Genomic DNA, 122,134 nt, shown 5'->3' with positions numbered 1-122,134 from the left:
CTGCCACGTGGCTCTCGGCAAAGAGCTCTCGGCAAAGAAGCTCTCGGCAAAGAATTCTTTGCCGAGAGCCACGTGACAGGCTCTCGGCAAAGACTTTGCCGAGGGCCAGAAACGCCCTCGGCAAAGCCTACGGCGCCGTCGAAAAACGTCAATATTGACGTCGTCTTTGCCGAGAGCCATGCTGGCAGGCTCTCGGCAAAGATTCTTTATTTTTTTTAAAAAAAGCCTTTGCCGAGAGCCTGGCTGTCTGGCTCTCGGCAAAGGTGGTCTTTGCCGAGAGCCCTGCAGGAAGGCTCTCGGCAAAGGGGTTCTTTGCCGAGAGCCAGACAGCCAGGCTCTCGGCAAAGAACCCCTTTGCCGAGAGCCAGACATCCAGGCTCTCGGCAAAGCTGTAGTTCTTCTGAACCCGGCTTTCTATCTTTGCCGAGTGCCAGCCATCCATGCTCTCGGCAAAGCTGAGAATTTAGTTTTTTTTTCTGTTTTTTATCTGTTTTTTACATGCACAGCCACATATGTATATATATATCACAAATCCCTTTGTCTATATCACAATCCACATATATATCACACATGAAACATATCGAAGTCCACAGATATCACAAATCCACATAGATATGACAAATCTAACATTACGTCCAACATAAACCATAAGTCACCACAAGTTCATAACATAAACCACAAGTCCACATGAATATCACTCCTCGAAGTCGCTAGCGCCTCACCCCTAGTGCTGTGACTCTGACCCGTCGTCGCCGTGGCCTCCGTCGTGTCCCGAGCCTCCATCTGGCCAAGCCGACCAGGGTGAGTGCCCCCCCAGGGTGTGGAGAGCTCGCACCTGCCCACGGCGCCCACATGGCCTGCCCTGGCACCGACGGGTACGGGTACGAGTACCCGGGGCGCGGAGGAGGGCTGCCGGACAACCCGGGGTGGCCGTGCTGCGGATGGGCACCAGGCCACGTGTGCTGCGTACTTGGGTGGCCATAAGTAGTAACCTGCCACCCACTCCTTGGAGAAGGGGTCGGGTTCGAACCCCACGACTGATGCTACATAATATAAAAGCGAACTCATTAGTATCTGCAGGACGGCCACACAAGCCAAAGCAATAGACAAACATATATACACTCACCGGACTGCCTGCAGGGGCAGGAACAGGGGGTGGAACAGGGGGTGGAGCGAAGAGCGAGGCAGGCAGCGGAGGCGCTGTAGAGCTGTGGATGGACTGGAAGTATCCGACTAGGTCCGAGATCTGACGCTGCGTGTGCTGCTGCTGTGCCTCCATGTGGCGCCGATGGGCCTCGTCTCTGGCCGCCAACGCGGCCGCCAGCTCTCGCCGATGAGCCTCCTGCAGCTCGTCCTGCCTGGCCCGCAACTCCTCTAGCTGCGACTGCAATATTACACCCGCAATGGTTAAACAATGCAAAAGGAGATGTATATATGTAAAAATAATGGACGATGGATAAAGCTGTAGTTACCTGCATCGTAGCTATCTGCTGCACGGAGCTCGGCTGACGAGGCCGTATGGGGACGTCGGAGGTCGAGCTGCTCCCCTGCCGAACCTCGCGGAGCGTGGGTACGGTGGCCGGGTTGATTGCGCTGTGGGCAATCATGTACCGGCCGTGCTGCTTCCCTCCTCCCGTCCTCATGAGCAAGTCCGTGTCCAGTGGCTCGGTGGTAAGGTCGAAGTCATCCCCATGGCGCGTGCGAGCTGCAGTGGCGTACGCGGACATCTTCTCGTAGGCGGCAGTGTTGGTGTATGCATCGGGCCCGTCCTGTGGGTTGTAGACGTTGTTCGGATCCGACGCTCGCCCCTTGTTAGCCAGGGCGTACCCAACATACTCGCTGATGGGCACGTTGCCGTGGGTCTTGCGCTGCGAGAAAAACACAAACAAGGTTGATTAAACGTAATGAGAATAAAGCGTTAGCAAAAATAAATAAACAAACAAAAAAAAGAAACATACATATGTGTCCATGTACCCTGGGAGGGGCACGCTCCCCTGGTGGTGTGACGCCCCTCTCGTCGCAGCCAGGCGGTTCTCCCGTCTCCTTCTACGCTCCACGTACGCCTCCGGCCTCTGCCACGAGTCCACAATCTGAGCCCAACAGTCGGTGTGTGATTTGCACCAATCAGCAGGAAACTGCATGACAACGTGCATTTGATATGTCAGAAGATGAATGAGAATTAATGTTTCATACTTATTTTTAAAGGCAGAATAAATGTTCCCTACTTACCTGCATGTACTGCTCTCTGGTGATATCAGTGTCGGGGAACATGATCATCTCCCTGGCATGTTTCTTTGTCACCTTCTGGCCAAGCACCTCATGGTGGTAGGAGATGACGCACTGGATGTGCGCCTCGGAGTACATGTCCTTCAGCCGCTCTCTGCAGACCTTGTCCTGGATTTTTGCCGCCTCGGCCTCTTTCCCCTCCTCGCACACGAACCACTCCTACATACAAACATCATATATGTTTTATTTCATTATTTCAAAAACATCCATTGAATGCATAGTACTAAAGACTTACCCAGAACTCGGCCTTGATGACCTGCGCAAGAGTGGTGTCGTTTGCCACGACGCTAGAGAAGTGCGGCCAGGAAAAGGGTGGCTCCCTTTTCCCCTTGTGCTCGACCAAGCCGGGGTAGTGCTTCTTAATAAGGAGGCCCTGTATGCTAGTGATATGGCGTGACTCCGTCGCATCCACCTTGACAAAGTTCCTGCACGAGGCATTACGAAAAAATGTTAGTCTGAAGTTCGATTTTCAACATGTCATATGAATTAATCGTAAAAACATGAATGGTTACTTACCTATCACCGCAAGGTGTGATCAACGCTCGGGCGTGTCGCACGGGCGGCCGATCAGGGAGGCGCGTGATACCCCGCGCGTAGAGCTTGCTCGAGCTAGACGAACTCGCCGCCTCAACAACTAGCTCCTCATCGTCGTCCTCGACGTGGTCGCCCTCGAAGTGCTCCTCCTCGGGCTGGGCCATCGGGCTAGAAGACGCCGTGACCTGGCCTCGTCCATTGTCCCTGCTCATGGACGACTCCAGCTGAGGCTGGAGGTCCGTGTCGTCGGTGTCGTCGGTGTCGTTGTGCCTCATGAAGGTCGAGGCGACCCCCTTTCGCCGCGGTCGCCTTCCGCCCGGCATTTTGTCCTGTACCTGCAATGACAAAGCTAAAACCAATTAGTACAATTAAACAAGGAGTACTTACAAAGATATGCAAAATGAACAAAACATAATTGCAAATGAATAACTATAAAAATACAATATTACATGAATTAGAAATTATCTCCACGAACGGCGGTGGTTGGCTCATCGTCACTATAGTCATCATCACTGTCAATATTGTCGAGCTCTCTAAGGTCCTCGACATATCCATTTTCAACACCAACTCCATCGTCCTCAACAACATGTCTATCACGTTGAGCCCTCCATTCCTCAAGCATTATTAAGTCCTTAGCATCTTGCACTACTTCACCCTCGTCCTCATCGACGTCATTGTCGCCTTCCATGCCCATTAGCGAAAGAATGTCTATCTCCAATCGCCCGTCTAGCCCCTCAGGTTGATAGAACTCTCCGCTATTATCTTGTGGGTCATAGTTGTAGTCATCATCGTTTGGGAGGGGCGCTTTACCACGTGGCGATACCAAGTGCACAAGGTACCAACCCTCAAGATCCTTGTCTTTTTGGCACGCCCATGGGAGATAATAAACTTGCGTGGCCTGTTGAGCCACAATATAGACATCTTCTCCTTTATAGATGGAATCTTTTCGAATTTCGACTTGCCCAATGTCATCAGCTCTTCTGATGACCTCAGGATCGAACCAATGGCATTTGAACACCACTGGTTTAAGAGCTTGGGGGCCCTCAAAGTCAAGCTCATATATTTCTTCGACTATGCCGTAATAGTCACGGTCATCGTTGCCGGGTGTACGAACTCCTGTGCAAGTGGTCTTTAGGTTGGGCCGACTCTCCTCGTGCCTTCTCGTGCGAAAGCGATAGCCATTCACATCATAAACGGTGAATGACTTTACCCTTGTAGCAAAGCCCCGTGCAACCTGTTTCAATTCACCATCCATTTCTGCATCCGTGCGGGCCTGCAAGGTGAGGCCAGGTAGATTGTTACATTACTCCTCCTAGGAGCAAAGTGGAATCTCAAAGTTGAAACGAGGTAGGTTGGATGGTACCTTTGTACGGAACCAAGAAATAAAATCGGGCACGGCATTTTTGAGAAGATTGTCTTCTTCTTGGATGGTGGGAGCCCTTCTCCCTTTCCATTGTTCTTTCACAAACTTTCTGAAAAAACAAGAGACAAGCTCACTGTTCTTTTGATATGTAGAGGATATTGACGGCGTATGTAACAAGATCATTGAGAACTTACATTCGATAAGGCTCCACTTCGTCAAGGTTCATCAACACGTAGAGCATGATAGTGCGCCACTCATGATCTCGCAACTGTTTGTGGGTACCTGCGCTTCCTCTTCCAAGTTGCCCTTTGAATAAACTCAGGGTCGATGAACTCTCATCGGCGTTGTAACGAGGGGGTGCGCCGGTGGGAAGGTTCTCAGTATAGTACGTCGTTGTGAAGTTTGACACCTCCTCCACTATGAATGCCTCTGCCACAGAAGCCTCAATTTTGGCTTTATTTCTACACTTTTTCCGAAGAATCTTTAGACACCTCTCGATTGGATAGCACCAACGGGCCTGCACGGGACCCCCCAGCCGTGCCTCACGCGGTAGGTGCAAAATCAGATGTTGCATCGGCAGAAAAAAGCCAGGTGGAAAGATCATCTCCAACTTGCAGAGCAACAGAGGTGCAACACGCTCCAGGTCAAGAATCACTGCCCGAGATAACTCTCTAGCACAAAGCTGTCGGAAGAAATAGCTCAACTCTGCTAGGACACGCCACACTGGATCGGGGAGGTATCCACGGGTCATCGCAGGAAGTAGCCGCTCAATCCATATGTGGAAGTCATGACTCTTCATCCCTAAGACTTTCAAAGTCTTCAAGTTCACTCCCCTACTCAGATTCGCTGCGTACCCATCGGGGAACCTTAACGCCTTGATCCACTCCAGTACTTCCTTCCTATCAGTCCTTTTTAGGATGTAATCGGCCGGGCCTCTTCTCCAATTCTTGCCGGGAGCAGGGGTCTTCATCACTAGCTTTGGTCTATCGCACATCTGTTCCATGTCTAGTCTAGCCTTTACGTTGTCCTTTGACTTTTCCTTTATGTCCATGAGTGTTGCCCAGAGTGCCTCAGCGACATTCTTTTCTGTGTGCATTACATCGATGTTGTGTGGAAGAAGAAGGTCCTTGAAGTAGGGAAGCCTAGTCAAGCCCGATATATGAGTCCACATGTGCTCTACACCATACTTCTTAAAACCAACTTTGTCATCAATTTCGAGGGCCTCTAACTCGGCAAGGACCTGAGCACCGCTCATAATCTGAGGAATGTTGTCTGTGACTTCAACACCTTTCGTGAAGTGCTTGATGTCTCGTCTGAACTCATGGTCGTTATCTAGAAATTGACGATGCTTGTCATACGAAGAATACTTGCCACCCTTGGTCAGCCAGGTGAACATCACAGAGGCCTTGCATACTGGGCAAGGGAACTTCCCATGAACACACCACCCGCTGAATATGCCATACGCTAGGAAGTCATGCATTGAATACTGGTACCACACGTGCATTGTGAAGTTCTGCTTTGTAGCTCGGTCGTAAGTTCGTACCCCCTTTTCCCAAGCATGTTGCAATTCGTCCCACAGTGGCTGCATGAAAACACCCATATTGCTGCCCGGGTGTCCAGGTATTATCAGCGACAATAACACATTCTTGGGATCGAACATGACGCCGGGGGGGAGATTGAGGGGGATCACGAACACAGGCCAGCATGTGTACGGGGCCGCCATCATTCCATACGGGTTGAACCCATCTGTTGCAAAGGCTACACGTACATTCCGAGCCTCCGACGCTTTGCTAGGATGCTGGTCATCGAAGTACTTCCATGCTTCACCATCCGATGGATGTACCATCTTGTCACTATATCTCTTGCCTTTCTTGTGCCATGTCATCTGTTTCGCGGACTCCTCTGTCATGTACATCCGTTGGAGCCTCGGTAGGACAGGAAGATACCGTAGGACCTTCTCGGGGATCTTAGACTGTTTCTTGCTGCCATCACTACCCTCTACCTCCACATACCTAGAGGCTCTGCACTTTGGACAGTGTGTTGCTTCCTTAAGGTCGTCTCCCCTAAATAGGACGCACCCTTTAGGACAAGAATGGATAGACTCATACGGCATCTTAAGTGCACCAAGGAGTTTCTGTGACTCATAAGTGTTCTTCGGCAGCGTGTGACCCTCTGGAAGCATTGTGCCCAAAACTTTCAACACGAGATCGAAGCCATCTCGGCTCAAGCTCAACTGTGACTTCAACGCTAAAAGGCGTCCAATGCCATCGAGTTGCGACATTGTTGTATTCTCGTGAAGGGGCTTTTGTGCCGAATCCATCATCAAGTAGAACGCCTTTGCAGTTTCCTCTGGATCCTCCTCCACCGACCCTTCATTGTCACATGCCTCGTTGATGTCTACCATCATGTCGGCCACCCCGGCATCTTCATCAAAATACTCGAGGCGTGCTCTCACATCCTTCGCTGTCATAAGATCACGCTCACCATGCAAGGTCCAGCGGGTATAGTTTGGCATTAATCCATTCTTGTGAATATCTTTCCACATCTCTCTGGGCAATTTTCTTTTTGAGTTCTTACAGTCACTACAGGGACACAGCATCCGTTTTGACCCTTTAGCAACAGCTGGGTCAAATGCTTCATTCACGAAATGTTCCACCCCCCTAATCCATTCATCACTCTTACTTGCAAAGCCCGTGTACATCCAGTCACGGTTAGCCATCCTCTGTCATATACATGTGTAAGCGAGTAATAAAACCAACAATTGCATCTACATGACGTTCCTACCTTCTAATAGGTGAAGGATATGTCCTAATCCCACCCGTGGATGCGTAGACGGGTTAGCTTCTATGTTCTACTCCCGTCCGAGTCAGAATTTCGGCAGCACCTCCCAGCTGTTCTCCCGATACACGTCCTAGCAAGGAGAGTGTGTATCCGGAGAACAACGGGGAGGTGCTGCCGAAACTCCGACTCGGACGGGAGCAAAACATGGAAGCTAACCATCTACGCATCCACAGGCTGTCCAAAAAACATGGACAATCCAAAACAGATACGGCCGACGAATATGCACAGACACGCATACCAACGGCCGTATCTCTTTCGGATGGGAGACGCCTAATTGGGTTACGCGACCTATGTATGACAACGATAAGGGAGGGAGGTTAATTATACCTAAGGTGGCGGTGAAGAAAGGCTACTGGCGCAGTGGCGAGACGGTGCAGTGGCGAGGTGGTGCTGTGCCAAGGTGCTCCGAGTCCCCTCCGACAGGTCCTGATCTGCAAAATAAGAAAAACAACACTATAAGTACAAAATTTCGGCAGAACCTCCCCTGCACGGGGAGGTTTCCAAAACCTGCAAAAAAAGCCGACTCGATGGCCGACAGCACATATATGGCACGAAGGCCACACATCCAAGCAAATTTTAAATTAAAGAAAGGCGCATTGCAACAAATACTCATCAAAGTGGCTTCTGCACCTTTGATAAACTACAATTTACATAGTAGCTTTAAACTGAAGTTCCATAACATGTAGAAACTATCATACAAGATACTTTCATAAAGATATATAGATAAACCTTGCTAAAAAAATCAGTACAAGATACTTTCATGGAAGAGGATGATTTATGTCACATTATGCAGGAGCATAGTTTGCAGAACATGTTTACTCTCCTAAATCAGTACATTGTCCCATTATTTATGCTAGACAAGACAATAGTGAATCAGGTAATCAACCATTTTAACAATTTTGAAATGAGGTACTGGACTAGTGGACTTGGTAACAGAATATTATATAAAGCAATGGTTTTTTTATTTCTAAGATACATATAAAACATACAAAGACTAATCCACATGCCTGATCTATACAAAAAATTGTCACACCCAGGAGGAAAACCTGCTAAAGCACCTGCAGCTTTATAGAGTGGACCCTAAAATTTGTGGCATGCCAAGGTTGACTACTAAACAAGTTCAACAATGTGATCTTGATGGTAAATCTGGACACCAGACTCAGTAAGGGGTACTCTGCAGGCAGGCTTGTTGAATTAATTCATACCAAATACGAATCTGGACACCTGACTGCCACTCAGTAAGGGGTACTCTGCAGGCAGGCTTCTTGAACAGAGGAGTAATTGATTGGAGTATATCGTTTTGCCTGTGTTTCTCATGGATAGCCTAATAAACTCGCTACTAAAACCAATTGTTCTGAAACTATCTGAACTTGGCAGGACTACTTGCAGGCTAAACCAACCTTGCAGGCTAAACCTGACCTGACCCCCGCGGGCGTCAGCTGCTGCTGCTGCTGTAGGCACCTAGCTACGGACATTGAAGGCACATAAACTATTCCATTAACTATTCCGGCTGGCCGCCCGGTAACATTGAAGGCGAGCCCCGGCCGACGCACGCGGCGAAACAGATCGACCCGGATCCGTGGCTCATGAGGGCACGCAGACAGAAGAAATCAGCGGGCGGGATGGGCATACCTGGTGCGTCCTCGTCGCCGGCGAAGGGAAGACCCGACGAAGACCTAGACAGCAGGGACGGGGTGGAGGCGCCGGCGCCGGCGGCCGCCCAGTCGACGCCACCAGAGAGCAGCGTTGAGGCGGCGGCGGCGCGTGGGGTAGGGGAGGGGCGGGCTAGGGGCAGGGGAGGGGAGGGGCAGGGGCGGGGGCGGTGTCGGCCGGCGGCGGCGGATTTGGGCGGAGGCGGCGGCGCACGGCGTCCTGCGTCTCAGGGGCGCGTCCTGCGCTGTGCGAGCACGGGTGTTTTAGGGCAGCACGGAGCCGTTCTTTTTTTTTAAAGAAAATACCCTTTGCCGAGAGGTGAAAAGCAGGCTCTCGGCAAAGAACCTTTGCCGAGGGCCGGACAGCACGGCTCTCGGCAAAGACTCTTTGCCGAGGGCCGGACAGCCCGGCTCTCGGCAAAGAACCTTTGCCGAGAGCCTAATGCGCAGGCTCTCGGCAAAGAACTGCTGACTTTTTTTATTTTTTTTGAATTTAGAGCTGAGTTTTTTTTTGTGTCATTGGGACCCAATTTCTAAATACATTTTAAAATTTGGCATTAATTTGACTTTTTTTGCTATATTAAACTAATTAATCTTGTTTCTTTAAATTTTTTTCACATAATTCAAATTTCAACTACAGGTGCATGAAATATTAGAACTCAATGATTCGAAAAATGATAGTCAAGATATTTGGTGTACGTTGAGGTCGTATCGACAACCACACATGAAGTCTCAACCCTCTCGCTGACATAACATGTCAAGGAATACGAGGGAAAAGTGACTTATAATTATATAAATTCCAAATGAAGTTCAAAAATCATGAAACTTGGCGAAGTGTCGTGTTATCACATGTGTAGACTGTGGTAAAAAATTCATAAGGTTCCGAGCAAGTTGCGACACCGGATGTATAAAACCCAAACATCTCCACATGTGATCAAATGTGATCACATGCGGGGATGTTTAGGTTTTGGATATCCGGTATCGCAACTTCCTCAAAACTTTATGATTTTTTTATCACACCTTACACATGCGATAACACAACATGTCGCCAAGTTTCATGATTTTTGGGCTTCATTTGGAAATTATATAATTAAAAAACACTTTTACAACACATGGATGATCATGTTTTGTATACAAGAAATTCAAAGTTTTGGGTGAGTTTATGGATACAACCTCAAAATGCACTCTCAAACATGAATATCATTTTTTGAATGGCTATATTTTATTACTTCATGTTCCTACAGTTCAAATTTACTTTTTCGAGAAAAATACAAAGAAAATAATTTAATTGATAAAATATAGCAAAATGTTAGAAAAAGCTATCAAATTTGAACATATGCTTGTATACAATATGCAAGGGTTAAAGAAAAAGATTGGGTCCAAAACACAAAAAAATACCATTTCTCTTTGCCGAGGGTCAGTGCTGGCTCTCGGCAAAAGGGCTCTTTGCCGAGAGCCAGCATGGCAGCGCTCGGCAAAGGTTATTCTTTGCCGAGAGCCTAACGGCGTCGCTATCGGCAAAGATGACGACAACGGAAGTCGTCCCCTCTGCGCCTCCTTTGCCGAGAGCTTGTCTTTGCCGAGGTCAAGCTCTCGGCAAATCTTTCCTTTGCCGAAAGCCTTACTTTGCCGAGAGCTTAGCTATCGGCAAAGAATCTTTGCCGAGGGTCCCTTTTGGCTGTAGGCAAAGGCTGTCTTTGCCGAGGGCCGGCTCTCGGCAAAGCTGGGCCCTCGGCAAAGCTCCCGTTTCCTGTAGTGAATTAGAGCATCTCCAAGAGACTGGATAAAATTATATTCTAAACTATAAGATTTAGCCATTGTGTAAAATAAAAAGCTCACTTAAAACATAGAGTTCCACAAGAGTCTTTGTATAGGATAGCTAGTGAGGACAACATGCTATATATGACAAGCCAAAGTTTAGGAATAGCAAACTTGCTATTTTAGCAAACCAGATAGCACACCTGTTTAACTTTAGTTTTTGCTTTAAAAATATAAAAATAGCCTAGATAACATGGATAGCATATCTGTTGGAGTTGCTCTTAGGTGAGCAGAGCAGGAGAATGGACGCGTGGCTAGCTTGTCAACTTGATGATGAGCAACCAATGCACGCGGTTCAGGTTCAGGTTCAGCATCCAGCCCACTTCGTGGAGGCAGCAGCTAATTCGAATTGGATGAGACTATCCGAGTATTATCTTTATGTTTATGTTATCTGCCTGCCGGTGACAGTGTGACACCACCCAACTGTATATAGCTAGATCACCACTAAACTAAACTAGACTGCTCCTAATGCAGAGTATTATTTATTCTATATATGATTGGGCCTATGCTGTTGCTATTTCAATGCATGGAAATGTATGAACAAAAGAATGCAGCGCAGGAAGCTTCTTCAGGCCTTTTGCTTCGCGGCACGCCTGATCGCAGAAGCAAATCCTTAGACTTTGGATTTTGCTACCTACTTTAAGGCCTTGTTTAGTTCACGAAAAAATTTGGTTTTGGCTACTGTAGCACTGTCGTTTGTATGTGATATTTATTGTCCAATTATAAAGTAACTAGGTTTAAAAGATTCCTCTCGTAAATTACAGGCAAACAGTGTAATTAGTTTTTGTTTTCGTCTACATTTAATGCTCCATGCATGTGTACAAAGATTTGATGTGATGAAAATCTTGAAAATTTTTTAGAACTAAACAAGGCCTAAATACACCGTACTGTCTATATACTTAATAAAAGTATCTCAGATAGAAAAGTTAAAACGTCATGCATTGTTCATTTCTAGGTAATTAGTGTGATCCCTGAATACAATACCTTTTAGTAACACAAAGTGCGTATACATATGTTTTCAAAAGAATAGAAAGCATTAAATTTTGTTGTTGGAAAAGTTGATGTCAAATCGATCCTAAATCACACATAAGCTAGGGCTAGATGGTCTGGCCGCAACGGATCAAGGAACACAGCGAGAACGACATGTGGCGGACAGAAAGGTTTATGAGTAAACCATCAAATGATAGCTATCATGCGTATGTGATGAAGACGGCTAGTTTCTAAGCAAACTAGTAAAGTAACCATCGAAGCTCTTACTCGGAAGAGACCCCATGAGGACAAAGATATTGTCGGATTGCCCTAGATCGGTCGGCAAGCCTAAAGTGCCATCCTTAATTATCTCAAGCAATGAACAGTAGCATGAGGTTAGAAGAGGACATAAAGGAGTTATAGATGTAAAAATACAATTGAATTGCTAGATGTCTCTTAACTGATCGTGATCCTCTTATTTTATATAGAGGCGTGGTATTATCCTAATAGAAAACAAAGTCTAGATCATAATCTCCATGTTTCTCGAGCTAAAAAAATAGATAAAAAACCGATTTGAAAACCATTCGGTTCGGAGTAGGTCAGGGAAACCGGCCAGCCAGTTTTCACACCAGCAAGGCTACTTTCCATAGAGCCGGGCAGCCATACACGCAGTTTTGGAAACCGGGTTGTATTGCCCTCAAATCGGCCTGGTAAGGTATAAAATCTTCTAAAATTTGCAACTTTAGCCGGATGCATGGAGCTGGTCTAGACCACGCACTACGAGAGGCAGAGGCAGAGAGTGGTGGCGCGGGTGCTCGTCCAGCCCGATCCAAGAAACAAGGCGGCCTGGGGGCTGGGCTGCCAAGTGACAGCGGCCCGCGTGCAGACTGTAGCGGGTTGTGGCAGAACTCGATCAGCTGTGATTGTGATTGTGATTGGGGATGGGAATGGTGGTTGGCCGTGTTGGGTCGTCTGGGTGGCGACCCGGCGGAGATGAAGCGGCGGAGGCGGGTGGCCGGCTACAAGGCGTACGCCGTGGAGGGGAAGCTCAAGGCGTCCATCCGCTGGATCAAGGCCAAGTACTGCGACCGCATCGCCACCATTCCCATCCCCAATCACAATCACAAACAATCACAGCTGATCGAGTTCTGTCGCGCCGTTGTTTAGTTTATTGTTCCTTCCTTCGTCTTCCCTTTCGCTTCATTTCCCTTATTATTAGCTTGCTTGTGTTTTCTTCTTCTTGCTTTACCCGTCTCTGCCTACCTGAAGCTGCTGCTGCTCTACTCCTGTCCTGTGGATCCATTTCCCTTTGATTAATTAGATGTATGCGCATGTGCTGGGCATGGCGGTGGCGCGCTGGCTGCAATATTATTATTATGCTTTGCTTTGCTTGCTTGTGTCTGTTGTCCTCACTTATGATATATATGCATCGTGATTTGGTGTTTGCGATAGCTAGATTGGGAGTGATGCATGGAATAGCTGACGATGGTGCGTGTGCGTACAAGGTATACCGAGCAAGCTACATGCATGCTTTCCCATAAACAGAGGCCAGCTTACCCATAAATTACTGCAAATCCATTCATGCGCATGCTTTATTATGGACAGGCGGCTGATTCATGCTAGCGAGTATTTCGTTTGTTTGGCTCATGGCTAAAAGTACCATTCGTTGATTTGTTGCTCAACCGAATAGGATTGGAACAAGGATTTTTATATATCCTATATAACTGAAGCAAGTACATTATATATATCAGGCCTTGAGCCTTGCACGTTGTTGCTTCATCTCAAGAACTATTTTATGGCCACCTGATATTTGATCCATGTGGTCCGATCCAAAACCCTGACACAAAGTAAGAAAACCCAAGAAGACCTATTGCTGCGTCGAATCAGACTTGGGCCAAAGATTTTGATCCAACCATTTTTGCGATTCAATCTAACTTGGCGTTTGATGAGGTCTATCCATTTCCCATGCGTCTGCTACAACATATTTGGGATTGTTTTACCAGTCAAACATCGATCTTAGCCCTAACAGCCTGTTTGGTTCTATCGCCATATATACAAGGTTGCTTGCCAGACGACAGATCAGGTCAGCAATCTCGATCACCTGACGATTAAGATCAATGCATGGCGAGAAATTAAATCTGCTTGTCAGACCCACCAGCCAAACACACCCTAAATACTTAAAATTGGACGTTGTTTGCACTGTACAACTTGGAGCCAGGCCCATCGACAAGGATGTGCGAGCTGAGCGATCGAACAGGCTCCCCAAATGAGTGTGCCCCAAGTCACAGTATTTTACTAGCCCACAAGCCGGTACTGTATATATCTGCGAGATTGACCAGACGCCATGTCTCTCTGGTCACCGATTTGCCTTGCTGACGGCCATCGATCACTCCATATTAACCAACTGATGCTGCACGACCGCTGCTCTCGGTGCAATGTCTGGTTGTTGCTTCTCGATCGACTAATTAGTTAATGTTTAAATTAATCATTTGAACCATTGATAAGTTCCGTATAAATTGATTAATTGCCTGTTAGTTCATAGCTGTTGTTGGCAAAGTATAATTGATACTGTTCAAAATTTAAGTTGGAAAATTTATTTAAAAGAAATACCAAAGACATGGTGCTTTTGAGTATCATAATGCTAGTACTATCTTTACTCTCTTAAATTTACTATATTTGATATATTTATAAACATTACACAAAATAACACGTATTTATATAACTGAGTGAAAATATTGCTAATTTGTATTAGACGATATTAAGTTTTTGAAATTTTAGAACCTTAACTTACATTTCGCTCCTGGGCCCTAAATTCCTAGAGACGGCCCTACTTCGAGCCAAGAGCGAACCAAACCGACGTTTCTTGCCTCCACCTCGGTCCTCCAAGCAGATCAGTATCATGAAGGGGAATGTCATTGATGGGCCTTCTCGCCCCATATCTATCAAAGGAAAAAGTCTATTATATCTCCCTAAACTACAACCACAATCTAGTTTTCTTCTTAAACTCCAAAACCATACATCTTACCCCTTAAACTTTCAAAAGCATTTAATTGCCCCATTGCTCTAGTTTTGAAGTTGTGTTTGAAGGTGCTTTTGTCCCTTGTTTAGTTGAAAAAATGGATAAATAATTGACAAGTTTTGTAAACCAAAGAAAATGTCTATATGCTTATATTTTTTTGAAAATAACTCTAAAATAGACTGGGATGCACCAAATCAAAAAAAGTGCACATCTCATAAAAAATATCTCTATATGCTTAAAAACAAATTTAGCTATAAGGAAATGAAAAAAATCTACAAATGTCTAGAAAATCCTACAAACATCCTAGGTGGCATATACATGTGGTTTAAAAATTCACAATGTAAAATATATGAGATGCAACTAGAATAATGCAACATACGTTAATGTTGAATGCACTCATGCTATGCATTTTCTACTTGTTTCTTATTATGTCTTAACGTGATAAGTTTTAAAACATATTTATGCATCAATCATAATGTTTTAGGATTTTTCTAGATTTTTTCAGACATCTCTTCTATTTCCCTGAATTAAATATACTTTTTTAAGCATATAGACATATTTTCGTGAGCTCTAAATATTCTATTTTGATTTGGCATATTCTAATATTTGTTTATAACTTTTGTTTTGAAATTTTAAAATCTTAGAGACATTTTATGTATAAAAACCTTATAAAGTATTTACCAAAAATCTGAACCAAGAAAATCACCTTCAAAAGGGTAGGAAGATAACTTGAATAGTTTTTCTCTTTTTAGTAAAAAGAATGTCGTTCAAAGGAGATACTCTAGAATAAACATTTTCCTAATATCAAATATCAAAACAAAGCCCAGTAATTGGCCAGTTCGTTGGCTGCGCGGCCCATCGTCCCCTCGTCCGAATCTTCTAGTAGTAGGCCTAGCCCCCTAGCCCGCTAGTGAAGAAGACGCGCGCCGCGAAATCCAAATCCGAGCAGGGAGACTAGTGTCTTTCCCTCCAATTAAGCGCGGAGGCGAAATCCCATCCCCATTTCTAGATCCCTCCCTCCTTCCTTCCTTCCCAGTCCCCGTCCCCCCACCATCTCGCTCTCTCTCTCCTCCCCCCTCCATTTTCAAATCAATCATCGGGCGAACTCAAACAAAACCCTAGCTCCCAATCTCCGCTCCGACCATGGCCCTCGCCATGCCCCCGCACGGCCCCGAAGAAGACGCCGACGCGCACCTCTTCGCCGGCGTCCGCTTCGTGCTCCACGGCTTCGACCAGGTCTCCGCCTCCCAGGTGCGCCCCGCCCCCCCCGAACCTCGTCCGCTCCGCGGCCTCGCGCTCCGATACGCGTGCTGAACTCGTGCCAGTTTGATTTGACACGGTCTGATCCCGTTTTCGCAGTATCGGCTGGTGATAGAGCGGTGCGGCGGCGTCCATGTGGGAAGTTGGGACGGAGACTGCACCCACGTTATAGTTTCCAACACCTTATATGTCAGTCCAATTCCATTTCTAAATGCAATGCGATTGTGTTGTTTATTCGGTTGCTACTTTGCTGATTTTTTTTGTTTCGGTTCATTCTTTCACATGTGCATCCTTTTCATTTAAATAAAAGTAAAAATAAATGCAGGATGATCCAGTGTGTGTGGCAGCGAGGAAGGCTGGGAAGAAGGTCGTCGTTGATCAGTGGGTGGAAGACAGCTTCGAACTCAGAGAATTGGTTGATGCAGATCGGGTCAGTCTCACTTCTCTACCTGCGTTATATGTTACACCTGTCCTAAACTTCAGGCTCTGTTTGGTTCCTAGGAATTTAGAGGAATTGGAAAGTAGCCTGATAATGAATTCAATTCATGGGATCCAAACAGGCCCTAGTGGTTTCAGTGGGTATACCAGTAAGCATAAGTGTCCTTTCCCCATAAGAAAACAATGTCTGGTTTGCTTACAATATATAGAATGTTGTTCTAACGGCAATAGTGCATTTTGCATATATATGCAATCACTGGAGACTATTTGTCCAGCTTGGATCATCAAATCATATGTACATACATTGGCACAGAGACAAAACACTAGTAGTGGTACTAGGAGCAAAAGCAGAATCAGAGTACCAAGCAAAGGGGCCAAGAGACATTCAGAGGAAGAAAATTACACAAAGCCACAGAGTCATCATATGTCCCTAAAGTTGCATGTTTCATGAACTCTCTAATTAATCTGTTAGAGTGGTTTACTGAGAATTTTTGGACTGTGTCAAACATATTGTGGACAAGGAAGAAGATTCATCTTTCTCTGCAAAATCAATTCTTCTTCTATGTATAGGATTCCGTAACATTAATCAGAGCTCCACATGTCATATCGAAAAATCAAATCCATCAAATGGAAAAGGAAAGTTACTTGATTACCTGAGGTCCACCATCGGGCTGTGGACTGGACTGTGTTAGGTGGGGTTGGACCTTTTGTCAAACACCTTGCAGGCAGCACTGCAGCCCGGCTGTAGGGCCCTGGTAGGCGCAGCCGTCAGCATGGTGGGCGAAACAGCCGGATGCAGACCTTGCAGGGGACGGTGTCCGGAAGCAGACCTAGACATTATGCATGTTCACCTGCTCGGGGCTGGCCGCAGCCCGCAGGCGGTTGGCAGCGGCTCTGGAGGTTGAAGTGGAGCTGCTCCCACCCGATTAAACGTGACCGATCCATCGTGAAGCTTCATCATGGGCTGCAGCTTCTCTGCCCGTTTGCTCGCCCATGCCTGCATGCACCTCGCTGTCGGCCGTATCCTGCGGCGGAGAGCTGGCCACGCCCGCGCCGGTGAGCAGACGCGATGGCGTGCAGACGCCAGGGACGGTGTCCGGAAGCAGACCTAGACATTATGCATATTCACCTTCTCAGGGCTGGCCGCAGCCCGCAGGCGGTTGGCAGCGGCTCTGGAGGTTGAAGTGGAGCTGGAGGTGATGGCGAGAACTTCGTTGCCCACGCGGTGGAGCTTGAGTGCAGAGCGCTGCGATCCAGATAGGGGCGGTTTGGCTTGAGAGCTGGACGGTGAGTGGTGCAACATGTGGACAGCTAATGCTGGCACCTTCACAGAAGGCAGAGGGCGTTGGGTGGAGGTCGCCCGCTCTTGTGGTGTGTGGTGGTGGCCGTGTCCAGCTGGCCTGCAGGGCCACGCTCAGCTCGCCCACAGCTGCGGGGCTGCGTCGCCTTGCTGGTGGCTGGCGCCTGTGCCACCGCTTGCTCGACGGAAGAGGCCGAGAAGGTTCTTGAGGGTTTTGGGTTGACAAAGAAATGAGTAGAGAACAAACCGATCCACAATTGGACGGCCGACATCACAAGTTCGCCAGATTGAACAGCCTGCGGGCTAACGGGTGACGTGGCCCTATCCGTTAGCCTGCTTTTGGTGCAGGAATCATATCAAGAGATTAGTGTTTGGGTGGAGGAGGACCTGTGTTTAGAGTATGTTCTACTGATTAGTTTCAGGATGTGAAGGTCATTGTTTTTTTTTTTTTAAAAAAAATTGACAGGTACTATATGCTCCAGTCAGAGATTTCAAAGGCATTCCGGGTTGCGATAAACTTCACATTTGCTTGACAGGGTACGACAAGAATTGGCGTGATGACATAATGGTATGTATGGTAAACAATGCTGCATTGATCACCATTCCTCATGTCCCCGAGGATAGAGCTCTAATAATTATTCCATGCTTCTATGCAAAAACAGTGCATGGTCAAGCTATTTTGTTATTCATTCTATCACTTATTATTGATTTCTTTGATGAAGAGGTCATATGTTGGAAGCTTATTTTGTTGTTGTCTTTGCTATTGCACTTCTTTTTCTGTTGCTCTCTTAACATGCTTTACTAGTACAGCTAATCCTATTTACTGACACCAAACATCTTCCAAGTCAATATTCTCACCAAATGACACATGTTCACTATACAATAGCCTATAGGAGTAGATTCACATGCGACAGATGCTTCTTGTATTTTTACTCCTTTCCTTGTTGGCACTAGATTGTTTATTGTCAGAATCAAGTCTGGATGCCAAAATTTTTAGTTCTCATTATGAATCTGATACCAATTGTAGAAAATGGTTTCTTTGATGGGAGCAAACTTCTCCAAGTCTTTGGCAGCAAACAAAATTACCCATCTCATTTGCTACAAATTTGAAGGTATTTCTTCATAGTTTTGTATACTACACTACTACTTTACCTTGAACTTTACTCTCTTAGTCTCCCTGTCTTTTTATTAGTACATCTGTCCATTTTAGACTTTAGAGGTTAGAAATCTATGTATATCTATTCAATTCATTGACTTGGCAATTTTGAGGCTAATTTCCTGATTATTTTCGTCTTCCCCTTTTCTTTTAGAAGTGTTGACATGCTGCTTTATGAGAGTACTGGTAGGTACTTGCATTGGCAATAAAATCTGATATTTGTTTCTTGCATTTGGTTAGGCTTAATATCAACAAGAATGCAATAATTAACCTAAGATTCCTCTGAATGTTCTCTTGAAAAGTTTGAACTGGAAAATTCTGCTACTTTCAATCAGCTGTAGTATTTTCTGAATGTCATTTATTGATCATTTTTTCCTTTGAACTATGCTAGGTGCTAAATACGAACTTGCCAAACAGGTGAATATAAAGCTTGTCAATCACCGGTGGCTGGAAGAATGGTATATGCATTTAAGATTGAACCAACCTACCCCCAAAAATAGCCGTTGTACTGTTTTTTTTTTAATTTGTACTGAACTGCTGAAGTATCATACATGTTGTTGCCGCAGCTTAAAGGCATGGGAAATCCTTCCAGTTGATCATTATACGAAAAGGTAAGTATACATAATAATATCTTTTTCTTTTGATGTTTTCTATTTTACATATCATTCAATATCCTGAGGATCATCTCGTGTTTATATGCCAGTAACATTAATATAGTATAATAGTATATTTAATGTAATCTAACTCTGGTAATTTGTTTCATTCAGTGGTTGGGAAGTACAGATAATGGAAGCACAAGCTAAGGACTCTGAAGATGAAGCAGAAGATGTTGGTAGAGGCTCATCAAGTCGCAGACGTATTGGCAGGACCCCTATTAGAGAGATCAGATCCAATTCTCATGTTGATTCTGCTGTCCATGCACCCAGTGGAGGTCCTACTATCTCTGCTAGCATTAGCAATGTAGTGGGTGCTACAGGAAAACACTTCGGCACTCCAGAACAGATTATGAAAGCAGACGATGCGAGCACGAAATCACCTGAAATCAGAGCTGACTCAGGAACTGCCCCTGACACAAAGTGTCCTGCAACATCTGTTGATCATGGTACCATTAAATCTACCCACTCTCTCATTTACCACAGTGAGAATGATGAGGCTCCTGCAGATCAGGCCAGTAGGGATGAAGCTAAAGATGATCACAGAAGGGAACTTGACACCAGGGCTAGTACCCTTAATACTCCCAGTGTACATAAAAGCATTGCACTCACTATTCCAGTGGATAACATAGAGAACACTGGTGGGAACTGTTTCCATGGTTCCACTCAGATCAATGTCAACAATGATCTTCAGTCTATCTCTTCTGAAGAAAATTTCTCTAAGAAAATATTACATTCAAAAGACTTGAGCAGAAAGGTAGATCAGAAGGACAATGGGCATGTACCTGATCCCAAACCCAACATTTCTCAGTCATCAGTTGAAGAAAACCTAAACACATGTGGGTTTAATCCAAGATTTGAAGGCAATTCAGCATCAAGAAATGACCAAATCTTAGGCTATTCTAGAAGGCGATCTTCAAAGTCAGTATCACCTAAAGTGATGAAGCATGTTGATAGATCTGTTGGTGGACTTGCTCATAGGAGGAAAAACATTCTTTCTTCAGTCAGTTCAAAGGCACCGAATGAAGCCCCAGACTCGGGGAGTGGAATATCAAGTAGTCCTTTTTCAGGCAAGGAAAGTGCATTGGAAGCAGTTGCTTCTAATGTGGGTAGAAGCCCCACCGAATCTACCAAAGTTGATTGTCATGTAAACAGTGGTCCAACTCTGAATTCAACAGAGAAGCAGATGTCTGGATGTAAAGGCCACCTGTTAAGTTATAGGAGAACATCTTTGAAGCGTGTAAGCTCTGCTGGAGTAGAAAAGCTTCCTGGAAATTCTGCTAACGATGAGAATATGGGGGCACCTGATGTCGTAAAGACACCAGCACTGCATGAGGCAACAGCTGAGGAGCGCTGTAACATATCCCCTTCTGTCAGTTCTGAAGTTAGAAAAGAAAGTTTAGGTGTTCACCAGAATAGGGACGCTGAGATGACTGATGCTCAGCAGGTAAGCAAAATTGAAGCTGCAGCTCCTTGCTCAAAACCTGATAAAGAGGTTTATTGTCAGAACTTGGGAGAAGATTCTAAAGATGTCCCAGTTAACAAGATCACTGATGAACATGGAACATTTCCCTCGAAAGTATCAGCTTCCAGACTGATGAAGGCTGGTTCCAAGCGGTCCCGCAATGCTGACAGTAAAGCTGCTGGTGAATTCATAAATAGTAAAAGTGAGGTTGCACCTTCGAAGCCCAATCATGATAAAGTTGCTTGTCATGAAAACGTGGAGGCACAACAGGGAGAAGGATGTTGTAGTCCAAATGCTGCCAAAAGTACACCATCATCTCCTGCAGAAGCCCTGAACAAGTCAAGGACTGAAGTTCTAACCAGCTCTCAGGGTCCCAATCGCAAGACAAACGAATCACTAGCGGCTTCCAAGACAGAGTCTGTTAATATGACTCTGCAGAGAAACAAGAAGGGGAACCGCAGAAAACTTTCAAACACTTCAAGAAATTCTAAATCAAGTAATTTGGTTGCAAAGACTGCTGATGTCAATATATCTGACTCACCAACTGTTGATGAAACTGAGACATTGCCATCAAACTCGAGTTTTAGTGAGGCAGTTCCTCCAGGAAATGGTGAAGAAAACCATAAAAGGCTTTCAAGCAGTGCAAGCGCAGATGACCCTGAAACATGTACAGCAAATAAAGTACCAAACAATAGAGTCCGTAAGGTTGTAGCCAAGAGGAAACTATCTGCTGTCCAAAACCACAAATCTGGTAGTGACCCTTGCAAGACTGCGAAGGTATTGGTATCTGAAGATAAAGTTGTCTCACCAGCGAGAGTTGCGCAGAGTTCTAGAAATGCTAACAAGGTAACATTGGATCAAGACCTGAAGAACACCAATGCGGGTAGGGCGAATGATACAGTTGGATCATTTTGCAAGGATGCCACCGAAGAGAGGTCAAAAGATATGCAGAGTTCTAAAACTAGAAGCAGCAGAAGACAAAAGGTTGCAGATTTAGCGGATGGTTCAACAGACCATGACAAGGAGAACATACCAGCCAATAGTAATTTTACTTCCAATACAAAATGTGGAAAGAACAGCATGAGTTCCAAATCCATGACAAAGGCGTTACAAAGTAGCAAAGTTGTGCTTGATGAGAACAGTATGATCAAAAGAAATGACTATGAAACCTTGAATGTGCCAGAACCAACATGGTTTATTTTAAGTGGACATCGCCTGCTGAGAAAAGAGTATAGGACTATACTTAGACGCTTGAGAGGCAGAGTTTGCAGGGATTCACATCACTGGTCTTTCCAAGCAACACATTTTGTCACCACTGAGCTGCGCAGAACTGAAAAATTCTTCGCAGCTGCTGCAGCTGGCAGGTAATACCATTTGTCTTAGATAGTTACTATGACTCTAGTAGGTTGCCTTTAATCAGTTTCCACTCTGTTTAAATGTCGTATAATCACTCTTCCTTTTTCTGCTCTGATGGAATCTGAATGTGAGTTTCCTTTTTTGCTAAAAAAGGTGGATACTGAAGCCTGATTACTTGACTGCTTGCAATGAGGCTGGCAAGTTCTTAGAGGAAGAGCCATTTGAGTGGCACGGTCAAGGCCTTAACATTGGTGATACTATCAGCTTGGATGCGCCAAGGAAGTGGCGCCAGCTGAAGCAGCGTACTGGCTATGGCGCTTTCTATGGGATGCAGGTCATTATATATGGGGAATGCATTGCTCCAACACTGGTAAGTCTAATTGGGCAAGTTCTGGTTTGTATCCATTCGTTATCTGTTTTCATTACCTTCTGTTTGAGGTTTCGTGTTTCTGTCGTGCCAGGACACTCTAAAGCGCACGATCAAATCTGGTGATGGCACCATCTTAGCGACCTCCCCACCTTACACCCGGTTCCTCAAGTCCAGTGTCGACTTCGCGGTTGTATCCGCGGGCATGCCAAGCGTGGACGCGTGGGTGCAGGAATTCATGCGGCACAACATCCCATGCATCAGCGCAGATTACCTGGTGGAGTATGTGTGCAAGCCGGGGCACCCCTTGAGCAAGCACGTCCTCTTCAACATGCAGGATCTGGCAGAGAGGTCCCTGCAGAAGCTCCTGAAGAAGCAGGAGGATGCTATAGCTATGGATGCCGAGCCCGAGAGCTGTTCTGCCTGTGGGTCAAACAACCGGAAAAGGCTGATGCTCATGTGCGGCGGCTGTGGGGTCCGGGTGCACGCCGATTGCCGCAACCCTCCCGTGGAAGGCTGCAGTGGTGGTGACTGGCTGTGCGACAGGTGCGACCAGCAGAAATCGGCAAAGAAGGCTAAGAAGACGGCTGCCAAATCAAGGGTGCTGAAACGAAGATGATTCTGGTTAGGCCCGTGCAAGCAATGCAAAGGTCGTCTCTCTCGTTCGCTCCCAAGTGTGCTAGTATTGCTAAGGTAACGACGCCAGCGGGGTGGGGGTGCTCTTGCTCTATAGTACAAGTTGATGACCTTTGGGGAAAAAAAAGAAAAGGCACCCATGCATGTGAATGTGATCTGATGAAAGCGAAAAGCTGGCAAAACCTTGCAGCCGTCTTTATTTTCTTTCGTGTCGTGTTGTACAATACTCCTTACATACAAAGTGATTGATTGGGGGCACACATGTATGGGCTTTAATTTGGTGCTAATAAATATTTATGTAAATGCACGGATCTGATGAAATGCTGTGATCTCCTTTAACATGATGCCATCAATCTGGGCAATGGCGCTGCTGAATGTGTTACGACACAGTAAAGCGCGCGGCATGATTGTGTGTGCCCGAGAAAAGCAAAGGCCGTAAAGCTTCTTGGACGGATGGATGCAGATGTACTAGTCTAGGATGCTTTCCTTGCAACATTCATGCACGTTTAATCTAAAGTTTGGTGCACGATGGCAATGCACGTTTAAAGTTGAGCTGGGGTGATTAAATAAAGAAATATCCAAGCTTGGTGGATGGTTCATCTGATCAACATCAGCATACTCCCTTTCAGTCACTGACATTTTGGGTTTTCCTAAACTCATTGTTTTGAGTTCAGATTACAGATTTGTTTTCATGTTCAAGTTTTGTCGGCACTTGAAGATGATTCGAATCAATATCATCATCGTATGGATGGAAGAGTAGTTAGAGTCCTGTTTAGTTGCAGAAAATTTTACAAAATGGCTACTCTAGCACTTTCGTTGTATTTGACAATTTATTGTCTAATTTTAGACTAATTAGGCTTTAAAGATTCGTCTCGTAAATTATAGACAAAGTGTACTTTTTTATTTATATTTATGTTTTATGTATATGTGTTATAAAATTCGATGTGACAGAAAATCTTAAAAAAAATTACAAAAATTTTGAGAACTAAACAACCCCTAGGTGTCTGGTTAGGGACGGGAGGGCAGTGAAGCGAAGACAAAAATGACCGGCGTCAGTGTAGTATGAATGATGTATTACCCGCAAACTGCCACGTGCCACGGTCCTCTCTCCACCTGTCCGTCTACCTTCCAGCTCCGTGCCACGTCGTCTCCGTTGGGCCGAAAACCAAAAACTTTTCAAAATTCCTTGTCACATCAAATCTTTGAGCAAATGCATGAAGCATCAGATATAGACGAAAATAAAAACTAATTACACAGTTTATCTGTAAATCATGAGATGAATCTTTTAAAAATAGTTAGTCCATGATTAAATAATATTTGTCAAATAAAAATAAAAATGCTATAATACCGAAATCCGAAATTTTTGGAACTAAACAAGGCCTTGGATGTGAATTGATGCAGGGTCAGCTGCATCGATTGAGGCGTTATTTAGTTAGGAAAAAATTTTGGATTTCGGTATTGTAGTATTTTTGTTTTTATTTGATAAACATTGTTTAATTATATACTAACTAGATTCAAAAGATTCATCTCATGATTTATAGGCAAACTGTATAATTAGTTTTTGTTTTCGTCTATATTTAATACTCCATGCATATGACACTATATTCGATGTGACAGAGAATCTTGAAAAGTTTTTGATTTTTATGTGAACTAAGGCCCTGTTTAGATTGAAGATGAAAAATTTTTAGGTGTCACATCGAATATGTCGAAAGGATGTCGGAAGGGGTTTTAAAAACTAATAAAAAAATAAATTACATATCTCGTCTGGAAACTGCAAGATAAATCTATTAAGTATAATTAATCTGTCATTAGCACGCGTAGCTTACTGTAGCACTTAAGGTTAATCATGGACTCACTGGGCTTAAAAGATTCGTCTCGCGATTTTCAACCAAACTGTATAATTAGTTTATTTTTTATCTATATTTAATGTTCTATGCATGTGTCTAAAGATTTGATGGGATGGATCAAAAATTTTTGGATGGAAAAGTAAACAGGGCGCAAACATGCCTCTGGACACGAACTGTGCGTCATTGACGTCCAAGGCGGCCCAGCCACGGTCACTTATCCTCACCTCATCTGTGTGGCTGTGTCCAGGAGTTGTGCTGCCCAAATCCAATTCCACAATCGTTCATAGTAAAGAATTCAGCGAACCATCAGCTACTCCCGCAACTTTTCTTATTTGAAAATGATAATTTCCGCAACTAACTAAGTTATACATATATGTTATAGAATTTCCTAAAGAGTGGATATTTTTTCCGTGCAACAATCGCTTCGTCGTCCTGCCTGCCTCGCCTCCTGCGATCCCGCCTCCCTTGAGAAAGTTACGATGAGCGCTCCTTCCTTCCATCCTGCGAGACAAAATTTGGAAACATCACCGTCAATCACGCAGCTCGCCAGTCAACCTACTCCCTCTGTCCTCCCTCTGCGGTCCTTTCCTTCCCCAACCCCGCATCTCTAGCTTCCTTCTTCACCGGCTCACCGTCTCTCTTCCGCTCGTGCGTCCGGCGTCCCTATGCTCCACTTCAAAAAAGTTCTTGCGCCAATGCACTCTCTCACAACCGGAGGATGGGGAGGGAGGAGAATCGCTCGCCGCGACGCGCAGCGAAGGATGTCGGTGAAGCCCGTCGCGCGGACCTCGGGACTCTGCTACCCAGGTGGCCCAACCCATCCCGCTTGGTGGGACCTCCAGGTGTGGCCGGCGAGATACAGCCAAAGCACGTTGAGCACCAATAGCTTCTTCAAGTCCTCCTACACCCTCCCTCCCTGCTGCCACCAGATATGCTAACCCCTTCTCTTTCCATCGTGCTGTGCAAAATTGAGAACCCAACCCTAACTTAAGCTAACTTCGATCTCTTTCAAACATTCAAAGGAAATCCAAGCAAGCGGAGCGGCGGCTGCCATGGTAGAGGAGGCGCTGCCATGTTCTTTAGTCACTCCTAGGACACCTCCTTCCTGCTTACCTCCTTGCTGCTTCAATCAGGCAAATCAATTCGGTAAGAATTTTTTTTGGCAAATTCTTGAATCCTTGGATTTGTGCCCGGTATATTTGATTCTGAAGGAGACCTATAGATTAAAAAAAGAGAACTGTTGTTGAATGAGCAACCAACAGATCTGTCTTTCTCCTCACCTGGATAGGATGATGTGAGGTTCTTGATTTTTTTTATATTCCCTCTTGTGATTTGCTGAAAAATTCCAGATCTGTGATAACTTGTTTTTTCATGTGTTTTTGCAGATTATTCATAGCTGCTCCTTTCTGCGTTTGTTCCCCACACAATTGTGCCCTGTTCCAAGAAACAACAGAAAGCCTCTGCAATTTTCAAGTATGACTTTGGATCTTGTTTTCTTCCTGTGGATGACAACTACAAAATATATAGCTGGTAGAGATGTAAGATACTTTTTGACAAATATTTTCTTGTGTTCTTTTTAGAATATAAGATAGTCAGATAAACCATTTCTAGGTTTGGAAACATGATGTTCTGGACACTGGATCCATGACATCATAAATAATTTAGCTGGATCTCGGGCATCTTTGTTTATCTGGTCAGTATTCAGTACAACACCTGATTGTTAATAAATCCTGATGAAGTTGATAGCCATTGCTCTAAGAAATAAAAAATAGCAATATCATGAGTCATGCCAAAAGCAGTGTTGCATTTATCTACACTGAAGTTATATGACATTATGACTGAGCTCATGTACTTTCTCCCATCTATTACAGCACCTTTAGGATATATAGTGCATTTGAGAACCAACACTCAGGTTTTTTGTTAAGTACAATTAATAAGCTTGGCCCACTACGGTAGGTCAATGCTATACAACCTTCAGCTATTTTCTGCATTTGCCTTTTTCTTAGGGGAGAGGGTAATTTGTCAGTAGAACATCGGTCCCTACCTATTCTTGTGCACATGTTTAAACCCACGTTAGTTATGTTGGCAGCTTACTCAAGGAGTCAAGGTGTACCCTTTATCTTTCAGGGGTTGTCTGAACAAACTATAAATGCACTTCAGTTAATGGAGGAAGAAGGATTGTTATCCTGAATTTGTTAATCAACGCTTTTGGCACTGCTGGAAGGCATTTGGAGGCACTAGCTGTATTTGAAGGCATTTGGAGGCACTCCAACATATCTAGGATAATGAGATGAAAATGTTTTTTTAGTCTTGTTTTAAGTTTATGATGTTTTGCTTTCTTTGCACTCCTACGATTATCTATTATTAACAAGGTGTTGAGTATGTCAAGTTCTTGTTGTTCTGCATGGCCATCTCAATACACTAAAGTCATGATAAGACAATTTCCCCTTGAAGCGTCAATTTCTCCAAGTCTGCTACACAGGTTTTATAGACTAATGTATGGTTAGACATTTATTTATATATATTATTTTAATATCTTTACTAATAATTTACTAATGCAATACTCTGATAATGATACACAAACACGAGTTCTATATTATTCTTTTATGAATTGTATATTAGTCTTCATGGTTGGGTGACGGTCTGCGTGCAGGTGGGCTCAGGATGAGGTGCCCATTCAGGTAGTAAATAGTATTAGCTTGTGTGTCTCTAATGATATTTATTTTGTATCATGAATATCAATATTTTCTAATATAAACTTAGTCAAAGTTTATTTTTAGATAGATGGAGTATTTCACTCTTTCTAAACGTCAATAGAAATTTTTAGCATGCTCATGGAAAAGTTTGATAATACAAATTTATTGGTTAATTTTGTGTTCAATGACAACAATTGATTAACCCAAGTACGGTTATATTTTGAATCATAGACAAGGGATTATAGCACAAACTACAGGCCAAACTTCTCTAAAAGGACTACTCTTTAAGGTAGTGCTTGGTGATGCATTTGATTTTCTTCGTTTATATGATTTTCATTGCATATATTAGCTAATCTAAAATATTTAGTTTATTGCAAGCTATAAATCTTCGAGTCACCTGACTTCCTTCAAAGGTGCCACGCTCGCTAACCAATATTTGTATATTTTTATGCTTGCATGTAGGTACACTATTTCTTCAGATGCTAATGACTTGCACCAGGGCAACTGCATTGATTTATTCATGTGAATTCTATATTTAAATCAAACGATGGCTTCCAAACGGTGTTAGAAATTATTCAGTGTTGTCTTGAAAATTTATGATGAGCCTCTCTTTTTCTGAGTTGATCTATCCAATGTGTCTTCAGGGATATGCATTTCAATGCAGCATCAAACCTCCTCTTGCATCCACGGAGGACATAATTGGCATTAGTAAGACTCTCATTCTCATTTCAAAGTACCTTAATTCAACAACCAAGTTTATTTTTGCATCACATTTCAAAGTATCTACAATTTTGACTTACTGAATTTCTGAGCAGAAAAAGTATCACATTTCAGCAAATAACTTTCAGAGACCACCATTTGATTTCTATTAAGCTAGCAATATTTAGACTGCTTAGGCAATATCATTTTCATAGCTGATGTGGACCATAACATTGTAGATCAGTAGATGGCATATTTATGTCATGTGTATTTTGGCTAAAACTACGGTAGCGAAATTGCCGCACACCCATAGCACAAACATGTTTGGAGTTGCAGTGCTGAATTTAACCTTTTCATCCTAAAGAAATGCCACAAAGCCCCCCACATTTGCAAATTATGCAGTTTTACAGTTTACTGATAGGAGTTAGATTGCACTGGGGTATAGTTGATGTGGTTCTACTGGCCATCAGATTTTCAGGCCATGTGATGGATACAATTTTCTTTAACGTGTGCTTCGCCACAGAAAATTTCTGACTCTGCAGTTTCGCATATTTATAGATGGATGGACTATGAAGGCATGGCACAAGAGAACATACGTTTGAAGCACACGAAGAGCATCCGTCCGTGTGACAAAAATAGAAACGGCAAGACTCAAGTGGAATAGGAGGGATGCACTAATGCTGTATTAGACTCAACTTGCAACCAGGTGAGCGCTCTGGAGATATCTTTAACCTAAATTTCTTTTAAAAGTCCACCATTTCTGAAGTATCTATTTATTGTGGATAGTCATATCATCTATTAGATGACACCAACTCTGCTAGAAACAAGATTGGGGTAAAACGGGCTCAGCGAAGCTCCTACACGTTCCAATCACTGTTAGATGGCGGTGTGCAGCTAGCTTTTGGTTCTTATTGGCCTGTACGTAGTTCTACGGACATTTCAGTAACTAAACTTTGTTTTTCAGCAACCATATAGTCAGCTACCAAGTATACATAATGTTATTGTCCTTCAGTTTTACGACATCAACCCCATACAAGCTATCCAAATCGTCATGTTCCGAAAGCCTCCTGGATGGAAGTCCCCTGGATCCTGCGGAGCGCTTGACCCTTGATGAATCACTGAAAGCGTAAGTCTCTTTCGATCCGGTCATTGTGATGCCAAGCTCTGCAGATCGATGATTTTCCCCGCTAATGAGTTGGTCTCTCACTCTAACGAACACATAAGCATACAATGCCTGTTGCCTACGTCTGCTTCCTGGACCATGCCGTGGGCAGCCTTGAATCATGGTCTTACTGAATACAATACGTATGTGTATTGGTTAATGATTCCTTTTTTGCCTTTGAAAAAGATTAGGATTCTAAAAGAAATTCAGACCTTGTGTAGTTTCAGTTCAAGAATTCCCATCTTCAATAAAGTTGAATAAATTGTCATGTTTGATATTTTTACGGTACAACTACTGTACATGAAAAAAACACTGGCTAAACTCGTTGATATGTAAGGTCTGAGAAGAGGTTTACACTATTTCTGACTAGCTGTATAGGGATTAGCACTACCTATTAAAATCACTCAATTCTTAAATACAAGTAGTAGCTTGCCAGTTTGAGTCCTTATTTGTAGGTGACACTATTACTACATTAACAACATATGTATTTGGTTCTAATCAGTTCTACAGTAGGCAACTTCTGTCACCACCATGCATGGCCGTTCTGTCGTTGCGAACGCGACTAGGAAACCTAGGGCTCTTCTTCGGGCACGGCTAAGTGCAGCACATGTCCCTCGGCGAGGCAGAGCTCGCTACGGGGTTTTAGGGTCTCTACATGCTTGTAATGGCCAGACCAGAGCTTGCCATGGTGGTGCTCCGGCCATGGCGAGCCTTCGGGGCGGTTTGCTGGCACGGGTGTTTCTAAGTCTTGGGGGCTCGGCAAGGCCGCGCTTGTGCTTGTGTTTATGCGAGAGCGAGTGCACGTGTGTGTGTGTGTTATGTATCATGATAAAGAAAACGGTGGGGCCTTGGGCCTCTTAGGTGGAGAGACCACGATGACGGCCATGGCGAATGCATACCGGCGAGCGAGGCAGCCGTGCGGCTTCACCATGGGCTTGAGGTGGTTAGAATGGCGGTGCAGTGGCAGAGTTTGTGCAGTGCAGGTTTAGGCAGTGCAACAGCGCTGGTGTAACCGATCGTTGTTCCCGTTCTCGGCGATGTCGAGTGACTCTATATTATCTTATCATGTGATCTATGTGTTTTTAATACAAGACTTTTGTTGTCCCGTAGCAACGCACGGGCTCGCTACCTAGTATAACTTATTTCTATAAATTATACTAACAACTTGGTATAACGCTTTGCAAAACTTATCACCATATGACTTATACCATGTAACTTACAACTTATGCCAAAACTTTGAAGCACAAAAGTTATAAAACATTTTTTTAATTTTTCTTTTGCCTTTTTTCTCTTTTCATTTTTTATATAAGTCTATCAATTTTTTCTTTTTATATATGTTATCAACCTTTATTTTATTTGAGCGATCGTTCACTTAGATTTGATGTAACAAAGGTTCAAACTACCTCTCCTTCTAGCGTGCTTTTCCACAACCACCGCTGATGTCATAAAAAGGTAAAAAAATTATTTTAAAATGCTAGATGTAAATTTTATAATTATTAACTTTCTACACGTAACTTTTATATCTAACTTTCTGTACGCAACTTTTATATCTAACTTTCTACATGTAACTAGTAGATATTAACTTATAATTATTATCTTTTATGTCTAACTTTTTGCAAAGCTATTTGATTTATTATATTTTGTGCTTAACTTACATTATTAACTTATATGTTAAAATTGGTTTAATGAAATTATATGCTTAAGTTTTAATTGTAACTTTTTTGAACGTTCGCTAAATTGTCTCGGCATAAATTATGTTGATAAACTTGTTCCATAAAATATTATAGATAAAAGTTATGTGTATAACTTTATCATGTAGTAAGTTATATGTATAAGTTATGTGTGTAACTTTGTCACAGTGAAGGTATATATTAAAGTCATGTATATGAGTTATACGTAAAAGTTTGTTCCATAAGTTTTACGTAAAAGTTGTGAGTATAATTTTTCAAAAAAGTTTGCCTAAAATAGAAAACTTTCAAAAAATAGAAAATTGCGGAATTTTTTTTTACCAAAAAAGGAAAGTTATAGGGGCTGTCTGATCGTTCGCTAGATTCAAATCTGCTGAAGGTTCGCTATTTCCCTTCTTGGCAACTCAGATTGGATGAGCGAGCACCTACGGCATGCATCAGCCATTTAGAGTGTGTGCAATAGCAATTTGCAAATACGATTGGATGAGCGAGCACCTACGGCATGCATCAGCCATTTAGAGTGTGTGCAATAGCAATTTGCAAATACGGAGTAGTTAACTAGGTGAGATATAGAAATAATAAAAAATAAATACTAATTGTGCTAAACTAATTATTTGAGAGTCACTAATTATTTGATATTTTTTCTTTAATAATAACCAATAGAATTCCTTCTAGAATAAATATTTGGAAACCATTGGCGACGTCCGTAGGATCCCAAGCCTCTGAATTCATCAACTTCTACGTATGTACCTACTAAATCGAAACTGTTTTGTGAGGACAAATTAAATCCAGCCAGGGCCTTGTTTAGTTCCAAAAAATTTTACAAAACAGGTACTGTAGCACTTTCGTTTGTATTTGACAAATATTGTCCAATCATGCACTAACTAGGCTCAAAAGATTCGTCTCGTCAATTTCGACCAAACTATGCAATTAGTTTTTATTTTCGTCTATATTTAATACTTCATGCACACGTCTAAAGATTCGATGTGACGGGAAATCTGAAAAATTTTGCAAAATTTTTTGGGAAGTAAAAAGGCCCAGATATATAAGCTCTACTCTCCTCACTTTGCATCATATCTAGAGTGGTTGGGAGCGAGGTCACGACTCACATGTGTGACTGAGATATGTACTTGCAAGTTGCTACAGTATCTCGCCGTTGCAGCAAACCAACAGATGATATGAACCAGGGGGGGGGGGGGGGGTCCTCTGAGTACATGCTTTGCTACCTGCTGCCCCCTCATCATCTACCAACAACAACTAGCTTTGTTTTTCTTCTTAATTAATTAATTAATTAATTAATTAATTAATTAATTAATTAATTAATTAACAGACAGGCTTTTTTTTCATGGTTTCTTGCTTGCTAAAGAACAGCTAGTATGCACATTGCTCCCTTAGTCCCTTCCTTTTGTATTATGCCACCGTTGTTCATCTCATTAGACGACTGTGAACTGTATCATGCTCTGCTTGCTCATGCACAAGCACACCATCCTCTAGTTTCAGGTGACCATCAAGCTAAGGGTCGCTATACTAGTACTAGCTAGCAAGCATATAAACACCAGTCAAATTAAGGCCAGAATGCCAGATCAACAACATCTCCAGTTCTATCTACTCCATCAGAGGACGCAAGATACAGATCGTGCATTATTCTATAGTACTGCTCTAGGACCAACCAAGCTAGCTTAGCAACCTCTTGCGACCCTCTTGCGTCTTGTTTATTCGATTCGAGGGAACCATAAGATAAGATAATTGGACGATGTGGACGAGAATCATCCATCTTCGTGTGCATGTGCATTGCATCCCAGAAATGAAATATCACAGCAAGCTCTGGAGCCAGCGTACCAGTGACGTCCCTAGGCTCCAATCACTTGCTGCAGCTGTAGCTGCCAGGTGAAGGAATGATCACGCCCTTCCTGCCTGCCCGCCCGCTTTGTTCCTGAGCCTAATAAGCCATGATAGAAAGTACTGTCTGCTGAATGACTGACAGATTCAGTTGAGAGTTTTTAGAGAGTATTTGGTTGAAGGAACTAAAATTTAATAGGTATTATAATACATTTGTAACTATAGTAATTAGTATCTAATTATAGACTAATTATGTTTAAAAAAAATCATAGTACACAAGCAGCAAGTGTGAGCCTGTGACTGAGAGATCATTGGTGATGGATGAACGAACTCGTGATTCGTTAACATGGGATGAGATGAGGCAGCACGTGAAGGCCATCATCCTTGCTCTCTCTGAGCTCTGAGCAAAAGCTGTAACAATCGTTCATCCATCCATCCATTCACAAATACTACTAGTACTTGTCTCAATCAAAAGGCGAATGCCCTTTCTGCACATGAGTTTATGTGTACTTAATAAGCTTTAATTAAAGGGCAGCAATAGTACTCCGTACGGCCTTGTTTAGATGTGAAAAAATTTTGGATTTCGTTACTGTAGCACTTTCGTTTGTTTGTGGTAAATATTGTCCAATCGTAAACTAACTAAGGTCAAAAGATTCGTCTCGTCATTTACAAGCAAACTACATGATTAGTTTTTGTTTTCATCTATATTTAATATTTCATACATATATCGTAAGATTTGATGTGACAGGGAATTTTGAAAACTTTTTGGTTTTTGAGGGTGAACTAAACAAGGCCATCGACTGTGATCCATCCATCCGTTCCATGCGCCTACCGAGGCTCCAATCCAATCCAAGCCAGAACGCCTAGTATTGTGGGATGCCCTCACCCTCACTGCTGCTGCATCTCGGTCAGTCTCGGGATTCAGAGCCTCCCCTCCCCTCCCCTCCCCTCCCCTCCCCCTCTCTCCTCTCCTCTCCTAAATAACATCATCAGCAACTGATCACCTCATCAGTGGATGGGAGTGGGAGCTCTGCACAAAGGCATGCATGCATGCTCCGCAGCCAGAGTAAAGCCCATCATGTGCATGCATCCATTACATATAGTAGATCCTTTCTTCTTCAGGGTGGTCAGGAGGCCAATGTCTCTTCTTCAGGGTGGCCAATGTAAAGGTGGTGAGCCACACCTCGGCCACCGTCTCTGATTGTAGTAATGGGTAAAAAAAGGAGAGAGAGTTGGTTTTGACAATGTTGTCAGCACTGAATACCATGATTCATGTAGTTGCAGTGATGAAGAGTTTTGATTGTGCCCTGTAGCTGCAGTGCACCAGATCGCAGAAGCAGAAGCACAACGCAGAAGCAGCATTGCTGCCACAGCCATATTGCCATGCTCCACCACTACCTCTGCAAACACTGCAACTTTGCGGCCAGGGACGACGCTGCGTGATCGACCTGGTGGTGCCTGGCCGCTCACATCATCTTCCGTCACGCAACACAAGCAAGCATGGGAGGGACGAGAGAGAGCTGCCGCAGCCTCGGACTTTATCCGCATACACTATGTGCGAGTGTGACAGACTGACACTCCATCCATTGCCTTTACAGCCTTGCGTAGCAATCCAGCATGCATTGCCTTTAGGGCCTGTTTAGATTGGTGATGAAAATTTTTTGGATGTCACATCAAATGTGTCGGAAGGGGTTTTTAGAAGCTAATAAAAAAACAAATTACATAACTCGTCAGGAAACTGCAAGACAAATTTATTAAGCATAATTAATCTGTCATTAGCATATGTGGGTTACTGTAGCACTTAAGGCTAATCATGGAGTAACTAGACTTAAAAGATTCGTCTCGCGATTCTCAACTAAACTGTGTAATTAATTTATTTTTTTATTTACATTTAATGTTCCATACATGTGTCTAAAGATTCGATGGGATGGATGAAAAAAAATTTGGTGGGAACTAAACAGGGCCTTACAGAAACCAAACCTCCTTCTCCTTGCTGCCATTGCCATTGCCATTGCAATTGCCATGATGCTGATGCCACCTCCTCTCTTGCATCACAGACTTTCACTTTTAATGCATAAAATAAAATGGGGAACCGAACTAACACAGGAGGACTGGACTGCCCTAGGACGAAAACTGTACAAAATTTGCACTACCAACGAGCATCTACAGTAGACGCCCAAGAGATGAATTCCTGCATTGCATGCACTTAGGCCTTGTTTAGTTCCGAAAATTTTTTGGATTTCGCTACTGTAGCCATTTTATTTTTATTTGACAAATATTGTCCAATCATGAATTAACTAGAATCAAAAGATTTGTCTCGCGATTTACAGACAAACTGTGTAATTAGTTTTTATTTTCGTCTATATTTAATGTTTCATGCATGTACCGCAAGATTCGATGTGACGGGGAATCTTGAAATTTTTTTGGATTTTGAGGTGAACTAAACAAGGCCTTAATATAACCCTATAAACTCGGAAAAGGACCTGCTGCTGTGCTGACACGACAAACCAAGGAAGCCAAATCAAAATCTCAACAAAATTTGCTACTATTTTTGCTCGATATATAATCTCTTCCTCCTCCCCCACACTACTTGGAATGGAAAGCTGACTTGCCAAACTACTTGGAATGGAACACACTACTTGGAATGGAAAGCTGACTTGCCAAACTGTACAATGCTTGCAACTTCGAGTTCATCGTTGGATCCGATCCACCATCAGCAGCTCATTGCCTCGCACTTCACCGGAATCGCCCGCTCGAACCCGCCACGGGACAGCAGGGTGCCCACCACCGCCATGTCGCGGCAGAACACGCCCTGGAACGCTGGGCTCAATGGCGTCGCCGCGGTCACCACTGTCCTGGGCATTGGAATCACCGCTTCCGGCGGCATGGTGGTGACAATAACGTTGCCACCGTTTGCAATGGCGAGGGGAAGAACAGGCTTCTCTGGCATTGTCGTCACTTCTTCTTCTTCTTCTTCTTCTTCTTCTTCTTCTTCTTCTTCTTCTTCTTCTTGCTTGGGTTCCGACTCTGCCATGGCAGCCAAATCAGCAGCAGCAGCAGCCGCCGCCGCCGCCGCCGCGTCCTTGGCCCTCTGCCTCTCCGCAGCCTCCTCGTCCAGCACGGCCGACATGATGAACGAATACCCCTTCTGCAGCATCCGGTACAGGAACAGCGCCGACATGCGCGCCTGGTCGCGCACGGCCTCCAGGTCGCGGTGCTCGTCCACCAGCTCCAGCCTCTCCGCGAACGACACCGACCGGTCGGGCTTCAGCTTCAGCGTCAGCACCAGGTGCGCGCGCTCCAGCTCCGACCGCGTGCACCCGCGCCGCACCCCGAGGAGGGCGTAGTAGTCGACGCTGCACCCTTCGCCGGCGGCGACCCGGCCGCGTAGCAGCTGGATACGCGCGGTGAGCGTGCGGTGCGCGCCGGCGATCTCCCCGAACCGGATGCCGCCCTGCGGCCGCCAGCTCGGCCCCGGCAGCTTGCCGTCCCGGAGCGCGGCGTCGTACAGGAGCTTGAGGTGGTCCAGGTCCCGGAGGCAGTCCGGGAGCGCGCCGACCGACTCCAGCAGGTCGGCGCGCGCGCGCAGCGCCGGGATGAAGGCCGGGTCGAGCGCCAGCGCGCGGTTGCAGTCCGCGATGGCGTCCGCGGGGCGCCCCGCCGATCGGAACGCGGCGGCGCGGCCCACGAGGCAGGCCGTGGCGAAGGGGTGCGGCAGAACGCTGCGGCGCGTGTCGAGCACCTTGTTGAAATGCCGCACGGCCTCGCCGGGGAGGCCGGCGTCGAGCGCTGCAACCGCCGCGGCGCGGCGGCGGAGGAGGAGCTTCACGTGCGCGAGCAGCTGGGACACGGACTCCGCCTCGGACGCTGAGGTGGAGCTGCACTTATTGGAGGACGACGTCCTTGTGTTGTTGGACGGCGAGAAGCTGTCCTCCGACCAGCACACGCTCTCGCGCCGGAACGCCGCGGTGGCCAGGCGGCGGCCGGTTTGGAGAAGCACCACCGCGTCCTCCATCAGGCCGAGGTGGAAGCAAGCTTGGCCCAGGGCCAAGTACCTCCACTGGTAGGCCTCGGTGCCGGAGCTCCTGGAGAAGCTTGCGACAAGGCGGCGCTTGAGGTCGGACACGTCGAGGCAGCAGAGGAAGCGGGTGGCGCCGGCGTCGAAGCGGTCGCGGTCCGGGGACAGGAGCTCAGCCCCGGAGCCAGACGAGGACGAGGTGGTGGCGTCGTCGGCAGAGCACGACTTGGCGCAGCTGGGGATGTAGTCGCGGAGCATGTCGGCGACGTCGCGGTAGCGCCTGAGCGCAAGGAGTGCCCGCGCCCGGAGCTCTAGCGCCGCCTCAGCCCGCGGCGACATCTCGAGAGCGGCGGTGACCAGGGCGAGCGCCGCCACCGCCGCGTCGTCCCCATCGTCGGTGTCCTGCGCCGCCGCAGCGAGAGCCGCCCGCGCCTCGCCGAGGTACGTATCGATCACCTGTCGCACAGAACACATCGCAATCAACAAGTCATCAGCAGAGAATTCAAGAGTATACTATCCTCCGGCGCATGCAAAAGGAAAGGACAATAATAATGAAGGCGTCCTCGAACGCCGCAAACAGAATGAATCACGGAAGAGGACGAGGACGAGGACGAGGACGAGATGAATCCACGAACGCCATGCGTCTCGCCATTGCCGAACAAGACTGACACCTCGGTCTCTCCGATCCTCTCGGGTCGGGAGCGAAATGATGTTGCGGGCAGGGCATGGGGACGGAGGAGAATGGGAAGGGGAGGGGAGCAATGCAGGCTGCACGAACCTTCTTGTTGTTGCGTCGCAGCCACTTGATGCGTTTCTTGGCCGGAGCGGAGGAAGGGGACGGCGGCGCCATTGCGTCTCTCTCGCGCATGAACCGGGCCGGCCCTCAATCAAAGATATATATGGGAAGAAGAAGTTTCCTTGTTGTGCCTGCCAAACTGATGATTCGATCCGATCCCGATTGATTGATCCGGATGAGATGATGAATTGGGGATCCGAAATGCCAGCCGCTTGTGTGGGGATGACGATGAGTGCTGACTGGTTTTGCTTTGAGGGAAAGAAAGCATCGATCCTCCACTCCAACAAGTTCCTTCCTAATCCTAGCTGGAAGAGATGCCCCCCTTTGCAGCAGCCCCTACCGCCAAAATATAAACAAGGAGGCCTAGGAGGACTGGAGCGGTGCGGAGGGGAGCAGCCAGCTTTTCTTTTTTTTTTTTAGAAAAAAAAAGATAAAGATGATGATGAGGAGACTGAAAGAGAGGTTTAAAGATTCAAGCTGCGGTATGCGTGATTATTGCATTAGCAGCAAAATTGTCAGTTTTTATATAGTATTAGCCCAAACACAGACACAATAGTGTTTGGAGGATAATAAGTGGATTTTTTTACCCGGTTGGTTATGGTTATGGTTATGGTTGTGGTTGGGTTGGGCAGACAGAGGCAGGTGTGCATTGCATTGTTGGCATGGCCATGGTCTGGTCACATGTGGATGTGGAGGGCAGTGGTCTTTCCAGCAGAGCAGGACGGAGCAGGAGCACCATTATCCAGCCTAAGCCATGTGTTCCGGCAGCTCCACATCCACCACCACTTTTATTTGCTCTTAATTGTTGTTGTTGTTGTTGTTTTATTATACAAAGTACGTACTACATTATTGGTAGAGCATTGGAGAATAATAATAATAATAATAATAATAATAATAATAATAATAATAATAATAATAATAATAATAATAATAATAATAATAATAATAATAATAATTGGACAATATTTATCAAATACAAATGAAAGTACTACTATTTTTATTTTATAAAATTCTTTAGAAGTAAACAAGAGTTTAGGGTTCCGTTCCGTGTCGCCGCAGCCAAGGGCACCATGGGATGCTCTGCCGCCAAGGATATCGTCCTCCTCTGCCCTCGATCGCACTCACACGCACGCAGACAGCCTGAAAACCTCCAAGGCACCAGCGCATGACTTGCTGGTCAAGTGATGATCGGTATTCATTCATTCCACTGTAGCACTGCAGGATGATCGGGATCGCCCCCAGGTCAACGATGCTGCCAACGTCCAACGTCTGCAGCCAGATTCCCTCTCTCCTGTCACATCTACTACTACTCGTAATAATGGACATGAACACTGTAGTATAGTAATTATCTTGGCCAAGGTCTTGTTTTTTTTAAAAAAAATTCAAAACTTTTCAAGATTCTTTATTCCATCGACATAGAATATTAAATAAATAAAAAATAACTAATTATACATTTTATCTATAATTTATAAGATAAAATTTTTAAACCTAGTTAATTTATAATTAAATAATAATTGTCAAATACAAACAAAATTGATATCGTATCCAAAAAGTTTTTATTCGAGAACTAAACAAGGCCTAAAAAAACACTGCTGCTACTCCTGCTCCTGCTGCACCATGTTATTGATATGCAGGTAAAAGTAAAACTTGATTCGTAAAACAAGGAAACTACAGCTATTTTTCACTGCCATTGGATTCGGGGACTTGTAAATCACTAGTGCTGTACAGTATAATATACGGCTGTAAGCCTGTAAAAGTAGTCTTGGTTACCACCAGCAGCAGGAACATTGGCTGTTTTGAATCGATTCTTCTTTTTCCGCCTAGGAACCACAAACGGTCACCGAGTAGTTTTTCGTGATTCCTTTTCTTTAATCCTCTTGGTTGATAGTAGGTTTCAGATTCTCTAATAAATGTTTCTTTAATCCTCTTGGTTGACAATAGGTTTTAAATTCTCGTACAAATACTTCGGATCTTAATTATTTTCAAAATTATTTATCTGATGAAAACTATAACCAATTTAAGAATATTTTGTTTCATCAGATAAATATTTTGTTAAATTCTTAAAACTAGAACTAGAAATCACAACATGTTTATCACGATTACTATAAAAAAATTTGGTTCCAATTAACTTCTTCTCTGAATCATTTCTCTCTTTATGGTGTTTGAAAACAATTCTAGTGCTTCTAATAAGAATTTAAAACATTTATCGCTTCCAAACATTTGTATTTTTCCAATTAATCATTTTAAAGTGTAATTTAAGTTAAATGGAATGCATAAGTTGTTACCCCACAAAAAGCTATGATTTTTTAGCACATTTCTATTGATCTTACCTTCTAATAAGAAAACATATTTTAAGGAGTTAAATGTATTAGTGGTCTATTAATTTATACGGATGTTTCAGCTTGGTCTATCAATTTGAAAATTTGATTTTAGTACCTAGTTAGGAAAAAGATTGTTGCTAATGCTAATATTAATTTGTTATGAGAGAAAACACTGTTTTATAATTGAAATACAGTGCTGATAAGTTTAAGCTAACATTGGCTTCAAACAGTGTTGTTACACTATGTTATCGTTATGCAGGTAAAAGTAAAACTTGATACCATATTTTAAGGAGTTAAATGTATTTACCATATTTTAAAGAGTTAAATGTATTAGTGGTCTATTAATTTATACGGATGTTTCAGCTAGGTCTATCAAATTGAAAAAATGATTTCAGTACCTAGTTAGAAAAAAGATTGCTGCTAATACTAATATTAATTTGTTGTATGAGAGAAAACATTGTTTTATAGTTGAAATGCAGTGCTGATAAGTTAAAGCTCACACTGGCTTTAAACAGTGTTGTTGCACTAAGTTATCGTTATGCAGGTAAAAGTAAAACTTGATACTTAGTTAGAAGAAGGAAATTGTATCGTTTTTTCACTACACTTGGATTCGGCGACCTGTAAAACAGTAGTGCTGTATACTGCTACCGCTGGAAGGTCTTGGTCACCATCGTCTAAGCACCTCGAAGCAGTTCCGCGCTAGAATGGCTGACAAACATTTCACTGGCGACGACGAATCAATTCTTCTGTTCTGCTGAGTAACCAGAAACGGCCACCACATAGTTTATATATCGGTTCAATCATTTAAAGTGTAACGAGTTAAAATGAATTACATTTAAGTTGTTATTCTCCCAAAAAGTTATTGTTCTTAAAATATATTTTTTATTTTTATGAATTTTAATAAAAAGTATGAATAAATGCTATAGTATGTGCAAAGTCAAAGCTGCACGAAGCCCTTCCAAACAGACCTTGAGGCTGTGTTTGAAATGGTTGGGAGCAATCTCTAGGGCAGATAGCTTTCCCACACCACCATCCAAACATTCCCAAATTATGTCAAAATGTTTTTGAGAGAATTTGAATCCAAAAAAATCAACTGAAAATCTTTATCAATATTATCAATTACAATATTCGATTTTTAGCCATCCTCAAAATTATTGAAATTCATGAAATTTCATGAATTCTTTTAGATCATAACGAAAGATATGATTTCCCAAATTTATAGATTTAAACAAAATATTTAGCATGATTTATTACTACACATTTATTAGTAGAAGAAAACACAACATAAACTACTACATAACATAAACAATAGGAAATATGAGTCTAGGGCCTTGTTCAGTTCCGAAAAAGTTTCGGATTTCAGCACTATAGCATTTTGTTTTTATTTGACAAATATTATCCAATCATGAACTAACTAAACTCAAAAGATTCATCTCGTGATTTACAGGTAAACTGTGCAATTAGTTTTTATTTTCGTCTATATCTAATGCTTCATGCATGTGCTCCCAGATTTGATGTGACGGAGAATCTTGAAAAGTTTTTGGTTTTTGGGGTGAACTAAACAAGGCCTAAAGTTTACAATAACGCACATACCTTAATGTGATAAGAGACTTGAAATTCAAAAGTTTCGATGAAATTTCTCATAAATTTTGAACCCTAGGTTAAGTAAGGGCTAAGGATGCAAGCGGCGGCGGGCCAACCACTAAATCCGCTGGGCTAACCCACACCGCAACCCACTTAAACTAGTGCTGCAAACCCACTATTCTCGAGCGGCTCAACGCGGCTCGTCCATGTAGCCCAGCGGCGCCGCAATAACCCGCAAAGGAGTGGGTGCGATTGCAAAGGGTGGATAGAGGACGAAGTGACGAACCCATGCAGTAGCTAACACCGGCCTAGGCTGGCACCATGCGCAGAGCTGTGCCTCTGGCCGAGCTGACTATGTCGTGTCTTTGTTGCTCGTGCCCCGTGCTGAGCCGGCTCCTACCTACCGGTCGCGGAGCCAATACATGGCAAGCATGACAGGTACGTGAGCACTCTGGCTCGGAGGCCACGGTTGCCTGCATGACATCGCGCCGCGCGATAGCGTTTCTCCACGCTTACTCGCTGATGGCCATTTGCCATGCTTTTTCCATTCCTGCTAACCTTGCTTGGTGGTTGCTTCATTGCTTTGCCAGACGAAGGACGTATTCAAAGGGAAATTTTATCTACCACGTGATATGCGCCGCCGCCCAATGTGCCTGTGCATCAACTATTTATAAATTATCATAGCAAGTCTAGTTTGTGTAACTAGATGAATCCGATGGCTGAAGAGAGGCGTTGCAGCAGTTAAGAAGTCTGTCTGTAAGTGGTGCTACAAGCAGCGTTGTGCGGGCTGCCGCATAAACCCGCAAAAGCAAGCGGCGTTTTGCGGTCTGCCGCACGCACCCGAAAAATCTCTCGCGGCTCATGCGGACGCGGGGCGGGCTGAGCACCGCCGCCCCACTTGCATCGTGAGTAAGGCCTTGTTTAGTTCCGAAAAGTGAAAAATTTTCGGTACTGTAGCACTTTCGTTTGTTTGTGACAAATATTATCCAATCATGGACTAACTAGGATCAAAAGATTCGTCTCGTGATTTCCAGCTAAACTGTATAATTAGTTTTTGTTTTCGTTTATATTTAATGTGTCATGCATGTGTCATAAAACTCGATGTGACGAGAAATCTTGAAAACTTTTTGGTTTTCAGGGTGAACTAAACAAGGCCTAAGGGCAGAAGCCGCCGCCTTCCGCTACCATTTCGAAACTCCCGATCCGCGGGGCGACCGTTGCTTCTTCTGCCCCCCCCTCACTCAGCGCCCACGGCTACCAAATCGGCATCGCCAGAGGGAGGAAGGGAGGGAGGGAGGGAGCTAGGGATGGCGTCCAGAGACCTTCGCGGCAGCCCTAGATCCGCGCCGCGTCGCCATGGGGCGGCGGCGCCCAAGGACGGCTCCGACCTGCTCAGCCCGCGGTTCCGGTCGGCCGCCGAGCTGGCCGGGTGGGACGAGGAGTCCGTCCTCGCCGCGATGGTCGTCGAGGACACCCCCGTGCGCGAGTCCCGTCGCAAGAGGCGGGCCTCCACCTCCTCCGCCGGCGGCAGCGCCGGATCCAGCACCAGGTACGCCGCCCGACCCGCCTAATTCCTTCTCTGTCTGGTTCATGATCACATTCGTCTGAATGCCGCCTTCTCATAGAAAGAGGAGGCCTCGTAGGCAGTTTCCGGCCAAGATTCCGCCGGTGGTTCTCGCGCTCGACGACGAAGACGACAAGACGGACACTGCGGAAGGTTTGTGCTGTTCCCAAGATTGAATCGATTTTCTTGGCAAAATTTGTGCTACGAGTATAATCTTCTTGAGCGTTTTCTCTCTCTGTCGTTGATTTGGAAATCCCCTAGACGGCAAATCGGAAGTGAAGGCCACCAAGGAGGAAGAGAAGGTTGTCCTTGTGGGCGACAAGGAGGCGTCAGGATCTGGCGAGAAGGCAGCGGCCACCGGCAACATGCCGTGTATGGATCGCCTCCGGGAGGAGCTCTCTTGCGCGGTAAGGGTGCTTCTTTTCTTTTCTACTATGATATATGACGAGGTTACATCTGTGATTTCGTACTAGATGGTATTGAGGATTGAATTGGGAATTGCATTTTCTGCAGATTTGCCTGGAGATCTGCTTTGAGCCGACCACCACGCCTTGTGGGCACAGGTAATTTCTAACTGTGCTTTTGGAAAAAAGAAAAGTAGTTTGTTGAATTCTGTATGCAAAGAGAAGAAATTGGAATCTTTCCTTGGTTCATTCTGTTTGTGCCGTGTGCAACCGTAGGATGCCAGTTGCTTCCCGTGAGTTGCACATTCATTTTGTATGCTGATTGCCTGTCAAAAGTGATTTCTTCTATTGTCCAAAGTGCAGTTTAACGAATGATCCTGGAATTTGGTAAAGTTTTGTTGGTTACTGTCTGAGAAGCCTGTTAATTACCCTGGCCAAATGGACCACAAAAGCTATTTGCAATGTACATGTGTGCTTGTTGCGCGTTCACAATTCCTTTTTTTCCTGACTTTGTTTATATACGAGACTGTAGTACTATGATTTTCATCGCTACTTTGACTTTGCTTTTATAGTAAAAAAAGGTTACTTGATTTCAGAAAGCATGTATCCGGCATGCAACATAGCAAGAATTACTGTATAGTTCAGTTCATTTTAGTTGCTGTGACCATACAATGCTTGTTTATCATGTAGATGTTCAGTTCACAAATCTTTGTTTTCTGATTCTCTATATGTAGGACTATGGAATACTTCTCATTGTTAGGCTGGAGTGGAAATAAATTAGTATTGTATGAAAGAGGGCTTTTTTTTAATCCTGAGGTTTATCATTTCAAATATCTCAACTAAGTGGTGGTTATCTGTACATTGTCCACCAATCTAAAATTTTGCTCATTATACCGTTTTTTGAATTGAACATTCTTTGATGTAATTATGTTGTTGAATATTTTAAGTCGGTTTCTTCATTACTCTGTAAACTGTTCTGAAACTCATATTACTGCTACTCTATTTAACAGCTTCTGCATGAAATGCTTAAGACATGCTGCAGCGAAGTGTGGGAAACGGTGTCCAAAATGCAGGCAATTAATCAGGTATGTCTTTCTTCAAAGCTGTGCAATATCGACAAAAGATGTGTTTGCTCAATAAACTGTAAAGGCTTTGACTAAATGATTGTAACTCTGCAGCAACTCAAGATCGTGCACCATCAACACTGTACTCTGGAACACCATTCAGCTCTTGTTTCCTAGTGAAGTTGAGGCAAGAAAGAGTTCAACCTCATCACCTTCACCATGCGGCAAGGATGTGAACCGTAGCCCACTGAGAGCTAATAGGTTCTCACAAGGTGGCACCGGTATGAGAACTAGAGCTAGGAGCAGCAGCAGCTTCATCACCGAAGGTAGAACAAGAAGCAGCTACAGGACGTTCCTCGAACCTGGCAGTACAACAAGAACCAACACTAGCGCGAACTTCATCAGCACACATGGCAACACAAGAAGCAGTAACAGCAGGAGTAGGGGCTTCGTCTCGGCCTCGCAGCTGCTGTTGCCAAGGAGCACAGTAGGATCAGAACAATCTGAAGATGCTGCGTTGGCTTACAGGTTGCAACAGGAGGAGTTCATGAATGCCTTTGAGGAGCCTGAGCAGGAGAGGCAGACACGGAACGCCGTGTCCACAGCACGAGACACTCTGAGAGAAATCGCCTCCCGGGCCATCCGCCTCCGTGCTGCTCGAGGCTGGCCTGTTTAATATTCTTTTGCTTGCTCGTCTTTGGTTTGTTGATAACTCTCTCGTCTTCCGGTCAACTTTACAGAAACCTCTTGTTTTTGTTATTGTTCTGTGTAATGTTCAGTAGCCTGAACAAGTTTGACACTTGATGATGATTTTCCATTGTATTTGGGTGTGGCCATAATCCTTTGGCGCATGGAATATTAATTTGCTGATGTAAGCTAGTGGCAAGTACTGTTTAACATATAGGCATTTCTGGTGCTGCTGCTGCATGCATACGGCATTCTTTACTGCATACTGCATGCATACGGCTTTCCAAGAACAGGGCCGGTTTGCTTGAGCTGTAGTTTTTGAGCTTTTTTGGCTCACAAGTGGTTTTCTGCTGTTTTTTTTTTACTTGTGCCTATTGCCATCATGGTATCATGCCATGCCGTGAGGTCCCTGCAGTTCCATCGCTTGCATGCATCGATCCAACTTTACAGTAGCCTACTGCTGCTGTTGCCTGTGTGTTGGATTTATGGACCAATTTTTTTCATACACAGACAGCCCTTCATCTCCAGTACTTGCAATCCTGGACCCTGTTTTTCGCTATAATAAAGCCATGGGTCCTTGACCTGTCCCCTTCATCATCATCTATATAGTATATAGTAGGCGGATTATATATGTTAGGCTCAGCTAGCCGCGCAGGACATGGCAGCATCGTTTGTTGGTGTTTTTCAGAACACATAACTGCAGTTGCATCTTCATCATTCATGTGATCCATCAACCAAATTATTGGTGGTTAAGTAGCGGCGGGCAGTGTTAGTTATTGAGCAGTACTACTACGTGGTACAGTACCTAGCTAGCAGGCAATTAGCGATTGGACGTTTGCATTGCCGCATTGGTGGTTTTGTTATGTCCTGGTGTTTTCCGTTTGCAAACAAATGATGAAGGATATGGAAGAATCAGGTTTTGCATGGTTTATAAGACTGTTATGTACTATACTATACTGAATCGATCAAGTGTCGCGTCAGTGTCATGCATCCTTCTAGCTTAATTAGTCCTACATGATAGCAGTAGTTAGTTAGTACATCAGCAAGCTAAGACTGTTGTCTCCAGTTTAACGGCCACAGCACCGTACCAGGAAATAATGCATGGGGTGGATATAATATGCATGATAAATAGTGTAGTACAAGCATACACATTACCTGGCACTCCATGTGTGACATTATACATGCTCATAGCTCTATCATTTTTTTTAGGTGGTTGCATTGAATTTTAAGGCTCAGTTTGTTAGAGCTGTGCTGTGGAAGACTTTAGGTCATTTTTCTTTTCCTCCTCAAGATAAACTAGAAGCGGGTGAAGCCACTAGTTTAAGGCCTTATTTAGTTTCATCCAAAATCCAAAAAAAAATTCAAAATTTCTTATCACATTGAATTTTACGGCACGTGCATAGAGCATTAAATATAGATAAAAAATAACTAATTGCATAATCTATCTTTAATTTGTGAGATGAATTTTTTGAGCTTAATTAATCCGTGATTGAACAATAATTACCAAATACAAACGGAAATGCTATCGTAATATTCAGAAGAGTGACGAGAAATCTTGATTCGGGGTACTATCCACTACTCGTATATATGCAGAAGCTGAGGCAGCTATGTTGGTGTTGCTTTCTCGATGAACAATGAAAAGGCAAGGCAAGGCAACACAAGAAACAATACGAGTTCATTATATATTCAGAACTCATCACTTGCATGCTCCATCCGGACCACCCAAAGTAGCAGTACAACATCAATTCAATGTCGATTCGGCACATAAACTCATGCGAACAGAGCGATAGCTCATACATATATAGATTATTTCTGTAGATTGATGAAAGTAGCAGTACAATGTCGATTTAAATGTCTAATTAGTTCTGTTCTATTGGATGTTATATGAGTAATTTATAGGGTATTTGGATATTAATAAAAAATAAATTACAGATTTTGTCAATACTCCACGAGATGAATTTATTAAGTCTAATTAATTTCTTATTAGCATGTATGTACTGTAGCAATTGGGCTTAAAATCATCTCATAAATTAGTCTATAACTACATTTTTAGTTTTGTAAATAGTCTATATTTAATACTTTATATATGTGTCCAAACATCCAATCTGATAGGGACTAAAGTTTAACAACAATAATCAAATGGGGCGTTATTCCTCCATCCTACTTCTATAAGTACCTTCGAAAAACTAAGCTAGCAGATCACGAGATTTACGAAGTCAACACAGACGTCTCGCTGTCATCGGGGACGTCGTCTACCACTAAAAGCGTAGCAACGTTAAATTCTGAAATAAATTCAAAAAAATACGAGTACACGTGCTAAGTCGAGGACTTAAACCCGGGTGAAATAAGTATTAAATTTAAAGATTAAGTTGAAAGCTTTAATAAATTACAATGGAATTCAATTGCCCCATTTGGCCATTCTTCTTTCCAAGCCCGGCCCGACCAGGGATATGATGCAAAGTCTGACAGGCCCAGTGTCCACACAAATTTAAAGCCCCTCTCGGTTTCTCTCGTTCCATTATAGGAAAATCCATTCTACATCCACTTCATTTTTTCTCTCTTTTTATTCGCAAACATGTCTATCACACATATTTCATTAAGATGAAGCATAATAAGTTTACAGCAAGGTGCGGTAATAAAAATTACTGAAACCCTCCTCACCCCAAAGTTTAAGGAGCTATTGCAGGCATCCAATTTGCGACCAAAGGCACACATCCTGACTCAGTTTAGATGCGAAAATTTTTGGATTTCGCTACTGTAACACTTTCGTTTGTTTATGATAAATATTATCTAATCATGGAGTAACTAGGATCAAAAGATTCGTCTTGTGATTTACAGCTAAACTATGTAATTAGTTTTTATTTTCGTCTATATTTAATGTTTCATTCATGTACCGCAAGATTCGATGTAACGAGGAATCTTGAAAACTTTTTGGGTTTTGGGTTGAACTAAACAAGGCCTCAAGTGAAGGAAGCCCCAAGCGCTGTAACTCATGAAGCCCTGATTTCATTGAGCCTCGATTACCTCCGCTTACCCTCTAAACTCTAAAGGCCGTTCAAGTTAATTTGTCCCTAGCTACTTGATAAGGTTTCTAAACCATAGAAAAATGTCTCTAGGCTTTTAAAAATTATAAAAAAAATCAAGAGAAAGAATGTGATATGAAAAATCTAAATAAAATATTTAGAGCTCTTGACTATATATTTACAAACTTCAAAAGAATAGGTTTATCTCTAGGAAAATATAAGAAAATAGAAAATTCTGAAAACATTCTAACTGATGTATAAACATGTTGCTATTCTTGTTAGTTGTGCATTACATTTTTTGTTGTGATTATTTTTTTTTACATATAAACTAGAATATTTATTGTTCTTTTAGATTTTTCTTGATAATATTGCCATTTTCCTAGAGCAATATGTTTTTCAAGCATCTAGAGATATTTTCATGAGATCTAAATTTTTTTATTTGGATTTTTTTGTATCCTAATCTATTTTTAGTTTTCTTCAAGAATAGAAGTTTATAGACTATCATTTAAAAAACATTATCAAGTATCTACCGAATTTTTAATAAAAAAAGGACAAATCCGCCTTTAAAAGTTAAAACTATTCTAAACCAAGGCAGGGAGGTAATTTGAATGGTTTTGAGAGTTAAATGGGTAAGATATCTGGTTTTGAAATTCAGGTAGTAAAATCAGTTGACAATTCAGGCGGTAGAATAGACTTTTTCCATCAGTATATACTGCACCATTCTCAGCTCCTCCAAAAGGATTTCACATTGTCATCCCAAATTGGAATATCATTCATACATTTCTTGTGTGTGTGTGTGTGTGTCTATATATATATATATAGAGTGAGAGAGAAGCCAAGTAGAGAGGATACATTTCATCTGAAACAGATGATGGCATCTACCACTTCCACAAATAAGCATATACTACTGGCAATATCTAGTCTATCTATAACCCCACTGGCTTAAATTTCCCCTAGTAGCAGGGTTCAATCCTGAATTTGCCCTAACCAATGCAATTATCCAAGCAACTAAATGACTAGTAATCCCAGCAACTCCATCTCTTCATCATGTCTCCCAGCCAGGGAAGTTTTGTAAGCCCTGGCACTACATCATCCATCCAAAAGAAACAAAGAATGACTCATCACACAATTAAATTGAAGCATCCTTAGAACCCCAAGGTGCAAGTTTCAGAGACTGCAGTTTCAGGCACCTTTAATTTTTTGCACAGGTCGGCTTGCGAGGGGGAAGCTGGTGATGGGGCGTCCTCTGCAAGCAACGAACATCTTGCTTTCACCACAATGCAATGCGACTTGCATTGATAAAACGTGTAGTGCAGTGCAGCTGAGCTAAAAATCACTGCAGGCTAGCTAGCTACTCACCTTTAGCTTTGGCTTCAAGGATTCGATAGCAGTAGCAACCCGTGCGTTGCCGCTGTTTGCAGCTTGCTGAAGCAAAGCATTTCCATCAGAAAGCAAAGGTTTCATCAGTTCAGAGAACAGCTAGGTAACATATGTTACATGATGTATCCTATGTATGGGCCTGTAGCATGCAAAAACTTGCAGAGGCAGAGATGCTCATTTATTTATTCCTGGATGGATGAGAAGGATTGGATACCTTGCCAAGGACCCAGTCCGCAGAATCGAAGTAGGCGCGCTCCTGATCCTACACAAGAAAACCACCAAATAAAAAAAAATCATCAGATGCTATACTACTGTAAGCAAATTCCTTCCATGCTCATCGGTGCTGCATGCTTAAGGTTGGTCAGCCTAGCAATAGTAATACCTTTGAAATCAGAGGCTTCTTAGGCGCCATTCCACCATACTTCTTCTCAACGAAAGCCTGCAGCTCAGAGTATATTGCTGTTAAGCCTCATGTTCAGTGCAGTAACCAGTAGCGTATAGCATTGAACGCTAGCTAACAAAACCCACACCATATTCATATGGAGTCCTGCATTTACACATTCTTATTACTTTCTTGATTGACACAAGGCTGCCAAATCATGAGTGCAACAAGATAGTGCATGACCCAACAAGGCAACCAACACAGGCAGGCAGGTTCATGAAAACAAGTCCATGCAGATGGACCCCCAAACATGAGAGATTCCAAAATTGTCTCGCTCTCATTGGTGAAAAAAATAAGAAGGCCTGTACTGCTGTGGTCTGCAATGAACAGAATGCATGCGCTGGCCTTGGCCCGCGGGTCTTATTCAGAGTATCGATCAGAAAAGTTCAGTCAAGAGATTCTTCACATCATTTTCGCCTTTTTGGTTTTTGGTGGATGTAATGTAAGGTTCAGTCCAGTGATTACTTTTCCCGCAAAAGAAAAAAGGTTCAATGAGTCGCTTTGCATACTAGGCCTCCCCTGTCCTGTTGTTACAGAACAGACTGTCCTATTAATTTCTGTTTTTTTACTGAGAATTACTGAATCAGATAACAGGATTAGTGCTTGAGATGTCCAGAGAGCAGACTTAGACGATCCACATTGCATCCTGCTCCAGAACGCAAAGCAGAGAAAAAAGAGGACAATTTCTTATGGTTCTTGAATTTCCAAACATGGTGGATCAGGCAAGAGGAAAATTGAGGCAGAGAAAAACATGTGAACAAAAAGAGGCATAGAGAGATAATGAAAACTCTGTGGTAGATCAGAAGAAAGGAGCACGATTGATGGCAACAAAGAATGCAATTAACACCACGCATGGCGTGGCAGGGTAGTAAGTAGAGCAGAGCAGAGCAGGCAGCTGTACCTCTTCTCCCGTGGCCACCGACGCCGCCGATGAGTTGCTGCTGCCGTCGGCCATCTCTTGTTGGCAACAAGAGGGCAATTAACACCGCTCCCAGGAAGAATATCGATGAGACACACAAAGTATGAAACGCCGGAAGTATATAGTAGTAGAGAGATAATAAAAAAATAAAAGAAAGGAAGTGGATTGGATTTAGGTAGGTGAGGGAGAAGCTTGGCACGGCACGTACACCACGTACTGTATGGAAGCCTGCTGCAAGGCAAGGGAAGGGGGAGGGAGACAAACAGATATGGGGATTGTGTGATATGGTTGGCGTGTGCCATGGATATGGATTGGAGCTCTCATATATATAGACAGAGAAAGAAGAGAGCACGCGTCTTGTGATCCCATGTGTGTGAAAGAGAGCGAAATCCACATCCACTAGGCGGCAGGGGCAATGCCAATTGCCAATGCATGGGACCATTGCCATATTCCCTGCCTAGTGTCTTTATCTATCTATTTATTTATTGTGCTGCTTACTCAAAGTATGCTATTTATATTTATACAGTGGATTGCACCTGCACGTCTGATGGGACACCCTCACGGTCCCACACCCATACAAAAAAGAAGAAGAAAGCACATCCCGCATCGCCGACCCTCCATCGCCCCCGTCCACCTGAACACAAGAAGAAAAAGAAGAAAAGCACAAACCTGCACCGCCCCCACGCGCACGGGAGAAGTGGATCGAACATGTCCTAGCCCTCGCACGCACGGGATCCGCCCCCTCTCTTGACCTTGTCGGCCTCCTAGCACCTTGGTTCGCCACCGGCTCGCCCTCAAAGCTCGGCCCTAGCTCGCCACCCTCCTTTTGCCGCTGCAACAGTAGGATGCAACATCTACCAAGACCTAATACAACAACCGAAGAAAACTATTGCAACATCAACATGGACCTAATGCAACAAACAAAGAAAACCATTGCAACATCAACCCAAATCTAATGCAGCAAACCAAAAAAATCATTGCAACATCAACCCAAATCTAATGCAGCAACGAAGAAAATCATTGCAACATCAACCCAGAGAGCTCGCCGCAACCCTAGCCTACTACAACATCAACCAAGACCTAATGCAATAAAAGAAGAAAACTATTGCAACAACAACAACAAAGACCTAATGCAACAAACGATAGAAAACCATTGCAACATCAACCCAGATCTAATGCAACAAACGATAGAAAATTATTGCAACATCAACCCAAACCTAATGCAACAAATAGAGAAAACCATTGCAACATGGTGATGAGCTGAACCCCAGAGAGCTCGTTGAAACCCTAGTCATCACCACATCCCATAGATCCAAAGGGAGGAGAAGTAGGAGAGGAGGAGGAGCAGATCTAGAGGAGGGAAGAGGAGAGACGCCTCGGATCCAAATCCCTCCCCACCTACCTCATCGGAGCCATGTCGTCATCATCGTCTTCGGATGCATGGAGGTGAGAGCGCGAGTGAGAGAGAGCAGGGACACGTGGATGTCGTTGCAGGGGGAGGGAGGGAGAGAGAGAGAGGGAGGGTTGGCTCGCTGGCCATCACGCGGCGTGGAAAGCGCGTCGACGAGCAGCCTAGGTGGGCGTGGCACCGGCGAGCCGTGTGGGGCATGTGCGCTCGTGCGAGTGTTGCCGCGGCGGCGAGCGACGGAGAATGGAGCAGGCAGCGCTCGAGTGGGATGAGAAGAGGAGAAAAGGGAAAGAAACAAGAAGATAAGGCAAGACACGCGTGGGACACCCTCTGTCAAGCTTTGTCTCTATTGCACTAGTCGTCAATGCTTGAATTGATATACAAGAAGTGAAAGAGAGATGTGAGAGCTTAGCTTGCCAGAGAAAAGACAAGTTCACACCTCCTTGGGAGGGTGATGGAGGGACTAGGGAGAGGAGAGCAAGACAAGATCACTTATAAATATAATCATACTACTAGAACCCTATAATCAACTACAAACAACTTTTTTATTATACGAGTAAGTAGTACTGCTAAGTAGTCTATTGGGGGAGATTTAACTTTTTACCATTATAGCGGTGGACACCTCCTCAAATAGCATTTTAACGGTTGCCGATACAATTTCACCACAAGAAAACGAAAATGGATACAAAAATATCATTTTTGCTCACATGGCACGCCACGCCGGCAGCCACAATGATACTGAGTCATCATTCACATGAGAAAAGACTATCATGCCCCTCCCCTCTTTCTTTCACCCAGGCCATAGATTAAAGGATGAACGGCTCAGGATAGCTGCAGCCCGAGATACGTATACTTGTATTTTTTAAAGACATTTCTTATTTATTTTTCAATGGAAAAAGAGCGTATATGATGTCATCATGGCTCAAGAAAAACACAGCGCACGACGGTCTCCGCCGTGTCCTCCGGCTTGCGGTCCACAGGGCTCCCCGTGTCTACGGCCGTCGAGGGCTATCCGTGTCTACGGCCGCGACAAATACAACAAGCACGCGATGAGCACAGCGTGGCTAGGGCGAAGACCGTCGAGGTTGGTGGCGACGCTAACGACGAAGGCGTAGAGGGCCCGCCGGCGTTACTTCCCCGCCGCGCGCACGCCATGGCCCTCTCCTACACCGCCGAGTGCGCGCTCTCCCTCGCCTGCGCGCGGTGGGTGGCCCGCCGCCTCTCCCTCTCGGGCGCCAACGACAGCGCGTCGTGGCCCGCGGCCTCGCCCGGCTCCTTCGCGCCCGTCCCGCGCGCCTGCCGCGCCGCGCCGCGCTCGCCGCCTACGACGACGACAAGCAGCTGGGGCCGCTGCCCTCGTTGCCGCTCTGCCCGCCGTACCGCCTCCTCCACAACCGCGCTCGCGGGGAGGTGGCGCTCGCCGTGCGCGGCCTGGGCCTCACGCGGCCAGAGGACTACCGCCGCCTCCTCGACGCCGACGCTGACGACAAAGCTTGGTGGCGTGCAGGAGAGCCTAAGGGAGCTGGTGGTCTACTTGTCCGACGTCGAGGAGAACGCGTGTTGACGTGGGGGAGTGCACGTTCTCGGAGTGCGCGGGCAGGCAGCAGTGTTTCGTGCACTGGCTGTTCGACAAAATGCGCGTCCTGTGGTGGAGAGGAAGAGGATGGAGAAGGAGAGAGCAAGGGCAGAAGGGACATTTCCCATGCCTTGCTGACGTTTGATCCGTGCTGGCATGAGGGGCTGAAATGGTATTTTTGTATCTGTTTTTGCTCTATTGTGGTGGAATTGTATGGGCAACTGTTAAAGTGCTATATGAGGAGGTGTCCACCAAATCTCCCGTCTACTGGATGGAACGAAGGAAGAAGCAATCGTGGCTGCGCAGCCATGCACATGATGGAACTGAAGCCGCGCGCGGCCGACAGTTGGTCTCAAAGCTTGGATTATATTTCTTTCGTTCCAAATTATAAGTTATTCTAAAAATTAAATCATCTTAAATTTGACCGAATTTAAAAGGTAAGATAATAATATTTATTAATTAAATGTTTATAATATACCTATTTGATGTTATAAACTTTTGTAATTTTTTCTATAATTTTGATCAAAGTTGAGATACTTTGACTCTCTAACATTCTTGGAATGACATAAAATATAATTTAGGATGGATGGAGTATTATTGTCCATCATGTTGCGTCGCTAGCTGTGTGTGTTGGCGTTGCCGTGCGTCATGCGTGGTGTGTGTATTCTTCATCATGCCTTGGATTCCAGACTCCAGTCGCTGATGATGGGATGGGTGGCTGAGCTGGGTTACGTTTCATCATCAAACCAAAGATCCGATCATATCCCGGGACCCCTCTCCCTCTCCGACGATCCGCCCCAAAATTATTAAATCCTCCTGCTGTCATATATGCTCGCCTTTTTCTGTTCCTTGGCTCTGCTTGCTTCTTCTGATTGATCCTGTGCCTTTCACCTACTCTTTTAATTCGGTGGCTGCAGATTGCTTAACTATTTGCCTTCTGGGTTCCTTCCTTAGGTCAAAACGAAAACTCGTGGTCACCACTGTATCTCGCTGTTGCTGCTGGGTTTTCCGGTCAGGCCAAAACTCTGTGGTTACTGCTGCACCTTGCTGACTGTATATGTACGCACGCGCGTGCTACTTTCTGAATCCTGATCCTTTTTTCCCATTTTACATACATACATACATACTGAAATCATTCAGGTTCTTCCATACATATTACATACACAGTGATTTTTTAGTACATTATTCCATTATTAGAGCATATATAGTAGCATTATATATTCAAGTTAAAAAGATCTCCGGATTGACGCTAACTTGCATGCATTAATCTTCTCGAACTCGAATGGATCGGATCAGAGTGATCAATTCCTGAATCAACCTGGTGCCCTGGTGGAGTAGTCCAAAGAAAACAACACTAGTAATCTGATCTAGATGTATGTAATCAATGTGCCAGATGAAAGAAACCCTAAAGCAGGATAGAGAGGGTTAATTTGGTTCGTTGTCTCGACCAAACGGCAAGCAATGGGTGCATCGTGGACGCAAAGCCAACCAGTCAGAGTGAGAGTCAGAGTCAGGGGTGGTGGTTGCACTCACTAAACCCTGCATATTGACAAAAAAAAATAGTGTTTTTATTATCTCTACCGTTGCAACGCACACACATATTTACTAGTATAATATAATTAAATAAAATAATCATCAATCAAGAACACCAGCTGCTGCCCTCATGCAATGCAAGCAGAAGCTAGTACTAAATCCACCATGCAAATGGTACAAAGTTATATCTATGCCTAGACACGAGGTAGGAGCGCGTGGAGCGGCGATTGGTGATGCGTAGCTCTCCAGTGCGATCATACTTGAGGCCAAACATGGTGAGACGGAGCTGGTGAGCCAAGCAGTAGTCGTCGTCCTCGTCCTCCATCATGGTCTCTACAACGCAAAACTTGCTTGTGTTCATGTAGGTGAGAGAGGCCATAGCGCGGTTGTCGCCCCAGCAGCCCTCGTAGTCGTAGGCTAGCTTCTCCTTGGTCATAATAATAGATGATGATTCGCTGTCGCTGCTACGGGAAGCGACTCGGCAGCAACAGACGTAGCCCTCCAGGTTAAGGCCTACCCATGCGTCCAGCTCGCTGTCGAAGTAAAGGCAGAGCCCAATCCCCATGGCACCTCCACTCCCAACGCTCGGTGTTGAACGAGTAGGTGCCCAATGGTTCGCCTGGAGCGCCCCGGTCAGCCGTGGTCATGAAGATGGTGCATCCGTCAGGGTGCAGCGCGCGCGTGGGAGATGACAATCTGACGGATGGTCAACGCCGGTGGTGGTTCCGGCAGGGTCTTCCAGGACCAGCCGCCGCCCTTGCCCTGCTGCTGCATCATCAGATGGAACGCGTGCGGATCCTCCTTGTCGAAGTAGCGATGCGACAATGCATAGACCATGCCGCCGGCAGGCACGGTGACGCCGGAGCCGCACAGCATCCGAGCAGGGGCGTGGGGGCCCACGGACACCGCCGCCGTCTCGGTGTCGTACACGACGGCGCAGCGGTGGTTCATGAAAACCAACATCTTGGTGCCTAGCGCGGAGAAGAACACACGGTCATGGTGTACGGAGCCCATCGGTGACTCTAGCCGCACCACTGGGGGCTCGGGGAGGTGCCCCTGCCCCTGCCCCTCATCCACCAAAGCGTCGGGATCAATCTTGTAGATACTGAAGCCATTCTTCCAGTCATCCAGCACCAGGTACAGGAGCTTACGGCGGCCGGCGGCGTGTCGACGGCGGCTTGGCCTCGGCTCGTCGTCCTGGCCTACGACGCCTCGCCGCTTACTGGAACTGGACATGGCGCCGCCCCCACCTCCTGATCAATAATCTTGTCTTGAATTTATGGATGGCAGATGCCTGCAGCACGTTTACATACATCAACAAACAGGATGGATCGGGAATTTGGGATACGACGAGGAGAGGAGAGGAGAGGAGTCACCTTGGCGGTGGCGGCGGATCAGGATCACAGACCGGAGGCGAATCGACCGTCGGCTCCGAATACCTAAATGGGCGCCTTGAGGGTGAGGGTGGATCGGACCCGCTCGGCCCGGCCCGGCCCGTCCTGCAGTCGACTTCCGTTCCGACTTCGACTTCAACCCCTGCTGGCTGCACTGTCCACGCTTTCAAGATTCACACATGTATGGTACATTATATATATATATATATATATATATATATATCTTCTCTATATTATACCCTGGGTACTAAATAATGGTTAGTACCCGAGCGAACCCAACGCACCGCTGCTCGAGCCACACGTTGGCGGGTGCTGCCTCCGTCTTTCTTTTCTTTCCAGCACCCACCTCTTATATTATTATTATTATTATTATTATTATTATTATTATTATTATTATTATTATTATTATTATTATTATTATTTTCCCTATCCAATTTTCCCATTCCAATATTTATTGATCGTGGGAGACGCCGGTTTTTTTATCCGCCCTCGTCGCACGGACCCTGCTCGCCGCCGCCCTCACCACACGAGCCCAGCTTGCCGCCACCCCCGCCGCACAGCCTCAGCTCGCTGCCGCGCCTGCTCCATTGTTCGGTTCCGGCGAGCTCTCTGCACTTGGGCCCGCAGCTACTACCCATCCCATTGCATCGAGCTGGTAGCAGTTTGTCTTCTCGTCTCCAAATCTTCACCTTCTTCCCAATCCCTATGCTGAGGAATCCACGACGGCGGCCACGCCTTATCCGCAGCTACCTTGCCCGATAGATTCGGCGGCGGCGATGTCCTCGCCATACCTGCAGCACCAATCTACAGCTGTCGGCATCGGCGGCGGTGTCCATGGCGGCGTCGTATCCGCGGCATCGACAACATCCCTCCACAGAGCCCCTCAACATGATTCGACGGTAGTAGTGGCACCCTCACCTTATATGTACGAGGAGAATCGCTCACCTCAACTATCCCCTAGCATGGTACCCATCCATCCTGACTCACATTCGATGCCCCAATTTTGGTCCCTTTTATTGTTGGGGATGAGAATTAATGATTGTTTGACAATCTGACTTTCTTGTGTTGTGTGCAGATCCAAGATCTAACGAAGATTGTTTGATTCTGTTCTGGAATCTATTTACAGGAAGATGCAAGTTGAGGTACTTTCAGGCCACGTGTTTAATTTGTTTAAGAATATATGCACATCGCAACTTTTATATTTAATTTTGTTTTTTACATTGTTCTAGTGCAAAATAGCAGTACAACACTGTTGCAGCAACACGGCATGATCTCATCTACCATTAAAATCGATCTATGTTCTGCTCGCATGGGTAATTCTCTATCTTTCCCTTGTTGCATGAAATGAGCCTGGAGGTTGTTTAGCTTATTTGTATCATTTATAGATTACTGCAAGGGACCTTTTTTCCTCATATTAGTTATGCTTTGTAATTGTTTTTTATTTTCAGTCAACACAGACCTGTTCACCTGTCCAGTTCCTGATTGTTGAATTGGTGTCCCTTCTTTCCTTCATGGCTCTAAAGTTGAGTATTTTGATGTTTCTCCAGGAAGCCATTTTATTGTAGAATATTTTTAGAAGAAACCAGCCATTTTATGAGTAAATTACACGGCCGGTCCTTAAAGTATTACGTAGTTTTCATCTAGGTCCCCAAACTACGAAATCGCACGTCTGACTCCCTAATGTATTTAAGTGATCTCACCTAGGTCCCAAACTACAAAATCGCACGTCTGACTCCCTAATGTATTTAAGTGATCTCATATAGGTCCAAAATATACATAAGGAGGGTTAGAAGCTGACATGGTCATCCACATAGATATGATTTAAGCACATGATCCCTGATTTAAGCCCACGTGTGCGGCCGCTGGCTCGTCCCTGCTCACCATAACAGTGCCCGCAGCATACGACCTGGTCATGTAGGCAGCAATGGCGGCCGGTTACACTGCCGAGCGGGGTAAGGTAGATATGGGAGAAGAGGGGCTTGGTTTGCGGTTATCCAGTGTTACGCTCACTCGTGTGACCAACCGCTATTGCCGTCTACATGACCAGATCGTATGCCGTGGGCGCTGTGATGGTGAACAGGGACGAGCCAGCGGCTGCACCCATGGACTTAAATCAAGGATCATGTGCTTAAATCATATCCATGTGGATGATCATGTTAGCTTCTAACCCTTCTTATGTGTATTTTGGACCTATATGAGATCACTTAAATACATTAGGGAGTCAGACGCACGATTTCGTAGTTTGGGGACCTAGATGAGATCACCTAAATACATTAGGGAGTCAGACGAGCGATTTCATAGTTTGAGGACCTAGATGAAAACCACATAATACTTTAAGGACCGGCCGTGTAATTTACTCCCATTTTATTGTAGACTATTTTCACATGAAACAATTTAACTGTAAACTATCAGGCTATCTCTCCTATTTTGGTTCTAAGTGTCACCAACTAGATATGTTGGGAAAAAATATACTCCATCTGTCCCATAAAAAATGTCATTCTAGGATTCAAATTTTGTCCCTTTGAAAGTGTTGTTTGCCTACCTATAGGAACTGTACCAGCAGCTGTCCACCTGCACTCACCCATCACCCACTCACTCGCCAGCACGTAGCCCGTTAGTGGCAGCAGCTTCTTCATTTACAGTACTTCAGCTTATGTAATTATTGGATAGTAGAGGCATGCAGGCATTTTACTCTTCACCAGCCTCCCAAACGACCATATATATGGCACAGAGGTAGTATTTGCTGCAGACAGTTTGATAATACTAGGATTGTTCTACAAAACAGGTCGTTGTAGAAATCCTAGCCTGCTACATGACAATAAAAATATTATTTAGAAACACATATGTAGTATGATTCATCAATAAAATTGTAATTGGGTGAATTCACTTATTCAGTTAACTACTGATGCTGAGGTACAAGATTTAGTGCTATGATTAATTTATAAGTGTTGCTGTTGTGATATAGTAACTGTGGTGGATTAATTAGCAGCTTCTTTTTTGCTTGACTCGATGCATAAGCATGGAAATTAAAACTTGAAACTTGATCATCACTGCAGCTAGAGTTTGGTCAATTTTGATTGAAGATCTAGCTATCCAAGTAGTATGCCTCGGAGACTTCACTTATTCAGCTTATGCCTTCTCTGACCTGTCAACCAAACTGACTCTTGTCATGGCTTGGTGGGATTTTGTAATGACGATTCTGAATGAGAAGGGGCTCTAGGCTGATGCCTAAGTGAGACATTCAGTGGCAGATCCAGAAACAACTCAAATTGAAAGACTGTTGGACAATATTAGTTTTTCCATGTTTGTGTGCCTCAGGTAATTTTGTCTTCCTCCTATCTTCCCCTCATGGACTGTCTTCCTTGTAAAATTCAAGTGTTTCATGCTCCAAAAGATCATCTTTTATTAAATGAGTCCATTCTTTCAAATGTCATGCGGGTATTTTTGTTCAGCTTATGTTGGGGAATTGCAACACAGGACTATCATGTGCTCTGCATGCTATTACTAATTGAATTCTGGACTCAAACATGTTCCCATGAGGTTAAAAAATTGTATATGCTCTGAATTGTCAATTCAAATTGAAACTTTACTTTAATTTCATCTTTTTGTTTTTGAGATGCCATCAAAACCAGATGTGTGCTCTGCTTCCTTGGATACTTCTGTTCTCTGGCTTTTTCCTTGTTGCGTGAAAGGAGCCTGCAGATTGTTTACCTCACTTAGATATACCTTATTTATATTTATTGTTCACAGATTACTGCAGGCTGTATAGCGAGGATTGATGAGGAGTCGGACCTTCATTTATGTCTTTTGACTTTCAGTTTAGTTGTCCATCTTATTACCTGTTTTTATTTTATTTTATTTTCAGCTTACATTTTCAAGACCTGAACTCCTCTCTTGTTTAATCTAATGAACTGCTAATCATATTATTGTTTTATCTTCTAGCTATCGCCCACTTGAGAATGCTTCAGTACGAATATGAAATGTGTTTCAGTAGGAACACTATATTCTGATCTCATATCTTGTTCTTTATTTTAGACACTCACAACAGTCTTATTCTGTGATCCAGTTCATTAATATTTTTTAGTTAAGTAAACATCTCCAAGTATGTGGTTAGAAATAAATTTGGTCACAAGGGGTTGTGGATGCTCAATAAGCTATTTCCCGAGCCACCAAAAACAGCCTCGGCGCCTCCCTTTGGTGTGTTTCCACCGCCCCTCTTTTCTTCTTTCTTTTTATGTTAGTTTTTTCCTCAACTTTTCAATTATGTCCCGGGAGAAGAGGGCGGTTCCTCCTGTTATCTCGCCTGGTAGATGCAGTTCATTTCTCATGGTGCATATAGTCTACCTCTTCCGCATGTTCACCGTGTATTTGGCAGTGGCGGTACCAGCTTCCATCCAACTCCAATCATCCATTCAACTCCTGCAACTCTCTTTTACCAATTCCCTCGTTTGGCCTGTTTGACCTATTCGATGGCTATGACAGTCCCTTATCTGTTTAGCTCCCCAGTAGCTTTTGACAACTCTTTTTGCTAAGTCCTTCCTAAACAAAAAAAATCTGCTACCTTAGCACAAAATGTTTTTATCATCCTTTATGTGTGTTGGTTTTTCATATTATGCACTATCCATTCTATGTTCAGTTATTCTTTCATAAGCCTCTACTGCCCTATCCACAAGTTATGTTATTTGACCCACAAATATATTTTCTGGTGCCCTTAATCAACTAAAGCCCTCTTGCATATACCCCTTTATTCTAGCGTCTTCATAGTCGTTCTACAGGTAGTTGGTAGCCTAGTTGAACCTTTAATCATGTGACTAGAGATGTAAGTGCGATGGATATTTGGGATAGCAGCATGCTTGCAGTGTATGTTATCGACCCAAGTTCTACTGTTTTGAAGCTCGCAGATACACCTGACCATGTGAGACCTGTCTAGTGGATATTTTGGAAGGGGCTGCAGTAGTCTTATGTCTGGCCATCTTGCTTACTATAGAGTATTCACAACCATATATCACTTTTCCTCTTCCTAGTTCAGTAGCTTCCTTTCTTATGTGCTCATCAGCTTAACCTTGGGCATGAACTGATCTAGGAGGTTACAGGTTGAAGGGCATTGTGAATTTGTGATGTAGACTGAGTCTTATAGGTTACAGGTTTAATGTCCATTTGTGGTGTTATTTGCTTATTGTAGACAATCCATCTGTCCTCTGCTCGTACCGCTCGCCCTAGTGCCCTGCTCCTGTTGCTAATGCCTCTCACTCAACATGTCCTACATGCCGAGGTAAGACTGGCCTTGAGGTTCTTTAATTTAATTTGTGCATTAATTTGTTAATTAAGAGACATCGAATTGTCAACTAAGGAACATAAGAAAAGATTTCTGGTCTATTTTATGGAAGGAATAAGTTCATGTGCTACTGTATTTTTATTTGTGAATATAGATATCTAGGGATTATATAGGCAAGATGAAATATGCTAGTGCATTCACAAATTAGTGCTCATGTATGAAGATCCACTTGCAAACTTTCATATGATTTTCTTTTAGATTTTTCAGTCACGCAGATCCAACTAATCTGTAGCTTCCAAGTTTGCTACGCTGGACCGACAGAGTTGGGTTCAGAACAGTTCAGGAAATACCATTTTTCTCAGTATTCATATGTGATATCTTTACATCTAAATTATATTTTTTTAGATGTTCAATTATGAATGGGCATGGCATAGGGAAGAGTACAAAACCAACTAGTATTGTTGATTGCATTTTAGGGTAAGCTAAACATGTATAACTGTTGGTGGCGCCTCCCAGCTTTAGTTGCTTTTCTTTGCTATATTTTATACTTCCTTTTTCCCATTAAAAATGTTGATTCATTGATGTTCACTAAGTTATTTAAGAAATCACAAAGTAGCACCTGAGTTTGTAGGATAATGTCTCTTTTTTTGTCTACTGCAGAACTGGATGTTAAGTCTAGATAGCAACTTTTCTTGCCTATTCGGTTTTGATTATTTACATCTAGCATTCTAATTTCCCTCTCAAGCCAAATTTATGTTTTTCTTTTTTGCAGGAAAGAAACCTTCTTGTGTGGATGGATGCTTTTAGTTGATTACCACAGATGTACATGTCGCCGTGGCCTACCTCTAAACTATTAGAATCCTGATATCCTCTATTACATGTGCTATAATAGATTGTTATAGAATTATTTATGGTATCCTACTATCTTCTACACATAATCTTGGTTTCAAGGGTGACTAGGCGTCCAGGCAAGATCTAGGTGTGCGCCTAGGCGACAAGGCATCACTGTTCCCCAGCGAGCTAGGTTCGCCCTGGATGCCTAGGCGTTGCCTTTGAAACAGGGCTCATAATACTTTCCCTTTTGTTTTGTTTCAAGCTATATAAGGTTCCAGACTTCCAGTTGATCCATTTATATTAGTATAAGTATAATAACATATTACTTAGGTACTACATTAATTTTTTACCGTTTTCTTGAGTATCTATAATGTATCCTTGGATTATTGAATTTACTGTAAACTAAGTTTATGCTATTACCATACTTAACTCATAAAAATATTTTAATGCTTGTCATATATAATTATACACAACAGATTATTCACTCTGAAAAAGACAAGACACTCTCCATTGGATGGTGAACATTTTTACCATTTTCATCTGAAAGAACAAAATATAAACATTTGTAGTTTCCAGATAGCTTGCTCTATAATGTTTTTAGGTAAATAGTTTATATTTTATCTGCTAGTATTTTTGTACTTAACTAATTGTATTATTAATGGTTTTGATAAAAGCAGGATGCATTCGGGGTTGTCTAACCTGTGCTTTCCGTAGGGTGGTTCGTCCTGTATGCTGCCCTGCTCTGCTTCTGCTCCCTATACAGTGCTACTGCTGTAGTATTCTTCATATACGGGAATGTTACAAAGATCAGTCTAGGCCTTGTTTAGTTCACTCCGAAATCCAAAAAGTTTCAGGATTCCCTGTCACATCGAATCTTACGGCACATGCATGAAACATTAAATATAGACGAAAATAAAAACTAATCACACAGTTTGACTGTAAATCACGAGATAAATCTTTTGATTCTAGTTAGTCTATAATTGGACAATATTTACCACAAACAAACGAAAGTGCTACAGTTTCGAAAACTTTTCAGTTTTTGGAACTAAACAAGGCCCTAGTAGCCACTAGAATTGTATTAAAGTTACAAAATTTCAAGTTACTTTGGTAACAAATATGTTTGTCACCAACTTTTATACTTTGATCCTAGACAAACATAGAAAATGCTGCACATACTTTGATTTGACAATTTTATTGTTCTTTATGAACAAATACTTAACAGTTTATATTGAAAACTAAAAAATGTTATTCTTGACAGGGATTAATAATTGAAAACTTAGCATGATTTTGTACTTATAACAGTTTTGCACTTTAACTATAAAAATTCATTGTTCCTGATGGCAATATACTGTAGGCACTGCCAAGAAAAATGCAAAAAAAAGATGCAACAAAGAACATGAAAAGTCCACACAAAAGTGATGCAAAAAAAGAATGGGAAAAGTCCACGCAAAAAAGAAAGAAATTATGAAAAGAAAAAGAACGTGAAAAGTTTTAAAAAAAGGAAACAGAAATGTGAAAAGAAAATACAAACGTGAAAAGTTCACGCAAATAAAAAAGAAACATGAAAAAAAAGAACTTGAAAAGTCCACGCAAAAGGAAATAGAAAACCGGATGTGTGGAAGAAAACCACACCGTCGAAGGGAACGCGCGGGACGCTGGGTGGACCGGAGGGGATCGTGACTACCTGCCTCAGACGCTTGCATGCGCATGTTGCTGGGGGCTCGGGTACCAAATAATAATCAGTACCCAGGGTACCTATTAGCGCAGTCCTATATATATATATATATATATATATATATATATATATATATATATATATATATATATATTAATTACACAGTTTATCTATAAATTATGAGACAAATTTTTTAAGCCTAGTTACTTTATGATTGAACAATATTTGTTAAATAAAAACAAAAATGCTACAATATCAAAATCAAAAAATTTGCGAACTGAACAAAGCCTCACCCCCCGCACGAGCAAAGACAGGCTAACTCCACTGTCCACGCTCACGTATACGTACAGAACGAGTAAAAAAAAACTTCATAGCCTACTGCCCAGCTTTTTGTACAATAAATAAATATATACCAGAAGAATGTCTACCACCTACCAAAATATATTTAACGAATAACAGATGGTGCATCAATGCTGCTTTTGGATAACAAAGTGTGCTACGACATATAGTTTACGCTGTTTTCTTTTCTTATTCCTATTATAGGCTAATACAACCTAGCTGACCTAGCACACTAGTACAACCTTAGCCAAAAAATCTCTTCAAAATTCAATGGTGTTATCTGGGGAGCAAAAAATATTTCTTTTTCTCGTGACTGTCAATTAACTCCACTCATCTCGGTTACAATGGTCTTCCTGCCTCCGATTGGTATTTGGCCTGTAACCAGTTCAGGGAAACAAAAAAATCTCAATCCTGTAAAGCTAAATCATCTAAGCTTGTTTCTGTCCCCGCGTCACTCTGAAAAGCTAAATCATATATTTCACCGTATGTGTCAACAAAATGAACTTCGAGGCCTTCCTTCACATTAGAAGCAAGCTCGTCAAAGTCCCTTTTATTCGCTGCTGGAAATATGAGTGTCTTTATCGCACTTCTCCTTGCCGCAATCGTTTTCTCTTTTACCTGATATATAGAGAGAAGAAACAAGAGTGAGTGTCCAGTGATCCGATGCATGAAACCATACTAGGCATGCTGAACCGCATGGGTGTTAACATTATTAACTCATTAAGGCACTGTCATCTGCTTTGGATGCCACCTAGCATCTGAATGCTAAGCCTATCATTATATCAGGAGGCACGGCAAAGATGAACCAAGGAAAACACTTCCACATTTTTCAGTCAAGTGACACTTCCTCGTTTCACATGCAGAAGTCATTGGCTGGCTGATCATGTTTGTCTAAAAACAATACATTTAAAATGTAAAACCAAGCTTGAGTAGGGAACAAAGAAAACATACCCCGCCGATTGGGAGGATTCTTCCAGTTAATGTTACTTCACCTGTCATTGCAAGGTCCTTCTTGACAGGCATTCCCATAGCTAAGGACAGCATAGATGTTATCATGGTGCATCCAGCACTAGGGCCATCCTTAGGGGTGGACCCTGCAGGAACATGCAAGTGCAGCTTCGAGTTTGCAAAGAACTGATTATCTGGCTCTTTCTCCAGTAATACAGCTCTGCCAACTGTGTGCGCTATCTGAGCACTCTCTTTCATGACATCTCCAAGCTGTCCCGTCAGCACAAGTGCACCTTTCCCTTCCCCCTCCTCCACTTTTGTTGTTTCGATGTACAAAGTAGAACCACCCATAGCAGTCCAAGCTAAGCCCATGACCACTCCAACAGGTGTCTGCTCATATATACGCTCAGCCTGGAACACAGGTTTCCCAACAAAGTCGCCGAGGTTTGATGAATCAACCACAACCTTTTCAATTGCCTTGTCTGCTGCATCTTCTGCTGCTCCATATGTGTCCTTGTTGCCCTACAGAATACAGGAATCAGTAACTAACATCATAATATAATATTGTTTGATTTGTTTCCCACTCTCCTGAGTCTATATTGCACATTTGTTGAGTGAGCTAGCAATCGCATAAGTGGTTTTCAGGCTAACACAATGGACACAGACAGGGAACATTGATTGATGTCCAATAATCTATAAAATTATATTTGACCAACCAACAATACCCGGCTGCCATACACAAGGATAAGCAGTGCGTCAATCAGCAGAACAGATACAATGTAGAGGACCATTTTGCACATTAACAGGCAACAGGGCAGAACAAAATTAAGTGTGAATACTTTTTTGAAAAAAAAATAAAACCAAGGAATGACACACTATACCTTAGATGTGTTGTCTTCTTTTGGTGCTTCAGTTGTCAAATTTACTTCATTAGCTTCCTCAGAGGCAGGATTTGTAACATTATTGGCGACTGAAGCATCTTCTACAGCAGGATCCTTCAAAATCTCATCTTTTGCTGTGGTGCTATCACCACTACTAGATTCCTCACTTACAGTGACACTGGGAGACTCCTGGTCTGGCTCATTTGACACCCCTTGGCGAACAAGCTGCAGAGCTATCTGCGGAGGTAAAAAGTTTGTAAGATATTTCAGAAGTAAGAGTATGATCATATTGGCGAGCAGAGGATATTAATGGAAGCATTGGCTCTAAAACTAAAAGCAACCTTGCCATACTAATGCCTTGAGGTTGCTTAACCATTATCAACAATCAGCCAACATTTTTCCCCTCTCTGATAGAGGGGTCAGATCAGTATGCAGAAATTATTTTACACACCTTACGGTAAATTTTCTCAATCTGCTTTTGAAGGTTCCTCACTCCAGCTTCTCGGCAGTAATTTTCAATGAGAGCAAGAAGAGCAGCATCTGTAACTTCAACCTGTAGATGTGCATGGCAGAACAGTTAAGTCCAAAATTGATAATAACGTGGAATCAGAAATAAGAAGCAAGTGTACTGGCCTATTGGGGCACTTCACATACTGCTGAAACTGTGTCAGTATAGATTAGGTGGTTTACGCATAGACATTATAAAAGCATAGGGTTTACAACAATTTTTCCCTTTCTTTGTGTTGTTTGTTGTTTTATTTATGGAAATTCCAATGTTGCTTTAAAAACAAATGTTCTATGCTTAATAGTTTATTCTCATGCACATAATATTGAATGAAAGGAAGATTATAAGAGAGAAGTGTCCAAGATACCTGTTGAGGCTTTATGCCACAAGCCTGTCTTGTATTCTTCTCTAGATAGTCTCGAGCAATATGCACCTTTTCATCAGTTATATACCCAGCTATAGCAATGATCTCCATCCTATCCAGTAACGGATTTGGTATCATCTCTATTACGTTCGCTGTGCAAACGAACAGAACCTAATTTTCATAAACAATGTTTTAGAGATGACAAGAATATTACAAACAGAAAGTAGCATGAAATAAATAGTTAAACACGACCGAAGACACTCGAAACAGCAGGAATAAAAAAGGTTGGAGAGGCAGAGGATTGTGTGGAAGTTATGCACTTGAAGTGTACCGAAGATCATCCTACTGACAAGAATATTACAAACAGAAAGTAGAATGAACTAAATAGTTAAACACGACACTCGAAACAGCAGGAATAAAAAAAGGTTGGAGAGGCAGAGGATTGTGTGGAAGTTATTCACTTGAAGTGTACCGAAGACCATCCTACTGCTATGGATCTCATCGTATAGAACAAAACATAATACTAAGGATGTTGTTTGGTGCAACCTACTAATCACAACTTACAGTAGTACATTAGCACTTAGCAGCATTGCATGTGAATGATATGATAGCACAATAATCAGCAATGTGCGTACCTAATGATAACAGCAAGATGTGTGAGAATGCAAGACAATGAGATGGTGATGACAACTATAAACTATCAATCTGTTAAGAATAAGCTTTGTTGTCCATATTTAAAAGAATAAACATGGCCAAAAAAAAAGGTTAAATTGTGAAGCCAACCACATGTAGACAGTCAAACACGCAACTCCTGAGGGAACAAGAACTAACCTTGGATAGGTCAATAGGAACATCAAGGTAGTGATCTAAGAAATTAACATTCTGCTCAGGATCGAGGAGTTCCAACAATGCACTAGCTGGATCGCCAGAATGCCCCTTCCCAAGCTGCAAGACAGACAAGTACAAGTTAGCGTTAATAAAGCATGCACACAAGTTGCCACATTGAAGAAAGTAACTGTGGAAAGTCCATTCTGCGTCAAAGACTCAAAGTGCATCACATGCCATTATGCAAGTATATAATACAGGCTATTATTAGCAGTTTAGCATCTCAAGCAAAATAAGACCAAATGGACAATAACCAGTTGTTTGAGCACCTTGTCAATCTCATCTATCAATACTAGAGGATTTGCTGTCCCAACTGATTTAAGACACTGCACCATCTTCCCTGGCATTGCACCAACATACGTGCGTCGATGGCCCTGAGATTGTTGAAAAGTTACTTATACAACCACATGCAGCTGCACATGACATATCAGCAATATCTGTTTTGTACCTTGATTTCAGCCACATCAGCCAAACCTCCAACAGAAAACCTGTAGAACTGGCGGTTCAGTGCACGTGCAATTGAACGACCAATACTGGTTTTCCCAACTCCTGGTGGCCCAGAAAGACATATGATCTTGCCTGTTGTAAAAGATGGACAGAGTTATTGGTAGAATAACTACAGATGGACATTGAAGAATCAAGAAATTTAGTGAGCACTGTAGGTTATTGTTACGGACCAGATGGCCATGGACCAGCTGGACCGTAACATGGTCCATCCTAGACCAGCCATAGCCCATGTGGCCAGGGGGCACCGCCGCCAGCCGCCCTAGCTAGGCTGCACTAAATCTATTTCTTAGGCAAGTATCTTGATAAGTTCGGAAGTAAAGGATCATGTTTACATAGGGTGTCTCGAGTGCCAAGTCAAGTCTCCTCTATAAATAGAGACACGATAGTTTCTTTATAAGTCAGTGTCTTAATGTTCATGGCACTGTTCGTGTGAGCTGCTCTCTCTCCCTATCCAACCAATCTATCTAAGTACACGATGTTATGATGAATGAGACAGGATTGTCAAAACAAGACGCCATTTTTTCTAACCATGGATGACAGTTGAGGATGCAAATGCAAATTGAACGACAGTACAACACTCTACAAGCTCAATACAACAGATAAATCAGTCGAGTATGAATCAAACCTTGTGAAGTCCCTCTTAACTTCCCAACTGCTATGAATTCCAGTATTCTCTCTTTCACGTCATTCAAACCATAATGGTCTTCATCGAGAATTTTCTGAGCATGGTGGACATCGAAGTTTTCATCACTGCAACAGAAGGATAACACTAATGAGACACAAACATATGGCAGATTTCTCTTCAGGGAAAGGTGGATAAATACGAACCTATAATTTCCCCATGGCAATACTGTCAGCCAGTCCAAATAATTACGAGTTACACTGAACTCACTAGAGCTGGCTTCTAAAAGCTGAAGCTTTGTAAGCTCTTCTTCAATGACTTGTAAAACATGAGGAGGACATTTGTCCTTCTTTAATTCTATACGTTCCTTAAATTTTGCTAAAACACATAAACAATAAGTCAACTTGAAATTGTTTATGATAATTGTGCAGCTATATGATAAAAGCATATACAAAGCTCATTAAGTATCATAGTTCAAGAACAAACCAGACAATGCCGTTTTGTCATCAGTCTCCAAACCCAGCTCCTGGATACATGACATAGATAGAGTCGGGGATTATTATTAGCCATCTGGCTTTTCATTACAGACAACAGCATGGACAGATTCTACAACAGTATAGTAATTTGACTATCGCAGTGTAAGGAACATAGGTAGCCTGTAGGAGCAGCAGAAATAATGAAGTACCTTCTTGATTGCCTTAAGTTGCTCATTCAACAAATAACGTCGCTGATCTCCACTAATCTTTTCTTCAATTGCTTTTGCTATGGCTTGCTGAAACAGAAGCACATTAAACATCAAGAAGATTGGACAAAACATGATGGCTAAGACCAAACGATAAGAAACTCGGCCTAAGGGGGGGGGGGGGGGGGTAAGACAGCCCCCGGGCATTGCATTAAAGAAGACCTTCTCACGCAAGTCGAAAAAAACTCCTGAACCCCTGCCCCACCCATACGCAGTGGCACCATAGCCCATGTGAGAACGACCACAACTGGGCCAGGCCTAAGAACTGTGCTTTGGTGTGGAACAAGGCGAGGGGATTATTTAACCCCAGCCTGAAATTCGCTGAGTCGGACCCAGGACCTGAGGAGTGTTACAAGAGTCACCTAACCAACTCAGCTAGAAGTCCGTTCGCAGGACCGAGTATAAGAAAATGAATTACCTGTAGCTTACTAATCTCCATCTCCTTTTTTATTAACTCAAGAGTCAACTTCAAACGCTTGTATACCTGTTCCAGAAACAAAATGATGGATGGAGGCAGAGAACAAAAAAAATTGCGTTTACATAAGAAATCTAGAATGCAGTCAGAACAGAACGTGACTGTGTACTCCAAAATAAATTTTCTGCAGCACTTATCGGGCTCTTTCTGTCAGTTTGGAACAAGAACCTAAGAATCCAGGAATCCATAGGTATTACTGGCTACGGATGCACAATAGGTCTTCGACTGAATTTTATGAAAACATTAAATTGGTAATCCTGCTCGACTGTGTTGCAGTATAGACTTTGAAGTGGGCAAAGTACACAACAAGAGAACAAATGAAAAGAGAAGAGTTTAAGCAAAGTTTCTTACATCTAATTCCTCAAGCACCTCCTGGCAATGCAACTTGTTGGCACCAGAGATAGCAGCACCGAAGTCTGCTAACCGTTGGTAGTTAAAGTCACCAATGTGCTGAAACAGAGGAAATCAGTTTCAAAATTCATTGCTAAGACGAAATCCAATGGCATCCAAAAAATAGAAATGCCTATCAAGGCAAGTAAACAAACATATTGGCCGTATCTTATATGATACGGGATTTATGTCGAAACTCTACATGGACACTGGTTGCTAGCTTTGTTTTACTGGCAATTTTGCAATATTGGTAGGCTAAGGCAGGCAACAAAGGGTATACCTCTAATAGTCAGATTCCAGTGTTCAGTCTGGTAGTTTTAGCACCCTGTCTATGATCCATTATCAGGAGGCCTAACAGCAAAGTTATACTATGCACACGTTGCCTAATATTAGACATTCTACAGTGTACAGAAAACAAAACACCGAGTGCAGCAAGTTTGGGAAGTTAAGCCATGCTGAAACAATTCCAAACTTACAAGCAAATGATTAAAAAAAAGATGTGTAAAAATGAAAAAAAAAAGGTTAAAAAAGTCAGACCTGTTGGTAGGTTTGCACATGATCCTTCCAAAGGGAACTTGTCCTTAGGACATCCCTTAAAGTTGATATAACTTCGAATGAGGTAGCTTTCATAACATCATCATCCTTGTTGTAGGGATTTTCCTGAAAAGGACAACTTAAATAAGAAATTGCAAATTACATTGCAAGGAAAACATGGAAATCCTACACTGGATTCATGATGAAATCATGTTCAAACAAAATACTAGTAATTCACCACAAATGGCACAAAAAAGTATGAAATATAGAACTATGAGCACAGGTGAACATAACTACCTTTAGATGGTCAACTTTAACTGTGAGTGGATCCTCTTCGACCTGCAATTTTTGGCATCTTGGTGAAACAATTAAACAAATCAACTTGTACCAACAGCTATTGAATGGCATGCAATCTGAAGTATCTCACCATCTCAGTTATCCGTAAACGTCGGTGACCAAATAGAACTACCTGATCCCCTTGAATGCTTGTAATCTACAGAAATAACTAAAATTAATTACAGAGCACATTTTGAAAGACTAGGCAAACAGAATCTTTGAAGGGAGTACTTTGAAAATGGTCAAATTACCTGAGCAAGCGTCCCAACTTCATGAAGACGCTTCAGCAAGTCTTTCCCTTTGAGATCATCAATGCTTTTCTCTGAATCTGAACCAGTCACAATGTTAGGGTCAGTACCTTCTTCATCTTTCACAAGAAAGGCACCAGCATACGGAGCTGATCTTTTGCGATTTTCTATTAGGGCTTGCAACAGCTTTTGGTCCTGAGGGATTTTCAAACAAGACGAAAAATAGCACATCATTAGAAGGGAAATGATGAAGTTGTGTGTTAAAAGATGTGAAATTCATTTCAGAAACTCCAAATAGAGCAACATACCTTTACATACATCGGCATGTAAAATCCAGGAAAGAGTGGCCGATGTGGAAGAGGTAACGCTATAACCTGACCAATGGCCATGACAAGGACAGAAGGTTATGGCTGGCAGTATCACATCAGTACATCATTAAGATATAAACACATATCAGCGGTCAACTTAACAGATTCTTGTACTGTCACTTTGAAGTTCAATATCGAGCTAATATGCAGTAGCATAACCCTTTGGAAGAATGACCCTACCAAACCCATTTTTCCTATAGTGATGGCAGCTTCAGCCACTAAAGATGAAAAAATGAATTATAGTCCCCTGATATATACCAAAAAAATATGATCACAGTCCCAAAATAAACACCTGGATCCTAATAAAATGCATGCAGTTTATTTCACAACAGATGTATGTTTTTCCTAGCAGATTGGAGGCATTTTCCTACCAGATTGGAGACATTTTAGTTTGGATTAAATTGGACGCATTTCTATGCAATTTGCATCATACCTCATTAATACTGTTTGCACGTAATTGTGCAAGCAAAACCTTCCCGATCCCCTCTGCCACATCGGCAGACTCAATAAGAGCCCTCAGTACTAGTTGTCTCTAATGATCTCTCCGCGCAGCTCTATCAAACTAGAAAATGCATGGAGCAAAGAATTAGCCTATTTCCTTCAGAACAAAGGAAATCTGGTATTTATCCATTCATGCTGTATTGCAGATTTTGGCATAAACTATTCAAACTTTCAAAGTTCCTCCATGCTCATATTGAGGCGCGGACCTTTAAGGTGTTGAATCCAGCACACTACTGACGCCTGATCTAATGGTTCATTTGTGTCTGAGCTAATCCGGGACTCAACCCAAAATACAGAATCTGGTATTAACCTACTACTCATAGCACATTTCCAACACATTTCCAAGCGCATGGCTGAGTCTCTTAAATAGGGGGAAAAAACGAACGGCTGAGACAAGCAACAAAGCAAGTGACTCTGATCCAGACGAACATACCGAGAGGCAGTCGTCGAGATTGGTGTTGGTCGACACGATGGCGGAAGACGCCTTGCTGTCCGCCTCCCCCTCAGCAGCGGTCGCATCCTCGGCCTTCGCCTCCGCCGCCGCCGCCTCGGAGTCGCTCGCAGAGGAGTTGGAGCAGAAACGCACCCTCCTTCCCAGCAGCACCGAGCCGCGGCCGCCCCTCAGCGTCCCAATGACCCTGAGCAGCGGAGACCTGAGCTCCTCCGCCGCCGCCACGGTCGGCGCGGCGGCGAACCGCACCGGGAGGATGGCGGCGGCAGCCGCCGCCGCACGCAGCATGGTGGATGAGGACGGTTCCGCGCTTGATTCTAGGGTTCTCCAAGCCGCGGATTGTTTTGGGCTTTTTTTCCTGCGGTGTTTTGGTTTGGATTGGAGAGGAAGAAAGGGAGAAAGGCGAGGGAAAGAACCTACCAAACCCTTCTAAAACCCTCGATTTTTAGTTTTGTTCTTGCTGACAAAGAAGCTAGCGAGAATGTCCTCAAACGGCCTCAGGTCTTGTTTAGTTTGCAAAAATTTTCAAGAATCTTCATCACGTCAAATCTTGTGACACATGTATTAAGTATTAAATATATATAAAAAAATAACTAATTATATAGTTTACCTTAATTTGCGAGACGAATTTGTTAAGTCTAGTTAGTTTATAATTAAATAATAATTGACAAATAAAGCCGAAAATGTCACAGTAGCGAAACCCAAAATTTTTCACGAACTAAACCAGGCCTCAAACCTACTGCGGTGTATTTAATGGATTTTAAGGAATACTGAAATGACGTATGTATCCATAGATTATTTAATTATAGAGTTTTTATTTAAATCATAGTTTTCTCTTTAATAAACTTTGTCAAATAAAAAACAGTCATTATATAAAATGTATTATATTTTAATACAATTTTAGAAGTTACAATACACTCTATTTAGTAGGCATTTAATTTAGCATAGAGAGAGTAGGCATTTAATTTAGGTTTACCAGTAAAATATATACTTACACACACAAACACATGTATTTTTCTTGAAAAAATGACATTTCTTTTTTCCAGTGGCGAGATGCCTTTCGCTTATAGGTGTAAAAATTTAAAATTCAATTATGGTAAAATAATATTCCTAATAATGATTTTTTAAATTTTTTGGGGTACATAAGCTTTGTGCCTTTGTCCCTGATTTTGTGTTTCATTTTCAGCAGTAATAAAAACCCTTCTAATTTCTGATTTTTTTCATTTTCAGCACTAATGAAAACCCTTCTAATTTGTTTAAAAAAGCTAGAGTCCTTATTTTTTATAAAAAAGAGTTTTACATTTGCTTCTACAAAAGCAACATCACCGGTATGTAAACTAAACCACAAAACATTAGACTTATTAAAACATTAATAAATCTTATAAATGTCTGAAGTTGTAACTACATTAGGCTTCAAAGTCTTCAATCACTCCATGATGTTGTCCTTGGATCTTCATTAAGTGTATGTACATTATATATAAAGCAAAAATAACATAATTATAACTTTCGTTATATAACTATAGTTTAGTTTTATCCTTACTCATATATTCAAAACTTGACCGAGTTTAAAGTATAAATGTTTGTAATTTCAAATAAATATATGGCTCGTTCTATTGGCTACAACTATTGCTTGTTGTTGCTGCAAAAAAATTTGTAAAGCTAGATCTAAATAAACATTCGAAAGTTTGAACCTTTCAATGTTTTCCTATATTAGAAAAGAAATAATAATGATATTTTTGTATTATGTTAGAGTTATTTTTAAATTTCTCTTTAACTCTGTTTTCAGTTTTGTAAATAGTCTTTATTTAATACTCCATGCATGTATCTAAACATTTGATGTGACGGGGGTAAAGTATACTGGAGTAAGGCCTTGTTTAGTTCACCCTGAAAACCAAAAAGTTTTCAAGATTCTCCGTCACATCGAGGCCTTGTTTACTTCCAAAAATTTTTGTAAAATAGGAATAGTAGCGCTTTCGTTTGTATTTGACAAATATTGTTCGATTATTGACTAACTAGGTTCAAAAGATTCGTCTCGTCAATTCCGACCAAACTGTGCAATTAGTTTTTATTTTCATCTATATTTAATACTCTATACATACGTCTAAAGATTCGATGTGATGGGGAATCTGAAAAATGTTGCAAAATTTTTGGGGAACTAAACAAGACCCGAATCTTGCGGCACATGCATGAATCATTAAATATAGACAAAGACAAAAACTAATTACACAGTTTGCCTTTAAATCGCGAGACGAATCTTTTGACTCTAGTTAATCTATGATTGGATAATATTTACCACAAACAAACGAAAGTGCTACAATAGCGAAATGCAAATTTTTTTAAAATCTAAACAAGGTGAAAGAGCATCTAGGCCCTTAGTGATTTCGGTGATTAATGACATTGTTGATTACCTTGACTAACGTGTGTTTTGCAGAGGCAAAGTCATAGGTAAGGTCATGGTAAATAGGTACTCGATGGACAGGGACGTACATGCCAACTTAATAGTGGAAATCGTTTCGGTTTTCAAAGATGGATGGACATCGTCGAGACTAGACTAGGTCTAAGTGCCATATGGTGAAGAAGGGCACTTAGAGTAGTTTAGGACTTTGTTTTCCTTTGACCGTACTATTAAGAGGGGCTTTGATCTAGTAGCTTGACTTAGGCAAGGCTTTAGGTTTAGGTGTGGTGTACACTTGGTAAACCTAGCACTAGGCAGCTCAGAGATAGTCCTTAGATCGAGAGGAACAAACTTCGTGTTGGAGCGTTCACGTTTCGATAAAGTTTGGGTGCCCAAAGGGGCACCGGACGCTGCACCGGACGCTCTGTGAGTGCGTCCGGTGAGGTCCTTAGCCGTTGGAACAGTTTGGTGCTTAGGGTTAGGCACCGGACGCTGGCACCGGACGCACCGGGCAGCGTCCGGTCCCTTACCCAGGGAGCTTGCAAAGTTCCCCTGAGCACCGGACGCTAGCACCGGACGCACCGGTTAGCGTCCGGTCCCATGCGCAGGGAGCATGTAATTTTTTCCTTAGCACCGGACGGTGCACCGAACGCTGAGAGTTAGCGTCCGGTGACCTGTCAGAGCGAAGTACAGTTAGCCGTTATGCAGCACCGGACGCTCGGTGCAGTGCGTCCGGTGCAACATAATGTGCGTCCGGTGACCCCGTTTTCAGTGGAAAACGGTTGGCTGACCTTTGGACTTCGTGGATAGTATTTATACTTCTCCACCTCATCCATGAGAGCTCTCTTGCCCATTTGAACATCAGAGAACCTTGTTGTGGAGCAAGAGAGTTGCAAGAGCTTAGAGAGGATTGAGTTTTTGAGTGAATTCTTGAGAGAATCCTCCTCTAGTGAGTTCCAAGAGTCAAGTGTGCATCCACCACTCTCTAGTGCCTTGTTTGGGTCAAGTGAGAGTTCTTTGCTTGTTACTCTTGGTGATCGCCATCACCTAGACGGTTCGGTGGTGATTGGAGGCACGAAGATCACCCGTAGTTCTTGTGGGTGGCTCGTGTCAAGCTTGTGAGCGGTTTTGGGCGATTCACCGCGACGGAGTGTCGAAGAATCAGCCCGTAGAGAGCACTTGGTCCTTGCGCGGACCAAGGGAGAGCAAGACCCTTGCGCGGGTGCTCCAACGAGGACTAGTGGAGAGTGGCGACTCTCCGATACCTCGGCAAAACATCGCCGAGCACTTTCTTCCACTACTCCATTACTTTCTAGCATTTACTTTGTGTTTTTACATTCTTAGAATTGCCATGCTAGAATAGGATTGGAACTAGGTTGCAAAACTTTTTATCCGGTAGCTCTCTAAGTCTCACTAGGCACAAGGGGTTGAATTGGAGCTTATAGGTTGCTTAAATTTTTAGAGAAGCCCAATTCACCCCCCCCCCTCTTGGGCATCTTGATCCTTTCAATTGGTATCGGAGCCTAGTGCTCATTATTTAGGCTTCACCGCCTAGAGAAAGATGTCTAACGGGGATGGACCGCCACCCATGTTCGATGGGGATGACTTCCCGTATTGGAAAATACGGATGGAGTCATACCTTGAGGCATGCGATGTAAAGTGCCTAAAAGCCGCGACCGAAGGGTTTGCCCCTCCGGAAAGAGCCACCACTCTTACTCCACAAGAGCAAGAAAACGAGAAGTGGAATGCAAAGGCCAAAAACCACATCTTTAGAGGTCTTTGCAAAGAAGTGTTTAACCGTGTTCGGAGTCACAAAACCGCCAACGAACTTTGGAAGGAACTTTGTGCGCTCCATGAGGGAACTAAGAGTGAACGCGAGGAACGCTATCACCTAGTGATGAACAAGCTTAATACTTTTGAAATGCTTCCTAAAGAAAATGCTAATGAAATGTATTCTCGCTTGAATGTCATTGTAGAGGAGCTAAATGGACTTGGGCTCACACAAATGAGTACGGCGGATGTAGCAAGGAAGATACTATGTGTGCTTCCCATTGAGAAATATGGGCACATAGTAACCGTGCTTCATCAAGGCGATCTTTCCACCGCTACACCAACCACCATATTGGGGAAGATCAATGCTCATGAGATGTACATGCACATGAATCCTCAAGATGGCTCCTCATCGGCCAAGAAAGAAAAGAAGGACTTGGCTCTCAAAGCTTCTCACAAGGGCAAAGCCAAAAAGATTGAAGTTGAGTCATCAACTTCAAGTGATGATGATGCATCTATTGCCCTCATGGTGAGAAGAACCACAAAAATGTTGAAGAAGCTCAACAAGAATGGAGTCAACTTTGACTCCAAGAAGAAGAAGTTCTTCACAAGTAGCAAAAGGAAACCCATCTCCGAGATGGATTGCTACAATTGTGGTGAGCTTGGTCATCTTGCTCATCAATGTCCAAAGCCCAAGAAGGACAAGTACAAGAAGAAGAACAAAGAGCAAGATGACTCAAGTGATGACGAGAAGAATGACAAGAAGCAATACAAGAAGAAAGGTGGCAAGAAGAAGGAGCACTACAAGAAAAAGAATGGCAAGGCTTATATTGTTGGTGATTGGCTCACCGACATTGAAAGCTCAAGTGGTGACTCATCCGGCAATGAAAGTGATGATGAGAAGGTTGCCGCCATTGCCATTGATGCTCCATCACCATCATCTTCACCACCATCTACATCCTCTACACATCTATGCCTTATGGCTAAGGGTGACCGGAAGGTACAAAGTGAGGATGAGAGTAGTGAGAGTGATAGTGAATATGAATCACCTTATGATGAACTTGTAAAATTGCTTAACAAATACACAAAAGTCATAAGAAAGACTAGAAGTGAAAATGAAAAGCTTGAACTTGAGAATGAGACACTTCTAGCAAAGCTTAAGTCTAGTGATGAGCTTAGAGATCAAAATGAGATCATGACCACTAAGCTCAAGGAGCTCAAACTCTCTCTAAAAGAGCTCAAAGAAAAACATGATAAACTTGAGAGTGTTCATGATGAGCTTATCACTAGATATAGAGCAATGAAAGAAGAGCTAACAACTCTAAAAGCAAACTATGACAACCTTGAGATTGCTTATGAACTTGCAATTGATGAAACACATGTTGCTACTAACAATGTTGCTAAGCTTGATGTAGCCACATCTTGTGATGACTTACTTGTGGAGAGCACAAGCAAATGTGTTGATTGCAAGGGCAAGAAAGTGGTAGTGGCCGAAAGTTATGAGGACACTATCAAGCTCAAGGATGAGATCGCCATGCTCAAGAAAGAGTTGCAAGAACAAGCCAAGCACAAGAAAATTGTAATTGAGTCACTTGATCAAGACAAGAAGCTTGCTTATGAGAAAAAGTTGCTCAAGGAAGAAAATTAATATCTCAAGCTTGGTTTGATGTATGATAAGCAAGAAGAAGATGAGACATTCATCTTGGATGAGTTAGCTAGCAACAATGACCCAATCATCAAGAAGCTAACTCAAGAGAACAACAAGCTCAAGAAAGAGAAGGAACACCTAACCATGGGGTTAGCAAAGTTCACAAAGGGAAAGGACCTTCAAAGTGAGCTTTTTATGAACACCGTCATGAAGATGGACAAGAGTGGAATTGGCTACAAGGCTCATCAAACAAAGCTCATCAAGTCTCTAGCCACTCATGATCAAGCAAGCAAGCCAAAGCCAAAGAGATGTTTTGAGTGTGGTCAAGAAGGACACTTTGCTCATGAGTGTAAGGCACCACTACCACCACCCTTGCCCAAGCATGCAAGACCATTTGCCTTCAATGCTCACTACATTGTAAGGAAAGACAAGAGTGGCAAGGTCAAGGTTAGCTTCATGGGACCGCCAAACAAGCAAAGGCCAAAGAAGATTTGGGTGCCAAAGCAACTAGTAGAGAAGGTCAAGGGCCCTAAGCAAATATGGGTCCCTAAATCTCAAGCTTGATCTCTTGTGTGTAGGTGAACTACAAGACCGGTGGATCACATTGGGTAATTGATAGTGGTTGCACTCAACATATGACCGGAGATCCCCGGATGTTCACCTCTCTTGATGAAGATGTTGACAACCAAGAGAAGATCACATTTGGTGACAACTCAAAAGGGAAAGTCAAGGGACTAGGAAAGGTTGCTATATCAAATGACAACTCCATCACCAATGTGCTCTATGTGCAATCTTTGAGTTTCAACTTGCTCTCGGTTGGACAACTTTGTGATCTTGGATTTGAATGCCTATTCAAGAAGAAGGAAGTAATTGTGACCAAGGAAGATGACAATGAAGTGATATTCAAAGGCTTCCGACACAACAACTTATATGTAGTTGATTTCTCATCAAATGAAGTTGATGTCAAGACTTGCTTATTCACCAAGACTTCACTTGGGTGGTTGTGGCATAGAAGGTTAGCACATGTTGGAATGGGCACACTCAAGAAGTTGATGAAGAAAGAATTGATAAGAGGTTTGAAGGATGTGACATTTGAGAAGGACAAGCTTTGTAGTGCATGTCAAGCGGGCAAACAAGTTGCAAACACTCATCCAACCAAAGCCTATCTCTCTACTTCAAGAGTGCTTGAGCTACTTCACATGGATTTGTTTGGACCAACCACATATGCTAGTCTTGGAGGCAACAAATATTGCTTGGTCATAGTTGATGATTACTCCCGGTACACTTGGACATTCTTCTTGCAAGACAAGGCCGAAGTTGCATTAATATTCAAGAAATTTGCAAAGAATGCCCAAAATCAATTTGATGTGAAGATTAAGAAAATTAGAAGTGACAATGGCAAAGAGTTTGACAACACCAACATTGAAGAGTATTGTGATGAAGTGGGAATCAAGCATGAGTTCTCCTCAACTTACACACCACAACAAAATGGGGTTGTAGAAAGAAAGAACCGGACATTGATCACCTTGGCAAGAACAATGTTAGATGAGTACAACACTTCGGAGAAGATGTGGGCCGAGGCAATCAACACCGCATGCTATGCATCAAACCGGCTCTTTCCTCACAAGTTCCTAGAGAAGACACCATATGAGTTGCTCAATGGGAAGAAGCCCGATGTCTCATTCTTTAGAGTGTTTGGATGCAAATGCTACATCTACAAGAAGTGCCAACACTTGGGAAAGTTCCAAAGAAGATGTGACATTGGCTACTTGGTTGGCTATTCATCAAAGTCCAAAGCATATAGGGTTTTCAACCATGCCACAAAGATGGTTGAAGAAACATTTGATGTTGAATTTGATGAAACTAATGGCTCCCAAGGAGCAAGTGATAATCTTGATGATGTAGGTGGTGAACCATTGAGGGATGCCATGAAGAACATGCCAGTGGGAGACATCAAGCCAAAAGAAGATGATGATGATGATGTACAAATCATTGAGCCACCATCCACCTCACAAGGTCCACAAGATGAAAACAAGGATGTGAGAGATGCTCATGAAGACACCCAAGTCACTCATGAGCAATCGGTGGCACAAGCACAAGATGTTGATGCTCCCCAACCAACCCCTCAAGTGGCACCAAGAAGAACATCACATCTCCTCCAAGATCACTCTCAAGATCTCATCATCGGGAGTCCATCACGTGGTGTAACTACTCGTTCTAGACATGCTTTATTTATTGAACATCACGCTTTTGTGTCTCTTGAAGATGAACCAAAGACTATAGAGGAAGCTCTTCGTGATGCGGATTGGATCATGGCCATGCAAGAGGAGTTGAATAACTTCACTCGCAACCAAGTATGGACACTTGAAGAGCGACCCAAAGATGCAAGAGTGATTGGAACAAAGTGGGTCTTTCGGAACAAGAAGGATGATCAAGGCAAAGTGGTGCGCAACAAGGCAAGACTTGTGGCAAAAGGCTTTTCACAAGTGGAAGGTCTTGACTTCGGTGAAACCTTTGCACCGGTGGCAAGACTTGAAGCAATCCGTATCCTACTTGCATATGCATCTAGTCATGATATCAAGTTATTTCAAATAGATGTGAAAAGTGCCTTTTTAAATGGTTATATTAATGAGCTTGTCTATGTTGAGCAACCCCCGGTTTTGAAGACCCTAGGTACCCCAAGCATGTCTACCGTTTGTCCAAGGCACTCTATGGTCTCAAGCAAGCTCCTAGAGCTTGGTATGAGAGGCTTAGGGACTTCCTCATTGAGAAGGGCTTCAAGATTGGGAAAGTTGACACAACACTCTTCACCAAGAAAATGAATGGGGAAATCTTCATTTGCCAAGTTTATGTTGATGATATTATTTTTGGCTCTACTAATGAAGATTTTTGCAAGGAATTTGGTGATTTGATGTCCAAGGAGTTTGAGATGTCCATGATCGGCGAGCTATCCTTCTTCCTAGGATTTCAAGTCAAGCAAATGAAGGAAGGGGTCTTTATTTCTCAAGAGAAGTATACTCAAGATCTTCTCAAGAGATTCAAGATGATGGATTGCAAGCCAATCAAGACTCCCATGGCATCAAATGGGCATCTCGATTTGGATGAGGGAGGTAACCCTATTGACAAGACTCTCTATCGTTCCATGATAGGAAGTCTACTCTACCTCACCGCATCTAGGCCCGATATAATGTTTAGTGTGTGTATGTGTGCTAGGTATCAAGCAATGCCTATGGAATCTCACTTGATTGCGGTCAAGAGAATTCTTAGGTATCTAAAATACACACCTTGCCTAGGCTTGTGGTATCCCAAAGGTGCAAGATTCCAACTTGTAGGCTATTCCGATTCGGATTATGCCGGGTGCCGGATTGATAGAAAAAGCACATCCGGAGGGTGCCATTTCCTAGGTAGATCACTTGTCTCTTGGATGTCAAAGAAACAAAATAGTGTTGCTTTGTCAACGGCCGAGGCGGAATACATTGCCGCCGGTGCTTGTTGTGCACAAATACTCTACATGAAACAAACTTTGCTAGACTATGGAGTAGTACTAGACAAAGTACCTTTGTTGTGTGACAACGAAAGTGCGGTAAAACTTGCAAACAACCCGGTTCAACACACCCGCACAAAACATATTGACATCCGCCATCACTTCCTTAGGGATCACGTTGCTAAAGGTGACATATCCCTAGAGAATGTGGGAACGGAAAATCAATTGGCGGATATCTTCACAAAACCCCTAGATGAAGCTAGGTTTTGTATGTTGAGAAATGAACTTAATGTGCTTGACATGTCTAACTTCACTAAAAGATAAAAGTTGTGTGTTGAATCTTGTAAATAACTTTTGCTTTGCATATCATGCATGCTAAAACTAAAAATTCAACTTGCATGTAGGGCTTGTCTAACATGGTTAAGATAACCCCCTTTGAGTGTGTGAAAAAGCTTAACCTTGGATCAAACTTGACAAGCATTAGTTTACTTTCAAGAATTGCACTACAACTCATTTCATTTGCATTCTTGTTAGTTGATCTATTCTTTTCGGTTATTCGTTGAGCATCCGCTGTGTTCGTCCATAGATAGGGGGAGCATTCCAAGCTCATTATGAATTAAACCCCTAGCTTTATGGCCATACGATGCTCCTTGGTGATTTCCTCGAACTATTTTCTTAAAAATCTACTAGGCCTATGGCTAAATATTTGGTAAAACTTTGAGGGTTTGAGAGAAGTCACTCATACCAGTTCCATTTTGTGTTTACTTGAGTGTTTTTGAAGATGGAACTTGGTTGGGTCAAAGTCGGGCGTGGAGCTTAGTTGAAAAAGTGCTCAGAGGAGCACCAGACGATGCACCGGACGCTGCCTCTGAGCGTCCGGTGCGGTGCAGTGCGCCAGACTGCACTCACCGGACGCAGGAACAGTATCCCTGTTGCGTCCGGTGAGGTGCGTCCGGTGCTCACCAGGCGTCACCTGAAGCACCGGACGCTAAAGCCAGCGTCCGGTGCCCATCGTCCGGTGCGATACCAAAATGCAAACCTCTCTGCGCATGAGTCCGGTGGTCATCGGACGCGTCCGGTGCAACATAAAGAGCGTCCGGTGACCCCGCGGCGGGCGGATATAACCCGCGCCCAGGGGTTTCTCGCGGCCGGTTCTTTTCCTCTCCGTTCTCTGGCCGCGCCCGCGCCCTCGCCCTGCCCTAGCGCCGCCGCTGCCGTCGATTCCCGGCCCTCCGCGGCGCCCTTGGAATCTTCCCTCGCGCCAGATCCGCTAAGGGAATCCCCCCCTTTCCCTCTCCTCGCCAGTGCTCTTCTCTCCTCGAAGAGTTAGGGTTTGGGGTAAGATTCTTGGACCTCGCCCTCAAAGTGTTTGTTTTATCATATGAATAGATTAGATTGTTGTTTTCAACAGCGATTTGATTTGTTCTATCTCTATAGCACCTTGAGGAGTGGCTTGGAGGTCTCCGGAAATTTCCGATCGTGTCATCTCCTTCGGAACGCGTCTAGTCTTCGGATCGTAAGCCTTCGAGCCCTAATCTTATCTTTTCTTGGGATCCATAGGTTTATCTCATCTCTAGTCGGTATATTTGCTTATATAGACCTTTTCTTGTCAATTCTCTGCAGTACATTGTTCTCCATAGCCTTGTCGGACACTTGAGTTGCTATGGCTCGCACCAAGAACGTCAGTGGACCGACAGCTGGCTCAGGAGGTTCCCCAGGAGGTGATGGTGGAGGTGATCCTCCCCGTCGCTTCTCAGCGGCAGAGAAAGGCAAAGGAAAGAAGCTGGCCACCAAGAAGCGGAAGGCCAGTGATAGAGATGCAGAGGTCGCAGAGGCAGTTGCAGCAGCAGCCGAGGCAGCCGAGAGGGGTGGTCGCTCTGGTTCTTTGAGGATTGGGGATGATCTTACGCCGCGTCAGAGGCGTGCAGTGCTTGAGGCAGAGGCTTTCCATGGATCCCCTCCAGGCACCGTGACGATTGGAGGACAGAGGGTCAGGCTTGTGGTTAGGGATCCGGCTCAGGAGGGTCCGGACACAGAGACAGAGACCCAGGCAGAGGGTCCAGCAGAGGGACAGGAGCAGGAGCAGCCACTGAGGAGGTCGACTCGTGCTCGTACTCAGGCCACTCCCCGGACTGGTACGCAGGGTCAGTCCACCTCCACAGCTCGAGCCACTCCGGCTAGAGGCACTCCAGCTTCCCGCCAGAGGCCAGTCAGGATCCACCGGGATCTTACCCGTGTGTCAGCCAGAGAGATACAGCAACTGCGGTTCGTTTCGTTTCCGACTTGGTTTCCAGCTGCCAGGGATCCCAGAGCTGGTGCCCGTTTCTACACAGTCGTCTAGGAGGACATCTACGAGGCACTGGTTCACTCTCAGTCTCAGTTCAGGGAGCACAGAGTGATTGACCTGGAGATTCTTGGGAACGTGGTAGGGGCAGATATTCGTCAGTATTTTACTTACCTCCACGGACTCCCAGAGCTGCTAGCGCTTCCAGGTACTTATTGTGAGCAGTGGGTCAGAGAGTTCTATGCGTCAGTGTGGATTTCTCCAGATCACAGCTATATTCACTACGCACTGGCAGGGACAGACTATAGAGTGACAGCTCAGAGGGCCAGAGAGGTGCTTGGACTGCGAGCCTCTCCCACCAGGATTCACCAGCTGTGCTACGGGAACGTGGATCCCCCTCGTCGTCCTCACGGTGGTGAGATACCACCAGTTGACTTCGTGGCTCCCTGTTTCCGTGCACCTTTTGGGGAGGGCTCCAGCAGGACAGTGGCAGACTTGACTCGCCCAACCAGGATCCTCGACTTTGTGTTGAGGAAGACTCTTCTCCCCAGGACAGGCTACAGAGATGGATTCACGTGTATGCAGCAGTGGCTCGTCGCTCACCTTATCTCCCAGACGCAGTTTGACTTGTGGGATCTTATCGTCTCAGAGATAGAGGACACCATCTCAGAGAGCTTCAGGGGCCGGCATCAGTTGCCCTACGCACATTGGATCACCCTGCTTATTCTTCGTGCTAGGCCACTGCCCTTGCCAGCTCACTTGCAGAGGGAGTTGACTGAGTCAGACACCGTCTTCCCCCACTACGACCCCCGACAGATGTTGAGAGCACACCACGACCTCAGAGGTGCTCCTCCTCCTCGTGCTCCACGTGGACCGGTGCCCCCACCTTCTCCTAGGGGCACCCGCAGTACAGCAGCAGTTGCAGAGACAGAGGAGCAGCAGGATATAGCTATTGGCGGTTTTGCAGATGCCGAGGCAGAGGGCGAGTTTGACTTCGCCTCAGATAGCTCAGATGATGACTATCAGCCGCCAGTAACTGACCTTCCTCCCAGAGCTCATGATCACGAGGCAGGCGGTTCTTCGAGTGCTTCCGACCCCGCCCTGCTTGCTATCTTGGAGGGGATGAGGGCAGATCAGCGCCGTGCAGCTGAGGAGCAGGCGAGGCGAGATAGGGATCAGGCTGCCATCAATGCAGCCATGCAGGCCAGGCAGGATGAGCTCCAGCGTCAGCTTCTCACCTTTCAGGAGCAACAGCTTGCTTTCCAGGCCCAGCAGACCGCGATGATGGCCGCTCTCATGGCCGCCTCCGGGATTCAGCTACCGCAGATTCAGCTCCCAGGCACGTCGTCAGTCAGGCCTCCTACTCCTGCGCCTCAGACTCAGAGCCCGTCTCAGCAGCCGCTCCAGTTACCAGCTCAAAGTCAGCCGTTCTCGACGCCCCAGCACCAGGTTTCTCAGGGTGCCATCTCTTCAGGCTTTGAGCAGGTACCGCAGTTTACCCCTCTCCGCTCAGGCTTCACACCTCAGTCAGCTTCAGCGTCACAGCTTGTGTGGGACTCGCAGACAGATCCGCACCTCAGCTTCACCTACAGTGCTCTGACTGGTGACCCTACGCCTCCTCCTCTGCAGGCCCCTGCAGTCTTTACGGCGCCAGTCACCACTACAGAGCTTCTGTCGTCGTCCGTAGCGTCGTCCGAGCAGCTTGCACCGTCTACTACCGTACCAGAGACGACAGCTACAGCGACCGAGTCCGTGCCAGCCTCGTCAGCAGGACTTGAGCAGCCAGCACAGCCTGTGACAGCGCCAGAGCAGACCCGGACCGCTTCTCCAGCACCTACAGCTTCAGAGGGTCACTCCACCTCCTCCGCCTCGACGACCGATAGTTTCGACGATGCAGCTCGTTTTGTCGCCACGCCGAGGGACTCTTCTGCTCCGCCTCCTCCGCCGTCTTCATAGGTTTTTGGCGCTTGATGCCAAAGAGGGAGACAGTGCGTATGAGAGAGTTAGGAGTTAGGGGGAGCTAGAGAGCTAGAGAGGGAGCTCATTATTTTGAGATACTTTCTATGTGTGCTATTTTATCATGCATCATGTTTACCTTTATGCATTGCACTTGTGTGAGATACTATGGTTATGAGACATGACTTGTGCTTAATGTGATATCCTTCTGTCTTGTGTTTTGGCTCACAGTATTTTTGCTTCCGCGTTTCGACTCTGATATTCCTTTGAGCCTTATATCTTTATCCTGTCGTATACCTCTCACATTTTTGGATGCAGGGTATTGGACTTGGTCGATATAAGCATTACTAATCCCGTTGGTCTTATTGTAATATGCTTATTGAAACCAAGTCACTTTGAAAACCTCAACTCTTTTCATACTCGAGGTTGTCATCAATCACCAAAAAGGGGGAGATTGAAAGAGCATCTAGGCCCTTAGTGATTTCGGTGATTAATGACATTGTTGATTACCTTGACTAACGTTTGTTTTGCAGAGACAAAGTCATAGGTAAGGTCATGGTAAATAGGTACTCGATGGACAGGGACGTACATGCCAACTTAATAGTGGAAATCGTTTCGGTTTTCAAAGATGGATGGACATCGTCGAGACTAGACTAGGTCTAAGTGCCATATGGTGAAGAAGGGCACTTAGAGTAGTTTAGGACTTTGTTTTCCTTTGACCGTACTATTAAGAGGGGCTTTGATCTAGTAGCTTGACTTAGGCAAGGCTTTAGGTTTAGGTGTGGTGCACACTTGGTAAACCTAGCACTAGGCAGCTCAGAGATAGTCCTTAGATCGAGAGGAACAAACTTCGTGTTGGAGCGTTCACGTTTCGATGAAGTTTGGGTGCCCAAAGGGGCACCGGACGCTGCACCGGACGCTCTGTGAGTGCGTCCGGTGAGGTCCTTAGCCGTTGGAACAGTTTGGTGCTTAGGGTTAGGCACCGGACGCTGGCACCGGACGCACCGGGCAGCGTCCGGTCCCTTACCCAGGGAGCTTGCAAAGTTCCCCTGAGCACCGGACGCACCGGGTAGCGTCCGGTCCCATGCGCAGGGAGCATGTAATTTTTTCCTTAGCACCGGACGGTGCACCGGACGCTGAGAGTTAGCGTCCGGTGACCTGTCAGAGCGAAGTACAGTTAGCCGTTATGCAGCACCGAACGCTCGGTGCAGTGCGTCCGGTGCAACATAATGTGCGTCCGGTGACCCCGTTTTCAGTGGAAAACGGTTGGTTGACCTTTGGACTTCGTGGATAGTATTTATACTTCTCCACCTCGTCCATGAGAGCTCTCTTGCCCATTTGAACATCAGAGAACCTTGTTGTGGAGCAAGAGAGTTGCAAGAGCTTAGAGAGGATTGAGTTTTTGAGTGAATTCTTGAGAGAATCCTCCTCTAGTGAGTTCCAAGAGTCAAGTGTGCATCCACCACTCTCTATTGCCTTGTTTGGGTCAAGTGAGAGTTCTTTGCTTGTTACTCTTGGTGATCGCCATCACCTAGACGGTTCGGTGGTGATTGGAGGCACGAAGATCACCCGTAGTTCTTGTGGGTGGCTCGTGTCAAGCTTGTGAGCGGTTTTGGGCGATTCACCGCGACGGAGTGTCGAAGAATCAGTCCGTAGAGAGCACTTGGTCCTTGCGCGGACCAAGGGGGAGCAAGACCCTTGCGCGGGTGCTCCAACGAGGACTAGTGGAGAGTGGCGACTCTCCGATACCTCGGCAAAACATCGCCGAGCACTTTCTTCCACTACTCCATTACTTTCTAGCATTTACTTTGTGTTTTTACATTCTTAGAATTGCCATGCTAGAATAGGATTGGAACTAGGTTGCAAAACTTTTTATCCGGTAGCTCTCTAAGTCTCACTAGGCACAAGGGGTTGAATTAGAGCTTATAGGTTGCTTAAATTTTTAGAGAAGCCCAATTCACCCTCCTCTTGGGCATCTTGATCCTTTTCCAAGGCCTTTAAACCAAACACCCCTAAAAGCAACACTGATCGATCAGAGACCGTCCGTGCTTCAATCCGACGGTGAGAGCTGTTGCGGCCAATCCCTCCCGCAGTCTCCTCCGTCTTGTCCGGTTGTCCCCTCCCGTACCGTACCGTAGCTTGGAAGCGCAGAGAGACAGGGAGATCACCACAGGTCCCAAGACCCAGAGGGGAGGAGGAGGAGGAGGACCGCCCCGAAGAAGGGAGGGAAGCGCGAATGGAGAGCAGGAACGTAGTGGTGTGCGACAATGGTACCGGGGTAAGTCCTCACCTCCCTGACCCACCCCATCTCCGCTCAATTCCTAGATCCGCCGCCCGTTCATGCTCCGGATCACGACCGAGTTTCTCGCGTACTGCCCCAGACACAATCCGCCGCTGCTTCGGCCACTGATTGGGGGGAAGCCGGTTCGAGAGTCGATCGCCGGTGCCGGGGCGGGCGGGACCGGAGTGCCTGGCACGGCTGGACGGAGGCTGGGAGCCATGAAGGACTGAAAAAAGCGAGACACGGTTGTTTGTTGGGGCATCGGTCGCGGTAGTTAGGCAGCTTAGGGGCGTTAGGGCCTGTTTGCTTGGCTGAAAAGCCATGACTCAAAGTACTGTTCGCTGCCGCAATCGTGAATTGCTATTCACAAATAATGGCGTGCTCGGTTGTTTTGACATTGTTCACAAGACAAAGCTTAGGTTAACCCCAAGTACCTGCAAACTATATTCAAAATTGCTGGTGAAATCTCTAGTTGTTGTGTTGACAGTGTGTTTGTGTTAAGTTCCTTTGTCTTCATTTTTTGTTATTTTAAAAAGCATATATTGTTTCATGCATTTCAGACCTGTTGTCTGTACAACTATGTAATTGCTAGATATATTGATGCACAGAAGAAAATGTCGATTGAGCCTGAGATTTCTAGTACAAGCTAAATTCCCATTATCCTATATTGCCATGTACATGTGACATCCTGCTGAAATTCTGGTGGAGCTCAATCTGTTCTCAGTTTTCGCCAGTGCCAAATAATCATATGGGAAGATGCGAGGCTTGTTGAGTCTCCGATAATAATGATGAAATGACACTGAGCCAGATTACAAAGTGGATCATTCCTTTCTCTAATTTGACACCTTTTGATTGCAGTATGTGAAGTGTGGCTTTGCTGGTGAGAACTTTCCTACATCTGTGTTCCCTTGTGTTGTCGGAAGACCTCTACTTCGCTATGAGGAGTCACTTCAGGAGCAAGAATTGACGGTCCGAATCTATTTTCTTATCATCTTTCTGGAACTTCATGTTCATGAGTACATCCTATGATAGGCGCTTGTGTTCGTTACAGGATATTGTTGTTGGAGCAGCTTGTGCTGACTTGAGACATCAACTTGATGTATCATATCCTGTCACCAATGGCATTGTTCAAAATTGGGATGATATGGGCCATATTTGGGATAATGCCTTCTACAGTGAGCTCAAGGTATATCTATACTGGTATGCTTAACCCTGCGTGTAATGCCTTACCCTTTCTCTGGAAAGTATTTTCCCCTGATATCCTTTATTATATTTCCTAAGTTTCCTAGTTCTAGTTAAAGCGACACCTTTCTATTTTCTTCATTTAGGTCGATCCATCAGAGTGTAAAATCCTACTGACAGATCCACCACTCAATCCCGTGAAAAACCGAGAAAAAATGGTATGGCATTTCCTTTTATCAACTTGTCACATACTGCCAGAGCTGTAGTTTCTAACATCAATGCCTAACAAATTGAATCCCATGAACAGATCGAGACCATGTTCGAGAAATATAATTTTGCTGGGGTCTTCATCCAGATCCAAGCAGTTCTTTCGCTGTACGCTCAAGGTCATCTCTCCCTCCTGACCATGTGCTCCAGTCTGGGGCTCTGGGCATTCACACAGGCACATACAATATCACATTAACACTCCACTTTACATGTTTCAGGCTTGCTAACTGGACTTGTGATAGATTCTGGTGACGGTGTTACTCATGTGGTATGAGAATAATGTTCTTCCCTATATCCGACCAAGTATTTTGGTTTGAAGGGGTACATTCAATTTCTAATCATCTTTGTGCAACCAACTCAAATATCATGGTAATCAGCAACATATTAAGCCCAGAACACCATAAGATGGCATTTTAATTAGTATGCCAGTCAATGATTTCAGTATGTTGTATGAAAGTGTTTAGAAATTAGGCAACTACAAATTTATAAAAATTAGAAATCAATTACATATGAATAGTAGTAAAAAGATATAACAACTATGGGGGGTCCCCAACAGGATCCTCACTCATACGGGGACCAGATATGAGTGAGGCGATTACATATACACCAGGGTTAAACACATAGTGAACAAACACAACTCGACCTTAACTAAAAGGACCTAGTCTGCGAGTGCCAAATCAAGTCCTTGAAGCCTCTTCGCCCCCGCCATACACCAGAGGCTGTGCTCATTCTTCAACTCACTCCAGATCATGCTAATCAAAGGAGAAGCCCCCTCAAAAACACATGCATTCCTATGTCTCCAAATAACCCAGGCCCCTAAAATAATTAAAGACTTCACTCCTTTACTGTGCTCCTTGGAAACTCTGCTTATTGTCTTGCGCCACCAGTCAGCAAAACTCAATTCATTTTGTTGTGGGACTAAATTCAATAGGTTCAGAGGAGTGAATAATTTGAATCATATTTGTCCTGTCACCACACATGATGTTAACAAATGGTATATTGTCTCAACTTCTTGATCACAAAGGGGTCATTTATCAGGATGAGAGAGGCCCCTCTTGGAGAGCCGATCTGCCGTCCAACATCTATTATGGATTGCCAACCACAAGAACATTTTGCATTTGCTCGGGGCCCAAGTCTTCCATAGACGATGCCAAGGCTCAAAGGTCACAGCACCACAGGAAAAAGGCTTTATAAGCAGATTTGGAAGAGTAGCAACCACTTGCATCTAGTCTCCATATATGGCGATCCTCTTGATCAGTCAAAGAAAATCCCATGAGGCAGTCCCATAGCTGTAGGAATTCCCTAATGCTAGTCCAGGATAGGCCTCCTTGTCAGATGCTCTTTTCAGCATGCCTGTTTGATATTCTTTATGTTATTTGCTTTTATTTTCTTTTTCTACAACTATGTGATTTCGGTCATGTTACAAAACCTGTTTCCATTTAGGATGTTAAGTTTGGACCAATGAGCAATCGTCTTTATCCCTGTGCTTACATGTGACTCATTTAACAATACTGTGATGTGATTGTGAAGCTTTTATTTTTAACTAAATTACTTCCACTTTCAATCTTAATTTTGCACCTATCATCTTTTTCATGCATTCAGGTTCCTGTAGTTGATGGATACTCTTATCCTCATCTGACAAAGAGAATGAATGTAGCTGGAAGACATATAACCTCTTATCTTGTTGACCTACTATCAAGGAGAGGGTAAGACCTATCTTGCTCTGAAGATTGTCTTCTGCAGCTGCTGCTACATGATTTTTCTGATTCAATTAGTTCTCCCACTTTAAAAGGTATGCTATGAACAAATCTGCTGACTTTGAGACGGTCAGAGAAATAAAAGAGAAGCTATGCTATATAAGGTAACTTGTCTTATTGTTCTTAATTATTGTCTCTATCTTGCTGTTGTATATGTAGTCATGACAGTTAAATTATGTACAGCTATGATTACAAACGAGAATACCAGCTAGGACTTGAGACCACAATCCTTGTGAAAAGTTACACTGTAAGTATGTTGCCCTGCTTGTAATTTTTCCCTGTTCCTTTTCTTATTGTAAGCTCAGTTCTTGTGATCAGCTTCCAGATGGAAGAGTCATTAAAGTGGGCACTGAACGATTTCAAGCTCCTGAAGCTCTTTTCACTCCTGTAAGACTATTCCATTTCTGTTCCTGTTTAGTATTATTGATTGCAGTATGCAATTGTGTCGACAAACTCTGCAATAAGCTAGTATTCACCAAATATTGATTTAACAGGAACTGATAGATGTTGAAGGTGATGGGATGGCAGATATGGCATTCCGTTGCATTCAGGAAATGGATATCGACAACCGGATGACGGTATACATATATTACCAGTACAGTACATTGCTGGTTCAACCTTTCAATTGTTCAAATGAAACATGGATTAGAAGGAACAATGGGTTAATATTTTTCTAATTTAGTTCTTATGATTTAGGGCACTGGTGGATTCAAATTTTATGCTTGACCATGGTTGTATATAAACAGTATAGTGCTTAAGTTTATTTAGAATATTGAATTTATTTAAATTTATTTGATGTTGATGTTCTGGACTTAAGTTAGATTCAATTATAAAGAGTCTGAGACTATATTGAAATATCAACTACGTAAGATTAGATTTCCTATGCTTTACATTGTATAGTTTTTTAATAGGTTCATCATGTCCTTTTTTTTCTTATTATAATATATGACCATGTTTCGCAGCTCTATCAACATATTGTCCTGAGTGGAGGAAGTACAATGTACCCTGGTCTACCAAGTCGGTAAGACTCTAATTCCTTTTGAAGTCTGTAGTCATGAGGATATGCTCGTCTTAATTTATGTTTTTTTAGTTTACTGCCAGCACGGAAAAATTATGTGTGTGAAACAACATTATGCGTACCAATTGTTTTTATTTTGGTTCGAGCCCTGCATCCTCTTAATTAAAAAACGGGGTTGTGGTCTGCTCCTTCCCGTCAAGTTATTTTTTTATTGTTTTTATTTTGATAGCCTTCTTGGTAGTTGTCATGTAAGCACATATGGATATTGTTATGATAATTGCCTGTAATGTTTCTTATAGCGATTATTTTCCTGGTTAATATAAGCCTCTACCCGAGTTGCATATGCTTAACAAGTTACTACATTTTGCAAGGTTGGAGAAGGAAATTCTTGATCGCTATCTTGATGTAGTTTTGAAGGGAAACAAAGATGGCCTGAAGGTAATATACATGCAATTATATTTTTTATGTCCTGAAGGAAATTGTTGATCGCTAGCCGAGTTGTAAGATTGTTGATGTTCTACCTTGCATTGCTGTAATCATTGGTCCGCAGTTGTTATTCTTGTCTGTTGACCTCTACAACAAATTCTGTTAAATAATTTGCGCTTCCTTTCTTACAAATAGGAGACATAAGTGCATAAAATTATTGAACTCAGACAGAACAATCCAAATACACTTTCTGTAAAGGATATGCATTCATCTCAGTATTAGCATCTGCTCTCTGTTTCCATCTGTGACACATTCGCTCTCATTGTGCATAGAAATTACGACTGCGGATAGAGGATCCTCCTCGGAGAAAGCACATGGTGTACCTGGGAGGTGCAGTGCTTGCTGGAATCATGAAGGTAATTCTTGTATATGTGCTCTCATGCAGAATCTTATTACACTGATGGATTGCTAGTAATATACTTCCTGCGTATTGTTTGGACCATGCAGGATGCACCTGAGTTCTGGATAACCAGGCAGGAGTATCAGGAAGAAGGTGTAGCGTGCCTAAGGAAGTGCGGACAGTCATAAGTCGCAACCGTCCAATCCTACCACAGAAGAAATGGAGGGGCTCCCGATGCTGACGGAAACAAGGGCCAGAGCTTACAAAGCCGGCCATGGTTCGCTCATGAAGCGAAGGTTACATGTGTAAAGAAGAGCTCAGCACTACAGCTTTGTTGTTGGTGTATATTGTAGTGAGCTGTCCTGAACATGCTCGGGGGTAATACTGTTCTAGGGGATCATGTTTGTATTGGCTACTCAATTCGACCTCTGTTATTGATCATATTGTCAAGTTTTAGATATGGAACTTGAAGGCTACCTTTATTTGTATTTTTTCCCGATTAATTTCATGAACCTGACAAAGTCTATTAGCTGTCAAGTGGAATAGGGGCAAGTAGGTGCCTTTCAATTTCCCAAAATTGTCCCAAATCAGAAGCTTCAGACTGTGCTGTAAAACTAGAAGTTTTGAGCTGTGTGCAAAAGGAAAAGTGGAGAATCTGATTTGGTAAATATTTAACTTCATCTGATGGTGAAGCTTTAGTAACCAGATGATGTTCCAGTGCAGATTTAGATTACTCTGTTAGGTTGCTTGCAAAGTCTTTCTCACGACACCACATAAAAGAACTCGAGATTAGCTTTGCAAAATGCGAAGAGTTATTCTTCTAAAAATTATTCCGTTCTTTTGACCTCGACTGATTTCAGTGGCATCTTATTCGTACGGTTGGCCTCAGAGAAACCTGGAAGCACTGCCTACTTTTTTGTTATTATCTGACTAATGAGCCACTTTGTGGATGGCAGGACTTTGTTTCCTTGAAGCCATTGTGTACTGGACTTTTATCTTGCCTTGTGTGTGCTACTGCTGTTACTACTGTTTGGTTAGAAGCCAAAGTATTGTATGGTCCCTATCATCTACAAATAGTTATTTGACTGTTGTGCCATGTGGCTTTGATTGGAATGGATGATGTATATATATGTCCCCTTTTTTTGTCTTTTGGTTTAGATAATGTGCTGCTGTGTCTTTAGTGCTGAAATCATTTCTGATAATATGGCCCTCTTATCTTTTTTTGGGACAGCAACAGTAGGTAGCACAAAGACAACATACATGATACATCATGCATCTTGCCAAAGCATATGTAAAAAAAAAAACTCAACCAAGGGGAGGGACGTCCCCTGATTTTTCGTATTAAGAAGATGGTGCCGTGACTCGAAACCGGGCTGGATCAGTCAACCGCTTCTATGGCGTGTTGTGTTGACCAGTTGCACCGTGAAAGTGTTGGTTGCCAAAGCATATCAATCCTGGGCCAACGTTTCGTCTTGAGAAATGTTAAAAACTTCATGCATTATCAGTTATCTAATGCGGCGGTAATGTTCAGTAATGGGAATCTCACCATCTTTGCAGAATTGCAGTGGAGACACCTATCATCAGGACTTGAGACTGAACGTTGGCCTGGCAGTCAAGGCTAGGACAAATAAAATAGCACTCTTTTCATGAGACTGGCTTGATACCAGTGATGCTTGTGATCTAGCCGTCTAGGTAAAAAAATAAAAAAGAATAGAAAGGAAGGGATAGCGACGCAAACAATCGGCATCACTGCTGCCTGCTGTATATCTTGATGAGCATGAGCACCAGAGACATTAATGGTATTCTGGCATTCAGAATAATCTTCCCTTGAACCATATATTATATTCTCGATCGCATGGTAGGCAATGCAGGTCATTTTCGAGGAACCGATTCCAGCACGCATGCATTTGGAGACCTTTGCACAGCCACACACACGGATCGACGAAAAATTCTCCATCTCTAGCTCTAGGAGAGCTGAGAAGCCAAAACAAACACAATATATATAATGTTCTGATCTGAATTCCACTGCATGCGTCCCCATCCTGTAGCTGCTTGCGTGATCATGGAAGACTCGTGCCCGCCACAAGCCCCTGCGGTTTTTCCTCCACACACGCAACAACACATTTGGCGAGTGAGACAGATCCATGCATTTCTATCAGGATAGATACCCCCATAGTAACAATAATTCAAGTTCCATGTCGTGGTTGCCTTATCTTTCTTTACTTTATATATATATATGTCCATGTCCTCTTTGGCAGGGTTTCTTAAAGGATGTCAGCTCTGGCTTTTCTAGCTTCTTGGATCGTTGAAGCTCTACCAAACGTCCCTATCATAATTAACCATCCAATCTAATTATTATTATTTTTTTCTTGCAAACATGCCTTAGCAAGTTTTTCGTTAATACGTTCCGATCTAATTAAATGAACGACCCACAGTTGTTTAGGACTTTAGGAGTACCACAGAAAAATGCAAAGCCGTTTGAAAAGAAACATAGACCCCAAGAATATATACATCCTACACTCAATTCCATCCAAGCTACCAAGACATTTTTGAGCTTTTGCTGTCGATGCGCCCCATATGTCGCCGAAAGTCTGATCATCTGGTGCAGATCGATCGATAGGGAATAGCTATCTTCGCGTGCATGCGTGTCTGCGTCTTTTCATCAGAAAGTTGCATTAGAGATGCTGCCGACTGTTGGTCAGGGATGCTGAGATGAGATCTATTCATCTACGAGCCAGAGCCAACGGCTACGACAAGTCTGACTCTCATCAGAGAATGCATATATGGTTGGTTGGTTGTCCATTTCTGCACTCCAGACTCTTTTTTTCTTTGCTTGTGTTGTGTGCAGGAGGTCAAGAAGCTGGAATGGCACCCACGTTCACGTACACCTTTTCACATTTGCTTCTGCTCTTTTGGTGTCTGTCTTCCAATGAACTTCCAAGGGCCGGCCAACATGAACATGCATGGCAAATTGGCAATGATCCACTTGCATTTTCGATGGCTCTCATCGCACTACAGTGATAAGCAAATTAAAGGAGAGGAAGCCGCAGCAGCAGCAAGCAAAGCGAGCTGAGAAAGCAACTGGAGACAGCAGCAGAGCAGCACTGTGTGTATGATAGATGCTGATAGCTAATTCAGAAAGCTCCAACCAAAGGTACAGGAGCACAGGACCCATTGATCTTGCGTCGAGTCGTCGCATTTTTTCAGTGGATTTGGTTAGGACAATCCCTGCCAGGAAAAAGGCACAGTAACTGATCTGGCATGGTTTCCTATTTGTGATGTGGGACTTGTTCTATTTGGTTATTCAGAGCAGTCCAGTAGTTGCCTGAAATTGAAACGTTCTCTCTCTGTTGGTCTCTCGGCATTTCATGAAATTTGGGGCACTCGGACCTGTTGATCACAGTTCAGAGACCAATTAAAGAGGCAAAGGTTATATATCCCGATGGCAAAATTCCTTGCAGGTTCACAGTCACAGCAGCCGCATGTTGAGTAGCATTGGATCAAAATGTAATGTCAATCAAATAATATATACTTAGGTTCGTTGTCTTTCAGAAATATAAGGTCCAACCTCTACCCCTTTGAGAAAAATAAAAAGATCCAGCCTCTTATCACTGTGGACGTATACCTGCAGTCCTGCACCCAATCCTTTTTAGCATGATCACACATAGCACTCCAGTCCTTTCATGTGGCAAGTATGTCACCATACAGCTGTTGATGCAGCCATCAAGTTGCAGAGATGCATGAATATATTCCCTCATGAGAAAAAGGAAGAAAAAAAAACTTCTTAGAAGTCAACCATCCAGTGCAGAAAGAATTATTTTGGCTAGCCGTATCTCTAAAATCACGGTTTCTAATATGATATTTCGGCTACCATAGTGTTTCTAACAATGAATCTTGTAGCATCAACCTTGCGTCGTGGATCTTTTACATAATTTTAGGGCACTCACAATGCAGACTTTATCATAGAGTCAAAAGTTATTTATTACCTCGAACAATGTAGATTTAGAGTCTAAATAAGACTTGAAGTCTTATTTTTTCTATCTTTTTTTTTCAATAAATATGTTGGCACATCAGCAAAATACCATAAATAATATATAGTTAATTGTCTTGGACTCTATGATAGAGTCTAATGTTATTTATTACCTCGAATAATGTGGACATAGAGTCTAAATATGACTTGAAGTTTTATTTTTTCTACCTCTTTCTTCAATTAATATGCTGCCACATCAACAAAATACTATAAATAATATGTAATTAATTGTCTTGGACTATATGATAGAGTCTTACATTGTGAGTGTCCTGAATGACCTTATACAATAATTGTCAATATACTAAGGACAAACCTGTATGGCATGAGGAAGTAACTTGTAACACTGACTCCGATACCTAGGTCCCCCCCCCCTCACCCCCCTACCCCCACCCGTACAAAGAAAAAGTTCTCGGTTAAACTATTTCGATCTTGACTAAATTTATGTAAGAAGATATACTTATTTGGTGTTCATAAGTTTTTATAAATTTAGTCAAACTTCAGTCAGTTTAACTCTAACCAAATCTAGAATTATATCTTTTCTGAGATAGAGATGGAGGTAGTACTACGCTGTATGAGTGATGATCACTCTTTTTAAAATGTAGTATGTAGGGCTGTGGTTAGCTAGGCTTCATATCAGATTGGATACCTCGAGGAACCTGAACAACTTTACTAATCTTGTCGGTAACAAGGAAGAGATTCCTGCTATGTCATCATAATCCTGTAGTGATAATGTCATCATAATCCTGTAGTGATATTGCCACAGGTACTGAACAGAATATAATATATCTATAATATGGGCCATGCATATATACTGATCTTGCTAGGTGCTGTTTCCCCCGCTTGTTGTAGAATAATAAATCTGAGAGAACCTCTTTTGAGCAACATATAGTCTATCACTCTAGCATTTTCCTGTGGGCACTATAGTATCGCCTGATTTCATAAGAAAAGTTTTAGATTTATATATTTCCATAAAAAGAAGTGCAGGAAAATGAGAGAGAGAGAGAGAGAGAGAGAGCTGTTCACCAGCAATAACGACACCTCAACTGTACGGGGCACTATTAGAAAAAAAAGTGTCAGCGTGTGCTTATAGGATCTATATGCATGCTGCCACTATAACCCTAGCTAGCAAAGGTATAGGGTCCTCAACGAATGACGACACCATGGACACATAATTAAGGTGAAGCTTGCTCCCAGCATTCTTGCCCGACAAAGGCTTTGGCATGCTCATGCGCTCTTCTTTTACACATGGTCATGACACTTTTTTCTACATAACATATGTTTTACATGTGGGTTGGTAAAAGTCACAGACAATGAGGCCCATAATTTAGTGATCGTAAATGGATGTTGACAAATAGTACCACGAGTAATTTAAATAGTTTATGAGATTCATATATCAATAATATCTTTTTTTTGTCAGGAATCAAACATGTACACCAAATTGTCTATTGTTCCAGAGTTGTCGAATATGCTCATCTAACTATATCACATGACGCAAGGACACATGTGGTACACACAGACAATAGATGAAAAGTCGCATACGACTCTATCTATATCTTATATATTTATCATCAAGATGCTCTAATGGTTGCGTGTGTTGCTCTCTTTTGGAGCTATGTTGTTTGGTGTGTCTACCTAGCTAAATTACACTGGACAACGTTGTATCTACGTCACAACTATGGGCGGAGCTATGTTCACACAAGTGGGTGCGGCCATAGCCAAGCAAAAAAAGTTATTAGAACCAAATTTTCATCATATTCACACCCTCGTGTCATAAATCCTTGCGCTCATACGGCAAGCACACCCCTTTAGATTTGGTCTAGCTCCATCCTACCCACACAATGTCTAGTGTAATTTAGCTAGATGGGCATGTTGAACAAAATAACTCCAGAAGAGAGCAACACACGTAATCATTGGAGCATCCTCGATGATAAATATATACCATTAGTTGTAGATAGAGTAGGTCTGCGTCTTTTCATCAGTTGCGTGTCTATACCGCCCGTCCCTCCACATGTGTCCCTGCATCATGTGACACAACTGGAGAAGCATATTCAACAACTCAAACAATAGGCAATTTGGTGTACATGTTTGATCGATGGTTAAAAACAAGATATTGATATATGTGAATCTCATACAACTGTTTCAATAACTACTCTTAGTATTATTTTCATGGCTATAGAAAAGTTGCAGTCAGAACAAGGGAAAGGTCTTTTCTGGTTGCTTATGAAGGACAGGCTTGGCACTAGAAATTTGTTGCAAAGGAAAAATATGTATTTGGAATATTACAATTGTGTAGTTCGCAACCTCTCAACCGAAGAAACTCTTCTGCATCTCTTCCTGGATTGACAATTTGCAGTGGACTGTTGCCTGTTGGAGCACATTGGGCTATCCATTCAAGACTCTGATGTTCCTTTTCCAACAATCACTTCTTTTAGAGTTCAGCTTGGTGTTCCAATTTCTATATATGGAGATATAAAATTTCCACGAGTTTGGAAGAGTTGGTATCGAGTTTGGACTCTCCCTGATTTGGATGGTAAAAATCAGAAGTTTTGGTAGAAGTTCTAATTTCCGCAAAAAACTAGAACTCCTATACGAAAGTTAGAAGTTCCGGTAGGGTGTCAGAACTGATCTTTGCACAATGGATAATTTTAATTATCAACAACGCACAAACCTTTTGTGTGATCGAGAAAAAAATCTTTATTATCTGAGGTCAGAAGGTGAGGTATTATTAGTCCACACGCACATCAACGTGTGTGAACACAAGATATTCCCGCACAAGGATAAATGGCATAAAATGAGCCATCATCCGAACTCAACTTTTAATTTGTTCCAAGACTTCTAAAGTCTTTGATCCGTTCGTGAATTAAATAAAGAAAATGCACACACATGCAATGTGCATGTGCATAGCACTCAGCGATAGGTATCAATCATATGACAGAATTTATTGGTTACCATTAGAATTAATCTATACTCATGCCTTCTATGTTGTCATTAGGAATTGCGTGTTCTATTCCTTACCATTGGTTTACTTCTTCTTTTTCATCTCTTGTGCATTCCATTGCCATGACGTAGGTAATATTTATTGTAAAGTGGTATTTGAAAACACAATTTTACCCTTTCTCCCTCCCTGATGCGTGTGCACGCCCTTCTTCCTATGTTGCTCGACCTGGCTGCTGCATGCCCTACCTCAAGCTCTGCTTGTGTGCTCATGATAGAGGGACCATGTTGGATGAGCGGTGGGTGTTGACATGCCCAAGTCCTTGTTCAATGTGGACACTTCACTCATAGAAGTAGCATGTAGACGAGTGTTGATGCTAGATTGGGCCAGATAGACTCCACGGTGGGTCATCTTGCTCACTCCTGCATGTGTGCGCCTCATCTCTCACCTCCCCCATAGCTTTATGGATTCAGGTTTTTAGCATGGGCTCTCCATATGTGCCCAGCAACCTTAGAAGGAGGAAGGGCTAGATGGCGGCAGGTTGTACGAGCAGTGGTGGTAGGTTAGCGGGTTGTGAGCTTGGCAACGGGGATGCCACTGAGCAAACGGCAGGATACATCCGGCTAGGTGAAGCTGGCAACCATGAAAACAAATCTGCAATTCACTCCTCCATGAGATTATTAGAGGGTAGGGAGGAGTGGTAGGGGTGGATGTTGGGCAGCGCAGCCGGCAGCGAAGAAACCACTATCTAGGGATGGTGGGCAAGGTCAGCGGTGGTGGGAGGGGGTGGAGACAACTTCTTCAATTTGGTTTAGGGGAGGATGGGGTGGAGCAATGGGACTATGGGAGTAGACATTGGGTACCACGACTGGTAGCGTAGGCACCCCTGGTTAGGGTTGGTGGGGGCGATCAGCTAGGATTGGGTGGAGATTAAAAAAGAGAGGGAGGGTAAGATTGAAGATGAAGCAAGCATGAGTAGGCGGGTAGGGCGATATTCAACAAGAGACGGAGGGGGAAAGATTGAAGACAAAGTAGGTAGGGAGAGGTTGAAGACGTTGATATCCTTACTGACACACGCGCTCTAGGAAAGGAGTGTTCTCGCATGCTGCTGCACGTCACTGATGGAAGCAACATGCAGACAAGTGTTGATGCTATATTGGACCGGACAGACTCCATGGTGTCGTCTTCCTCCTCCATGCATGCGTGCAGCTCATCTCTCTCCTCTCCCACAGCTTTAGGGATTTAGGTTTTCGGTGCAGGAATCCATACATGCATGATGTCCTTAGAAGGGGAAGGGCTTGACAGTGGTAAGTTGTACCGGCAATCAAAGCAAGTTGACAGACAGTGAGCTTGGCAGTGGGGATGCCACTTAGTAGATGGCAGGAGACACCCGGTTGGGCGAAGCTGGCAGCCATGATGACGATCTGCAATTTACTCCTCCATGAGATTAGGGGAGGGTAGGGAGGAGCGGTAGGGGTAGACGTTGGGTGGAGTCAACTTCTTCAATTCAGGTTAGTGGAGGGTGGGATGGAGCGATGGGAGTGGACGTTGGGTGGCACGACCAGTAGGGTAGGCGCCCCTAGTTAGGGTTGATGGGTGCGACCGACGGGGATTGGGTGGAGATTAAAGAAAGAGAGGGAGGGTAAGGTTGAAGACGAAGCAAACAAGGGATGGATGGGTGGGGCGAGATTCAACAAGAAAGGAAGGGGGAAAGATTGAAGATAGAGTGGGCGAGGAGAGGTTGAAGACATCGATATCCTTACCGATGCACGTGCTCTAGGAAAGGAGTGTTCTCGTCATGTTGCTGCAAGTCGCAGATGAAGGGTGAGCACACTACATTGCGAAACTCGATGCATACAGGGCGTAGGAGCCGCAGGTCACATAGGATGGAAGGGCATGATTTCTCAAAACCAAGGGGTGGTCATGCTTGAGCCAAGACATGATGGCGGTGATTACTGGTCAACCTTAGAGGCGAGTCGGCGACAAGGCTTTGAAAGTGATGAAGATTTGGGGAGAGAGATAGGAGATAGAGTGGCCCTAATTTTGGACAAGGGTCGTGGAGGCCGGAGGGGTAGAATCAGAAGTTTGCAAAAGCAACATACATTTTTTTTCTTGCAAAGCATAGTGTGTCATTACATAAAAATGATGATCATGGGATATAAGAGAATAAAAATAGATTCAATGGCAGAAAAGAGAATGTATATTGGATGGCATGTAATTTGCAATACTTGTAATAAGTTCAACTGGAGACTTCCTCGGAAAGCCCTATTTGGTTCCTATGAATTAAAAGGAATTAGAAAATAATATTATAATAAAATGAGAAACACTTTCTCTAGAGATATTAGTTTTAATTCATGGTATCCAAACAAACCTTTATATATCTAGCCACCTCTCACACGTGTCATGTATCTTGCACGATATACCCATGCAACATGTAGTGAGCCAGTATATGTTGATATTTGTGAACAAGAAAGGGAAAAATTGAATGTATTCCTCTAAAATCTAAAATCCCTAGATAGTTGCAGGTATACTCTCCCTTTAGAAGCCAAACATCTATATTTAGCATCACAATTCATACATATCTTTATTTTGCAAATTAATTTTGCATCATTTTTTGCTATATATAGGTAGTGTGTATACCCTGTGTCCCAATATTATCGACATTCTAGAAATGGAAACGACAACCAATGAAAAAGGAAAAAAGACCAAAGTACCTATACAGTCTCTCTCTTTCTCTCTTTCTCCCTGCTTCCCTCTCCATTCGCCTCTAGATCCGTGTGATCGCCAATGTGCCCGCCAAGACGAGCCCGCGCTCGCTGTTGGTCCACTCTGTGTTGAGCGCTGCAAGCTGCAAGGGAGCCTGCCACGACCCGCCATTGGTTTGCTCTACGTCGTGCATCGATGGCATCACTCGCCCACCACTGCACCATCCTGAAAAGCCAAATTTAATAACCCTGAGCGGTCGAGCCCTCTCTGTCCCGACCTCTCCGATGGTGCGATGGAAGGGAAGGCTGCTGACTAGGGTGGAAAGGGCATAGGAGGGATGGGCCAAATCTCCACCGCCCCAACGTAGATGAAGAGGAGGCTAGGCACCGGCCTTTGTCCCGCTGGTCAAGGAGAAGAGGAAGGCAGCCGACAGAGGAGAAGAGGAGGGGGTTGCCAGCGGAGAGGAAAGAAGGGAGCGGTGGAAAAGAGGAGAGTGTGAGGGAGGAGACAATGACGGCGACGAGAGAGCGGATGGCAGGATGAAGGGAATATTATGTGGGTCCAAGCATAAACGATGGTTTTTTAGGACACTATTCGAATGCAAGGATAATGTTCTTTTTAGAACGGAGAGAGAATACACACATATAGTTGATAGGTCGTCGTCTATTTATTATTAATGGATTGTTCATATGTATTAAGATGAATTGGGTGAAGCTAAAAATGAATTGGGTGTAAAATAAAATTAATTACTTTTTATTAAAGCTAAAATTTATATTACTTCATTTTTCAGCATGAGATTTCATAAAAGTTTAGGATACCATTCAACCACATATATTCAGAATTTAAGTCGAAAGCAAACTTGGCTGTACAATGCGCAGCCATATTTGCTTTATTCACTCCTTACATGAGCAAAGCTAGCGCTTCGTGCTTCGTCGGTTAGCACGCACAGACACAGTCCGTTTCCATGTGTACCTACCCCAGCCCGGCCCGTTCATGATCTGAGATGAGCGGTGCGGTAGCTTGTACAGTAGCTACCTGCTAGCTTCACATTCTGTCGCTACTTTGCATCATCGGCCGGCGGATGACTACAGGTGTGTGGCGTCGGATCCATAGATGAGCACGCACAATAAGCACAAACCTACGAGCTGTTCTCTTGTTTTTCCTATACTTTTTCTGTACTTAAACTTCTTTTGTTTTCATTAAATTTGCTGTCGTAGGGGTCTCGACCCCTCCAGATCTCTCAAAATAAAAATAAAAATGAGCTGTTCAGTTTCTCAAAATTTTTGTAAAGTTTTCAAGATTTCACGTTATATCCAATCTTACTATACATATATAAAGCATTAAATATAGATAAAAAATTAATTATATAATTCTTCTATAATTTATGAGATGATTTTTTAAAATTTAATTAATCTATAATTAAACAATAATTATTAAATACAAATAAAAATGTTACATAGGATCGGAATCGTCTATATATATAGCTTTTACCCCTAGTTATCAGCTAGCGGATTGGAATCGTGTCAAGCGTACGTACTAAGCTAGCTTTTACCTTCGCTATCTAGTATCGCATATATCCTTGCTTGCTTGCATGCTCGATCGACTTACAGGCCTTGTTTAGTTCAAAAAATTTTATATTTTTTTTAGATTTCTCGTCACATCGAATCTTACGATATATATATAGAGTATTAAATATAGATAACTAATTGCACAGTTTGTTTTTTATTTACGAAACAAAATTTTTGAGCCTAATTAGTTCATGATTGGACAATATTTGTTAAATATAAATAAAAAAAGTGGTGTCTATTTTGCAAAATAGTGGAACTAAACAAGGCCTGACAGGGGTATGTAGTTTTACCTGAATCGAGCTGTTACGTACAAGGACCACGTATACATGTAGTGGCCCTTTTTTTTTTGAGAGGGAGAGACACATGTAGTGGTCCTCTTTGAACTCAGATTGCATACTTTCTCTGATTTTTAACATTCTGTCTCTAGATTTTCTTTAATCCCGGGACGGTATAGACGACGTAGACATCCTTTTAATTTTTTTGAGAATCAAAACATCTTAGGTTTAACTAAAATCTATACAATAAAATAATAATATTTATGATACAAAATAAGTATAGTTAGAAAAGTCATAATTATATTTTTTATATTATGTCTTTTGATGTCATAAAATCTTTGTATTTTTTTTTATAAATTTATGTCACAACTAAGTCATTGTTGCTCTTCTATGCAAACCATGTGTCACAACTACAGCTTGCGAAGAAGAGGGGCGCCGGTGGTGCAAGTGACCGAGTTGAGAATGTTAATAGGAGATGGACAAGGTGGGTAGGACCAGGGGGGAAAACATTTTTTTCGTGAACTCTTATTGTTGTTAGCTTGATTAAAACAGCTACATGAAAAAACATTAGTTGCAATTGGGTATCCAGCTAATAGTTAGTGTTTATTAGCTAAGCCCGTTTGGATGCATCCTAGCTAATTTTAGCACCTAACTATTAGTTAGATGGGTCGACCTAAGTGCAACGGTAAAGAAGACATGCACTATCAAGGTTGGATTTGGAACAATATTAAAAATTAGCAGCTAGCTATTAGTTTGGTGGGTCCAATTAAGACCTAAGTGCAACAAATTTTACAATTATACTAGCATATAGCATGATGACTACCGCTATATATACAAATTGTACCATATATAACATTTGCGAGGTATACATACTTCCTTCGTTTCAAAAAAAAAAATCTCACATAGAGTTTCCGTGTGGGTCAAACTTTTGATTTTGACTAGATTTACAAAAAAAGATTTACGGTAATGATATGATCCATACGTCCATCCGTCCGGACACCTCGTTTGTGGGCTTGCACGTAGATTGGGCCCAAAAGGCAACACATTTCTTCACTCGCAACCTTTCCGCAATGGTAGCTGCTTTTTATCTCCGCCCGCAGCATTCGCCCTACTTACTCTCCTCTGGAGCACGCTGTCGTCGCTTCTCCATCGCATGTGCCTGCACCTCTCCATCCTATGAGCTCTCAAATTGCTCTCTCCATGGCCGGCAGCAGCCCCCTCCTCTACATCGCGTGTGCTGACGACTTCCTACTTGGCCAGCAGCACCCCCTCCTCCTCCTTCCCCACCGCGGCCTTCTTCCCTACCCCGGTGGCTCCTTCCCAAACACCGGCGTCTCCTTCACCCACCTCGGCTCCTCTCCTCCCCACCCTCGGTGGCTCCTTCCCCAACCTCAGTGGCACCCCTCTCCCCACACCAACGTCCTCCCCCACCGGGAGCCCCCAATGCCCGCAGATCTAGCAGCCATGGCGCTCCCTTGCTAGGATCTCTCTCGCCACACTATGTTGCAATTGCATATTTCAATTGTTTCAGAAAGTTCAGAGGTATGTTGCAGCTGAAGCATATGAATGTTGCAAAAGTAGATCGGGGGATGTTGTAGTTGTTTGAGAGGCATGTTGCAGCAGCATGTTTTTGAGTGTTTTCAGATGTTGCGTGTGTTTTTATTCATATGTTTGTGTATGGTCGCAATAGTTTTAAAGTGTGTTTTCAATTGTTTCAAAAGCATGTTTTCAACTGCCTTCAGACGTATATTGCAACTGTTATTTTGGAATGTTTCAGAAGTAGATCGGATGTTGCATCTCTCCTCCTCCCACCTTGTGTTGCATCTCGTGGTTGGGAGTAGGAGCGTAGGCGCCTGTCGACATGGGATGCAGCTAGTGTGCTCTCCTATTTTAGCAGGTGCAACGAATGTGATTGTGTAGTGGACGTGATTGTGTGTTCGATTCGATATGTGAGAGGGTGGTCGGTTGCGTCGAACTGAGGCACGAGAATGGAGAATCGTGGGTCCCACATGATGCGTGCGTGTCGACGCATGTGTCCGGATAGGACGTCCGGGCGGTAGCAGTTCTGAAAGATTTAACAACATTTTCTCTCTAAATAAATTTATTAGTAAAAATATATTCAATGTAATGATACTCATTATGCACTAGAAATATTGATAATCTCTTTATATATTGGTTAAAGCTGAAATTATTTGATTTCTGAGGAATTAAGAATAAGGCATTGTTTAGATGTGAAATTTTTTTGGATTTCGCTACTGTAGCACTTTCGTTTGTTTGTGGCAAATATTGTTCAATCATAGACTAATTAGGATCAAAAGATTCATCTCGCGATTTTCAGGCAAACTGTATAATTAGTTTTTGTTTTCGCCTATATTTAATGTTTCATGCATGTGTCTTAAGATTCGATGTGACGAAAAATCTTGAAAACTTTTTGGTTTTCAAGGTGAACTAAACAAGGCCTAACACTCTTTATTAGGGTAGAAGTGAGTACGTACAGGGTACCATCTGTCCATGATTTCAGACTTGGGAGATTAATTAGGTCCTTTGCATCATCGGTGCATCTATATCTATCTAGTTCAATTATTGTGAAACTGAAAATCAAGGAGCCGTAGATTTATTACTACAGGAATGCATGGGAATGGAAATTCCTATCTATATATATACAGTATTTATCTACACCCATGCGTAGTATATAGTATCTATCTGATCTGTGCATGCATGGTCTATGGACTTGGCCTGTGTGTGGTGACAGGTACTATGGTCGGCCGGAGCAGCACAGGTAGCTAGCTTAGCTAGAGAGAAAACGACGCCGGGCGGCCGCCGATCGTCGATCATGAGTCGTAGTAGTTATTTTCCGTCACATCGAATCTTGTGGCATATGCATGAAACATTAAATATAGACGAAAACAAAAACTAATTACACAGTTTAGCTGTAAATCACGAGACGAATCTTTTGATCCTAGTTAATCTATGATTGGATAATATTTGTCACAAATAAACGAAAGTGATACAGTACCGAAAACTTTTCACCTTTCGGAGCCTTAGTCGGAGTCGGAGAGGAAGAAGCCAAGACGACGTACTGCATGCAGACCGACGTACGTAGTAGGCAGCTAGCTACGGTCCAGAATCAGCATATATGGCCTTGTTTAGATCCAAATTTTTTTTGGATTTTAACACTGTAGCATTTTCGTTTTTATTTGACAAACATTAACTAATCATAGAGCAACTAGGCTTAAAAGATTCATCTCGTGATTTACAGTTAAACTGTGCAATTAGTTATCTTTTTTATCTATATTTAATGTTCCATGCATGTGCCGTAATATTCGATGTGATGGGGAATCTTGTAAAATTTTGGGTTTTGGGGTGTATTTAAACAAGGCCATAGCAGCAACCACTACCAGCAACCACCTGCTCGTCGCTCGCTGCCACTTGGGGCCCATGCTATTGTGCTGCCACGTATCACCGCGCTCGCTGCCACTTGGGTCCCATGCGTCATAGGTGGGTCCCTCTCGCTGCGCCACTTGGGCCCCATGCACCACACGCACACGCACGGCCTTTGTTGGCCTGCCATGCCATGCCATGCCATCTATATATGCTGCCTCAGCTCGATCGCCCACTGCAGTGCAGTCTCCAAAGCAACCGCCGGCCGGATCGAGCCCTCCACACACTCGATCGATCACTCCACAGTACGTACCTAATGGTCGGCATGGGCAAGCAGCAGCAGCAGCAGGGAGAGGCGGAGGGGAAGATCGTCCTCCAGGAGGAGACGGCGCCGGTGCCGCCGCCGGAGGAGGACAAGGAGGCCGAGGCGGCGCTGGTGCACAAGATCTCCAGCCTTGCCGCCGCCATCGGGAAGCTTCCGTCCCTGAGCCCGTCGCCGGAGGTGAACGCTCTCTTCACCGAGCTGGTGACGGCGTGCATCCCGCGCAGCACCGTCGACGTGGAGCGCCTGGGCCCGGAGCTGCAGGAGATGCGCGGCCGCCTGATCCGCCTCTGCGCCGACGCCGAGGGCCTCATGGAGGCGCACTACTCCGACCTGCTCGCCGCGTTCGACAACCCGCTGGACCACCTGTCGCTCTTCCCCTACTTCAACAACTACATCCTGCTCAGCCAGCTGGAGCACGGCCTGCTGGCGCGCCACGTCCCGGCGCCGCCGCCGTCCCGCGTCGCCTTCGTCGGCTCCGGCCCGCTCCCGCTCAGCTCCCTCGTCCTGGCGGCGCGCCACCTCCCGGCCGCCTCCTTCGACAACTACGACATCAGCGGGGACGCCAACGACCGGGCGCGTCGCCTGGTGCGCGGCGACGCCGCGCTCCAGGCGCGCATGGCGTTCCGCACCTCCGACGTGGCCAACGTCAACCGGGAGCTCGCCTCGTACGACGTCGTCTTCCTCGCGGCGCTCGTGGGCATGGCCGCCGAGGACAAGGCCCGCGTCGTTGAGCACCTCGGGAGGCACATGGCCCCCGGCGCTGCGCTCGTGGTGCGGAGCGCGCACGGGGCGCGCGGCTTCCTCTACCCTGTGGTCGACCCCGAGGAGATCCGGCGCGGCGGCTTTGACGTGCTCGCCGTGCACCACCCGGAGGGGGAGGTCATCAACTCCGTCATCATCGCGCGCAAGCCTGTCGCCGTCGACGGGGTGGGAGTCGCCGAACTGGGACACGCGCACGCGCACGGCGCCGTGCTCAGCCGCCCCTGCCTCTGCTGCGAGATGGAAGCCCGGGCGCACCAGAAGATGGAGGAGGTGGCCATGGAGCAGCTGCCGTCCTAGGCACGACGTCGTGCTTGCCTTTCTTGTTCGATTGCCCCGTCGCCGCCGCCGGCCGCCCATTCGATTTCGGATCATCCATCTCTATCAGCTGGTCGATCTATAGTATCGATCCTCTGCATCTACATATCCACATATGCATGGTAATAATCTGCAGGTTGACCGCATATGCATATCATGTCTCATCCTAGCTCCATCCCTTTGCATCGTAGTAATTACTAGCTCTAGCTGGTGTATTATTAATTAATTTGTCTGCTACTGTTATCACCTGATGAGTACTCTCTCCGTATGCATGTGTGGAGATGAGTCATGGAGTGGTTAATTTTTATTAGTAAACTCTCGATGCTTAAATTTGTCAGTCTGACTGTATCCAGCAGGTTATTATTAATAATATATATATAAGCCATAACAATTCCATCTCTTCTTGTTCTTGTTACTATGGGACGACAGTTATTAGTACTCCTACGTACTACACGCATAAATACAAGCCGCTCCATTGTTTGTTTTGACGCGGTATATGTTATATATGCATCGTGTGGCGTTGCTGTTTTTTTGTCCGGCAAATGCTTTGTTTCGAGGCTGCATTGCTTTCTACATCATGTAAATCTGATGGTTGCCACTTGTCATGTTGATGTTTGGATCCATAAAGCTAATAAGAGGATCTCCAATAGTTTTATTTTTTTAAGTAAACAGGAGAAAATCATCTTCAACCGTTTGGTAAAAGAGCTCTTTAAACATAAAAAAGTTGTCAAATATCTCTCCAACTCATAAGTTTCCAAAACTAAGAGAAATTCTCTATCTGCTTCTCATCCGATGTTATCGAGAGAGAGAGAGAGAGAGCAGCGTAAATTGAATGCTTGAGTAAATTAAGAAATATAAAGTATTCAGGTGAGAAAAGCACCAGGAGATAAAGAAATTATTAAAAAAATGCTTGGTTGGTTAGAAACAGTCTAGGTTCCCAACGCAAAAACTTTTAAAGTTAGTATAGGAAACTGCCGGAGAGGAAAGTAAATAAATTGAGGTTGCTACTTAATTTATTAACTCACTAAACTTATTGATTTAGCAATTTAATTATAGAAAATAGCTGGAGTTCATAGTCAAATGGGTTCAATTAATTATTAGCTAATACCTAACAAACAACACGGGAACATATCTAGTAGAAACCACAACCTTCGTGAAAACCCGTGCAAACTATGGCAAAAAAGTTGCATAAAAAAATCACACATGTAGATGATATGATTATACACAATTTTGTAAAATATCTTGTCTAAATTCGAATTCGTTTGTGAGATATAAAAATAACAAATTTCAAGCCAGAAAGCTGTCCACAGGATCTGTTAGAAATTTATTATTTTTATATCTCATAAACAAATTCAAGTTTGGACAAGATATTTTACAAGGTTATGTATCTTCATATCATCTACATGTGTGACTTTTTTTTTTGTTGAATTTAGACAACTTTGTTGCTGTGGTTTGCACGAGTTTTCACGAAGGTTGTGGTTTCCACCAGATATGTTCCCCAAACAACTATCTCACTAGTTAGGTTAAACTAGGCAGCTAATAGCATGTACAGCTAAGCTCTGTTTAGATCTTCATAGTTAATAGTTATCACTTTTGGATCTAATCAGATACAACTAATAAAATTGCTAATTATTAGTTGGACCTTGGCCAGTTTTAATGGGAGTTATGAATTTTATTTGCATTAAATAGGTTGCCACATAGGCATTTTGATGACATGATAGTGTATTTAAGAAGAAAGAAAAAAAAAGTTTCATCTCGATGAAACTCTCTTAGCACAGTTAACAACTCTTTATAAGTCTTAAAATTAAATACTTTAAAACTACAAAATAATACTCTCCTTGAGTGTGGGTGTTTCATCTCAGTTTTATTTTATTTCATATGACATAACAGTCTTAGAAATAACGCCATGAAACTCATTATTGAGACTAACCTTAGATAGTAGCAGCTAATAGACCTTGGTAGCATTTTCCATTAGGCTCGTCTTAGTGATGTTTCATTAGAGTTTCATGGACATTAAATATACTAATGTGACAATGTATTAATGAAGAGAAATGTGATTAGAGTTTTATAGAAATGAAACTTCTTTTCCATTGTTTCCAAAATATGGGTGTACTGAAAAACTCATAAAACCCCTGTTGAAGGATGGTCTCAGCTATGCATCCAAACACCCTCCCGCTAACACAATTAACGGTCAAACAAGCCTTCGCCAAGCATTAATTCCCAAATGATTGGACTGCAGTACTATGCGGGCCGGATCGATGCTCTCGGCAGCTCGCGTAGCCAAATGATTGGACTACTAGAAATGTGTGCCGGCCATTTGCAATGCTTGGATTGGAGGAGCTATTGAAAATTGGTTCAGGAGAAGACACCGGCAATATTCTGAGGTATCCTTTGAGCACGAGGGTCTGTCTGGAAAAGTCTCTTACTACTTGCACTTTGGTACTGTATCTTTTACCTAAACCAAACAAAATTGAAATTTAGAAAGCCAGAAATGAAAATATGAAATGTATCGGTAAATGGACGGATAACTAGGATACGACATAACTAAGATCTCAAATATTCAAGTTCAGGATAATACTAAGATAATATATTATATCTAAATCCTAGCCTCGCTATTAGATTTCTCCATAATTCGTGAAGGGCTAGCTCTACTAATTCGTGAAGGGCTCTACTAAGTCAGTAATCTCTATCTCTTATAGAGTAAAACTCCATCATAATATTTGTCTGTAATATTTCGTAAAGCCACATCATCTTAAGACCCCACTAGATCACTAAACTCAGTTATAAATTGCACCCTACCAAATGCAGATAAAGAATGAAGAGACATCCAAATAACTGTGGCAAGTTAACCAGCAAAGAACCAAGGGGCATATAACAGTATTTATCCATCATAGACACGGACATCCTACGATTCCATAAAATGAATTGGAATTCAACCATATCGGCTGTCCTTGGCCGAAGCCACCACACAGTTGGACACGTACTTTCGACTGCAACCGTGCCCCACTATCGTGAGGCAAAATGCAAACTAATTAGCAGTCTGGCACCATCCAGCATACGCCATCATCATCATCATCATCATCAGTCTATAGTTCACCACATGCAGCTTCATATATGAGCATCGCAATAAATTCAGGAGCACCGCTACTGCACATGCTTCCTCTTCCTCTGTTGCTAGAGAATTAATTCTCTTCCAAAAACTATATTCTCCACAAATCATGGTCAGGTATTTCTCTCTTGCTTTAGTGTATTATATATATAATCATCCATTTTTTTTTTCAAATTCATAACGTGAATGCTCACTTTATCTAGCCTTTTCTATTTGTTCAAATTTGATGTTTCAGTTCTATCTATAGAACTGGCACAATCTCAAGTTTTATTTAAAGTATTATCAGAGGATAAACCACACCATTTGAATTTTGGGCACGTTCTTGCGTGTTCAAATAAAAAATGACATGTGATCATAGTTTATCCAAGATACACTAATCCTATATGATTAAGAATTATGTTATGCCCCCTAAAAAAGAATTATGTTATGCCATTTAGATATTCAACGCGCACACACACGTCTTATATGTCGAGCGCCTTTCAAGGCTGATATTGGAATTATGCTGATGCACTTTTGCGCCCACATGTGCTTTATATATGATATAAAATGTTTCCACCGTTGGTACTAATAGTTTTTATAATTCTCCTCTAGGATGCAAATTGTATTATATTTCATCATGTTACCCCTAAATAATTACTTCCTTATTTTATAATATTTTCTTCATTCATCATATAAATTGTATCCTAAAATTCTGCAGCAACGTACAGAGAATTCTTTTAGTGTGTTCTTACAATTAAGTTCGATAACAGGAGCGGCTACAGTTACTATATATCTCAAATCATTACAAAAATGATAAATGACAATGAAATGTTTTCGTCTTGTTTATTAGTCCCGGCCCGTAGATGTACTCCCATAAAAGGTGGGCCGAACAGAGCAATTGCTTTCCTAGGTGGGCCGAACAGAGCAATTGCTCTAGTTGGGTTAGAAATGTGGGTTAAGGCCTTGCGAAATTTTTTGGATCAGAACTCAGAACTGTAACACTTTGTATTTAATTATTATTATTTAATTATGGATTAATTAGGCTTAAAAAATTTATCTCATAAATTATAGAAAAACTGTATAGTTAGTTATTTTTAGTCTATATTTAATACTTCATATACATATGTTCAAAGATTTGATGTAATGGAAAATATTAAAAAATTTTAAAACCTAAACAAGGCCTAACTTTTCTTGAGCCGACAAATGAATAAGTAAAAAAAACCAGCATTACCTCCTCAACTTTTATAAAAGTTAGCTCTTCCTCTCTAGACTTTAAAACTGATCAAATCACCTTCATGAACTTTTTAAACTGTTTGTTTTACCTACCTTGCTCGGTATAAACGGTTTTAATGGCTTATTTATTCAATTATTTTGGTTGATTTTTTAAAAATTATAGTAAATTAAATAAAAATCATAAAATAAAAAAAATAATTTTGTTGGACTTCTATACAACACCTGAACATATAATATGATAGACTTTAATATACAGTTTTTTTAGCTTTAGATCAATGCTTTTCTGTAATTAAATAAAATAATTCATAGCTATAGTTTTTATAGTCCAATTTTCATAAAAAAATTATGGTGGGCAAAATATTTTATGATTACATTGTAGTAAAAGTTTTATACTTATTAAATAATGTATAACTTAATTATAGATTTATTTAGATTAACGAGCTTAAATATAGAGGGAAAAAAACTATATACAGAAGAAGGAAGAACAGGGGGACGGGCGAGTCAGACGCTCTCCTCCCTCCTCCTCTAGTCCTCTTCCTCTCCCACTCCACTCCACATTACCGGAATCGAATCGAATAAAGTACTAGTCTAGTGGCGGTTCTCAGTGGTGGCCGCTCCGGCTGGATTCCTCATTTTTTGTTGGCATCTTCTCTGATCTGATCAGATGCAATCTCGCCGTCGCCGTCCCTAGCAACCGCACGCTTCCTCGCTCGCCGCGAACCCTAGAGGGTTAGGTGTCGCCGCGAACCCATGGCCTTCTGGTGGCCGCTGCTGGTGCTCGCCGCCGCATACGCGCTCTGCCGCCTGCTCCTCTTCCTTATCCCGCCAACCGTCCCATCCATCGACGTCGACGCTTCCGACGGTACTGCCTCCTCTCCCGTTTTCGTCTCATTACTAGTACTACAGTTATTGTTCTGCTTTCGGATTTTGTAAGGCTAGGCAGGGCTTTGTGAGGGTTTATTGATTCAGTGTGTTCCGATTTGGTGCAGTGTTGGCTAAGGAGGACAGCTTCATCTACGTAAGTCCCTCCCCCTCTGTGCCCGTCCACTTGTTGCTCTCGATTTGAGTTGAGGTATCCTGGGAAGCAAAGCAATGATCCATTCCATTGTGATCCTGTTGTACTAGTACCGCCGCATCCGGTTAATCTGCTTTCAACAAGTAATAACTCATAGAATACATTGCTGTAGTTTAAACTTACATGATTAATGCGGTTTAGATCTTAGCCTCAAACAAAGTGGTTCAGCAATCAGCACTGTTGTAAGAGGATGGTACCTGCCTGTGGTAACTTTGAGTCTTATCTGCGCTCATATAGGTTTCAGAAAGGGCTAGGCATGGCTTTCTCTGCAATTGTAGCGGTGTTTTGCTTCCAGCTGATGCTGAATCACTGACATTTGTTTCAAATATCCTGTTGTGGCCATGACAATAGCTGTCCTTGGAATGGCAATTAGTTTTCAGCTCATTGCCCTTATCAATTGCTGCAGATACCGAGAAAGGGTAAAGCAGCTCAGACTGACAAGGTCCAATGCTATGAACCAGCGACCATGAAATACTTGGGGTACTTTCCTGCGTTGACTCCTGATGAGGTACATTTTTCTGTCTTTGTTTTTTTGGCTAAGGTCTCTCCAGTCATGCATTGTCATTTCCGCCGCTATCTAGAGGTTTGGTGCACCCCTTGTTGATTTAACTGGTGAATAGGATGAACTTCATTAATATTTCTTTATTTGGGTTTGGTTGTGGTCAATTCTCTGGGTGATCAGGTCAAGGAACATGTTGCTCAAGCCAGGAAAGCTCAAAAGATATGGGCAAAAAGCAGCTTCAAGCAAAGGCGCCAGTTTCTTCGAATCCTTCTCAAGTATATACTTGAACATCAGGATCTCATATGCGAGTAAGGTCCCAACTTTTATCAAACTTCTTCACATGTCCTGACATCTGGAAGAGAGCTCAATTCTGTTTATGCTGTGCAGGGTATCATCTCGGGACACTGGAAAGACTATGGTTGATGCTTCATTAGGCGAGATAATGACCACATGTGAGAAGATTACCTGGCTTTTAGACGAGGGTGAGAAGTGGTTGAAACCTGAATACAGGTTAGAATCCTCAAAATTATTCCTACATGGTGGAAAAGTAACTTAGGACCTTATATCTTTGCTGGTATAGATGGATAACTGCTTGTATGGGTGAAACTGGAAATTAACACCTTAAGGAAAACTGAAGTTTAGTACTTAATGTAATGGGCCTACATGATAAAATCTAGAATAGTTGGTACTCTGCAACTTCTGTTCACTTTTGCGGTCTTTGCCTGGAATAAACTTTGTGTTCCTTTCTTGATGCCCATAGTATTATTAATTAACATGATGTTTTTTTACAAAGTAAAAGTAGTGGTTTATTTTCTTATTATGTGTCTCTGATTAAATAAATTGTTGGGATGCTTGCTTTTTCTGTTGCTCAGATCTACTGGGAGATCAATGCTGCATAAGAGAGCCAAAGTTGAGTTTTACCCTCTTGGAGTGATTGGTGCAATTGTATCTTGGAATTATCCCTTCCATAATGTTTTTAATCCAATGCTGGCTGCAGTATTCTCCGGTAATGCAGCAGTTATTAAGGTAGCATCATTATCTAGCACCAGAATGAGGCTTTTTATTCTTTGCACATTGTTTATGTGTTAATAGTCATTACCTTGCCTCGTTGACTGGTGCTTGGCCCTAGCTATGTAGCCTATTGTTTTTTTTTCAATTATCAATACTATAAGGTCTAAACCCCTGAAATTACATTGTCTAATCTGTTCTTTAACAAACCATTTTCATGTACACGTCGTGGTCTCATAGATCAGTTTTTGTTATTCAGCAATCTTAATATCTCCTGTTTTATGTGCCGCCATTGAAGCTGAGGGAGTGAGGGCTATGATTTGTGTGATGTATCTTTGACTATCCTTTTGTTGAGTTAACCTAATATGATCTTCTAGAAAGTAGTAAATTGTCAATAACTTTTTTTCTTCATTTTCTAAGTTAAATGTATTTATATGTTATATACACCTTTCTGCTGAGCGTAGACATTATGGTGTCCTCTAAAATATGTTTCATCTGATTTCTGATGTACATTAGACATTATTCAAGATTATTCTGATTGGTAAAATGACCTTTTATAGGTCTCAGAATATGCGAGCTGGTCAGGCTGCTTTTATTTTCGTATCATACAAGCAGCTCTTTCAGCTGTTGGTGCACCTGAGAATCTGGTGCACGTAATAACTGGGTATGAATGCAGCTTTCTATATTCGTAGTTTACAGGCTAGATGCACATTGCTTACCTGGACTCTGTTTTTTGTTTGTTTTTAGTTTTGCGGAAACAGGCCAAGCTCTTGTATCATCAGTAGACAAAATAATATTTGTGGGATCTCCTGGTGTTGGAAAAATGGTATTACCTCTCATCTGAAGTAGTGTTTGCTTAAGCTCATGCGATTAATATTCTTCATTTTCAGTATATGGTTTGGTGGATTCTGTCTAACCTATGAACATGCATTTTGTGCTTGTTAAGTCAACTGATTGCTCATAGTTATCCTCCTTGGCTACCCAGATAGACCATGACCAATCGCCACAAAGTGGCAGGCCTAAGGACTAAACATGTATATTAGATATTATATCTGCAGCACAATGTGCATCTATTTTGTAAAGGAATTATGTATCCAGAATCTATCTGCTAGCACATATTTTTCTGCCATTTTAGGTACAAGTATTACAATAGAATAAGATATGCCTGTTAAGTTTTTCCTGTCCTCTAAGGCTCTATCATTTCTCTGTTCTAAAGTCTTCATTTTTTATGTGTTATTACAGATCATGAAAGGGGCATCAGAGACTCTAATACCTGTAACTCTTGAGCTTGGTGGCAAAGATTCATTTATTGTGTGTGAAGATGTAGATTTACCCAGTGTAAGGGAGTTTATATTGCCTATGCCATGTACAACATAATTTCTTCAAGTCCTAGCAGTGTACTGGACCTAATCTGTTGCCTTTTCCTGTTTGAAGGTTGTTCAAGTTGCTGTTAGAGCTGCTCTGCAATCTAGTGGGCAGAATTGCGCTGGTGCTGAAAGATTTTATGTTCACAACGACATCTATTCTGCCTTCGTTTCGCAAGTAGCGAAGATAGTCAAATCTATATGTGTTGTAAGTACAGCCATATTTTGCAGCCAATTACCTTGCGCCAATTTATTGCCTTACTTTCTGAGTGTTGTACTGCTTTACAGGATGACAACCTTGTGCTGTCATTTCTGTATTATTATCTGTTATTGTTGTGTCTTACAAACAAATGCAAATATGTGAATTAACACATGAGACTGGGTATACTTTTTCACATTTCTAACCTCTTATTCCCTTTTTTTTTCAAGTTTTACATGAAATTTGTTAGTTACAGCTTATCTTAATTTAATAGGCGACCCTAAACAGTTCCAGTGGATAACCCATAGGTCTATCAGCAACATCTTTAGATACCGATGAAATTATTTTTTTCAATTGTTTCTTTGACACTTATACTTTTGCGATAGCACTCATGGTTTGCCCCCTTGTTATTTTTCTAGGGTCCCCCATTATCAGGCAGATATGACATGGGTGCAATCTGTATGATGGAGCACTCTGAGAAACTTCAGAGTCTTGTTAATGATGCTCTAGACAAAGGTGCTGAAATTGCTGTCAGAGGGAGCTTTGGGAATCTTGGTGAAGATGCAGTCGATCAATTTTTCCCTCCAACTGTCCTGGTGAATGTTGATCACACAATGAAAATTATGCAAGAAGAGGTAAGCTGGAGATGATCTGTGATTTCATTTAGTACAAGTGATACTACCGTTAATCTTGATATTGTCAGTTGCTGCTCAACAGGCATTTGGCCCAATTCTACCAATCATGAAATTCAATTCTGATGAAGAGGCTATCAAACTTGCAAACGACTCAAAGTATGGTCTTGGTTGTGCTGTTTTTTCTGGCGACCAGAAGCGTGCTATCAGAATAGCATCCCAAATACACTGTGGGGTAGCAGCAATCAATGATTTTGCTTCAAGTTACATGTGTCAGGTCAGTGTGTAATTCATGCTCTGTCTGTCCTATGTACTCCCTGCATTCCAAATTATAAGACGTTTTTTACTTCTCTAGATACATTCCTTTAACTATGTATCTAGACATAGTGTATAACTGTATATCTAAGTGCATAGCAAAAATTATGTATCTAGAAAAGGCAAAACGTCTTATAATTTGGAATGAAGGGAGTAACAGTTAAACACAGAATTGAAGCATGGTGCTGATGATAAGAAACTATATCTTTTGCAATTTTCCTCTAGTAGGCTCACACATCCTGTAGTGTCTAGCGTTATATATACAATATTCACATCCTTATATTGTGTTTTTACATTTTGTGTTACACTGGCAATGCAAGTATGCTTATTTGTGTTTCTGGCTGCAGTCTTTGCCATTCGGTGGTGTTAAAGACAGTGGATTTGGGAGATTTGCTGGTGTAGAAGGCTTGCGAGCTTGCTGCCTTGTGAAGTCTGTTGTAGAAGATAGATTATGGCCATATATTAAAACAGTGATCCCGAAACCTATCCAGGTCTGCTTCTTCCACAATCCTCACGATATAATAAATACTCTGATATGATATTCAGCTGCTTATCATATTTTTTGCAGTATCCTGTCTCAGAGCATGGATTTGAGTTCCAGCAGTTGCTTGTGGAGACTCTGTATGGCTATAGCATGTGGGACAGGTTGCGGTCCCTTGTGAATCTTATAAAGATGGTTACCGAGCAGAACTCTGCCTCAGTTTCAAATGCGACGACGAAGAAAAGGCGATGAGGCGAATACTGAGGGGTTCAGTTGAATCTCGTGTCAAGTATCAGTTTTCTCTTATTATGGTAATTCCTCCCATCAGTAATCCGATCTTTAGACTTTAGATGCTGTATCCTCCCCAAGCTTCTTCTTGGGGAGGTAGGTTCAGTGGTTTGGCGGCACTGTCTGCGTGTAATCGGCCTTGAGAAACTAGAATTTAGAAGTAGGCCTCCTTTGATGACGAGAGAAAATTGAAATCGACAATTGAGACCTCCAATTTCGAGTTTGCTCTCTGAAACAATCTTGAGCCTGGGAGCTTGTGAGCGCTTTGGGTTTCAGAACTTTTTTTTCTGCTTATTAACACTCGATGCCTGGGCAATGAAATGAAATTCCACTGTGAATTTGCTAGGAAGTAGGAACTGTCATGTGCTGCTGTTGTGTTTTGCGAACACCATCAGTGCTGAGGGTGGTTGTGATAAATATCAGTGTGTGTATGTGTGTGTGTGTCAACAGCTGCGCTGCGACGGGGCGAGGGTGTGCTGTGGCATGTGCTGGGATTAAATGCCGTGGAGCATGTAGCAGTGCGCTTTCCCGTAATTAATTGGCCTGCAGCCTTCTCTTATGCTTGTATAGGAGCACAATTTGTTCCTTTCATGATTTCTTGTTGAGATGAGATGGGAGCACACACAGACACAGTTCCTTTGTCCCACCGGTTGTCTCCTGCTTTCGTTGGATCTAAAAGATAATAAGAGACAGCTAAGCTAGCTGTACCCCTCGATCTCCTGGTTGGAACTTGGAAGGGATGATCGT

At 43.2% G+C, this 122,134-nt stretch overlaps 9 protein-coding genes and 2 long non-coding RNA genes across 38 annotated transcripts; 7 read left to right on the top strand and 4 right to left on the bottom strand.

Moving 5' to 3' along the window:
* On the top strand, positions 15,459 to 23,452 carry LOC8077514 (BRCT domain-containing protein At4g02110). The gene is made up of 10 exons (XM_002463390.2): positions 15,459 to 15,733; positions 15,842 to 15,931; positions 16,068 to 16,172; positions 17,947 to 18,048; positions 18,508 to 18,592; positions 19,028 to 19,094; positions 19,203 to 19,247; positions 19,404 to 22,118; positions 22,264 to 22,480; positions 22,572 to 23,452. Exons 1-10 carry the CDS (start codon positions 15,626 to 15,628, stop codon positions 23,094 to 23,096), a joined length of 4,059 nt encoding a protein of 1,352 aa, XP_002463435.2. The 5' UTR covers positions 15,459 to 15,625; the 3' UTR covers positions 23,097 to 23,452.
* On the top strand, positions 25,401 to 30,605 carry LOC8084973. Of its 23 annotated transcripts, XR_002450138.1 has the most exons (8): positions 25,410 to 26,106; positions 26,346 to 27,457; positions 27,614 to 27,641; positions 27,888 to 27,945; positions 28,119 to 28,364; positions 28,914 to 29,061; positions 29,142 to 29,273; positions 29,368 to 29,794. It is a non-coding gene; the product is annotated as an uncharacterized LOC8084973 (long non-coding RNA). The 23 variants fall into 23 exon arrangements; XR_002450131.1 differs by having other exon boundaries at positions 25,409 to 26,106; positions 27,888 to 28,364; XR_002450136.1 differs by having other exon boundaries at positions 25,409 to 26,106; positions 26,346 to 27,641.
* LOC8077513 lies at positions 35,445 to 38,348 on the bottom strand. Its single transcript, XM_002461213.2, has 2 exons — positions 37,841 to 38,348; positions 35,445 to 37,518 (listed from the first exon to the last, which is right to left on the bottom strand). Exons 1-2 carry the CDS (start codon positions 37,928 to 37,930, stop codon positions 35,758 to 35,760), a joined length of 1,851 nt encoding a protein of 616 aa, XP_002461258.1. The 5' UTR covers positions 37,931 to 38,348; the 3' UTR covers positions 35,445 to 35,757.
* On the top strand, positions 42,849 to 45,696 carry LOC8084972 (E3 ubiquitin-protein ligase RING2-B). Its single transcript, XM_002463388.2, has 6 exons — positions 42,849 to 43,312; positions 43,389 to 43,480; positions 43,589 to 43,734; positions 43,841 to 43,890; positions 44,742 to 44,816; positions 44,910 to 45,696. Exons 1-6 carry the CDS (start codon positions 43,071 to 43,073, stop codon positions 45,469 to 45,471), a joined length of 1,167 nt encoding a protein of 388 aa, XP_002463433.1. The 5' UTR covers positions 42,849 to 43,070; the 3' UTR covers positions 45,472 to 45,696.
* On the bottom strand, positions 49,214 to 51,835 carry LOC8077512. The gene is made up of 6 exons (XM_021452695.1): positions 51,229 to 51,835; positions 50,268 to 50,324; positions 50,100 to 50,147; positions 49,865 to 49,930; positions 49,696 to 49,751; positions 49,214 to 49,589 (listed from the first exon to the last, which is right to left on the bottom strand). The coding sequence occupies exons 1-5, from the start codon at positions 51,280 to 51,282 to the stop codon at positions 49,698 to 49,700; spliced, it is 279 nt and encodes a 92-aa protein (XP_021308370.1). The 5' UTR covers positions 51,283 to 51,835; the 3' UTR covers positions 49,214 to 49,589; positions 49,696 to 49,697.
* Positions 56,402 to 57,278, bottom strand: LOC8084970. Its single transcript, XM_021452860.1, has 2 exons — positions 57,140 to 57,278; positions 56,402 to 57,057 (listed from the first exon to the last, which is right to left on the bottom strand). The coding sequence occupies exon 2, from the start codon at positions 56,997 to 56,999 to the stop codon at positions 56,427 to 56,429; it is 573 nt and encodes a 190-aa protein (XP_021308535.1). The 5' UTR covers positions 57,000 to 57,057; positions 57,140 to 57,278; the 3' UTR covers positions 56,402 to 56,426.
* LOC110432255 lies at positions 57,647 to 63,942 on the top strand. 5 transcript variants are annotated; one of them, XR_002449675.1, is made up of 5 exons: positions 57,647 to 57,812; positions 57,904 to 58,122; positions 58,233 to 58,299; positions 58,387 to 58,470; positions 58,606 to 63,942. It is a non-coding gene; the product is annotated as an uncharacterized LOC110432255 (long non-coding RNA). The 5 variants fall into 5 exon arrangements; XR_002449674.1 differs by having other exon boundaries at positions 57,647 to 58,122; positions 58,606 to 58,679; positions 60,214 to 63,942; XR_002449676.1 differs by having other exon boundaries at positions 57,647 to 58,122; positions 58,606 to 62,909; positions 63,205 to 63,942.
* On the bottom strand, positions 65,386 to 74,514 carry LOC8077511 (lon protease homolog, mitochondrial). The gene is made up of 20 exons (XM_002461210.2): positions 74,020 to 74,514; positions 73,026 to 73,091; positions 72,721 to 72,912; positions 72,561 to 72,626; positions 72,431 to 72,472; positions 72,137 to 72,259; positions 71,561 to 71,659; positions 71,153 to 71,218; positions 70,678 to 70,764; positions 70,479 to 70,518; positions 70,199 to 70,370; positions 69,996 to 70,120; positions 69,312 to 69,442; positions 69,133 to 69,237; positions 68,810 to 68,923; positions 67,982 to 68,149; positions 67,561 to 67,662; positions 67,110 to 67,346; positions 66,232 to 66,750; positions 65,386 to 65,898 (listed from the first exon to the last, which is right to left on the bottom strand). The coding sequence occupies exons 1-20, from the start codon at positions 74,323 to 74,325 to the stop codon at positions 65,686 to 65,688; spliced, it is 2,973 nt and encodes a 990-aa protein (XP_002461255.1). The 5' UTR covers positions 74,326 to 74,514; the 3' UTR covers positions 65,386 to 65,685.
* LOC8077510 (actin-related protein 2) lies at positions 89,625 to 95,431 on the top strand. Of its 2 annotated transcripts, XM_002463386.2 has the most exons (15): positions 89,625 to 89,852; positions 90,714 to 90,824; positions 90,907 to 91,041; positions 91,184 to 91,255; positions 91,345 to 91,423; positions 91,523 to 91,572; positions 92,907 to 93,010; positions 93,097 to 93,165; positions 93,245 to 93,308; positions 93,380 to 93,448; positions 93,556 to 93,639; positions 94,024 to 94,082; positions 94,451 to 94,517; positions 94,838 to 94,921; positions 95,013 to 95,431. In XM_002463386.2, exons 1-15 carry the CDS (start codon positions 89,811 to 89,813, stop codon positions 95,091 to 95,093), a joined length of 1,170 nt encoding a protein of 389 aa, XP_002463431.1. In that variant the 5' UTR covers positions 89,625 to 89,810; the 3' UTR covers positions 95,094 to 95,431. The 2 variants fall into 2 exon arrangements, with proteins under 2 accessions (XP_002463431.1, XP_021310272.1); XM_021454597.1 differs by lacking the exons at positions 91,184 to 91,255; positions 91,345 to 91,423; positions 91,523 to 91,572 and having other exon boundaries at positions 89,717 to 89,852.
* On the top strand, positions 110,117 to 111,601 carry LOC8077509 (nicotianamine synthase 3). The gene has a single exon (XM_002463385.2). The coding sequence runs from the start codon at positions 110,117 to 110,119 to the stop codon at positions 111,182 to 111,184; it is 1,068 nt and encodes a 355-aa protein (XP_002463430.1). The 3' UTR covers positions 111,185 to 111,601.
* Positions 116,018 to 121,736, top strand: LOC8077508 (aldehyde dehydrogenase 22A1). The gene is made up of 14 exons (XM_002463384.2): positions 116,018 to 116,385; positions 116,513 to 116,541; positions 117,005 to 117,106; positions 117,281 to 117,408; positions 117,488 to 117,610; positions 117,973 to 118,126; positions 118,669 to 118,772; positions 118,856 to 118,934; positions 119,351 to 119,446; positions 119,543 to 119,680; positions 120,091 to 120,306; positions 120,389 to 120,580; positions 120,966 to 121,109; positions 121,187 to 121,736. Exons 1-14 carry the CDS (start codon positions 116,274 to 116,276, stop codon positions 121,349 to 121,351), a joined length of 1,782 nt encoding a protein of 593 aa, XP_002463429.1. The 5' UTR covers positions 116,018 to 116,273; the 3' UTR covers positions 121,352 to 121,736.

The sequence above is a fragment of the Sorghum bicolor genome, chromosome 2 (genome assembly GCF_000003195.3).
Source record: "Sorghum bicolor cultivar BTx623 chromosome 2, Sorghum_bicolor_NCBIv3, whole genome shotgun sequence".
NCBI lineage: Eukaryota > Viridiplantae > Streptophyta > Magnoliopsida > Poales > Poaceae > Sorghum > Sorghum bicolor.
Note: the sequence above shows the minus strand (reverse complement) of the source record. Positions and strands in the feature narration are given on the sequence as shown.

Bases quoted from the DNA above. Each gene is read 5' to 3' on its own strand.
- LOC8077513 (XM_002461213.2), bottom strand. From the start codon at position 37,930: ATGCGCGAGAGAGACGCAATGGCGCCGCCGTCCCCTTCCTCCGCTCCG. The intron at 37,519-37,840 runs GTTCGTGCAGCC...TCTGTGCGACAG, and splicing joins TGCGACGCAACAACAAGAAG to GTGATCGATACGTACCTCGG.
- LOC8077511 (XM_002461210.2), bottom strand. From the start codon at position 74,325: ATGCTGCGTGCGGCGGCGGCTGCCGCCGCCATCCTCCCGGTGCGGTTC. The intron at 73,092-74,019 runs GTATGTTCGTCT...GCCATTGGTCAG, and splicing joins ATCTCGACGACTGCCTCTCG to GTTATAGCGTTACCTCTTCC. The intron at 68,150-68,809 runs GTTAGTTCTTGT...TATGAAAATTAG, and splicing joins TTCCTATTGACCTATCCAAG to GTTCTGTTCGTTTGCACAGC.
- LOC8077510 (XM_002463386.2), top strand. From the start codon at position 89,811: ATGGAGAGCAGGAACGTAGTGGTGTGCGACAATGGTACCGGG. The intron at 93,449-93,555 runs GTAAGACTATTC...TTGATTTAACAG, and splicing joins CTGAAGCTCTTTTCACTCCT to GAACTGATAGATGTTGAAGG. The intron at 93,640-94,023 runs GTATACATATAT...CATGTTTCGCAG, and splicing joins ATATCGACAACCGGATGACG to CTCTATCAACATATTGTCCT.
- LOC8084972 (XM_002463388.2), top strand. From the start codon at position 43,071: ATGGCGTCCAGAGACCTTCGCGGCAGCCCTAGATCCGCGCCGCGTCGC. The intron at 43,313-43,388 runs GTACGCCGCCCG...GCCTTCTCATAG, and splicing joins AGCGCCGGATCCAGCACCAG to AAAGAGGAGGCCTCGTAGGC. The intron at 44,817-44,909 runs GTATGTCTTTCT...GTAACTCTGCAG, and splicing joins AAATGCAGGCAATTAATCAG to CAACTCAAGATCGTGCACCA.
- LOC8077509 (XM_002463385.2), top strand. From the start codon at position 110,117: ATGGTCGGCATGGGCAAGCAGCAGCAGCAGCAGGGAGAGGCGGAGGGG.
- LOC8077514 (XM_002463390.2), top strand. From the start codon at position 15,626: ATGGCCCTCGCCATGCCCCCGCACGGCCCCGAAGAAGACGCCGACGCG. The intron at 15,932-16,067 runs GTCAGTCCAATT...AAATAAATGCAG, and splicing joins TAGTTTCCAACACCTTATAT to GATGATCCAGTGTGTGTGGC. The intron at 22,119-22,263 runs GTAATACCATTT...TTGCTAAAAAAG, and splicing joins GCAGCTGCTGCAGCTGGCAG to GTGGATACTGAAGCCTGATT.
- LOC8084970 (XM_021452860.1), bottom strand. From the start codon at position 56,999: ATGTCCAGTTCCAGTAAGCGGCGAGGCGTCGTAGGCCAGGACGACGAG.
- LOC8077508 (XM_002463384.2), top strand. From the start codon at position 116,274: ATGGCCTTCTGGTGGCCGCTGCTGGTGCTCGCCGCCGCATACGCGCTC. The intron at 117,611-117,972 runs GTTAGAATCCTC...TCTGTTGCTCAG, and splicing joins TGGTTGAAACCTGAATACAG to ATCTACTGGGAGATCAATGC. The intron at 118,127-118,668 runs GTAGCATCATTA...GACCTTTTATAG, and splicing joins GTAATGCAGCAGTTATTAAG to GTCTCAGAATATGCGAGCTG.
- LOC8077512 (XM_021452695.1), bottom strand. From the start codon at position 51,282: ATGGCCGACGGCAGCAGCAACTCATCGGCGGCGTCGGTGGCCACGGGA. The intron at 50,148-50,267 runs GTATTACTATTG...TTTCTTGTGTAG, and splicing joins AGAAGCCTCTGATTTCAAAG to GATCAGGAGCGCGCCTACTT. The intron at 49,752-49,864 runs GTGAGTAGCTAG...CGTTGCTTGCAG, and splicing joins CCTTGAAGCCAAAGCTAAAG to AGGACGCCCCATCACCAGCT.